This window comes from Lithobates pipiens, unplaced genomic scaffold (assembly GCF_037356315.1).
Source record: "Lithobates pipiens isolate NorthernLeopardFrog02 unplaced genomic scaffold, aLitPip1_a1.2 Scaffold_8, whole genome shotgun sequence".
Lineage (NCBI taxonomy): Eukaryota > Metazoa > Chordata > Amphibia > Anura > Ranidae > Lithobates > Lithobates pipiens.
In genome coordinates, this window is record NW_027507903.1 from 682,465,848 (window position 1) to 682,610,026 (window position 144,179).

The 144,179-nt window shown below is 45.8% G+C and overlaps 2 protein-coding genes across 4 annotated transcripts in view; both read right to left on the minus strand.

Moving 5' to 3' along the window:
* Positions 1 to 1,142: 1,142 nt before the first annotated feature.
* Positions 1,143 to 87,488, minus strand: LOC143962127 (mucosal pentraxin-like). Of its 3 annotated transcripts, none has more exons than XM_077471454.1 (4): positions 39,902 to 40,067; positions 21,776 to 21,837; positions 14,579 to 15,196; positions 1,143 to 1,975 (listed from the first exon to the last, which is right to left on the minus strand). In XM_077471454.1, the coding sequence occupies exons 2-4, from the start codon at positions 21,831 to 21,833 to the stop codon at positions 1,374 to 1,376; spliced, it is 1,278 nt and encodes a 425-aa protein (XP_077327580.1). In that variant the 5' UTR covers positions 21,834 to 21,837; positions 39,902 to 40,067; the 3' UTR covers positions 1,143 to 1,373. The 3 variants fall into 3 exon arrangements, with proteins under 3 accessions (XP_077327580.1, XP_077327579.1, XP_077327578.1); XM_077471453.1 differs by lacking the exons at positions 14,579 to 15,196; positions 21,776 to 21,837; positions 39,902 to 40,067 and adding exons at positions 64,352 to 64,972; positions 76,797 to 76,858; positions 87,321 to 87,488 and having other exon boundaries at positions 1,297 to 1,975; XM_077471452.1 differs by lacking the exons at positions 1,143 to 1,975; positions 14,579 to 15,196; positions 21,776 to 21,837; positions 39,902 to 40,067 and adding exons at positions 50,146 to 51,060; positions 64,352 to 64,972; positions 76,797 to 76,858; positions 87,321 to 87,488.
* Positions 87,489 to 97,273: 9,785 nt separating this feature from the next.
* LOC143962130 (uncharacterized) overlaps positions 97,274 to 144,179 on the minus strand; it is a 66,267-nt gene continuing 19,361 nt past the window's right edge. Inside the window, exons 3-6 of the mRNA XM_077471456.1 lie at positions 137,500 to 138,099; positions 122,011 to 122,592; positions 116,173 to 116,778; positions 97,274 to 98,193 (exon numbers count right to left, since the gene is read on the minus strand). Of these exons, the coding sequence (XP_077327582.1) occupies positions 97,592 to 98,193; positions 116,173 to 116,778; positions 122,011 to 122,592; positions 137,500 to 138,099 (2,390 nt within the window). The 3' untranslated portion in view covers positions 97,274 to 97,591. The remainder of the gene's footprint in view (positions 98,194 to 116,172; positions 116,779 to 122,010; positions 122,593 to 137,499; positions 138,100 to 144,179) is intronic.

Below are 144,179 nucleotides of genomic sequence, written 5' to 3' on the forward strand. Positions count from 1 at the left end.
GATGATCACATGGTAAAGAGCCTACGTCATAGGCTCCTTTACTAAGATCGGAGATGCCGATGAGTGACACAGAGCACCACCGATCGCCGCTCTGCGGCTTATCCTGCTTGACGTCATATGACGCCCAGTCAAGATAACACGACTACCCTGCGGCCATCATTTTGAATATGCGGCGGGAAGTGGTAATATTTAATAAGTGTTTGCATTATATGTAATTATTTATTCTAGCAGCATAGGTAACGCTTCACATTTATTTGATTCGATGTGGGAGCACAGTCGGTTTTAAGCAGCACACATGAGTATGCAGTACTTGTTTTGTTTATTTATTTACACATCATACCACCCATAGTAGTGTGGAAGTTTTACCACATTTTTTATTTCAGAGTATGGAGTATGTGTGTGTGTCATGATCTGGGATCAGGCTTGGAGGCCAGTGGCTGTAGAGGTGTTCATAGGAGTCAGCTGGATGAAAATGCAGGCAAATCCTCCTAAGGATAACGATGTCTCATCCGAGGCATGCGATCTAAACACTAGCTTGTCTTCACTAAAGCTCCTGATGGTGGAGATGGGTTTCACTGCAGAAGTAAGGAATTGCAACCCAACTTAAGCTTAGGGAAAGACCAAATGAAAAACAATACATCAATCAGAGCTAACTACAGCCCGCCCAAAGAGTACATTTAGATAGTAACCCCTGTTTAGGACAAGGAGGCTACACTTCCATGGATTTCAATAGGGTTTGGATTTGACATCCACATTTCGGTGAAGTACCCCAAACTGAAACTGGGTACATGTTGGCTCATTGCTAATTATATTCATGATGAATATTATCAGTGGACACCAGATATTTGCAGTGCGGTGATTGTTCTTGGATTTACCAGATCACAGCTACCACACTTATTGCCCCCTGTGCTAGGCTGAAAGGGTTCAAGGGATCTCCTCTTTGGTTCTAAGTCTTAGTACCTCCTATAAATACTTGAAGTAGAAGGAAGGGGTGAAATGTGAATAAAACTAACCAATTAGATGTCAAATTGTATAACAAAGTGAAAACAGAAAGAATGCCACTTGTATGTTGCTTCTATATAGATTTTATTTTAGATAGTTTATGTTTATATTGATTATAAGATTATATTATAGGACTATTATGTTACCATTGAGAAAATAAAAACTCCAATGATTTATAATCCTGTTTACAATTTTTGTGTGTTTTAGTTACACTATAAGATCATTGATTCATTGATTATTTGATCTTCACTTATCATTGTCAACCCTCATTATTTATGGGGATGACAAATAAATCATCATTATCACTGTAATTCAGAAACAGCAGTTGGGGTATCTTGAGAACGAAGTGCATACGATGAGCTCATTCGCTTTCACGGAAATTTGGGCTGGACAAGAACTTCCCCTTTGATCTCACAGAATAGAGATATCCAATTAATGACATTTCCATTGTGTCTGCCAGAGATGACTTTCTTGATGTCTTCTGGAGTCAGAACATAATCCCACATGTGGACGTCACTTATTTCACCAACCAATGACTGCTTATCATCAAACTTTCCACCAAAGGAATCTTGGTCCTGTCCCAGAACAATGCTGGTCTCAGCTGCGATAGAAGACCCTTTCATGGAGCCTCTTCTGGGGTAGAGTTTCCCACTGACCCAAAGTTGGACCAGTCCAGTGTCGGAGTTCCAGGTCACGCAGATGTGCCTCCAGTCCAAAGACTCCAAGTCTGTCTTAAAACGAGTGAGTTCCTGGTTGATATATACGGAACAAGTGTTTGGAGGCTGTAGGTAGATCACAAAGGCGTTGTCCTTCTCGGGAGTAGCAAGAGAGAAGAGAGTATAGGGGCGGGAAAGGTCGGTATAAGAACGTAGACAGACGCTGACTTTCTTCAATGGTCTTGTAATTGTAGGTCTTAGAATGACATAATCTGTGTCGGTTTCTTTGGGGAAGACGAAGACTTTATCCTCCAAGTCTAGGGAAGAAAACAGACAAAGATTATTACTGGTTCATGTCAAAGCTGTACATGCTGAACTATAAATTCATAAATTATTTATAGATGCTAAAAATTAAAAAGCACACACATATATATATATATATACTGTATGTATCTTGTCACTTTCAATGGCTGCCATTTTAAGCATAGACAAGGGCCCTATTCATTCTATGTTTAGTCTCAGCCACAACCAAAGTCTTTGATGTCCAGGCTCTAGCTATCGTTTGTTTGGCCACCGTGGACAGCTGTAGAAATAATAGGAATTGCGAATGGGTCAACTCTGCTGGTTTTAGGTTTAGGAGAGCTGTTGCAGGGTCTGGTTGGAGATTGGTTTCTAAGGCCTTAGAGGCCAAAGCAAAAATGGCTTTCCAGAACTCTTGATTGTCAGACATTGTCACCACACATGTAGATGGGTGCCTGGATCTGAGCAGCCTCGGAAACATGATTCTGAGTATGATGGGACAAATTTTGCAATTCTAGCCGGTACAAGATACCAATGTGAGGGGACCTTATAGTTAGTTTCTAAAGCTAAGATATTAGGCGAGGAGGATTTAGTGGCCATCCAGATATTAGACCATTCTGCGATCTCAAATGTACGCTCCAAATCTAGTGCACATTTATTAGTATATGATGGTAGTGAATTATCTAGGTTGACAGTTAGTTGCTGGTAGAGGATCAATATGAGTAATACAGTGCTGTATCACAAAAAATGGCCTGGCCATTAAGGGGGTAAACCTTCTGGTCCTTAATTAGTTAATTGTGTGCGGAGTGCTGGACACACAGGTGTGTATGGGAAGCATGATGTTTTTGACATCACGTTAATGCGGCTGATGGCTTTACTGGCTCCCTTTAGAGTGTCCTCGGGGGGCCCAAAGCGATGTGCCCCGAACACTCCCACTGTTAAATTCAGCTTTGTGTGGTGGTATGTGATTGGTGGTCTGTAGGGCGTAGGGCGGTGCTTTGAGCGGAACAAATTGGAGCACTGTCTTTTTAAGGCTAGTTACCTTTCTCTTGCAGGTTCTCTTACTTGATTGTAGGGATCTCATGCCCACACTATATATATATATATATATATATATATATATATATATATATATATATACAGTGTATATATATATATATATATATATATATATATATATATATATATATATATATATATATATATATATTTATGGTTCAGAGCCCTCTGACCGGTACGGATAAGGATGACAAACAGGGTTAACATAAACTCACTTACTTGAAATGGACCTGAAAGTGTGCCCTGGTCTAACGTACGGTATACCAAAATAAGGGGGCAAAAACATTCAGGTAGGGATTGTGCTTTATTTGATTTTAGTTTAGTTACTGGGTGAGCTTGACGAAGGCTTGGGCCATCTCCACTTGTGGATTGGGCATGTAATTGGCAAAACAGGTGGACTTCCATCTGCCCAACTTCTTGATGACATGGTCCGGGACCCCTTGGCGGGAGGCTGTTGAGACTGCTCCGATACGGAACGAATGTCCGGAGTAGTGAGTAGGGTTGAGCTGAAGGATACATAGGAGTATCCTGACGTGTTCCATAAACCGGGCAGCGTTTAGAGGTTTCGTATGAAATGGCAGAAGCGGGCTCGTGTCTGGTTGATCGGCCAGAAGGGTCAACAAGCGGGTGAGAGTGGAGACTGTCGTGGTAATTCGGCTGTATGCTATCCACACAACCCCATCTACTGCTCTGCTTCCAATAAGCACCCATTTCCGTCTTACTGATATAATGTTTAGGCTTACCTTTTCCAACCCATTCATCCCAATGAACAGACTCAACCATCCTTACGTTCTCAGTTCCATGCTTATGCCCCCCCCTGGGGGCTCAACATCGCCTTTTATTATCTCCCAAAGAATTACAAACAGGAAGTCCTGCCCCCAACAGGCAGGCACTTCCTTTGTACAGAAAATGACATCACAGGAAATTACATACATTAAAGGGGAGGGCATTCACAAGAGGAAATGCACACGCCCCCTTTTAGTCAGTATGGCGCACAGACCATAGTGCTTTCAAAGTAAACAGTATGGGGTGAGCTCATTATAATTCTTAAAAGCTTGAGACAATCTGCGGGGACATTGCTACTGGTGTTGTCAACATACGGTACTAGTATATTAACAAGGCCGATAACAATGTCCTCTTATTAAGGCAGATATGTATCCAAAAAGGATAACGTAGCCACACAGAGATAAAATAATATGTCTATCTCGTTATGTAGACTTCGCTTCTCTAATGCCCATATTCATTTAAAGGCAAGAAGCCCAGCGCATTGCGCTTGGTACCTACAAACCAACAAACATCCACAGACACAGAGAACACGTCTCAAATCTGATGAGAAGGTTTTCATACTGACTTTTTACCACTGGTCTGGATTTGACCCAAGTGCGCTCTGCTAGAGCGCTCCTCGATCAAACTGGACACAGGGAGACAGATGACAATCTATAAAACACACATCCTAGAATAAAATGTTATACAATCAAATTTTCCACAACAAGACCGGGCACCAGCGCTTGTCGGTCTTATAGAAATGGATGTCTGTGCCAGAGCCAACCTGCTGCGTTTTGGAGACTGCTAAGTGTAAAATGAAATGGTCTTCGTAACGGACCAGGTGGCGTTTGCAAAGCATGCGTTCTGCGGGGCTGTAACAGGTAAACTCGCCTGGCCGTAAGAAGCCGTAGAAGGCCAGATGTATGGCTGCTTGAAAGATGACACTAGGATGAAGACCGAAAGGTGATGTGGCCAGGATATCCGACATGTTTCTAAAAATATCTCCTGTGATAGGCAGCCGTCTGGTGCTGGCCACTGGCTGGCGCTTCTGGACGCCGCGTATGACAGCTCGAACGGTGTGGTAAGAAAATAAAGAAGGTTCAGCAGGGTCCTGGAGGGACGTGAAATGTTGTACAGCGGCCAGATACAGCCGGATCGTATTATAGGATAATGCAAGCTCCGAGTGGCAATAGGAGATGAAGGCCAGGACTTGTTTGACACGGGACGTCTCTGTGCTGTGATGTGTCATGAAGCGGTTAAAGGCCCTCCAGGCCGTTTGGTAGGCCTTGAGGGTATTACGTGAGAGGGAGAGATCGATGAGCTGGGTTTCCGCTAGGGGGTGTGGGGCTAGTCCAGGGTCAGCTGAGACCAATCCGGGATAGCTGCTGACGTTGGTTCGACTTCGGGCACCTGATCGAAAAATGAGACAAAATTAAAGCGGGAGAGGGCGTCCGCTGCCCGATTGAACTTACCGGGGATAAAGGAACAGTGTATGTTGAACTGAAATAATAACGAGAGCTGAACCAGCCGACATAGGAAGGACATCATCACTAGAGACCTGGACCTGCCTTTATTAATGACCTCTGCAGTGGCTAAATTATCTGTTGAAAAGGCCACAGTTTGACCCGACCAACTGCGGCCCCAAGTGTGTGCTGCAGCTACGATGGGGTATAATTCGAACAGGGAGGATGTTTCGGATAAGCTAGGTATCGCTAGTATCTGGGGAGGCCAGGGAGCTGCGAGGCAGAGGTGGCCAAAAACTGCGAAGCCTGTGGAGGCCGCCGTATCGGTCACCACCTGGGGTGAAAGGGAAGATATGGAGGGAATGAACAGGGACACGCCATTCCAAGATGACAGGAATTCCTCCCACATAGAGAGGTCCGCTATTGCCGCGGGATCAAGGCTGAGGACTTGCTCCGGGTCCTGTGTGAGGGACAGTAAGACCAATAGGCGTGACACAAAGGAATGACCCTGAGGGATGATGCGCATGGCGAAATTCAACATGCCGAGAAGGGATTGCAGCTGTCTCTTGGTGCAAGTTCTGGCGCAGGTGAAGGCCCTTAGGACCGCCCTGATGCGGGCCAGTTTATCCGGGGGGAGGCTGGCCTGCATGGTGTTGTTGTCTAGGTTAACCCCGAGAAAGGTGATGGACTGCGTTGGACCATCCACCTTGTGCTCGGCAATGGGGACGTTGAGGTTCCTGAAAACCACCCTTAATTTATCCAGGTCTCCTGGCGGTGAGCCGGGTGGCTCGATCAGCAGGAAGTCATCCAGATAGTGTATGACTCCCTGACACCGTGCTACGTGCAGCAAGATCCACGTGAGTGACTGCGCAAAAGTGTCAAAGAGCCAGGGGCTGCTTTTAGACCCGAAGGTCAGTTTGGTGGCAAAATAGTACAGCTCCCTCCACTTGATGCCATGCCAGCACCAGAGAGATGGATGGATGGGAAGGAGCTTGAAAGCATCCGAGATATCGGCCTTGGAGAGCCAGGTGCCCGTGCCTGTTTTGAGAATGGCCTGGATGGTCGTGTCTACGGAGGCATACTTAAGAGAGAACTCCTCGGAGGGGATGAGGGAATTAAGACTGGGGATAGAAGAGGAATGAGGCGCTGACAAATCGTACACCAATCTCAGTTTATTTGAGAACTTGCCCTTGACAAGCCCAATAGAGCTGACTCTCCAGGTGTTGAAGGGGGGCTGGGTGAAAGGGCCTATGATAAAGTCCCGGTCTAACTCTGTCTGTAGGAGTTGATCAATGGCTCGTTCATCAATGGCTGCTGACCGTAGGTTCCGGCACTCGTACGTGAGGTGAGGGAGAGAGATAAGTCCAGTGTGAAAGCCTTGGGTGAAGCCCTGAACAAGGTAGACGGACAGTGAGGGAGTGGGATGAGCCGCAAGGTAGATGCTGAGCCATGAGACGTCAACCCGGCTCAGTCATGACTTCTTAAGCTGTTTGACTTCGCACATAAGCCTGGGATGGGCCCTTTGACATAGAGTGCATATGTGGAGCACCCGGCATTGACTAAAATTACATGACCAGTAATTGTAGTTGTTGCAGATTGCTGCACCTCCTACAGTCTTGACCGGGCGCCCAAACTTATCCATCTGCGGCAGGCATGCCGGCGCATGTTGGCCCTGAGCAGTACCTGAAGTAGAAGGATTGTCTGAGGGCCGGGCTGTCACTGAATTAGTGCACCAGGTGGCGGTATGGGTAGCCGACTAGCAAATTGCGCAGAGGGGAGACCGTAGACCCGCAAAGTGACGGCAGAACAGCTCAGTATCCATGACGCTCCAGTCAGTAGGCGTCTGGAATTGGAAGAGCCTGGCGGCCGCTTTAGCGGTGAGGGAGCGGTGGTAGTCATAAAAAGCAAAACCGCCGTATTTGTAGCCCATATCTACTATTGCATGGAGGTAGCGATCCAGCTCCTCTCTCCTGCTGGGGAAGGCTGAGCAGATAACATCCCTCAACATGCCGAAGGCCAACGTAAATTTGGTGACCAAAAGCTTTCTGTCCAGCCTGGGGTCTTTGGCCTTGAGGACCACTGACACATCCCCCCATGTGTACGCCTTGTTCTCCGCAAGATCGTGGATGGAGATGAGTAGAGAGGCCAGATTGACATCCTTGCCCTCTAAGATGTCCTTCCTGACGTTGGCCGATACTAGATGAGAAGGGTACACAACTGAAGTACACCCGGTGATACCTGTGAGTGGGGTAGTCACTGCCTGGGCTGCTGGTACTGGAGGAGAAACGGACGGGCGGGTCTCGAGGAGGGCCACCCGATTCTGGACCTCTGAAATTGAGGTCGCCAGGGAAGATACCAGGGTATGAAGTTGTGAAATTGAGGAGGCGATAGAACCCAGGGAGGCCTGCTGGGCACTAGCTCCTGCCGCAGCTGGAGGAGGAAAGAGGAGCTTGAAGAGCTCTGCCTTTCTGTCTGTCACCGGAAAGGGTACACCTCTGCTCCTCAGCTCAGTTGTCAGTCTGGGAATGGTCCATGCTCTGGGAGACCGCAGGCTGCCACTCTCTGAAACTGGAGATGGAGATAATGGGGCTGTGAGATCCTCACTGCCGGCCAGGGACATGGTGGCATAGTCCAGGCCTAGGCTAGCCTACTTGTCCTCGGGGTTGGGTTTTCTCTGAGCGGAACCTACACAAGGGTGACATGGATTACAAGACTTGTTGGTGACTCCTGAAGATATACATACTTAATGAGAAGGACACTCCCGCTCATGTGCGTTTTCTCCATTTTTTTTTTCTTACCTAAGGAGGCACCATCCGAACAGGTGCAGGGTGGACCTACTGAAACTCGACTGACCTGAGAATATGAAGGCGAAGTTTGTTTGAGAGTTCTATACCTGAACACAGATAGCTAGCTAAATAGTGACTTCATGGGGTGGTGAGATTTTGAAATGAAATGAAATGAGACAAACAAACAAATGAAACGTTGCCTTTAAATAAAACGTCTGCCATGACAGAGGTGCGATTCGGTCGTGTCGCAGCTGCAACTCACAGCGAACCGGACTCTGGAGCATGTATTGAAATGAGGCAATTTAGTGAAATGAGGCCGATGAGCAAGGCCCCCGGCAGGAATCGGAACATTGAAGAAACAACTGGATTCGAACCAGGGAGCAGTAGGTGACAGTGAAATGAGTGAATCTGCCATGACAGAGGTCTGGATCGCCATGCCGTAATCTTGCGACCGAGCACGAAACGGACTCTGGAGCATGTACTGAAATGAGGCCTGTCCTGGGGCACGCCGAGACGAATTTGGTACACAGGTGTGACTATTCATACCGGAGCGTGATAGGTGAGATGAAATGATACCCATGACAAAGACAAAAATCAGAGGGTGAGCCCATGAATGATAAAATGAATCCTGTCTCTGGAGCATGTACTGAAATGAGGCGAAAACAGCTGGGCACACCGGAACGAATCGGTGCATCAATGAATGCGACAGGATTCTAATCGGAGTGTAATAAGTGACAGAAATGATATGCCATGACGGAGACAAGAATCAACGACTGGACTGATGGTTTTAACAAAGAATCCGTCTCTGGAGCATGTACAGAAATGAGGCCGACAGCTGGGCGCACCGAGGTGAATCGGTGCATACATGAAATGCGACTGGATTCGTATCGGGGCGTAATACGTGACAAGAAATGATATGCCATGACAAAGACGAAAATCAGGGACTGTTCCTGAACCTGCGAGTGACTCCGTCTCTGGAGCAAGTACTGAAATGAGGCCAAAAACTGGGGCACACCGAAGCGAATCGGTGCATCGGGGATGCGACAAGATTCGAATCGGATCGCGGTAAGTGACAGAAATGAATGAAATGATTCGAAATGATTCGAAATGACATGAAATGATTTGAAATGATTCGAAATGATATGAAATTAATTGAAATGATTCGAAATGATTTGAAATGATCCGACATGATTTGAAATGATTTGAAATGACTCGTAACGATTTGAAACGATTCAAAATGAATTTGAAATGGCTCGGACTGCTTGACGTTTGACATGACGAGCAGCCGGCTGTGATTTTTAGAAATGATTCGAACGATTCGAATATTTTAGAAATGATTAGGGAGTCGTTCGACTTGAAAATGAAATGTCTACGAAATGAGGTGCCTGATGTGGCATGACCGATGTGTCACGAACGGGTGATAACTACTTCTCTTCGAAAAGAAAAGGAGTAGTGACATTTGAGGTAATGAGTACGGGTGACATTATTAAAACACGTTTGTGAAATGTAATGTGAGAGGTTCGTGAGTTCAGGATATCGTGTTTAGTGACATAGCAAAACATGAAATGAAAAAATGGGAGCCGAAGCCCTCCCTGCGACAGCTGGCCCAGATGCGTTGTACGACAACGGCAATTTTTTGAGTAAAACACACGAACGCTTAGGAAGACAAGACGACTGACAACATGGACACGATCGGGACTAACAAACACGGGAACTCAGGAACACAACTCACTACATTTGGTCTCGAATAGTCGGCCCTAGATCTCTGACGTAACAGATATCGCGCACAGGAACCGACAAGGAAGACAGCCGAACTGGCTGGTTAAATACCCCTCCGGGCTCCTCCCATAATTCCAGGCCATCATACTGGCCTTCTTTATATATATATATATATATAAACTGCTAAAACCAATGGCCAGTACTCCATACTCATACTCTTGGACCTCTCTGCTGCCTTCGACACAGTTGACCATCTGCTCCTCCTCAGCAAACTACACTCCCTTGTCCTCTGTGATTCTGCTTTATCCTGGTTCTCCTCCTACCTATCTCAGCGCACTATCAGTTTCACTTACAACTCCCCCAAATCTCCGTCCTTGGGCCCCTCCTATAATCACTCTATACCTCTTCCCTGGGCCAGTTGATAACCTCCCATGGCTTCCAATACCACCTCTATGCCGAAGACACTCGGATCTATCTCTCCACTCCTCAACTCACCCCCTCAATCTCCTCACGGATCTCAAACTTACTGAGTGACATATCAGTATGGATGTCACACCACTTCCTCAAACTCAATCTTTTGAAAACTGAGCTTGGTTATATTTCCTCCTTCCCGGTCCCCCCCCCCATGACTTTACCATTAAGATCAACAACACAACCATTGGTCCCTCCACACATGCCAGGGTGCTGGGTGTAATAATCCTTGTCTCTGATCTCTCCTTCAGCCCCCATATCCAATCACTGGCTAAATCCTACCGCCTTCACCTCCGCATCTCCAGAATTCGACCCTTCCTGACTAATGACACCACAAAGCAACTCGTTCACTCCTTGATTATTTACCACCTTGACTACGGCAACTCTCTCCTTAATGGCCTACCCTTACACAGGCTCCTCCCCCTTCAGTCTATTATGAATGCTGCTGGTAGACTAATACAACGCACTGATCGTTCCGTGTCTGCTGCTCCTCTCTGCCGATCCCTTCACTGGCTTCCCCTACCCAAGATACAAAAAGATGCTCCTCCACCTACAACCATCTAAAAAGACAACGTTGTCTAAAACTAAAACATCTAGGCCCCGTTATGCATCCACATACCCAAACAATCGTGCAGTAACCATATAATCATGGAATGTATGGCTGGGTATACCCAATGCCCAGCAAATGCATCCTTACCAGTGATCAGAAAATGCATCCCTGCATTCTGTGCGTAACGCACTCCTGATCCCTGCATTCTGTGCGTAATGCACTCCTGATCCCTGCATTCTGAGCGTAACATGCTCTTGATCCTTGCATTCTGAGCGTAACACGCTCCGGATCCCTGCATTCTGAGCGTAACACACTCCTGATCCCTGCATTCTGAGCGTAACACACTCCTGATCCCTGCATTCTGAGCGTAACACACTCCTGATCCCTGCATTCTGAGCGTAACACACTCCTGATCCCTGCATTCTGAGCGTAACACACTCCTGATCCCTGCATTCTGAGCATAACACACTCCTGATCCCTGCATTCTGAGCGTAACACGCTCTTGATCCCTGCATTCTGAGCGTAACACGCTCTTGATCCCTGCATTCTGAGCGTAACACGCTCTTGATCCCTGCATTCTGTGCGTAACACACTTCTGATCCCTGCATTCTGTGCGTAATGCACTCCTGATCCCTGCATTCTGAGCGTAACACGCTCTTGATCCCTGCATTCTGTGAGTAACACACTTCTGAACCCTGCATTCTGTGCGTAATGCACTCCTGATCCCTGCATTCTGAGCGTAACATGCTCTTGATCCCTGCATTCTGAGCATAACACGCTCCGGATCCCTGCATTCTGAGCATAACACGCTCCTGATCCCTGCATTCTGAGCGTAACACACTCCTGATCCCTGCATTCTGAGCGTAACACACTCCTGATCCCTGCATTCTGTGCGTAACACACTTCTGATCTCTGCATTCTGTGTGTAATGCACTCCTGATCACTGCATTCTGAGCGTACCATGCTCTTGATCCCTGCATTCTGAGCGTAACACGCTCTTGATCCCTGCATTCTGAGCGTAACGCACTCCTGATCCCTGCATTCTGAGATTAACACGCTCCAGATCCCTGCATTCTGAGCGTAACACACTCCTGATCCCTGCATTCTTAGCGTAACGCACTCCTGATCCCTGCATTCTGAGATTAACACACTCCTGATCCCTGCATTCTGAGCGTAACACACTCCTGATCCCTGCATTCTGAGCGTAACATGCTACAGATCCCTACATTCTGAGCGTAACGCACTCCTGATCCCTGTATTCTGTGCGTAATGCACTTCTGATCCCTGCATTCTGTGCGTAATGCACTCCTGATTCCTGCATTCTGAGCCTAATGCACTCCTGATCCCTACATTCTGAACGTAACTCTCTCCTGATCCCTGCATTCTGTGCGTAATGCACTCCTGATCCCTGCATTCTGTGCGTAATGCACTCCTGATTCCTGCATTCTGTGCGTAATGCACTCCTGATCTCTGCATTCTGTGCGTAACGCACTCCTGATCCCTGCATTCTGTGCGTAATGCACTCCTGATTCCTGCATTCTGTGCGTAATGCACTCCTGATCCCTGCATTCTGTGCGTAACGCACTCCTGATCCCTGCATTCTGTGCGTAATGCACTCCTGATCCCTACATTCTGAACGTAACTCTCTCCTGATCCCTGCATTCTGTGCGTAATGCACTCCTGATCCCTGCATTCTGTGCGTAACGCACTCCTGATCCCTGCATTCTGTGCGTAATGCACTCCTGATCCCTACATTCTGAACGTAACGCTCTCCTGATCCCTGCATTCTGTGCGTAACACACTCCTGATCCCTGCATTCTGTGCATTGTTTTCCACTACCAAAAAAAACACCAGCCGCCACTGCAAATAAATATGTGAATGTGGTGTGCATTTGTATTTAGTCACTGACTACAAATGCACACCACATTCACATATATATTTGTAAAAAAAAAAATGAAAAACATTTATCATTTTCCTTCCACCTTCACAGTCATGTGCCACTTTGTGTTGGTCTATCACATAAAATCCCAATAAAATACATTTACGTTTTTGATTGTAACATGACAAAATGTGGAAAATGCCAAGGGGTATGAATGCTTCTTCAAGGCACTGTACCTTGATTACTTTGTTTGCCCCCCCACCTAAAAAAAACAAAAAAAACAAAAAAACTTTGAGCATCAGCCACCACTGAGGTTCAGATTTTTTTTCAATAGCAAACATCTTATACTTACCTGCTCTGTGTAATGGTTTTGCACAAAGCAGCCCCGATCTTCCGCTTCTGCCTGTGCTCCTGACACCTCCCCCTTTGCTGAGTGCCCCCATAGCAAGCTGCTTGCTCTGCGATCACTTGAGCTTGCTTTCCCGAGCCACTTCTATGTGTCTATGAGACAAACAGACCATGTCTCGGCTCCGTGCCCCCCCCCCCCATTGCTTTATCGGGATCTGGCTCAGGTGAGTATGGGGGGGGGGGGTTGGGCTGAGAGGGGAGCTACGCACTGAATTTAAAAATGAATGCATGACGGTAAAAAACCTTCAGCTTTTAGAACCACTTTAACCGGTTCCCGACCAGCGCACGCCGATGTACGTCGGCAGAATGGCACGGGCAGACATATTGGCGTACAGGTACGTCCAATTTTCAATGCCGCCCTGCCGGTCGGGACCCCCGTGAGTCCGGTCGTGGGTCTCGCGGACTCGATCGCCGCGGGCATACCCGCGATCGTCTCACGGGACAGCTGAATGGAGGAAATGCTGTGTAAAAAGCATTTCTCCATTCTGCCTAGCAACTAGTGACGCTGATCTCTGCTCCATGTGATTGGAGCAGAGATCAGTGTTCACTAAATGAAAGCCCAACCCCCCCACAGTTAGTAACACACCCCTAGGAACACTTAACCCCTACACTGCCACCCACTGGTTAACCCCTTCACTGCCAGTGTCATTTACACAGGAATCACTGCATTTATATAGCAGTGATTATTGTATAAATGACAATGGTCCCAAAAAAGTGTGAAAAATGTCCGATGCGTCCGCCGCAATGTTGCAGTGACAATAAAAATCGCTGATCGCCGTCATTACTAGTAAAAAAAAATAATAATAAAAAATTATCAATAAAAATGCCATAAAACTATCCCTATTTTGTAAACGCTATAACTTTTGCGGAAACCAATCAATAATCGCTTATTGTGATTTTTTTTACCAAAAATATGTAGAAGAATACGTATCGGCCTAAACTGAGGGAAAAAAATGTTTTTTTTAATATTTTTGGGGGATATTTATTATAGCAAAAAGTAAAAAATAATGTGTTTTTTTCAAAATTGTTGCGCTATTTTTGTTTATAGCGCAAAAAATTAGAGAGGTGATCAAATACCACCAAAAGAAAGCTCTATTTGTGGGGAAAAAAAGGATGTCAATTTTGTTTTGGAGCCACGTCGCACGACCGCGCAATTGTCAGTTAAAGCGACACAGTGCCGAATCGCAAAAAGTGGTCTGGTCTTTGACCAGCAAAATGGTCTGGTCTGTAAGTGGTTAAGGGAACCTTTAAAAATACTAATGAAAAGGAAAAGTTATGACCTGCAAATGATAATTCTGTTTGACCCAAGAGATAATGGACTCAAGGTGGACCTCTGTCTGAAAAGTCACAATCCTACAGTATTATGATCATCTTTCACTTACAATTGTCAGTGTCACCTCTCATTGCTGATGTGCATGGCACATAAAGTCTTCTTCATTGTAATTCTGTACTGAAAGCTGAAGGATCTTATTCATTAATAACCTTAATAAAAGGTGTATATAGTAAGATGATAGACTTACGTTGAGTTTCGGGTTTGACGAGAACTTCCCCTTTAATTTCACAACGTAAGGACTTCCAATTAATGACATTTCCATAGAGATCACCAGAGAGGACCTTCTGGATGTCTTCCTGAGTCAGGACGTAATCCCACATGTGGACGTCACTTATTTCACCAACGAATGACTGAGAAGCATCGAACCCTCCACCATAAACATCTCGGTTTTGTCCCAGAACAATACTGCTTTCAGCATCCATATAATTAGCATCGCGATAATATTGTGTCCCGTAACCCCTTTGGGAGGAGAGCTTTCCATTGAGCCAAAGATAGATGGCCCCTGGATAGCTGGAGTCCAAGGTCACACAGATGTGCCTCCAGTAAAAAGGCTTCCAGTTTGGTGTAAAAGCAGACATTGCAGATCTTATGAACACCTTATAGGTGTACGGAGGCTCTAAGTAGATATAAAAGGCATTTGGGTGTTCCGGAGCAGCTATAGAGAACAAAGAATAGGGACGGGAAAGTTCGCTGTAGGAACGTAGACAGACGCTGAGTACCCGCAATGGTTTTGTAATTGTAGGTCTTAGAATGACATGAGCCGTGTTGGTTTCTTTGGGGAAGACGAAGACTTTACCTTCCAGGTCTAGGGAAGAAAACAGACAAAACTCATTACTGATAGATATCAGAGCTTAGATGCAGAACAATAAACTCAACATTTATTTATAAATGATAGAATCCAAAATAAATATAATTAGATACACTCATATCCAGGGGTGGACTGACAACTCATGGGGCCCCCGGGCAATAGGAGATTATGGGGCCCCCCGGGCAATAGGAGATTATGGGGCCACAAGTATACACACACACACACTATACAATCACACAGTATACACATACATGTACACACAGTATACACATACATGTACACACAGACATGTTTCTATTGGCTGAGAAGGTACTGGAGAGGTGGGGCAGCTATAATCTCAGGATTTTTAGACCAAAAGGATGTCGGTAAGGGACATTTCAGAGGCAGATGTAATAAAAAAAATAAAAAAAAAACAGATTTTTACATACTGTCCCTGGTTTTACTGAGGCTGGCAACCCTGATGGGGCCCCCTAATGACCCGGGGGCCTTCGGGCACTGCCCGAGTGGCCAAATGGTCAGTCCGCCGCCGCTCATATCTCAGGAAGATCATTATATTTCTTTTTATTTTGTGTATAGACATGTCGTTTTTCAGATCCAGTATGGTGTATGAAAAATGTGTTTTGACAGCTTACATTTTCCATCTTTTCATTTAATAATATTACTACTAATAATAATTAACCAGTTGAGATCCGTGCTATAGCCAAATGACGGCTACAGCGCGGACCTCCTTTGCCGGGACGACGTCTATTGACGTCGTTCCGTGCACGAGCGGCCTGTGCGCCCCCTGAGGGACGCGCGCGGCGCGCTCTGTGATCGGCGAGTCTATAAGACTCACCTGATCACGGATCCGAGCAAGGGGTCGATCCCAACCCCTTATCACGTGATCAGCTGTCAGCCAATGACAGCTGATCATGTGATGCAACGGAGCCGGTTATCGGCTATTATTCCTCCTCGCGCTGACAGCGCGAGGAGAAAAAAAAGAGCCGATCACCGGCGGCTGTGATCGGGACATCAGTCCCGATCACGGCCAGCCCTGCCAGTGCCCATCTGCCCCCTGCCAGTGCCACCTCATCAATAAATAAGTGCCCCCCGTCAGTGCCACCCAGCAGTGCCCACAGTGCCACCCAGCAGTGCCCACAGTGCCACCCATCAGTGCCCGCAATCTGCCTCAACAACGGTGCTGCACCCCAGTGCCACATATCCCTGCCCATCAGTGTCATCTACCAGTGCCCATCAGTGCCGCCCATCAGTACCCAGCAGTGCCACCTATCAGAGCCACCTATCAGTGCCACCTATCAGTGCCCATCAGTCCCATCTATCAGTGGTACCTATCAGTGCCCCTTAGTGCCACCCATCCGTGCCACACATCCGTGCCATCTTATCTGTGCCCATCTGTGCCCATCAGTGCCACCTTATCTGTGCCCATCTGTGCCACCTTATCTGTGCCTATTGGTGCCACCTTATCTGTGCCTATCAGTGCCCACCAGTGCAGCCTATCAGTGCCCACCAGTGCAGCCTATCAGTGCCGCCTCATCAGCGCACTTCAATGAAGGAGAAAAATGACCTGTTTGCAAAATTTTATAACAAACTATTAAACATGATTTTTTATTTTTATTTTATTTTGCATCTTTTTTTTGTTTGTTTAGCAAAAAATAAAACCCCCAGCTGGAATTAAATACCACCAAAAGAAAGCTCTATTTGTGGGAAAAAAATGATAAAAATTTCATTTGGGTACAGTGTTGTATGCCCGCGCAATTGTCATTCAAAGTGCATCAGCGCTGAAAGCTGAAAATTGGTCTGGGCAGGAGGGGGGTTTAAGTGCCCAGTAAGCAAGTGGTTAATAATAAATATAAGAATAATAATCAAAATAACAACAATAATAATAATAATAATTATTATTGTTATCTCCAAACATTCATCTAAAATTTTAATTAAAGACCCAATTTGTAGATTATAGGAATGTTAACACTGTTAGATATACAAACTGGCTCTACATTCATTAACCAATTGCCGCCTGCCCACCGTCGAATGAGGATCGGTGTGGCTCTCGTTCTGGGAGGACGTGATATGAAGGCGCCCCAGAATGGCCACTCATGCATGCCTGAGGGCACAGCATGGCGATCGTGGCTGCGCCGTGTTCCTAGGACATGCTGTGACCCTGATCTCTGTAAAAAGCCGATGACATGGCTCTTTAACCATGTGATCGGCTGCGTCCAATCACAGCCGGTCACATGTAAATGCGGAAGTGCCGTTAATTGGGGAGGAGTGCCGATCAGCAACATCTCCTCGCAGGGGAGACCAGGGCAGGTAATCAGGGCACTGAACATCAGTGCCCTGATTAAAGCAATGCCCCAGCAGTGCCCATTAGTGTCACCAATCACTGCCCATTAGTGTCACCAATCACTGTCCATCAGTGACATCAATCAGTGCCCATCAGTGACACCAATCAGTGTCGATTAGTTCCCCATGATTAAGCTCTGGGGGTGGAGTGAAACGTGTTGGGGGCATGGCCTGGTCGGAGTCCAGGCTGAAGTTCCCACTCCTTTTATTGCAGTAGGACATCATAGATGTGTGACTCCCAGGGGTTACCCTTCCTTTCTTGCCCATTAGTGATGCCAGTCAATGCAGCTTTTCAGTGCCTGCTCAACGGTGTTGCCCATCAATGCCCGTCAGTGCCTCCTATCAGTGCAGGTTCATCAACGAACATCAGTGAAGGAAAAAAATTACTTATTTTCAAAATTTACTGACAGAAGGGGGTGAACGTGCCCTGTATTGAAGTGTTTAAAGTAGTTCTAAACTCTAAGAGCCCTTTCACACTGGGGCATTTTTTTAGGTGCATTTGGGCTAAAACTAGCACCTGTAAAGCGCCTGAAAAACACCTCCCCTGGAGTCCCAGTGTGAGAGCCCAAGTGCTTTCACACTGGGGCAATGCGCTAGCAGGACATTTAAAAAAAATGTCCTGCAAGCAGCATCTTTGGGGCAGTGAAGAAGCGGTGTTTACACCACTCCTCCACCGATCCTTCCCATTGAAATGAATGTGTACAGCTGCCAAAGCGCCATGGCAGTGGCGCTACACGGGTGCATTTAACCCTTTATTCAGCTGCTAGCGGGGGTTAAAAGCGCCCTGCTAGCAGTCAAATAGCGCCGCTAAAATGACGGTAAAGTGCCGCTAAAACTAACAGCGTTTTACTGTCAATGACCGATCGACCGCCCGCCCGCCATAGTGTGAAAGCAGTCTAAATTTTTTTATTACTTGGATGCTTGCATCTAAGCATCCAAAATGGGCACTTCTGGTTTTCCAAGTTTGTAGACTTTAATAGAGTTTGTGGTTCATTTACGAACTTTTGCGATGTTCAAGAGCTCTGCCGCAAACCCAACCGGGTTCATATTTCATATTGTCCATGAAATAATACAATCTAATTGTTCCTTGTCTTTCTCTCCTACATTGTGGCTTTACCAATCTGTTTACAGAACATGCTGTCCAGCCACTGTACAATAATTGTGGCTAATTTCTATTTCAAGTTAAAACCTGTCTCTTCTCCCCCTCTTATATTGCTGTCAAACAAACCTGCTTACGCACTGTCCAGCCACTGAACAATATTTGAGGATATTGTCTCTCTCTCAGATAATACATTCTCTAGTTTTTATCAGAAGATTAAACCTGTTCACCTACTCTTCTGATGATAGGCAATTTCCTACCAAACACATACTTGAAGTCTATATTTGAAATAATTTGAAATTAATTCTGGACAGGAAATGGGAGAGGTTTGTGCAATGTTGGCTCAAAAACTATAAACTCAAAACTCATAAACTATGAAACTGTTTTGCCACTGACCAATTTCTGTGGAGTTGAGGGCTTTAGCTTTACTTTGTTTAAAAATAAACTTCCCTATAACTTTGAGATTCTGTATTGTGTAACAATGTGGTTCAACATGCTGGGCTGCTTGGCCGCCACATGTTCTCTTTAACCCATTCATGCCTGGACATGGGAGTGGATATGCTGATCATACTGAGATCCTCTGAACCTTGGGCTCCATGGGATATCCAGAGATCCTGGAAGCCTCTATTGCTCAACCATTTGTGTGAGCTCAACTCTTTGGAGACACCTGGCCCTGCTTAACCAGTATTCTCCAACTGTGCTTCCAAATACCCTCTATAGGCCTTACAGCAAAGAGCCCAACAGCAGCCCACACTGACACAATCCCTTTACCAGGAAATGTCTCAGAGCCCTACAATCCCTAGCCAGGGGTTGAAAGTAATCCAGAATGTCCTGTTCCCCTCATTCCCTTGCCTATCAGAGCCACCTATCAGTGCCACCTATCAGTGCCCATCAGTCCCATCTATCAGTGGTACCTTTCTTGGGTGCTATCTAGGTGGTAGATGACATCATAGGGGTATTCCTAGCTAGTGTTCCATTTAAGTCTAATTTCCTACCTAGTCACGCTACCCTCTCATCACCATCCATTACTCACACTCATCCATCCTCTTCTCTCTCCTTCTTAGATTAATTTCTATTGGGTCACCATTCATCCAATGTTCCAAATACTGGAGGGGGGGGGGGGGCACCAGAGAGCTGCCAGGATAAGTCATCCAGCCCTGGCCTCTAGCAACCCTGATCCAGATTCAGTGATGTAGCACTGACCCCCGAAGGAGCTGCTGGTTTTGTTGGGCTTACCATTACCTTCTTGTTTACTTCTCCATCTAGGGGTTTCCCGTGGTAGATGGCCCAAAGAATGTGGAAACTGACACTGAATCTTCTTTTGGGTTATTTATTTGTAACAGAAACAGAGTCTATCAATAAAGGGTAGAGGGTTAGGAATGAGTTTGGGTACTTAGATTGCAAAAATAATGGAATCCAGAGAATAAAGACCGTTTCACAGCTGGAGTTAACAACCCCTGGATAGACCTCCTCTCATTAGGCCTCGCAGCCAGTAGGGTGCTCAACAAAGTCTCTGCCACAGACTTGTGATGTACACTTGAGCGTTACTGAGGGACGTAGATAAATTTAAAGAGCTAACATACGGTTCCAGGTTCTCTCAGCCTATCCGGCAATACCATATGTGTGTTGATCCAGGTTGCATCCTTCAACTAAGCCTCCAGGTTGCATCCTTCAACTAAGCCTCCAGGCTCCTTCAGAGAAGCCAGCCTTGTGCATGGCCTTCTCCTGAAGAGTCCTCCCCTGGGGTTTCTCAGTTGCTGGGCCTCTCCCTTCAGATGAGATGGCACCGGACCACCCTTGGATCAGTAGGCCACAAAATCCAGTCAGGCCTCTCCCTGCAGTTGCGTCACCTCAGGCCAGCGGGCCCAAGACTCAGGATGCATGGTTCCACACCCCATGCCAGGAGGGCCATGGGGCTGGGTCAGGAGGACCACCAGAACCAAACAGATAGAAAATAAAAAGCTCCCCCGCCACGTGGTGTCCGTACCTTAAATACCACCTCCCAGAATTCACAGCAGGGAAACACTCCCACTGGGCTGGTTCCCGAGAGAACTGTTGGCATTCAATGCACCCAACTAAACTGCGTTTCTACTCTTGCGGGAGACAGCGACATCTGCGGTCAAGGAAAACCCACTGCTACCCAGCTGGACTGGTACTGAAACCATAAATTTAGAGAAATAGTCCTGAAACCCAACTGTGGTTTCAGGCAAATTAACTTTTGAAAGAACCATAGCGCCTGCTCGTCAGGAGCCAGCGCTACAGTGATTTAGGTTTATTCCTGGACAGACAAATGCTTTTACCTACACTACAGTTCTAGTAGCACACACTAGAGGGTGCTACAAAATAAAAATCTTTGGGTGCAATACTGACCTCCTCTTGGTGCTGTCCCCCACAAACTCATTGTTACTGAATCCTGTGTGGATCATTTGTAGGAGTAAGAACTTCCAACTGCCACCAAAGGAGATAATGAGGGCCTGTGATGTCACCAGATAAAATGTTTACATAATTTGTATTATTTAATATGTCAGGGGGGCTCCAGGGGGGTTGGGCTTTAAAGTGGTTGTAAACCTCTGAAACAAGAAATGAACAAAGCATATACTTCTATAGTGTGTACTTGCCTCAATCCAAAGCACCTCCTGTGATTTCTGTCTGCTCTCTCATTCCTCTGCTATCTGCATAAGTCCCTTTTGACAGGTAATACACCAAGGGATACTGGGAATGGCCCCTCCAATATACAGCAGGTGATTGACAGCCTAAACTGTACGATATTCCCTATGAGACTATGTTGAAGAGGGTGTGTCCATTCCCTCCACTCAGGTCTCAGATAACACTCAGCTCTCTGCTCTATGCTTTACAGTGTGCGTCATTAGATCATCATCGCCTGCCTTCTGGAGCTGAGAAATTGCTTTTACTCTTGGCTCAACCCAGAGATTTAAGGGCTGTAATTCAGTGAGAAGAACATTTTATTGGTCGGGTTGGGTGGGGGGCTCTTGAGAAGACAAGCTCTACCCGAGTGGAACCTCTTTAAATAAAGGAGAAATGGAAAAGCAGAGTAGTGTTTGAATAGCAGAGAAGATGGAATATTACAAGTCACTGATTTCCACTAGCAGTAAGTGTACACAGGTTCTACCACCTACCTTCCTGTGCAAGAGACACGGGGACCACCAACAGCAACACCAGCACACTCAGCTCCATCTCCCTGAGAACACAGAAACACAAAAGAGAAATAATAAATCTCTGCTTAGCATTTGTTAGTAGAAACGGACAATTTTTTTTACAGCCAAAGGTATGTGGACACCATCTTCAATGAGAGGCCACATAAGTCCCAACTAAAGAGGAGCTGAATGTTCAGTCCACACATAAGTCTGAACACGTCTCGTTCCATCGCTTCCATAATGCCGAATGACAGGTCTGGCAGATGACAGCTGATATATTTACAAAGCAGCTGGGCCTCCTGGGTGAGGTCACTGCCCAGATATGGAGATGACCATATCTGGTCAATGACATCACAAGGCACCAGTAATATCATATGGTCATGTCCACATATGGTCAATGATATCACCAGGGTAACCCAACCCCTGTCATCCTCCAGAGCCACCATTCAGCACAAGGGATGTGACAAACAAGATGTGTGTCGCAGACGGCATTTTTTTTCTTTTGGCAGGTCAGTGGGTGTTGGAATTTATGATTGATATGGATCTATATTTTATTTAAATTACTTGTTAAAGTCTATGTCTTTGTTTTTATTTACTATTTACATTTTTTTGTGAAAGAGTAGAATAGCTATGTATTCATTACTTATTCACATGGGGGGACAGTATCTGGGGGCCCCTGTCAGGACCTGGTTTAGCTGCTGGTGGCACTGTGGTTCCCAGAACTGAAGGGCACAGTTCCAGTGGCCACCAGTGGGTGTTTCCCAGCAGACAGAATCAGGTGGAGTCTAATTATTGTGTTCTCCTGTCTGCTGGGAGACACCCGCTGGTGGCCTCCAGAACTGCACCCTTCAGCTCTGGATATCACAGTGCCACCAGCAGGTGATCCAGGTATTGACGATAACATGACAGTGAAGTACAACAAACCAACAACCCAACTATAATACACTATATATAATGGGAGGAAGCTCTCATAAACAGGACAGAAGCAAGACTGGGACTGGGAATAAGGGGGAACAAGGGAAGCACAGATGGGGTAACAAGATACAGAACAACGCAGGGATCAAGATATTCAGCAAGCAGGCATAAGACTAACTCTGAAGCACTGTTGAAAAGTCAAGGAAGGGATTATATACATTCACAGTAGCCAGCATCAGGTGAAGTCTACTTACTGGGATCTGCTGGCTGCCGGGAGACACCTGCTTGTGGCCACTGAAACTGTTCCCTACAGCTCTGGTAACCATAGTGCCACCAGCAGGTGATCCAGGTCCTGACAGCCCCCCTTTTATTAAAGGGTGCTTCCAGATTCTAATAAGCTCTCTGCCCACAGACCCCCACAACCACCGGGCCAGTGTTGTGGGAAAGAGGCCCTTATCCTCAACAATATGGGCACAAGTTGCTTTTCCAGTGGGGTCTCTCCTTGGCAAGGCACCCTCACTGCCTCTTTCCTGGCCTGCCATGTTCTGATAGGGGTCTGGTGTGGACCTCATGCTTTTTTATTTTTGCATGGGGTTCTCCCATAAAATCCATACCAGGCAGGAAATAAAAGGCCCAAAATGTGCAACCACCATTAGGGATGGCCGAACGGTTCGCCCGGCGGTTGTTTCGCAGCGAATTTCGGCTGTTCGCCATCCGCCCGATAGGCGGACTATTGCCGCCGTTCGCCCGGCGGACTTACTGTGTAAAAGAACTTTGATCTATGATGACACATCCATCATGGGGTACAGGACAGCCAATTGAGACATTACAGCACATGGACACTTAGACATTCCCCCTAACTTATAAATAGACCCGATACGGCGGCCATTTTACATTCTTTCTTCTGTCACTATAGGGAGAGGTTGCTGTGTGGAGCAGGAAGAGATTGCAGTGACCCAAATCGCTAGCTATTTGATACACAAAAGTTCTTTTCAGGACTGGTATAGGTGTTAGGTGTAGTTCAGGATATAGGTTTGAGGCACTGCTGTGCTACTGATTTTTGCAGCAGCCTGTCTCTTGTCAGTGTAGAGAGAGGGACAGGACGCTGTGTGCTGCAGGGACAGTCAGTTTAATCATTAGCTGTTACTACTAGGTCCACAAAAGTGCTATTCAAGTTATTGTTCCAGCAGCCTCTGTTTTGTCAGTTTAAATAGGGACAGGCAGGAAGCTGTGTGTGAGGCAGTGAGGGACAGTCTGTTTAATCAGTAGCTGTTACTATTAGGTCCACAAAGGTTCTTTTCAGGACTGGTATGGTAATAGGCTTGTACACGTATAATATTCTTTCTTCCAAATATAGAAATAATATTATACTTGACTGCTGCCCTTCTGCTGCAGTAGTCCTTTATCAGTATAGGGACTGAGGTACAGTCTGCTAATCATTCACAACCTACTTGTTCCACAAAGGTCCTTATAAGGACTGGTAAGGTATAGGGTACTACAGTACATAGGGTTGAGTGAGGTACAGTCTGCTATTCCTTAAGGACTGGTATAGGTCCACAATACATAGGGTTGAGGTGCACTACTGCTGACTGCTGCCCTATAATGCAGCAGTCCTTTATCAGCATAGGGACTGAGGTACAGTCTGCTAATCATTCACAACCTACTAGTTCCACAAAGGTCCTTATAAGGACTGGTAAGGTATAGGGTACTACAGTACATAGGGTTGAGTGAGGTACAGTCTGCTATTCCTTAAGGACTGGTATAGGTCCACAATACATAGGGTTGAGGTGCACTACTGCTGACTGCCGCCCTATACTGCAGCAGTCCATTATCAGTATAGGGACTGAGGTACAGTCTGCTAATCATTCACAACCTACTAGTTCCACAAAGGTCCTTATAAGGACTGGTAAGGTATAGGGTACTACAGTACAAAGGGTTGAGTGAAGTACAGTCTGCTATTCCTTAAGGACTGGTATAGGTCCACAATATATAGGGTTGAGGTGCACTACTGCTGACTGCTGCCCTATACTGCAGCAGTCCTTTATCAGTATAGGGACTGAGGTACAGTCTGCTAATCATTCACAACCTACTTGTTCCACAAAGGTCCTTATAAGGATTGGTAAGGTATAGGGTACTACAGTACATAGGGTTGAGTGAGGTACAGTCTGCTATTCCTTAAGGACTGGTATATGTCCACAATACATAGGGTTGAGGTGCACTACTGCTGACTGCTGCCCTATACTGCAGCAGTCCATTATCAGTATAGGGACTGAGGTACAGTCTGCTAATCATTCACAACCTACTTGTTCCACAAAGGTCCTTATAAGGATTGGTAAGGTATAGGGTACTACAGTACATAGGGTTGAGTGAGGTACAGTCTGCTATTCCTTAAGGACTGGTATATGTCCACAATACATAGGGTTGAGGTGCACTACTGCTGACTGCTGCCCTATACTGCAGCAGTCCTTTATCAGTATAGGGACTGAGAGTTTTGTCACAGGGTCATTTAAAAAAATGACAGGCAGAGGAAGAGGCAGGCCCTTCCGCAGGGGTGGTAGGGGTAGGGCAGGAGCAACAGGCTTGAGCCAAAGTGGGAAGTTGCAGAAGGTGCGTTCAATTCATTTAAAGGACGCACCAGACTTGGTTGAGTGGCTCACTCAGCCTTACTCTTCTGCACCCTCCTCATCCTCTCGATCTACACCCTCTTCTTCACTCTCTGCTATGTGCACCCCAAATGTCACGTGGGTGCCCACAAGAGAGGAAGAGGAGGGGAGTTCAGAGGGAGATATGGACCAGCAGATAGGGAGGAGAAGCAGGAATAACTTACATTGCACAGGAGGGACAAAGCAGACTGCTAATGTATCAGGAGCGAGTCATCGACCATGTACGGTCACATCTGGTGCTCCCAGGACACCGGCACATGGCTCCGCAGTGTGGGCTTTTTTTAACGTGTCTGCTGCTGACAATGACGTTGCCATCTGCAATCTTTGCAATCAACGCATTAGTCGCGGTAAGCCCAACACTCACCTAGGGACGACCGCCTTAAGAAGGCACATGAGCAGCCATCACCGAGCCCAGTGGGAGCAACGAACACACAAAGCCACACTGCAGGCTCTCACCGTCCAGCCTCGTCTTCTACTTCTCCTTCTCCTCTCTCCTCACAATTTTCCTCCACTCCACCTTCCATCACGCCAAGCTCACGTTTTTCTGCAAAAAGGCAGGCTTCCGTGGGCCTAATGTTCGAGCGTAAAAAAATGATGACGCCGGATAACCCTCTTGCCCAACGGTTGAAGGCTGGCTTGTCAGAACTGATAGCCCGCCAACTACTGCCATATAAACTGGTGGACTCGGAGGCCTTTCGAAAATATGTGGCCATTGGAACACAACAATGGAAGGTCCCAGGAAGGAAGTATTTCTCAGAGAAGGGCATCCCAAAGCTATATGGCCATGTTCAGCGGCAAGTGAATGTATCTCTGGCACACAGTGTCGGTGCCAAGATACATCTGACCACAGACACGTGGTCTAGCAAACACGGGCAGGGAAGGTATATCACTTTTACTGCCCACTGGGTGAACCTTCTGACGGCCATCAAGCATGTAACCCGTGGCACCCGTGTAGATTTGGTTTTACCACCACGGATTGCATGCTGGCCTGGCTCTTCTTCTCCTCCTCCTCCTACTCCATCCTCCTTCCTCTCCTCCTCGGCTGACTCCTCCTTTTCCGCTGCTAGCGTCTCTTCCGCTGTGCCGCCCAAGCTCCCCAGAACTTATTCGACATGCCAGGTGAGACGTTGCCATGCCGTGCTGTGTCTGTTGTGCCTGGAAGCCAAGAGCCACACTGGCCCGGCACTCCTTTCAGCTATGCGTTCACAGGCAGATCAGTGGCTAACACCGCTCAATTTGACAGTTGGTAAAGTGGTGTGTGACAACGGTGCCAATCTGCTTAGTGCATTGAAACAGGGCAAAATCACGCACGTGCCATGCATGGCACACGTCTTAAACTTGGTCGTGCAGCGATTCGTTGTCAAATACCCTGGGGTCCAGGACATTTTGCGGCAGGCAAGGAAAATCTCGGCCCATTTCAGAAGATCTTACACGGCCATGGCTCGCCTTGCTGACAATCAGCAGCAACACAATCTGCCGGTCAGACGTCTTATTTGCGATTGCCCGACGCAATGGAACTCAACCTTCTATATGCTTGATAGGCTGCTCCAGCAGAAACGTGCAGTTAACGTCTACCTGTATGAACTCTGTGGCAGAACAGGTTCTGGGTAGCTGGGTTTTTTTTCACCGCACCAGTGGCTGCTCATGCGCGACGCATGCAGACTTCTGCGGCCATTTGAGGAGATCACCAAACTGGTCAGTTGCAGCCATGGCGCCATCAGTGACATGGTACCTTATGCCTTCTTTATGGAGCGTGCATTGCGTCGTGTCATTGATCAAGCTGTGGAGGAGCAGGAGCGGGTAGATGAGGAAGTCGCAATGCTGGATGAATTCCCAGGGGGGGCTACTCTATCTGAGACAAGTCAACAACAGGAGTCTGAAGAGGAGTCAGAGGAGGATGGTGCCGGGGCGGATGAGGAGGAGCAAGAAGAGCATGCTTTAAACCTTTCTCGGATCCCTGTTGTTGTGCCTGGATGGGGAGAGGAGAATGAAGAGGACAACATTATCCTGGATGATGAGCAGGAGCCAGGCCACCACACCGCTTCCAGTTTAGTGCAAATGGGGGCCTTCATGCTCCAGTGTTTTAATAGGGACCCCCATATAAAAAGTATAAGGGTCAAGGAGCAGTACTGAGTGGCAACGTACTTAGACCCACGGTACAAACACAAAATGGCGGAAATGTTACCGCCGTCACAGAGGGCTGTCAGAATGGAGCACTTCCAGGCCTTGCTTCGAGAAATGCTGCATTCTGCTTTTGCGTGCGCTGGCAGAGGAGCAATTCCCACTCCCAGAGAAGGAGTTGCAGGTACTAATCCAACAGTGCCTGCAAGAAAAGGCCGGTTTGAAGATGTGTTGGTGACTTTGGTTATGAGGTCATTCTTTCAGCCGACCCATCGACAGGTGTCATCCGGATCCAGCATCAGGGAACGCCTGGACCGTCAGGTGTCCGACTACATCGGTTTAACGGCAGATTAGGTTAACTCCTGTTTGAAGAGGTTGAGCGGTGTCATATTTCTACTGGGGCTGCTTATTATGAGGGGCTCCCACCATCCCTGTGCTGTGCTGACTTCCTCCTGGGGCTGCTTATTATGAGGGGCTCCCACCATCCCTGTGCTGTGCTGACTTCCTCCTGGGGCTGTACCTCTGCTGTGCATATTATGAGGGGCTCCCACCATCCCTGTGCTATGCTCATTATGAGGGGCTCCCACCATCCCTGTGCTATGCTCATTATGAGGGGCTCCCACCATCCCTGTGCTGTGCTGACTTCCTCCTGGGGCTGCTTATTATGAGGGGCTCCCACCATCCCTGTGCTATGCTGACATCCTCCTGGCGCTGCTTATTATGAGGGGCTCCCACCATCCCTGTGCTGTACTGACTTCCTCCTGGGGCTGTACCTCTGCTGTGCATATTATGAGGGGCTCCCACCACCCCTGTGCTATGCTCATTATGAGGGGCTCCCACCATCCCTGTGCTGTGATGACTTCCTCCTGGAGCTGCTTACGGTGCAGATGTCAGTGCTGTATATTACGGTGCTGGTGTCAGTGCTTTATGTCACGCTGCTGATGTCAGTGCTCTCTATCACGGTGCTGGTGTCAGTGCTGTATATCACGGTGCTGATGTCAGTGCTCTCTATCATGGTGCTGGTGTCAGATCACTCTATCACGGTGCTGTGCTGACTTCCTCCTGGGGCTGCTTACGGTGCAGGTGTCAGTGCTGTATATCACGGTGCTGGTGTCAGTGCTGTATATCACGGTGCTGGTGTCAGTGCTGTATATCACGCTGCTGATGTCAGTGCTCTCTATCATGGTGCTGATGTCAGTGCTCTCTATCATGGTGCTGGTGTCAGATCAATCTATCATGGTGCAGGTGCCATTGCTGTATGTCACGCTGCTGGTGATCATCCCCTGCACCCTCTTCTTTGCCTACCCTGACCTTCCCTCTCCTCCATTGCCTTCATGCGCTCCACAGTCCTGAACTGTCACAACAATTTCACATATAAAAAAAGAATGCTTGTAGTTGTCGATCCCAGATTCACCTCATACATGTGTTATGTCATTGGCCATGTGGTGGGACTATGTTTGCACAGCTAGTAATTATTTTGTGGCTGCAAATTTGACCTGTAGGTTTGCAAAGTTCGCCTCCCATTGAAGTCAATGGGGCCCGCCGCGAACGTTACAGTTCGCGAACTATCGGCCGCGTTCGTGAAACGTCCCGTCGGAAGTTCATCCATCACTACTAGGGATGAGCTTCGTGTTCGAGTCGAACGGGCGTTCGGGCATTCGCCGAATTCCGAACGTTTGGGCCGTTCGCAGCAAAATTCGTGTGGCCCACAATGCACTGCGATGGCGCAGTGCATTGCTGGCTCATGATTGGCCAAGCATGCACTGTGACCCCGCATGCTTGGCCAATCGCAGCGCCAGCAGCGAGGAGAGCCATGATTGGTCACGGGCGTCCTGCTTGTGGCCAATCATAGCTCAGGCTGTGTAGTGCACGCCCCACACTATATAAGGCCGCCTTTGAGGCGGCCTCGTGTAGTGTGTTGGCATCTGAAGCAGTGGGTGTTCTGTGTACCTTCAACACAGTACACACCAATCGTTTTTGGCTGATTTCCTATCTTGCTCTTGTGTAGTGGTTATTGTCTGTGCCCTGACCGCAGTATACACCACTATATTCACCTCACCTATATAGCTAGTGATCTATCTTTAATAATAGAGCTTGCAGTCAGTAGTGTTAGGAGATAGTGCGTGCTGTCTGCGTGCTCTGTACCCAGTACATACCGCTATAATCCACCTACATAGCTGTTCTCTATTTGGGCCCAATTGTCATCTGCGGGAGTTATTGGAAGTTGTGTGTGCCTCCGGCACAGCACAGTATACATCTGTATATACCCCTTTATCTCTGCTGTTCTATAAAAAAGGCATCTGCAGGAGTTTTTTGGTTCTGGGTGATGCCAGCAGCCCAATTTTTCTGCCCCTGTTTAACAGGGGCGTTTAATTACAATTTTTGATGCAATGCTTTGCAGCAGGGCTAATTCCTGCAATAAAACTAGAGTATATGGCAGAGGTTGCATTGTGGTGGCACCAGCACCAGTGCCTAAGGCCCACATTTTCTGCCCCTGTTTAACAGGGACATGTAATTACAATTCTTTTTTTTTTTTTTCAAATATAAAATTTATTGTATTTATCTCCGGTTGGGGGCATACCCCACAATACAAACAGAAAGAACAATTAGAGCCATAAATACAGAAAGCATTCCGGTATAAGAGAGAGTAACAACCCGAGTAGTGCAATGAAAGAAGACACGGTAAAGCAAATGGGTAGATAAGGGGTCCTTGCTTCCACGTGTAGTAAGCCGGAAGAAAAACCGTGGGGATGAGAGCTCATTGAAAGGGTACAGAAGCGGAGTACAGTTTCTGTGCCTCCTCCTCCTAAGCGAGGGGAGGAAGCCCAGAGTCGCCGGAGGTGTATAAGGGGAAGCATCAAGGAAGAACGGGGGTAGAGATAGAGAGAGAAAGAAAAAAAGGAAAACAAAAAGGGGGGAAAAAAGAAAGGGGGAAAGGAGGGGGAAAGAGGGCAGGGATAAACAGAGAAGGGAAGGGACAGTCAATAGACAGAGAGGCAGACATGGCGGTGGTGCAGGTCGACAGTTCCATAGTAGGCGAGCCAGGGGAGAGTCAGGGCTTCAGCAACGATTGGCCTTCAGTGGAGAATATGAACAAACACCAGATGTCCCAGGTTTTTTTATATATTTCTTGTTTGTGTTGTGCAGTAAGAATTAGGTCCTCCATTTTCCGTATATCCTCTATTTTCTGCAGCCATTGAGCCACAGTCGGGGGGGAGCTTAGTTTCCAGTGAAGGGGGATGCACGCCTTAGCGGCATTGAGGAGGTGACATATGAGTGATTTCCTACACAATTCTTGATATAATATTTCACAGGAGGGCCCCTTCCTGTGCCCACCCAGAGTAACGGTGAGGACTTATAGTGTTGTGGCACCAGCACCACAACCACCAAAGGTCAATTTTTCTACCACTGTTCAACAATGGCATGTAATTACAATTCTTGATATAATCGTTCACAGCAGGGCGCTCCAGCGCCCACCAAGAGTCACTTTGAGGGCTTACAATGTTGTGGCAAAACCAACACCTTGTTACGCCATTTCTGCAGAGCATATAGGGCAGGCCCCTACTTTCAAACATCCAACTTACAAACATCAGACAGCAGCAAGTGAGATGAAAAAAGATGGACGACAAAACAAATTATACAGGGGTGATAACCCTTCCCTATGTTTTCCAAAAAGCTTAAAAATAGTTTTTTTGACTGGAGCTACACTTTAAAAATGTACCAGTTGAAAATTACAAACAGATTCAACTTAACACAACAAACCTACACAGTCCCTGTCTTGTTTGCACCGCCTGTATACTGCTGTTCTGAGTATATAGGGCCTGGGGGCCACACGCATTTCCTTTTTTTAATATGGGTACGGGGTTCCCCTTAATATGCGTACAAGACCCAAATAGGCTGGTAATGGGCAGGGAGGGCTACCCATGCCATTTTTCTCAATGATTTTCAACCATATTGCAGGAACCAGATATAACATTAAAACCGCAAGCAGTTTTAAATGGTGTTATTTCCGTTTAATGTCATTTTGTGCAGGGACTGTTCTAAACACGGGAAACACGTGGCACTTCACAGGCATACTACAGACACCCCCCAGGCACCATATTTAAAGGAATATTTCACTTTTTTTTTCACTTTAATCGTCATTAAAATCAGTGCTCCCGCCAAAACGGCCGTTTTTAAAACCTTTTTTTGCAGTGACCCATGTCCCCTGAGGCAGGAGTCAGGTCCCCAAACCCTTTTTAGGACACTATCTTGCATATTAGCCATTAAAATTAGCACTTTCCATTTCAAACGTTCGAGTCCCATAGACTTCAATGGGGTTCTAACGTTCATTTCGAACGCGGGGTCCGTTCGAAAGTTCTGGTGCGAACCGAACCGGGGGGTGTTCGGCTCATCCCTAATCACTACTCGTTGTCAATAAACAAAATCTTCAAGAAGTGTATAGATAACTAGAGAAACATCTGCCACTGGCCTTTGTCTCCCCGGGGATATGTGATCTGGAGATCTAACGCTGTACGTTGATGTCTCGTATTGCTGGAACTTTTCTAACAACACAATTAAAATGTATTCTTCAAAATAAATAAATAGACAAAACTAATAAAAAAAATGCAAACTTTTCCTGCAAAAATGTGTGAATGTATTAGTTTTTGCAGTGTACAACAAATGTATCTTTTCAAACAACCCACAAAGAATTTAACAACAATTGGGCAACTTTCACACTGCACCATTGCAAAAAAGTGGTAAAAATGTATATGTGTATTTGCAGCGTTTTTGTTGATTTTGTATTTCGTTTTTGCCATGTTTCCAGTACTTTATAATACATCTGTGAAAAAAGGGCGTGTGACTCAAAAACCGCACCAAAAACGCAACCGCGGTTGCATTTTTGATGTGCTTTCCATTTATTTTAATAGGGTGGTGTATTTTTAGGGGCTTTTTATTTTTTATTAAAGCACCAAACATGCACCAAAACTGCAGCAAGCAGGATTTTACAAAACGCTGATTTTACAAAATTGATCGGTGTGAAAAGTTTCGTAAGATTTCAGGGTCTTGTGTTTTTCTTCCGCTTTTTTTTTAATGTAAAAGCGGAAGAAAGACAGATCAGTGGGAAAGCAGCATAAAGTAGACTCCATGGAGTGAAGATTGGTCACGTAGCCTATAATCTTTTGCCCAGTCAACAATTATATTTTTTTTAAGGTGACCCTGGCCTTTAACAAAGATCAGCTGCAGCAGAATGCAAAGACGGAGATGGAAGGACGTTCTGACAGACAGATATTTTCAGAAGAATACAAATATCTGGATAAAAGATTTCTGTATATGGTGACCCCTCCTCCTAGGAGTACAGATATCAGGATAATAGATTTCTGTATATGGTAACCCCTCCTCCTAGGAGTACAGATATCAGGATAATAGATTTCTGTATATGGTGACCCCTCATTCTAGGAGTACAGATAGTAGGATAATAGATTTCTGTATATGGTGACCCCCTCCTCCTAGGAGTACAGATATCGGGATAAAAGATTTCTGTATATGGTGACCCCTCCTCCTAGGAGTACAGATATTGGGATAATAGATTTCTGTATATGGTGACCTCTCCTCCTAGGAGTACAGATATCAGGATAATAGATTTCTGTATATGGTGACCCCTCCTCCTAGGAGTACAGATATCGGGATAATAGATTTCTGTATATGGTGACCCCTCCTCCTAGGAGTACAGATATCAGGATAATACATTTCTGTATATGGTGACCCCTCCTCCTAGGAGTACAGATATCAGGATAATAGATTTCTGTATATGGTGACCCCTCCTCCTAGGAGTACAGATATCGGGATAAAAGATTTCTGTATATGGTGACCCCTCCTCCTAGGAGTACAGATATTGGGATAATAGATTTCTGTATATAGTGACCCCTCCTCCTAGGAGTACAGATATCAGGATAATAAATTTCTGTATATGGTGACCCATCCTCCTAGCAGTACAGATATCAGGATAATAGATTTCTGTGTATGGTGACCCCTCCTCCTAGGATTACAGATATCGGGATAATAGATTTCTGTATATGGTGACCCCTTCTCCTAGGAGTACAGATATTGGGATAATAGATTTCTGTATATAGTGACCCCTCCTCCTAGGAGTACAGATATCGGGATAATAGATTTCTGTATATGGTGACCCCTCCTCCTAGGAGTACAGATATCGGGATAATAGATTACTGTATATGGTGACCCCTCCTCCTAGGAGTACGGATATCGGGATAATAGATTTATGTATATGGTGACTCCTCCTCCTAGGAGTACAGATATCGGGATAATAGATTTCTGTATATGGTGACTCCTCCTCCTAGGAGTACGGATATCGGGATAATAGATTTATGTATATGGTGACTCCTCCTCCTAGGAGTACAGATATCGGGATAATAGATTTCTGTATATGGTGACTCCTCCTCCTAGGAGTACAGATATCGGGATAATAGATTTCTCTATATGGAGTGAATTAAAAGAGAAGTATGTTTTTTTTTTTCCTCCCCCTTATATAATTACCTAGGTGGATGCAGCATGGGACCAATGCGGCATCTGTCCCCTGGCATCTCTACACTGAGAACCGAGCCATCGAAAATCACTGATGGCTCGGTTCTCACAGTTCCCCCGAGAGGAGAGCTGGTGACTGTTAATCAGCAGCTCTCCTCTCTGCTCCTCCATGCTCACTGGAGCGCTGAGCTGTGGAGGGGCGGCTAGCTGAGAGCCTGAGACAGGCATCAGTCCAGGCACCTGGCGGATTCAGACTTCATTGTCGGTGCCTGGATTGATTCCAGTGACGTCAGCAAAGAGCGGACTTCAGACCTCTCTCTGCTGAAAACGGGTCACAGGAGTGCAAAACAAATTGCACCCCTGTGACCCTTAGGAGAAGCCCAGCCAAACGAGCTCAGGCTGGACTTCTCCTTTATCCCTCCTTCTAGGTTCCTGGCCATCATGCTGACTTCTAAATTCTCTGATCTGCATTCTCATTATTTGTGTCTTAACTTTGATCTCTTTGTTGTCGATCTGGTTAAATCATTTTTCTTTTTTCCTACCCCCGCCCTCTCAGTGCTCAGAAGATCCTCCTGGTAATGGTGATATGAGAAGATAGAGGCGTCTTATACCATCTGTTTCTTGCTCAGACCCCCCCCCCCCCCCCACCCCGCCCTCCCGTGAGATCGCAATTGCACAAAACAAGAGTCAAAAGAACAGGAACCTCTTAGACCAAGAGAGAAAATGTCACATAATAGGAAATGGTTGTACTGTAAGCACTGGCCCTTTCATCTCCATGGGTAATCCAAGCCTTCCAGACCAGACCTGATGTGGAAGATTCCATTTTTTTTCTCCAGTTTTTGGATCCCACCATCACCCCATCTTAACTTACCTGACCCTGATAGAAACATCACCAGGTGGGGTCAGGGCCGTTTTTAAGGCAGGGAAAAAGGGGCAGCTGCCCTGGGCCCTGTCATTGTTGTGGGGCCCAAAACAGCTGCCTCATACTTGCCAACTATCCTGGTTTAAATTCTCTCGTCCCTTGAGGTTTTGGTCCTGTGCTGTGTCCCAATATCTGAGTGTGAAGTGCTGCTACTAATGCTCTGCCCTATTTTTTGTACAGATGACTCACCTGCAGACTCTGTGTTGACATGTAAATTACAGGCATTCATATGTATATAGCGGCGGCATTGATATGTAAATAGCGGCGGCCGGCGGACTTGATATGTATAGCCACAGTAATCTCTAGCAACCAATCAACAAGCAGAAACCATGTGCTGTAACCTCTAGTAACTAATCAGTGAGCTGTAATGTGTGCTGTAACCTCTAGCAACCAGTCAGTGAGCGGTAATGATACACTGTAACCTAAGCAAACAATCACAATAGCTGCCTGATTTGATTCAGAAAACTGATTTTGAGTCTAGCTGCTATTTATTGTATGTCTCAGAGCAGGTGGAGAGCAAAACTGCATGGGGGGGGCCCCAAGAAAAGTTTTGCCCAGGGTCCAATCAGTATTAAAGACGGCCCTGGGTGGGGTACAACAGGGTAAGGTTAGCAAAATGTACCTGTCATTCAGCAAGTGTCTCTTGACAGGACAGGTCGTGTTTGGTGGGCGGAGGGTTTGCGGGTTGGCATTCATCAAGATTGTTGTTGGACCTACTTCAGGGGACATTTATACGTTTTTTTCATAAAGGACTTGCCAAAAACTGCCTACGGGTTTTTAGTTTTTTTTCGTTTGCCCATTTTTTGTCGAGTGAGTAGGGGTACTATGTACCCAATGTAGAAGAAAACGAATAGCAGGGTGCTGAGGTCCGTATCAAATGAAAAAAAAATTTGGCATTCATCAAGATTGATGTTGGATCTACTTCAGGGGACATTTATAAAAAATTTTCATAAAGGACTTGCCAAAAACCGGCTCTGGGTTTTTCTTCTTTTGTTTTCCCATTTTTTTGTTGAATGAGTAGGGGTAATAGGTACCCAATGTAGAAGAAAGGCAATAGCAGGGCGCTGAGGTCAGTATCAAATGAAAAAAAAACACATTGAAGTTAGCATGAAACAGCATGGATGGGGAATGCCTGAGACCAAGCAGCTGCGATCAGTGTGAGGCTGTAGGCCTCACTGAGCAAACAGAGACCAAAGATGACAGCGAGGCCAGCCAACTCAAAGTATGGATATTAGCGGCGGTGTTCTAGGCTGCACACGAGGATGGCAGCTGTCAAAATGCCTGGTGGATATTGGGAAAGGGGGTGTGCATGACTTGTTTCCCGGAGACTTTGCCCTCTTCATCAAATGCACTATATACCCAACATGGGAGGGATCTTGTTAAAGGGGGCTTCCAAATTCCAATAAGTAAACCCCCTTCCACCCTTACAACTACATGTCCAGGGTCTTGGGGAAAAGACCCTGGTTCTCATCAGCATGGTGGCAAGATCCTGTGGGGAAGATCTCCACCCCCAAAGCCCCCCCCCCATGTTAAGGGCATGTAGCCTGGTATGGTTCAGTAAAGGGGGCGCTATCTCGCCCCCCCTTTTCTGAGCTTTCTCAGATAACTGTCTGGTATGGATTTTTTTTTTTTTTGGGGGGGGGGGGGGAATGTCATTTTTTAAAAACAATTCGTGCAGCACAGTGGTGTAGTGGTTAGCACTCTCACCTAGCAGTAAGAAGGGTCGCTGGTTTGAATCCCAACCACACCACTACCTGCCTGGAGTTTGCATGTTCTCCCTGTGCCTGCGTGGGTTTCCTCCGGGTACTCTGGTTTCCTCCCACACTCCAAAGACATGGAGGTAGGTTAATTGGCTTCTGTCCAATAAATTCACCCTAGTATATGAATGGGGACCTTGGATTGTGGGCTCCTTGAGGGTAGGAATGGAAGTGAGTGTGCAATGTAAAGGGATAGGGACAATTGTAGACACTCCCTCGGGTTGAACTGCATGGACTGGTGTCTTTATTCAACCTTACTAACTATGTAACTATGGTGTGGGGCTCCCCTCAAAATTCATACCAGAACTTACAAGTCTGGTATGGATTTGGGGGGGGGGGGGGGCACGCTGTTTTTTTTGTTTTCTTAATTTTTTAATGCTGCACTTCTTTTGTTTTTATTCTTTCCTGTCAGCGGTGAATCTTTCTGACAGCAGATGAGTCATGGTTGGTAAGGATTTGGCAGCCACCTGCTCTTCTTTAACAACCAGCTATTCCAAATTAAACAAAACAAATGCCGAAGATACGAAACAAATTCTGAAAAAGCATTGGTTCAATTAATGAAAGCATCCAAAATTGAATTCTTCATTTAACAAATGCATCTGAACCGAAACCAAAATTTCCAGCGTGCACATGTCTCTAAAACCTTCATATTCATATTTCGTAATGGAAGCACTGATGAGACTGGAATCACAGAGCACTATGGGGGTCTTTTTCCAGTATAAATGTCTTCATACAGCTTCCCCCTGGGATTCTCACTTTTTTTTTTTCATTTAAATCCGATTAAAACCATGTGTGAGTCTTGGGAGAACGCTGTGTAGAAAAACCTTTATAGATGGACCCCTATGGGTTTTCTAGAGACAGAGAAGAAGGTGCTTGCCTTCAGACTGTCTCTCTTTAATTGAACCTCTATTACTGTCTGAACAGAGAAAGCAGGGAAGGGGAGGGAAGGGTCTATTATTCAATTGGTGGTTTTGCCTTTTCATGCTGCATCCACTATCGGAATCTTGCTTGGTTTCCTCACACAATTCCAATATATACCGGAATGGTAACCATCCTCTGGAGGACAGGGACTGGTGAGACTGGATCTAATTATTCTCTACAATAAAGGCTGAGTTTACATTTTTCATAAACCGGTCCATGCAGACAAGGGGCCACAGTGGTTTAAAAAGCCCTGTGTCATTTGTAAATATATTGTGTAATGCAAATTTCATAATTGTAGGTCTTTTCCACCAACAGAGAAGCCCAGATGAAATGCTCCCAATGTTTCCTTCCCTACGTCCCGTCTTATTTCCAGGACAAAGCAGACATTGAGCACCCCCCATCCCCTTCACATCACTTGCCTGATATAAAAGCCATCCTTGCACAGTGCACTCTCTCCTCTCCTATCCCAGCAGTGGCTGAGCTCAGTGGTGACCTTCCTTCTAAGGGTGTTGGGTTCCTGACTGTTCTGGCCTGACTTCTGGGTTTAATGTTGTTGGTCACTGACCAGAATCAAGAATGATTAGGATCGCGGCCTGACTTCTGGGTTTAATGTTGTTGGTCACTGACCAGAATCAAGAATGATTAGGATCGTGGCCTGACTTCTGGGTTTAATGTTGTTGGTCGCTGACCAGAATCAAGAATGATTAGGATTGTGGCCTGACTTCTGGGTTTAATGTTGTTGGTCACTGACCAGAATTAAGAATGATTAGGATCGTGGCCTGACTTCTGGGTTTAATGTTTTTGGTTTCACTGACCAGAATCAAGAATGATTAGGATTGTGGCCTGACTTCTGGGTTTAATGTTGGTGGTCGCTGACCAGAACCAAGAATGATTAGGATTGTGGCCTGACTTCTGGGTTTAATGTTGTTGGTCGCTGACCAGAACCAAGAATGATTAGGATTGTGGCCTGACTTCTGGGTTTAATGTTGTTGGTCACTGACCAGAATCAAGAATGATTATGATCGTGGCCTGACTTCTGGGTTTGATGTTGTTGGTCACTGACCAGAATCAAGAATGATTATGATCGTGGCCTGACTTCTGGGTTTGATGTTGTTGGTCACTGACCAGAATCAAGAATGATTAGGATTGTGGCCTGACTTCTGGGTTTAATGTTGTTGGTCACTGACCAGAACCAAGAATGATTAGGATCGTGGCCTGACTTCTGGGTTTGATGTTGTTGGTCACTGACCAGAATCAAGAATGATTATGATCGTGGCCTGACTTCTGGGTTTGATGTTGTTGGTCACTGACCAGAATCAAGAATGATTAGGATCGTGGCCTGACTTCTGGGTTTAATGTTTTTGGTTTCACTGACCAGAATCAAGAATGATTAGGATTGTGGCCTGACTTCTGGGTTTAATGTTGTTGGTCACTGACCAGAATCAAGAATGATTAGGATTGTGGCCTGACTTCTGGGTTTAATGTTGTTGGTCGCTGACCAGAATCAAGAATGATTAGGATCGTGGCCTGACTTCTGGGTTTAATGTTGTTGGTCACTGACCAGAATCAGGAATGATTAGGATCGTGGCCTGACTTCTGGGTTTAATGTTTTTGGTTTCACTGACCAGAATCAAGAATGATTAGGATTGTGGCCTGACTTCTGGGTTTAATGTTGTTGGTCACTGACCAGAACCAAAAATGATTAGGATTGTGGCCTGACTTCTGGGTTTAATGTTGTTGGTCACTGACCAGAATCAAAAATGATTAGGATTGTGGCCTGACTTCTGGGTTTAATGTTGTTGGTCGCTGACCAGAATCAAGAATGATTAGGATCGTGGCCTGACTTCTGGGTTTAATGTTTTTGGTTTCACTGACCAGAATCAAGAATGATTAGGATTGTGGCCTGACTTCTGGGTTTAATGTTGTTGGTCGCTGACCAGAATCAAGAATGATTAGGATCATGGCCTGACTTCTGTGTTTAATGTTGTTGGTCACTGACCAGAATCAAGAATGATTAGGATTGTGGCCTGACTTCTGTGTTTAATGTTGTTGGTCGCTGACCAGAACCAAGAATGATTAGGATCATGGCCTGACTTCTGTGTTTAATGTTGTTGGTCACTGACCAGAATCAACAATGATTAGGATTGTGGCCTGACTTCTGGGTTTAATGTTGTTGGTCACTGACCAGAACCAAGAATGATTAGGATTGCTTATTTTTCTCATCCTCATACCTATCCAGGACAATCAAACATATTCAGCTTAGTTCCCCAGCTTTGTGTGTTACCTGCAATCCCTGTGTACGGTGTTGTTGGTCTGGTTGAAGCCTTCTCCCTTTGTCCAGTCTCAGCCCTCAGAAGTTCCTCCTGGTAATGGTGAGATGAGAGGGTGGAAGGGTGTTATAAAGTTCCGTCCTCAATAATAACTCCTCCTCCGACCTCTAGCAGCGCGATCGGCATTTCTCAAAAACTGAAATGATACAACAAGAACCTCATTGTTCACCACAAAAAGAGAAACGAAAACCTACACAATGTGTACTGTAATCAAAGTGACATACAATCTACTTTTATCTTTAGTCCCTCAATTACACAGCTCAGATATCTTATAAAAAAAAACACCCCAATAGAACTACAGACTGGGAATTTCCCAAGAATGCAAACAACATATAGTATATCTCCCTATTAAATCTACTCCTTGTCCTCCATCAATGAGATCTCCATTATGTCAAGGAAGGTTATAAAATATTAAAATATTAAAATAATCCACTTACGTATTTACTCTGTGCGTGCCGAATTTACTTTCCTGACAAGGCTTTTATAATGTGTCATGTATTTTGTTATACTGTTCCAAACATCTTACTATTGGTCCCGACATTTGTATGGTGCCCCCCGGAGTCAAAACTTTGTATAACCACCTTTCGCTGCAATTACAGCTGCTTTTTGGGGGTGTCTCTACCAGCTTTGCACATCTAGAGAGGACATTTCTGCCCATTCTTCTTTGCAAAATATCTCAAACTCTGTCAGATTGGATGGAGAGCGTCTGTAAACAGCAATTTTCAAGTCTTGCTACAGATTCCCATAGATTGGATTTAGGCCTGGACTGTGACTGGGCCATTCTAACACATGAATATGCTTTGATCTAAACCATTCCATTGTAGCTCTGGCTGTATGTTTCGGGTCGTTGTCCTGATGGAAGGTGAATCTCCACCCCAGTCTCAAGTCTTTTGCAGACTCTTAGCCCTTGTACACACGGTCGGACATTCCGACGGAAAATGTCCAATCAGACCGTGTTGTTGGATAATTCGACCATGTGTGGGCTCCATCGAACTGTTTCCGTCGGAATATCCGTCCGACAAAGTTTTACAGCTGGGCTATAAAATTTTCAACATGGTCCGATGGGACTTTGTCCTATCGTTTGTAGAGAATTCCCATCAGACAAAGTGCCACGCATGCTCAGATCAAATTCCTAGACAAAAGCTATTGGCTACTAGCCTGAACGTAGTCCCGTCGTAACAAAATAACGTCATCATGTTCTGAACGATCGGATTTTCCGACAACTTTGTCCGACCGTGTGTATGTAACAGTTTCGGAACAAAATCCGTCGGACAAAATCCGTCGGACAAAATCCACCGGATTTGGTTGTCGGAATGTCCGACCGTGTGTACAAGGGCTAACAGGTTTTCTTCTAATATTGCCCTGTGTTTGTCTCCACCCATCTTCCCATCAACTCTGACCAGCTTCCCTGTCCCTGCTGAAGAAAAGCACCCCCACCACATGATAGTGCCACCACCATGTTTCATGGTTGGGATGGTGTGTTCAGGGTGATGTGCATTGTTAGTTTTCCGCCACACATAGTGTTTTGCTTTTAGGACAAAAAGTTAAATTTTATTCTCATCTGACCAGAGCATCTTCTTGCACATGTTTGCTGTGCCCCCTTTTGGCTTCTCGCAAACTGCAAATGGGACTTCTTATGACTTTCTTTCACCAATGTCTTTCTTCTTGTCACTCTTTCATAAAGGGAAGATCTGTGGAGAGACGAATAATAGTTGTCCTGTGGACAGATTCTCCCACCTGAGCTGTGGATCTCCTGCAGCTCCTCCAGAGTTACCATGGACCTCTTGGCTCTTCTCTGATGAATGCTCTCCTTGCCCGGCCGGTCAGTTTAGGTGGACGGCCATGTCTTGGTAGATTTGCAGTTGTGCCATACTCTTTCCATTTTCAGGTGATGGATTGAACAGAGCTCCGTGAGATGGTCAAAGCTTTGGATATTTTTTTACAACCTAACCCTGCTTTATAATTCTCCACAACTTGGAAAAAACAAAACAAAAAAAACGTTACTTCTCTTTTAAATACTCAGACCAGGCCTTTGTCATCAACAACCACGCCATGTGCAAAGTGACTTTGATGGTGATTTTGATGCTGCCATCTGATTAGTAATTTGTGTTACCAAGCAATAGACATGGGCGCCGTCAATAAATTAGTTTTGTTCTGTTCCGTTACGATTCGTATTAAAATTAATTCGTACTTCGTATTTCGTGTCCGAAATTCTGTTTAGTTTCGTACGAAATACGAATTGCCGTTAGGTTCGTTAATTTATATGAACGACGTTCGTTATGATGAATTTAAAGGCAAAAATATACCTCAATATGACAGTCGATGCTGATGGAAGTTTGGTTTTTATCCGAAATACGAAATACGAAATTCCGTTGAAGAATTTCCTATCCGAAATACGAAGTTTCATTAGATGAGAAAGAGAGAAGCGGATTGTCTGCCATGCACCGCTGGTTCAGTTTGCGCCTGCTCCTCCTGGGGCTGCTTATTATGAGGGGCTCCCACCATCCCTGTGCTGTGCTGACTTCCTCCTGGGGCTGCTTATTATGAGGGGCTCCCAGCATCCCTGTACTATGCTGACTTCCTCCTGGGGCTGTACCTCTGCTGTGCATATTATGAGGGACTCCCACCATCCTTGTGCTGTGCTGACTTCCTCCTGGGGCTGTACCTCTGCTGTGCATATTATGAGGGGCTCCCACCATCCCTGTGCTGTGCTGACTTCCTCCTGGGGCTGCTTATTATGAGGGGCTCCCACCATCCCTGTGCTGTGCTTACTTCCTCCTGGGGCTGCTTATTATGAGGGGCTCCCACCATCCCTGTGCTATGTTGACTTCCTCCTGGGGCTGCTTATTATGAGGGGCTCCCACCATCCCTGTGCTGTGCTGACTTCCTCCTGGGGCTGCTTATTATGAGGGGCTCCCACCATCCCTGTACTATGCTGACTTCCTCCCCTCATAATGAGAGAGGTACAGCCCCAGGAGGAAGTCAGCATAGCACAGGGATGGTGGGAGCCCCTCATAATAAGCATAATGACTGAGTTGTCGTTGATTCGACGACAACTGATCCGAAATCCGTAAACAAAAATTTGCATTCCGTACAGAATTCGGACGCACGGCAATTCGTATTTCGGATCCTCCCGAACGTACGAATTTTGGGAAATTCGGACGAATTTGAGATTCGTACGAAACGAATCGCACATGTCTACCAAGCAATTGAAGAGGTGTATCTGATAAAGTGGCCTGTGAATGTATGTGGGTTTTTAATAAGTCTAGATAGCAGTTTGCCTGGTGTGTTACCAAATCTATGTAGTTGAACTTCCAAGTATGATTGCTATATCTTTTCTTGTTGTTCTGCCCAAAGCTCAAATTGATGTTTGGCTGCATATCAGGCTTTCTTGTGCTCCAGAGAGTCAGAGCTGGCCAAGTTACATTGTGCTTGCCGTAGCTGTTTGCTGGCCTGTTTGTAATGGTTTAGTGAGGCTTTTTTAAAGGAGGTTGTGTATGCAATTATCTTGCCCAGAAGGACAGAATTGCCTTCTTCCTAAAATAGTATTGGGTTACTTGTGTGCTCCTGATTGTGTGTTTTATAGTCTATCCAGGCTGTGCAGAGGTGGTGTAAAAAGTCTTCATTGTGGGCCAAATATGTGGAGAACCTCCATAATTTGGAGGTTGTGTGCACCTGCAGTGCATCTAGTGTTAAAGATACAGGAGAGTGGTCCAAATTAACCTGCTCATGAATATCGGATTCCCAGATGGTAAGGAGTAGTGAGGAGGAGCAGAAAAGGTAGTCTAGTCTAGCCAATGAGTCGTGTGAAGGGGAATAGAAGGTATATACCTTGTCTGTAGGATGGATAAGGTGCCGAGAATCTTCAGTGCTGACATCATGGATGATGGTGGGGATTCTCAAGGGAAAGGCAATTTATCCATGTCGGCAGATTTGTGCTTGCATTGCGGGATCTACAATCTTCATCTGGGTGCATTAAAGTGTTAAAATCCCCCCCCCCCCCCACTATTTGTAGCGGTGTTGGGTTTGGTCATGTTCTGAAAATAGGTCACGTTAGGGGAGTTGGGTGTGTATACTTGGAAACTATGTTCAGTGCAGCAGAGTCTGCCGCATCCTTCCCACTGCAGATGTTAGCAGCCCACGTTGTCACAATCTGGAAACCAAGCAAGGATCCGAGTACCCCTGCCAACCTTCCTCCCATATCCCCATACATCAAGCTTTTAACTGGACGACTCCTAGACATCCTTCCCACAGTGATTAAACCAGACCAACTAGGCATTACTAAAGGTAGGCAAGCCTCAGACTAGAGTTGCCACCTCATCCCTTTAAACCCGAACACATGTGAATTACACAGGTTCTGAGGCTAATTGAATGCAGATAAGGCACCAAGTCAGTTTAATTACCACCTTAATTGGCCAAAGAACCTGTGTAATTCATATGTGTTCGGTTTTAAAGGGATGAGGTGGCAACCCTACCTCCGACACCACCAGATAAATAATAAACATCATACACCATGCAGAATCTGGTCGAAGGCCTTCTCTTCTTCTCTCTATTGATGCGGAGAAAGCGTTCAACGGGGTAGACTGGGGTAAATGTCAGCTGTCTAAATTCAACTTTCAGGGCATGATCTAATCAGCAATTTTGGCACTTTACTCCAAGCCCTCTGCCCAGGTTTACACCACCAGCCTCCTATCTAAAACATTTAGGATCTCCAATGGGATCTGCCATGGTTGCCCTCTTTCTCCCTCAAACTTAAGCCTTATGATTGAACCCCTTACAGAAACTATTCAAACCCAACCTCATGTATCTGGGTTTCAGGTAAAACGTAGACCCCACGTGGTCAGCCTCTTCACGGACTATGTGATCTTCCTACTGACCAACACACTAACCTTTTACCCTGACCTCTTTTAGGTTAACTTTGCAAAATCTTTAATTTTCAACCTGGGTGTACACACCGAAACTGGTAAACACCTATCAACAGAACTACCTTACTTGTGGGCAGAGCATAGTATCCCTAACATAAGCATAACCCTGACCCCTGCCATGGCCAAATTAGTGGAAGCCAACTACAAGCTTTTTATAGCAGCTATACGCCAGGAACTGCAATGACTATCCCAAATAGAACTGTCCTGGGTGGGGAGACCTGCAACATTTAAAATTCTGGTCCTATCTAAAATCCTTTACCTATTTTGTATGTTACCAATCCCGGTTCACTCCTCATATCTCTCGCCCTGAAGTCTATATTGTGATCCTTCCTTTGGCATAGCAAACAGGCTTACCAACACCTTATTAGACAGAGGAGGCAAGCGGGATGTCAGGTCATCTTGAGGCGAGGTGACAGGTGCACACCGTAGGGATCGGGAGTGCAAAGCAAGGTTGTGGACCCTACGGCTGACTGCTGCAGACGGGGAACAGATCCCACTGGGGTTAGAGCGCAAGATTCCCTGGGGCGCGGAGTCTAAGAGCCAGCAGGTGTTCACCAGAGCCTCGAATGGTGAGGATGGACTTGGCTGCAACTGGCTCCAGGTCACGACCCCCAGGGTCCCCCAGCTCACACCCACAGTAGGCAACAGGAGAATAGGGATGGTGAGGGACAAAGCCAAGGTCGGGGCCACAAGCAGACAAGAATAGTCGGGGACACGCCAAAAGGTCAGGATCACAGACAAACAGGGATAGTCAAGACACGCCAAAGTCGGTAATGGAAAACAGTAGCAGAGCACACGGCAGGAAACAGGAAGCTAACACACAAAGGTTGATCAGCAGGGCTGTACTGCAGTGCACAGGTTAATATAGAGCTCTCTGAACTAGGGTGGAGCCATGCCAGAGGATGGATTATAAAAGCAGACAGGTGAGGGTCAGCTGGTCTCTAGAAATGAACACATGGAGACAGGTAAGCAGATAAACTCTATTGCATAACCATGACACGGGAGTAGGATTGCCAGACATTGCTCTTTCCCACAACACAATTGGCCCAGGTCAGGTACTGGTTTAAGACTTTAACCGACACACTGTTGGTAGATATTGAGCCCCTCATCCATTCCCCTAGTCTAGTTTATACCCTGTTTTGTTAGCAGACACATGGAAGCCATTGAACTTGAACCTTCTTCCATTGACAACATAGGCTTCCATACTGGCTTGGAGAACCCTGATCAGGGACCTTGAACACATACTATTCATTACCCAATCAAGACCTTGGAGATTCTTATCCCCGATCTCTCTGTCAGGCATTGGGTTGAGGTGGCCATACAATGGGTAGGAGACCTTTTCCAAAATGATACCCCTACGTCCACAAAGGCTCTAGTGGCAGAATACGGGATACCCAAGTTATCCTACTTTACCCAAAGAACGAAGAAAAAAACAGGCGTCTTTGAGTGCAGACTGTTAAAACATTTATTCCAGTTAAAAAAAAAAAAACTCACATAGGGAAGGAGAATACAGACACTGCATAATGGGCTATGAAAGGGATGTTCGGAGGCGTTGGGGCTCAGGTAGGCTCATGTTGAGGCTGTCACCGCCGCTCGTAGAGCCCATTCTAGACGGCTGTATGGTGGAGTAAGGGAATAGCCAGGATGAGGGGTGGACTGCACGCTGCAACGCAGCACTCGCCTGTGATGTCATGCGTTTCAGAGAATGCGCAGTAGATAGGATACACACTGCACGCTCCTTTTTCAATCTTTAAAAAAAAAAGCTATCTGGACTTATAAGGACTGCAATAATGCACTAGATACTAGATTTGCAGCACCAGATTTTTCTTTTGTTTATTGTTTCCTACTTTACCCATACCCAAGTACTGAGCTTCCTGGCTAGGTATCCCCCACCCCACATACCAATTTCATGGGGCATCTGTAATTTTTTTACTTACTCCCCATAGTACATAAAATGGAAACTTATTCTACAACATTCTCCAACAAAAAAATAAATAATTCATTTAAGACGATCCCAATGCTAAAATGGGAACCAGATCTCAACAGTTCCTATTGCCCTTCTCAATTGACTTTGGCACTTTGCTGTAACAACTCCCTATAACACTGTATCACTCATTGGGTGCTATTACAAAAACTTGTTACCCAATGGTACCTGACCCTATACCAACTATCGAAATTCTCTGCCTCTAATTCCTCCCTTTGCTAGAGAGGTTGTAAACAGGTTGTAAACCTACTCCACATCTTTTGGACCTGCAAGAACCTCACCAGCTTATGGAGGAAAATCTTCACTATTATATCTGATATCTCAGGATTTTCGGAAACGGCCAGACCCAATGCTGATAATTTTACATTTGGGAATTGTCCACTTTCTTCACCCTTACTGGTCATAACCCATGTACGCAGTTGACAGACAGGCAGTACAGGTTCAGGGCAGGCAATGTTCACAGAGTAGTCAGGGTAAAATATGTGGTCAAAAGGGCAGGCAGAGTTCAGAAAGTAGTCCAAAGTCCAATCTGAGGTCAATAGCAAGGAAATTCAAACTAGCTGGCAGGGTGGGAATTGGGTGAAGGTAAAGGTCAAAGCATGAGAACAAAGGCAGGTGAACAGGGAGTTTGAAGCATGTGTTTCAAACACTATCACAAGCATGTCACTGAGGGGCAGGCCTAAAGCAGGTTTGGTCTCCTCCCAGAGGCTGTGTCTACACCAATCACCCTGAAACTTACCTACAAGATTGCTGATGGGGGTACACTGGGTTCTTGATATGAGGATGTAAGATCACTCTCTATTTACAGTATATGAATAGTCTCTCTCCCCAAAAAAGGATTTAAAACACATCAGCAGTATCCCGCATATATTATATGATGCTGGGAACCTACATTAAGTGTTATTTTATGTTTAAAATTTGGGATAATAGAAATGTGACTTTGGGTGATGTCAGGGACGGACTGACCATTTGGCTACTCGGGCACTGCCCGAGGGCCTCGGGCCACTAGGGGGCCCCATCAGGGTTGCCAGCCTCAGTAAAACCAGGGACAGTATGTAAAAATCATTTTTTTTTACATCTGTCTCTGAAATGTCCCTTACCGACATCCTTTTGGTCTAAAAATCCTGAGATTATAGCTGCCCCAACTTTCCAGTATAGAAAAAAGTCTGTGTATACTGTGTGTACATGTATGTGTATACTGTGTGATTGTATACTGTGTGTGTATACTGTGTGGCCCCATAATCTCTGATTGCCTGGGGGGCCCATAATCTCCTATTGCCCGGGGGCCCCATGAGTTGTCAGGCCGCCCCTTGGTGATGTAACTTACAACACTGTATTGTCAGCCTATAGGTTTTATCATATATGTTTATAATGGAACTTTGTATACATAATTATCGCATTTATTTACATGTGTTCTACCATTGGAATTTCTCAAAAGTTCCAAATACTGTATTTATCGGCGTATAACGTGCACTTTTTTCCCCTTTAAATCAGGGGAAAATCATGGGTGCGTGTTATACGCTGATCACCACCAATCCTCCGCTGATTGTGAGCAGAGGCGCGAGTGGCGCCGTCATACATACATAGCCAAGTGTACTCGGCTCCGCTCACAGTCATGCCCAGTCCCGCCCTATGATGGACATAACACAGGGACTGGGCATGACTGTGAGTGGAGCCGAGTCTAGACGAGTACACTCGGCTATGTATGTATATCTGCGTCACTCGGCTCCTCTCGGCTCCGCTCACAGTCACACTCAGTCCTGCCATTGGACCTGTGTTATGTCCATCATAGGGCAGGACTGGGCGGGACTGCAAGAGGAGCCAAGAGGAGCCAAGATACACAGGACCGGCTCTGGGTATCTCGGCAGCGCCATATTTAAGCTGAGGTAACACTGACAAGGCTACAATGTCACTGGATAAGGCTGCAAATGGAACTTTACAAGGCTGCAATGACACTTTACAGGGCTGCAAATGACACTGACAAGGCTGAAATGACAAGGCTGCAAATGGCACTGACAAGGCTGCAGATGGACACTGATAAGGCTGCATTGATGGGCATTTAAATGTAAGTTTTTTTCCTTAAACATGGGGTGTGTGTTATATGCCGGTGCGTGTTATACGCCAATACATATGGTAATTGTTCTTGGTAATTTGTCATTCCTAGAAAATGGCCATTGCTGATTTCTAAGGTCTAGCTGTAGCACCCTACTGACACCCCAAAGGCATGATGACACCTCCAGAGGCAGGGGGAATGCCATCATGTCACCCCAGAGTCCATGGCTAAAATGGGGGATCGAGAGGAACATTGGGTTCCAGTTACTTTTTTTTTTAATGGTGATGGAGGTGAGGTTTAGGGGTCCAAGATACCATGCAAATCACTTCCAGACTCTCCAGATCCAGGTCCAGCTTCACAGTGTCAGAACATTTAAGCTGACCTGGCAACACTATAAGCATGTTCCCAAATTCAGTGTGTCCTTCAAGTGAGTAACCAGGCTCTGCGAGAAACCAACCTTCCTCCAGGCTTTCTCCAGAAAGAGGCCTTCCCTGGATCTTCTCCTTGGCACAGCCTCCTCCACACCAGGCAAGGACAGATTCAGGACCACTTCAACACACGTTATGCTACCGGGCGCAACAGCAGAGCTCCAACCAGCAGCACCTCCCCAGGCCTCAGCCCAGGGGAAGAGAGCGAGCACATGTCCTGTCTCACATATGTATATCCTCCCCTAGCATGCACCAGTGGCCTGAACTTATTACTGGGCTGGCTAAAGGAAGTTTAAATATTCATAACTCAGTTCTGTTTGTGAAATCTCATTCTTTTGCCACAAGTAACACCTGCTGGCAGCAGTAAGGAATCGCAACCCAACTTAAGCTTAGGGAAAAACCAAATGACACACTATAAATCATCCTGAGCTGACTACAGCCCACCCAAAAAGTAAATCTAGATATTAGCCCCTGTTTAGAACAAGGGGGCTACACTCCCATGGATTTCAATGGGGTTTGGATTTGGGATCCAAGTTTTGGTGAAGTACCCCAAACCGAAATCGTTTTGGCCATTGCTAGATACTGCAGATATTTGCAGTGAGGTTATTGCTCTTGGATTTACCAGGTCACAGCTACCACACTTATTGTCCCCCTGTGCTAGGCTGGGAGTGTGTCCTCTTTGGTTCTAACCCTTATTACCTCCTACAAATACTTGAAGTAGAAGGAAGGGGTGAAAGGTGATTAAAACTAACCAATCCGATGTCCAATTTTATAACAAAGTGAAAACAGAAAGAATGACACATGTATATTGCTTCTATATAGATTTTATTTCAGATAGTTTATGTCAATATTGATTGTGCTAAGATTATAAAACAATCAGGATTATTACATCACCATTGACAAAATAAAAACTCCAATTATTTAGAATCCTGTTTACAATTTTCATATGTTTTCGTTACACTATAAGATCATTGATTCACTGATTATTTTAAACTTATCGTTGTCATTGTCAACACTCATTATTTATGGGGATGACAAATAAATCATCATTATCACTGTAATTCAGAATCAGCAGTTGGGGTATCTGAAGAACAAAGTGTGTATAATGAGCTCATTGGCTTTCACGGAAATTTGGGCTGGACAAGAACTTCCCCTTTGATCTCACAGTATAGGGATATCCAATTAATGACATTTCCATTGTGTCTGCCTAATATGACTTTAAGGATGTCTTCTTGAGTCAGGACATAATCCCACATGTGGACGTCACTTATTTCACCAACCAATGACTGAAAAGCATCAAACTTTCCACCAAAAGAGTCTTGTTCCTGTCCCAGAACGATGCTGGTCTCAGCTGCGATAGAAGACCCTTTCATGGAGACTCTTCTGGGGTAGAGTTTCCCATTGACCCAAAGTTGGACCAGTCCAGTGTCGGAGTCCCAGGTCACACAGATGTGCCTCCAGTTCAAAGACTCCAAGTCTGTCTTAAAACGAGTGATTTGCTGGTTTATATAAACAGAAAAAGTGTTTGGAGGCTGTAGGTAGATCACAAAGGCATTGTCCTTCCCGGGAGTAGCAAGAGAGAAGAGAGTATAGGGGCGGGAAAGGTCGGTATAAGAACGTAGACAGACGCTGACTTCCTGCAATGGTCTTGTAATTGTAGGCCTTAGAATGACATGATCTGTGACGGTTTTCTTAGGGAAGACGAAGACTTTATCCTCCAAATCTAAGGAAGAAAACAGACAAACCTCATTACTGCTACATATAAAAGATTTAGATGATGAACAATATATGAATAAATTATTTATAGATTCCAGTAATTAAAAAAAAAATGCATACATGGTTTTCAGATCCGGTAATGAAAGAGTTTTGGCACCTTTTTTCATTGTCTCCGTTATCTAGTCAAGGGTTTCATTTTGATCTCCAAATGTCCTGCTAATATTTTGATTAAAATGAAGGCCTCAGATGTTGAAATATTGGAGCCCTAACACCATCAGGTGTCATACTGGCTGCCACATTGTCAGGAGCGCCTAGTGCTCCTTAGACATGTGCATTAGTTTTCATCTGAATGCATTTTCATCCAAATTTCGGTTATTTTTAGTTTAAGAAACGATAATGAAGGTGCAGAATCTGAAAACCGAAAGATCCGACATAAACAAATGCTTTATTTTTGTTTTCGTTGCGACAACAGTTCGATATAGATAGGAGATTCGACATGACGGTGGCAATAGCGGTCTGTGTCCATCGAACCTGTGGTCGAATGTGCCTAACCTTAGCTCTATAAGCCCTTGTACACACAGTCGGAGATTTCGATGGAATTTGTCCTATCGGACCGTTTTGTCAGATATTCCGACTGTGTGTGGTCTCCATCGGACTGTTTCCGTTGGAGTATCCGACGGACCAAGTTTTCCAACTTGGTAAAATTTTCCGAAAAAATGCTCCGATCGGACATACTCCGATCATGTGTAGAGAATTCCGATCGGACAAAGTGCCACGCATGCTCAGATCAAATTCCTACATCAAAGCTATTGGCTACTAGCCTGAACATAGTCCCGTTGTAACGAAATAACGTCACACAGTCGGAGATTCCGACGGAATTTGTCCTATCGGACCATTTTGTCGGATTTTCCGACTGTGTGTGGTCTCCATCGGACTGTTTCCTTCGGAGTATCTGACGGACCAAGTTTTCCAACTTGTTGGTAAAATTTTCCGAAAAAATGCTCCGATCGGACATACTCCGATCATGTGTAGAGAATTCCGATCGGACAAAGTGCCACGCATGCTCAGATCAAATTCCTACATCAAAGCTATTCGCTACTAGCCTGAACATAGTCCCGTTGTAACGAAATAACGTCACACAGTCGGAGATTCCGACGGAATTTGTCCTATCGGACCATTTTGTCGGATTTTCCGACTGTGTGTGGCCTCCATCGGACTGTTTCCTTCGGAGTATCTGACGGACCAAGTTTTCCAACTTGTTGGTAAAATTTTCAGACAAAATGCTCCGATTGGACATACTCCGATCATGTGTAGAGAATTCCTTTTGGACAAAGTGCCACGCATGCTCAGATCAAATTCCTACATCAAAGCTATTGGCTACTAGCCTGAACGTAGTCCCATCGTAACGAAATAACGTCATCACATTCTGAACGATCGGATTTTCCAACAACTTCGTCCGACCGTGTGTATACAACGGTTTGGACAAAATCCGACGGATTTGGTTGTCGGAATGTCCGACCGTGTGTACAAGGGCTTAGTCCAAGATTATTCGACACAGAGAGAAAAGATTCTACATAGAGAGAAAAGATTCTACATAGAGAGAAAAGATTTGACATTGAGAGAAAAGATTTGACATTATAGAGAAAATAGCAAAAAAGGTCGAATGTGCCTAACCTAACTCTATTAGTCCAAGATTATTCGACATAGAGAGAAAAGATTCCACATGAAGATTCGATAAAGCAGTCGGCGCGAGTGGACATTTATGGTCAAATGCTCCACCCCATAGGCTATAGAAGAATTCTAATGTTGGTTGACTAGTAATAATAATTAATAAATATAATTATTACTCGTGTCATACAACATTAGAATTCTACTGTAGCTTGTAGGCGGAACATTCGACCGGAAATTTACGATTGCGGCGTCGTACAGTTTAGCTGCTCCGTCGAATCTTCTTAAAAAAGACAGACACCATAAGCCTTCAATGACAGATTCAACCTTAACCACTTGCCGACCGGTGCACGCCGATGTACGTCGGCAGAATGGCACGGACAGGCAAATGGGCGTACAGGTATGTCCCTTTAAATTTGCTGCCGCGCCATCGCGTGTGCGTGCGCGCTGGTCAGGACCTCCGTGAGTCCAATCGTGGGTCCCGTGGACTCGATCGCCGTGAGGATGCCTACTATCATCTCACGGGGAGGAAGAACGGGGAGATGCTAATGCAAACAAGCATCTCCCCGTTCTGCCTAGTGACAGTGTCACTGATCTCTGCTCCCAGTGATCGGAGCAGAGGTCAGTGACGTGTCATACAAAGCCACGCCGCCCCCACAGTTATAAACACTCCCCAGGGCTCACTTAACCCCTACACTGCCCACTAGTGGTTAACCCCTTCACTGCCAGTGTCATTTACACAGGAATCAGTGCATTTTTATAGGACTGATTGCTGTATAAATGGCAATGGTCCCAAAAATGTGTCAAAAATGTCCGATGTGTCCGCCATAATGTCACAGTCACGATAAAAATCACTGATCACCACCATTACTAGTAAAAAAAAAATATTAATAAAAATTACTGTCAGGTCACCTTGAGGCGAGGTGACAGGTGCACACCGTAGGGATGCGGAGTGCACCGCAAGGTTGTGGACCCTACGGCTGACTGCTGCAGACGGGGACAGATCCCACTGGGGATAGAGCGTGAGATTCCCTGGGGCGCGGAGTCTAAGAGCCAGCAGGTGTTCACCAGGGCCTCCAGAGGTGAGGATGGACTTGGCTGCAACTGGCTCCAGGTCGCGACCCCCAGGGTCCCCCAGCTCACACCCACAGTAGGCAACAGGAGGACAAGGATGAGGGACGAAGACAAGGTCGGGGTCACAAGCAGAACAGAATGGTCGGGTACATGCCAAAAGGTCAGGGTCACAGGCAAGCAGGGACAGTCAAAACACGCCAAAGCCGGTAACGGAAATCAGTAGCAGAGCACACGGCAGGCAAGCGGAAGCTAACAAACAAAGACTACACAATGGTTGATCAGCACTGAGCCCTGCAGTGCACAGGTTTATATAGGGCTCCCTGATAGGGCCTGGGGTGGAGCCATGCTTAGAGGAGAGGTTATAAAAACCACCAGGTGGAAGTAGCTGGCTTCTTAGTCTGAAGACATGAGGGAAGGTAAGCAAACACAGGAAGATCACTGCATAACCATGACAGTACCCTCCCTCTTACGAGGCCTCCCCCTTCCCTGCCTGGGTCCAGGCTTAAAGGGAAACTCCAGATGGAACCTCCTTAACAGACAGGGAGCAAAGACCTCAGATGCAGTGATCCAAGACCTCTCCTCAGGACCCAACCCTTTCCAAAGTACGAGGTATTGAAGAAAGCCTTTACGGAGTCGGGAATCCAAAACTTGACTAACCTCGTATTTTAGATTATCCTCAGAGACCGAAACAGAGGTAGGGAGAGGACGAGGGGACTTGAGGACTAAAGGCTTTTTAGGAATGGGTAGGGGCATGAGAAGATCAGGAGTCTGGGCAGGGTCCCCCAGACCCTTAAAGATGAGTTGGGCATCCATAACCGGACCACCAGACTGGGCAGAGGTCAGTGGATCCCTGAGGTCAGGTTGGTGAAAAAGTGACATGTCACAAGAGTCAAGCTGGGTAGCTGAAACAGAAACAGAATGCAGAGAACCCTGAGAAAAAGATTGAAAACCCCTCCTGGCCGAATGAGGTATTCTATTCAAAGGATGGATTGAGCCTCTTAAATGGGTTTGAACGGACATAGTAGCAGTAGGGTGAGGCTGGATCACAGAAGGTCCTGAACAAGAAGCAGGAAGCTCATGGGGCATGGGCTGGACTGGCATAAGTGGTGCAGAGGCCGACTGAATAGTATAGTCAGATGTAGCGACCATCGCATCACAAGGCATAGCGACACTGGAACTTGCAGACAAGTTAACCTGGCTGTGTGTCCAAGGGAGATTAGGGACAGGCAAAGGTAAATGGTTATGTGAACTGGAGTGAATGATCGACTCAGGTTCATAGGTGGGCTCCTCATCCAGAGTACCACATGACCCAGAGACTGCACCAGTCCGACTATTGCAGGACGTATCGCAGGGATCGCTATATACAGCAGGAATAGTCTGGAAGCGGATAGGGCCCTCTGGGAGGACCGTGCCATCAATCGCCAAGACCACCAATGGTGTTGTAAGGGGCAAAAGGGTAAGTCTCATGGAGGATGCAGTTTCCCAATCCATGAAATTGGCAGCGGCTCCAGAATCCAGATGTGGCGAGACCGAACGAGAGGAAGCACTGACATGAAGCAACACAGAAAGGAGAAGACGAGAAGGTGAAGGTGAAATTTCAGGGTCTAATACTCCACCTTCCAGATGTATTAGCCCTGAGCGTTTTTCCGGACGAAGAGAATAAGTGTCACGGAAATGACCTTTGGCCCCACAATAGAGGCATAGGCCCAGAGTTCTGCGCCTAGCGCGTTCTTCGGGAGATAACTTAGTCCAGCCCAACTGCATAGGTTCCTCGGTAGGCAGGGGGTGCTCCTCGGATCGAGGAGAAGGGACTGGGGACTCAGGCTGCCTAAAGAATGGGGAGTGCTGGCGTCTTTTTTCCAGGGCCCTCTCCTGAAAGCGAATATCGATCTGGTTACAAAAGGTGATGACACTGTCCAGATCAGCAGGACGGGATCTTCCTGCTAATTCATCCTTCACTCTATCAGAGAGGCCATGTAAAAAGGTTGCAACTAGGGCCTCATTATTCCAGCTCAATTCAGCTGTGAGGATACGGAACTGAAGAGCATACTGTCCCACAGAAGCGGACTCTTGACGGAGACGTAAAAGAGCGCTAGCCGCTGAGGAGACACGACCCGGTTCCTCGAAGATATTCCGAAAAAGTTTCAAGAAATCAGACAGGTTAGAAACCACTGGATCATTCAGTTCCCACAGAGGAGCGGCCCAGGCTAACGCCTCGCCGGACAGGAGGGATATGATATATGCGACTTTTGCCCGATCGGACAGGAAGTTTTGGGGCAGAAGTTCAAAATGAATTGTGCACTGGCTAAGGAACCCCCTGCAAGCCTTGGAGTCCCCAGAGAAACGGACCGGAGCTGGTAGTTGTAATGAATGTGTGGCTGCGACTGATGCGATAGGTGCAGCGGCAGATAGCGGTTGAGGTTGTTGAACCGGGGGTCCTAATGAGGCCTGAACCTGATCAAAACGGGATGCCAAATCCTGAAGGAATTGCATCACCTGGGTCTGATGCGATTCTTGGGTCTCAAGTCGCCGAACTAAGCTCTGCAATGGATCATCTGCAGGAAGCGGCACGTCAGCCGGGTCCATGGCTGATCAAACTGTCAGGTCACCTTGAGGCGAGGTGACAGGTGCACACCGTAGGGATGCGGAGTGCACCGCAAGGTTGTGGACCCTACGGTTGATTGCTGCAGACGGGGACAGATCCCACTGGGGATAGAGCGTGAGATTCCCTGGGGCGCGGAGTCTAAGAGCCAGCAGGTGTTCACCAGGGCCTCCAGAGGTGAGGATGGACTTGGCTGCAACTGGCTCCAGGTCGCGACCCCCAGGGTCCCCCAGCTCACACCCACAGTAGGCAACAGGAGGACAAAGATGAGGGACGAAGACAAGGTCGGGGTCACAAGCAGAACAGAATAGTCGGGTACATGCCAAAAGGTCAGGGTCACAGGCAAGCAGGGATAGTCAAAACACGCCAAAGTCGGTAACGGAAATCAGTAGCAGAGCACACGGCAGGCAAGCGGAAGCTAACAAACAAAGACTACACAATGGTTTATCAGCACTGAGCCCTGCAGTGCACAGGTTTATATAGGGCTCCCTGATAGGGCCTGGGGTGGAGCCATGCTTAGAGGAGAGGTTATAAAAACCACCAGGTGGAAGTAGCTGGCTTCTTAGTCTGAAGACATGAGGGAAGGTAAGCAAACACAGGAAGATCACTGCATAACCATGACAATTCCGTAAAACTATAAAGCCCTATTTTGTAAACGCTATAACTTTTGCCCAAACCAATCAATTTTTACCAAGAATATGTAGAAGAATACGTATTGGCCTAAACTGAGGAAAATAAATAAAACATTTCTATATTTTTGGGGGATATTTATTATAGCAAAATGTAAAAAAAAATTTTTTTTTCAAAATTGACGCTCTGTTTTTGTTTATAGCGCAAAAAATTTAAACCGCAGAGGCAATCAAATACCACCAAAAGAAAGCTCTATTTGTGGGAAAAAAAGAACATCAATTTTGTTTGGGAGCCACTTCCCATGACCACGCAATTGTCAGTTAAAGCGACACAGTGCCGAATCGCAAAAAGTGCTCCGGTCTTAAGCCAGCAAAGTGGTCCGGTCTGAAAGTGGTTAAAAAAGAGTCAAAATACATCCCTGGGAATTACAGACCAGTTAGCCTAACATCAATAGTATGCAAGCTGTTGGAGGGGATGATAAGGGACTATATACAAGATTTTAGTAATGAGAACGGTATCATTAGCAGTAATCAGCATGGATTCATGAAGAGTCGTTCTTGCCAAACAAATCTATTAACCTTCTATGAGGAGGTGAGCTGCCATTTAGATAAAGGAAGGCCCGTAGACGTGGTGTATCTGGATTTTGCAAAAGCATTTGACACAGTTCCCCATAAACCTTTACTGTACAAAACAAGGTCCGTTGGCATGGACCATAGGGTGAGTACATGGATTGAAAACTGGCTACAAGGGCGAGTTCAGAGGGTGGTGATAAATGAGGAATACTCGGAATGGTCAGGGGTGGATAGTCGGGTCCCCCAGGGTTGTGTCCTGGGACCAAGTCTATTTAATTTATTCATAAATGACCTGGAGGATGGGGATGGGGGAAACAGTTCAATCTCTGTATTTGCGGAAGATACCAAGCTAAGCAGGGCAATAACTTCTCTGCAGGATGTGGAAACATTGCAAGAAGATCTGAACAAATTAATAGGGTGGGCATCTACATGGCAAATGAGGTTCAATGTAGAAAAATGTAAAATAATGCATTTGGGTGGCAAAAATATGAATGCAATCTATAGACTGGGAGGAAAACCTCTGTGGGAATCTAGGATGGAAAAGGACCTGGAGGTCCTAGTAGATGATGGGCTCAGCAATGCCAAGCTCCTGCTAACAAAGCCAACAAAATATTGGCATTAAAAAGGGGATTAACTCCAGAGATAAAACAATAATTCTCCCGCTCTACATAACTCTGGTCCAGCTGCACCTGGAGTATGCCATTGAGTTCTGGGCACCAGTCCTCAGGAAGGAGGAACTGGAAGTGGAGAGAGTCCAGAGAAGGGCAACAAAACGAATAAAGGGTCTGGAGGACATTAGTTATGAGGAAAGGTTCAGAGCACTGAATTAATTCTCCCTGGAGAAGAGACGCTTGAGAGGGGATATGATTTTTCAATGTTCAAATACCGTACTGTTAACCCCACAATAGGGATAAAACTTTTCCGTGGAAGGGAGTTTAATAAGACATGTGACCACTCATTAAAATGAGAAGAAAGGAGGTTTAACCTTAAACTACGTAGAGGGATCATTACTGTAAGTATGGCAAGGGTGTGGAATTCCCTTCCACAGGCGGTGGTCTCAGCGGAGGGCATTGATAATAAAAAAAAAAATATTAGATAAGCACCTGAACGACCACAACACACAGGGATATACAATGAAATACTGACATATAATCACACACATAGGTTGAACTTGGATTTGTGTCTTTTTTTCAACCTCGCCTACTATGTAACTATATCAGTAATTTATTATTCCGAACCACAAACCATCTCTTTTTGAGAACTTTGTGGGATCTTGTGGTTTGTAGGTCTACCCCACGCTCTTTTGTAGGGGAGTTTTACTATTTGAATGCTGTAGATCAATAAGGGGGCAATATACTCTGTTGAGGTTTTTCTATTTAGAATTTCTTTCCAAGCTACCTTTTTTGGGATTTTCCTTCCCTATTACTTTTTGAGGCAGGCCACCACCTGTAAAAGAGCTGGAAGAAGGCGTGGTGGCCTGGCAAGAAGAAAGGGGGACAAGACCTCCAAAGTCGGAAGAAGAGGGCGGCGGCGAAGAAGAAAGCCGGGCTCCTCTGCTAGAAAAAGAGCTAGCAGAAGATAGCGGAGGAGTCCGGCGAGAAGACCCCCGAAGACGGACAGAAGACCCCCGGAGCTGTGCAATAAACTATTTTAACCCTTGCGTGTTGTGTTTTACTTTTTTCCACAGGTGAATGGGTAGGAGTACATTGTACCCCCTACTCATTCACATAGGGTGAGGGGCCGGTATCCGGGGGCCCCCTTATTAAAGGGGGCTCCCGGATTCCGATAAGCCCCCCGCCCGCAGACCCCGACAACCAACAGCCAGGGTTGTCGGGAAGAGGCCCTTGTCCTCATCAACATGGGGACAAGGTGCTTTGGAGTAGGCCCTCGCGGCCCCCCCTTCCCCAAGGCAACCCCCCATGTTGAGGGCACGCAGCCTGGTATGGCTCAGGAGAGGGGGGCATTCGATCATCCCCACCCCCTTTCCTGGCCGGCTGGGTAGCGTGCTCGGATAAGGGTCTGATATGGACCTAGGGGGGACCCCCACGCCGATTTTTCGGCGTAGGGTTTCCCCTTTAAGTCCATACCAGGTGACGGGGCCAGCGATGCCTCCTTCGCTGGCCCCGACTACCTGGAGACACGCTCAAAATGAGCGGGGTTTGCTCCGCCTGTGTGGGCGAGTCCGTTCATTTCAAAAGTACAGCGGATAGTCCGGCGGACTTAGTATGCCTTATTAGTCCGCTGAAAAAGTGCCGCGTGTGGGCAAGTAGCTCGTTCGGAAAGTCCGACGGACATTCCGGCGGAAAGTCCGCCAGACTAAGTCCGCCGGATAGTCTGCTACGTGTGTACGTGGCATTAGAGAACCTTAGTGAACAAACAAAATCATGAAGGCCAAGGAACACACCAGACAGGTCAGGGATAAAGGTGTGGAGAAGTATAACGCAGGGTTAGGTTATAAAAAAATATCCCAAACTTTGAACATCTCACGGAGCTCTGTTCAATCCATCACCCGAAAATGGAAAGAGTATGGCACAACTGCAAACCAAGACATGGCCGTCCACCTAAACTGACAGGCCGAGCAAGGAGAACATTCATCAGAGAAGCAGCCAAGAGGTCCATGGTAACTCTGAAGGAACTGCAGAGATCCACAGCTCAGGTGGGAGAATCTGTCCACAGGACAACTATTAGTCGTGCTCTCCACAAATCTGGACTTTATGGAAGAGTGGTAAGAAGAAAGACATTGTTAAAAGAAAGCCATAAGAAGTCTCCTTTGCAGTGTGCGAGAAGCCATGTGGAAAACACAACAAACGTGGAAGAAGGTGATCTGGTCTGATGAGACCAAAATTAAACTTTTTGGCATAAAAGCAAAATGCTGTGTGGCGGAAAACTAACACTGCCCATCACCCTGAACACACCGTCCCCACTGTGAAACATGGTGGTGGCAGCATCATGTTTTGGGGATGTATTTCTTCAGCAGGGACAGGGAAGCTGGTCAGAGTTGATGGGAATAAGGATGGAGACAAATACAGAGCAATATTAGAAGAAAACTTGTTTGACTGCAGAAGACTTGAGACTTGGACTGCGACTTGGATGGACGTTCACCTTCCAGACAACAGCCCTAAACATACAGCCAGAGCTATAACAGAATGGTTTAGATAAAAGCATACACATTCACAGATGCTCTCTAGGGATGAGTCGAACACCTCGGGGTCGGTTCACAGCAGAACATGTGAACAGGCAAAAAGTTTGTTCGAACATGCAAACACTATTAAAGTCTATGGGACACGAACGTGAAAAATAAAAAGTGCTAATTTTAAAGGCTTATATGCAAGTTATCGCCATAAAAAGTGTTTGGGGACCCGGGTCCTGCCCCAGGGGACATGTATCAATGCAAAAAAATTATTTTAAAAATGGTTATTTTTTCAGGACCAGGGATTTTAATAATGCTTAAAGTGAAACAATAAAAATGAAATATTCCTTTAAATATCATGCCTGGGGGGTGTCTATAGTGGCACATGTTTAGTACAATACCACAGCAAAAAAGAGAGACCCAGAGCATTACCAAAGGTAATTCAGCGTAGGGCCAGCATGACAGGGGTTAATGGGGCTTGTTATGGAGAGTTGAGTGTAGTGGGAGGGTACATGTAGCAGGGCTGGTGGTTCTGCATGGAGGGGGTGGGGCTTGGAGAGGAAGTGCGACAGAAAGGAAGGGGAGGGCACAGTTACCAGGAGGAGAGAGGCTAAGGAACTTCCTTCCCTGCAGATGTGGGCTGCAGCGGCGGTGCACGGTACAGACTGGTTGCACTCCCAGGTCAAGAGTTTGCTTGTGGGAGCCGAGCAGAGGGGTAGTGTCCCTGCACCTCCCGCTGCAATTCAGGCTCAGAGGTACAGTCCTCCGGAGTGCCTCAGCCTGGAGGTGTTTCCCAGGCTAGGAGCCCCATGGAGAATGCCTCCAGGGACCCCCTGGTCCCCACACGAAAACACCAGTCACACGCAGAGCCGGTTCGGCCTGAGAGGAATCCTTGGCCTAGGCGGGACTCACGGGATGGGGCTGGGATGGAGGTCGTGGCACATCCCTCATCGAGTGGTAAGATGCAAAATGCGGCACCCAGGGCTGGATCTGGCCACCCGGGTGGCTCAGCGGGGGAGAGATAGGTCCTCCAGAACTGGGCCAGTGCCTGGAGCGGCCAGTGTCCCTGCCATGATGAAGCCAGTAGGGGAGCAGAGGCCTGATGGCAGCGCTGCAGTTAGTGGTGCTCTGGGCTGGATGGCGAGAGGAGTGGCTTCATCCTGCCCGGCCAGGGTGAGTGCCCAGCTGGTCAATGATGGGGAATAGCCTGGGCCCTCCTGGAAGATGGCAAGTAGTGACATCAAGAGCAGGCCGCACTGGCACCCAGCAGAATTCAGGTGTTATGGGCTGGGGCAGCATGAACGATTGTGAGGATGCTACCCTGTCCAAAGGGGAGCTGGAAGACGAGAGCGGGTGTAACGGGGCCTCTGGCAGCACGTTAACAGTGAGGACTGGGACATTGTCTGGTGTGCCGGATGCAGCTACAGGGGTGCACCTGCCTCGGGAGCGGAAGTGGCACAAGCAACAGTTGCAGGGGAGAATGGTGTGGCAAACAGCAGACAAGGTAAGACGCTAGAGAAGGAAGAGGACCGGGTATGCATGGTGGACTCGGCCAAATGTGAGGTGTACATTTGTTTCAAGGGCCGCTGGGAGCACACCTCAAGCAGGAAGTGCGGGAGTATATTTGGTGGGGTGAGTATGTCGAAATATTTTCCCTCCTTCCGCTAGAAACATTTTATCTGGACAGAGGTAAGTTAGATGACAGAAAGAAAGAGGAGGAGAAGAGGAGATGCAGGCTCATTCCTCAGTCGTTTCTTAATTTGCTTCAGGCGTTTGCTATTCTAGTTAGCATTATGGGTAAAGGGCTCCGGAGAATTGCTCCGCTTTTTTTTGCTATCTGGATGCGATCGGGGAAGCTTATCGCAATTATGAGGGTCACCCATAAAGCACCCTCCCCATGTCGAGAACATACAACCTGGTATGGTCCGGGGGGGGGGGCGTTTGCTAACCCCCCTATCCTGTCCTCCAGTCTGCTTGCTTGGATAAGGGTTTGTTATGGATTTTGGGGGGGAACCCACACCATTTTTTTTTCATTTTGCCGTGGAGTTCTCCTTAAAATCCCTGGGGAGGGGGGGACCTTGATTTTTATCTATTTTAACACATTACAGCTTACAAAACTTAATTTTTTTTTTTTTGCATTAAAGCATGTCCCCTGGGGCAGGACCCAGGTCCCCATACAAGTTTTATGGCAATAACTTATATAAGCCTTTAAAATGAACACTTTTGATTTTTCATGTTCGTGTCCCATAGACTTTAAAGTGGTTGTAAACCCTTACAAGCTTTTTACTACAGGTAAGAACATAATAAGGCTTAATTGTAGCTACTGTGGATATCTCCTAAACCTGAAACGGTCATCGGCACATGCGCACTGAAGCAACAGCTCATTCGTGTCGCTGCTACAACTGACGTTCTGTTACCGCAGGAGTGACGTCATCATGGCTCCGGCCAATCACAGCCCATGATACCCCGAAATAACTCTGGGAGCAATGTCGCCGGCCAGAGCAGTGTGTGAGGACTTTGATCTAAGGTGAGTATTTCATAATGAGCTAGTATGCTATGCATACTAGCTCATTATGCCTTTGTCTTGCACGTTTTCTTTTTTGTAGTGGGTTTACAACCTCTTTAATAGGGTTTGCATGTTTGCACAATTCTTTTTCCTTTTTGCATGTTCTAGTGTGAACTGAACAGGGGGGTGTTTGGCCCATCCCTAGCCCTCACCTGAGCCACCTCTGTATGGTTGAAACACACAGAACATGTCTCCACCCTGCTTCCCCCTCCCTCCTTATTGGCTGTGATTGACCACTACAACCAATATATCCTGCTGCTGTGTCTCAGCCAATGAGCTTCTACTCTTGTGCATGTTGCTGTATCGGGATCAGGCTCAGATGAGTATAAGGGAGGGGTTGAGGCAGGTAGCTGGACACTAAAGGTAAAAATGAATGCATGAAGGTAAAAAACCTTTGGCCCTTAGATCCACATTAAAGAGGAAGTAAACCCTGATGGGTTTACTTCCTCTTTAATTCCCTGCAAAGGTAAAGCATAATGGACTACTGTGCATCACATCGCATCGCATAGTAGTCCATTATGTGTCACTTACCTGGCACAGGAGCCAGCGAAGTCACCGCTGTCCCCTTGTGTACGGAGCCTCCATCTTCTTGGTGGGTCTCACTGCTCCGACGCTGTCATTCGACGGAGGCATGATGACGTCACTCCCGCGCATGCGCACAGGAGCCGCCACTCGTGGCATATCGCCGTTAACAGCGGCGCGCTCAGTGCGCCGTAGACAGCGGTGCCTGTCTTTTGTCAAATGTCTCCTAAACCGTGTAGGTTTAGGAGATATTTCTTGGACCTACAGGTAAGCCTTAATCTAGGCTTACCTGTAGGTCAAAGTGGTTTGTAAGGTGTAGAGTATTTAAAAATACTCAGTAAAAGGAAAAGTTATGAGCTGCAAATGATAATTCTGTTAGACACAAAAGGTAATAGACTTTCACATATAATTGTCACAGTCACCTCTCACTGCTGATGTGCATGGTACATAAAGTCTTCTTCATTGTAATTCTGTACTGAAAGTTGGAGGATCTTAATAATTAATAAGGTGTATATAGTAAGATGATAGACTTACGTTGAGGTGACGGCTTGACGTGAACCCTCCCTTTAATTTTATAGTGCAAGCTATTCCAATTAATGGCATTTCCATGGAGTTCACCAGAGAGGACCTTTTGGATGTCTTCTGGAGTCAGGGCGTAATCCCACATGTGGACGTCACTTATCTCACCAACCAATGACTGAGAAGCATCAAACCCTCCCCCATAAGAATCTCGGTTCTGTCCCAGAACAATACTGCTTTCAGAATTGATATAATAAGCATCACAATAAGATTGCGTCATGTATTCCCTTTGGGAGGCAAGCTTTCCATTGAGCCAAAGATTGATGGCCCCTGTATAGCTGGAGTCCCAGGTCACACAGATGTGCCTCCAGTAAAAAGCCTCTGAGAACGCTGTAAAAACAGCCGTTGCATTGTTTATGAATACCCGATAGTTGTACGGAGGCTTGAAGAAGATATGAAAGGCATCTGCGTATCTTGGAGTAGCCATAGAGAACAAAGAATGGGGACGGGAAAGTTCACTGTAGGAACGTAGACAGACGCTGACTTTCTGCAATGTAATTTCTGTAATTGTAGGTCTTAGAATAACATGAGAAGTGTTGGTTTCTTTGGGGAAGAAGAAGACTTTACCCTCCAAGTCTAGGGAAGAAAACAGAAAAAAATTATTACTGATACTTATCAAATCTTTGGGTCCAAAACAAAAAAAGTCAGAATTTATATATGAATGCCAGAATCTAAAATAAAAGATACACTGATAAATCTTAGAAAGATAATTATATCTATTTTTCTTTATGCATAAATATGTAGTTTTTAGATCCTGAACCGTGTGTTTATTTGTTGCCTCTGTTCTGGTATTGTGGTAGGTGGAGTCGGTGCTCTTTTAATACCAGCTATGGGTAGGATGTGGTAGCTCAGGTATGAGAACAGGTCACCGATGACCAACACCATGTAGGCTTGTGGCCTGTGTACCTGAGTGGAAGAGAGAGCCCTCTGCAGGGCTGGACTGCCATGACCAGCGTAGTTCAGAGGTACCCAACCTGCCTCTTACTGCTGTACCACTTGTACTCCAACATTCCCATTTCTTACCCTTCTAAAATGATGAGACCACACCTTAATTTTGGAGTATAAATGGCCATAGCAGCCTATTTATTATTCACACCATATAAATAACTCCAATATCAAATATATACCAAAATATCACCTCCGTAACAACTTGTTTAACTCCAGTCTGTTGGTCTTTGACGGCACCCCCGAACTCCAACACATATTCCACCAATACACTGCGGGACCTTTTTCCACACGATAGGCCTCCAGCGGATAATCAGCTCGGAGACAACCCCCTTCCCGCAGTGCAACCATTACAGTATTCCAGCTAACCTTTCGCTGGAATACACCGGAGGGGCACATACTACCGATGAGCCCCCCACCCCTTTCCATCACATATGTTTACTGCCACCGTCAAAGACCAACAAAACACCACCAATCCACAGCTGCCATGACGACCATCTGCCATGCTCCTGAAAGAAAGAAAACACATAAACCAACAAACACAGACAACATATAGGGAGGGCGGGTGGGAAAAACTGCCTCCTCCTTTCTTTCTCCACAACTTTCTGTTCCCCAGCCCAGCGCCGCCTCCTCCTTATATATTACCACTCCCCCTTGGACTTTACTCACTGTCCCCTCTCCTCTTATCTCTTCATATTAACCCATGCATTGTCTCCCCTAAACACATGGTCATGCCCGGGCCCTGCACTACTTTTTATTTTCTGTCTTTTACGTTCCGGGCCTCACTGGAGGAGTAGTTATGGCAGGGGTGCCCAACCAGTGGCCCGCGGAGCCCTCTGATGTGGCCCGTGACCTCCTTCTGTGGGATGGCAGATTGGCAAGCCCAGATCATGGGTTACCGACCCACCATCCCAGAGCATCTGTGTTGTTAATGAAGCCGGCAAAACAAGCGGCTGTGGAGCAGAGCTGTATAAGCTGATGCTTCCTGTATAGCGCCATCTCTTGCCACAGGCGGAGTGATACCAAATGCACGCTGCCATGGACAGCAACAGCAGGCAATACCTGAATGGAAGACTGTTATTAAAGGTCAATTTATTACTAAAATTGTAGTGTATATATGGGCATATCTTTGCAGTGGTTACTGGGCTGCTTTCAAACTGATCCGCAGATGCAGTGCACCTTCAGGTTACCTGCACTGAGGCATAGACTTCTGTTATTACCTGTGGGTTTGGTGAGCTTTCAGAAAGTGCATCACACCTGCAGGATATAATAGAAGTCTATGGCAAAGTGTAGCTAACCCGCAGGAAAGACACAGATACACTGCACTGCATTAGTGTGAAAGGCTCCTTTCACACAATCGGTCTGACCCAATCGGACCCTCCATTCACCTCTATGAAACGGCAGATGTAAACAGATTTGTGTCCATTTAAAACCGCCTACCTCCAATCTGATTCGGTAAAAAAAACAAAAACAGAAGGGATCAATCCCCTTCTGTCTGGGTGGATCAGATCAGAGGACCCATAGAGTAGAGTGGGCTGTGTCCATGCCCGCTCTGCATGGACCTATCATCCGCCTGCTCTTTCATTTGCGGCCCGCGACCGGTTACCAAGTCGCTTAAGTGGCCCTCTCTGTTCAAAAGGTTGGGCACCCCTGAGTTTTGGACTCACAATGGAGAAGGGGGAAAGCTTGGTTTTTGTAAGTATCAGGGCCTGAGACTGAGGGTATCAGGGTCCACATCTAAACCTGGGAGCTCTGCAGTATCTGGCTGTAGCCTTTCTTGCTGTTCCACTTGAGATACTAGGTAGCTGCCTGCCTGATTCTTTCGACAACATTGTCTTGTATCTTGTTTCTGGCAAACCTTTAACTCTTTGCTCCTTGGGCGTGGCCTGGCACCAGAGCATGATGGCAGCATAGAAGGAGAGCTCCGCCATCCAGAATAGCCTTTAATCAGTGGGAAGACCTTGGGAAACAAACAGAGAAGATGGCTGGGAGAAGCCAGTTTGCCACTGGAGCCGTCCACCCAGCTGAGCAAACACATTCTGGCAATGTTCCGCACACAGCACACTGACTCACAGGCCGCATCTCAAGCCGCGGGCCGTAGTGTGAGTCGCGCTGCTGCCACCGACCCTTTGGACACCTCTCCTCCAGGTATGGGCGCTTCACATCCCTCTCCTCTCCTGTGCCTGGCCGACCTCCAGCAGGTGGCCATTGATATTAAAAGCTCCCTGTTTGCAGTGATAACAGACTTAAAAAGTGACATAAGAGCTGTTGCATCTAAGTTAGAGCACGTGGAAGCGGTCGCCATGACACACGGAGCGGCCACCCAGCAAGTATAACGTGCCTCCACTGTACAAGCACAACACCTCATAGATATGCATAGACACATGGAGGACCTAGTTAACAGAGGCTGCAGACGCAACCTACGTATCAGAGGGATACCAGAGTCGTTAGAGGGCCTCCAGTTGCAAGCTGCAGTTTGGGCAATCTTTAACGCACTCCTGGGCAGGCTGCCCGATGCCCCAGTTGAGATGGAGAGGTGTCACAGCACGTTTAGACCTAGAGGCAGAGACACTGACCCACCAAGAGATGCTGTATGTTGCTTAGTAAACTTTATCAAGAAAGAGGAAATACTGCGATTAGCCCACAATCATGCTAATATGGAAAATGAAGGAGTGCGCATCCAGATATTCCAAGACCTGCGCCCTCTCCTTCAAGTCCTGGGGGAACGACATATCCCTTACCACTGGAAGTTTCCCTTTTGTCTCCAAGCCACTACTGGAAATCGCACAGCATTGCTGAGAACACCAGGAGATCTCCAGCAATTTTGTGACACCCTCAACATCCTGGCGATCAGTGTTCCTGACTGATATGGTGCATTTCTACAACCTAATCCCTGGATCCCTTCCCAACCTGCTGAAACCCCAAGGTCGCAAAGAAGCAGACAAAGGCGCTGCGAAACTTCAGATGGCACCCCGCCAAGAATGCGTGAAGACTCGGAGATGGATGAGAGCCCACGAGTCTCTCCATCTTCCGTGCATCTTCATGACTGAACAGTCCTGCGATGCAATATATTTGGTGCGGTAAGCTGGTCCCTTGATTCCCATGTATTTGCCACAACTTCTTTATAGGTAATGCCTGTCGCTTTTGCCCATTTGAGTTCCCTTATGCCTTGGTATGCAAACTCTTCGCTCCTCCCTTGAATTTCCTATTTAAGCAATGTTTCTGCACTTTCCTGTATCCTATCTGGACCAGCTTGGCGGAAACTGCTGTGCAATGCAGGTCTCTTACAAGCTTACATTTCCCACCATCTCAGTTCATTAATAAAGAGGATTAATTTTACTTTCAAATGTTTTCCTGACATTTTAAAGGGTAAGTTCACCTTTACAGATATATAAAAAAAAAAAAGTACATTTGCTATTTTTTTATTAGAAGCCTGTAAAGCATTGCACCCGTCATTGGCAGATCACAGGTGCAATGCCAGACTCCTGCAGGCTGTGAGTGTATCTGTCTGCTCATACTTTGTAAAGGCAGGCACTTGTTGAATGACGGGAAGGATCAATGAACTACCTAGAGAGCTCACCAGCACCCTGATAGTTCATTGAGAAGGCAGTTGGAAGTTGTAGTTCTCCCATTTACAGAACTCTGTGAATGAATGACACGGCTGGGTGGCCAAAACCCTGTCACAAAGGGGGCTGGGGGGGAGGGGGGGTTGGATGTGGGCTGCTGCATCAGTAGCATGTTACATGCTACACCCTGAATATGAGTGTTACATACAGTGGTGTGAAAAAGTGTTTGCCCCCTTCCTCATTTCCTGTTCCTTTGCATGTTTGTCACACTTAAGTGTTTCGGAACATCAAACCAATTTAAACAATAGTCAAGGACAACACAAGTAAACACAAAATGCAATTTGTAAATGAAGGTGTTTATTATTAAAGGTGAAAAAAAATCCAAACCATCATGGCCCTGTGTGAAAAAGTGATTGCCCCCTAAACCTAATAACTGGTTGGGCCACCCTTAGCAGCAACAACTGCAACCAAGCGTTTGCGATAACGTGCAATGAGGCTTTTACAGCGTCCTGGAGGAATTTTGGCCCACTCATCTTTGCAGAATTGTCCTAATTCAGTTACATTAGAGGGTTTTCGAGCATGAACGGCCTTTTTAAGGTCATACCACAACATCTCAATAGGATTCAGGTCAGGACTTTGGCTAGGCCACTCCAAAGTCTTCATTTTGTTTTTCTTCAGCCATTCGGTGGTGGACTTGCTGGTGTGTTTAGGATCATTGTCCTGCTGCAGAACCCAAGTTCGTTTCAGCTTGAGTACACGAACAGATGGTCGGACATTCTCCTTCAGGATCTCTTGGTAGACAGCAGAATTCATAGTTCCTTTTATCACGGCAAGTCTTCCAGGTCCTGAAGCAGCAAAACAGCCCCAGACCATCACACTACCACCACCATATTTTACTGTTGGTATAATGTTCTTTTTATGAAATGCAGTGTTCCTTCTACGCCAGATATACTTGGACACACACCTTCCAAAGAGTTCCACTTTTGTCTCATCGGTCCACAGAATGTTGTCCCAAAATTCTTGGGGATCATCAAGATGTGTTGTGGAGAAATTGAGACGAGCTTTGATGTTCTTTTTGCTTAGCAGTGGTTTTCTCCTTGGAACTCTGCCATGCAGGCCATTTTTGCCCAGTCTTTTCCTGATGGTGGAGGCATGAACGCTGACCTTAACTGAGGCAAGTGAGGCCTGCAGTTCCTTGGACGTTGTTGTGGGGTCTTTTGTGACCTCTTGGATGAGTCGTCGCTGCGCTCTTGGGGTAATTTTGGGCGGCCGGCCACTCCTGGGAAGGTTCACCACTGTTCCATGTCTTCGCCATTTGTGGATAATGGCTCTCACTGTGGTTCGCTGGATTCCCAAAGCTTTGGAAATGGCTTTATAACCCTTTCCAGACTGATAGATCTCAATTACTTTCTTTCTCAATTGTTCCTGAATTTCTTTGGGTCTCGGCATGATGTGTAGCTTTTAAGGATCTTCTGGTGGACCTTACTGTGTCAAGCAGCTCCTATTTAAGTGATGCCTTGATTGTGAACAGGTGTGGCAATAATCAGGCCTGGGTGTGGCTAGAGAAATTGAACTCAGGTGTGGACAACCACAGTTATAGTATGTTTTAACAAGGGGGGCAATCACTTTTTCACACAGGGCCATGATGGTTTGGATTTTTTTTCACCTTTAATAATAAACACCTTCATTTACAAATTGCATTTTGTGTTTACTTGTGTTGTCCTTGACTATTGTTTAAATTGGTTTGATGTTCCGAAACACTTAAGTGTGACAAACATGCAAAGGAACAGGAAATGAGGAAGGGGGCAAACACTTTTTCACACCACTGTATAACATGTTATAAAAGGTGACTTAATCCATTTAGATAAGGTGTAAGGTATAGAGGTACTAACACTACCAGGCACTGCATATAAACTGTTTGCCTTGATTATTAACCTCCTCCCACCCGCACTATAGCCGAATAACAGCTACAGCGCGGGCCTTAATTGTATGATGTCTTTCCGTGCATGAGCTGCCTGCGTGCCCACCTACCAGTGCCCACAAAGCCACCTACCTTTTCCCAACAGTGCCAACTATCAATGCCCACCAGTTCTGAGAATCAATGCCCATCAGTGCCTCATCATCGGTGACTGCCTATCAGTCTCACCTACCAGTGCCACACCAGTGCCCATCAGTGCCACCCATCAGTGAGCATCAGTGCCCATCAGTGCCACCTATCAGTGCCACCTATCAGGGCCCTTCAGTGCTGCCCATTAGTGCTGCCCATTAGTGCCACCCATCAGTGCCACCTATCAGTGCCCATCGGTGCCGTCTATCAGTGCAGCCTCATCAGCACACTTCAATGAAGGAGAAAAAGGACCTGTTTTCAAAATTGTATAACAGTTTATTCTTTCTTTTTTTTTAGCAAAAAATAAAAAACCCAGAAGTGATTAAATGCCACCAAAAGAAAGCTCTATTTGTGTGAAAAGAAATATAAAAATGTAATTTGGGTACAGCGTTGCATGACCGCGCAATTGTCATTCAAAGTGTGAGAGCGCTGAAAGCTGAAAATTGGTCTGGGCAGAAAGGGGGTTTAAGTGCCCGGTAAGCAAGTGGTTAAAGCCCAACTGCAGACATACAGTATCATAGCGAATATTACATTTTTTTTGTGGGGGTTGGGCTTTAATTATTAGTAATAATGATATGAGTACATTTCTTTAGTACGTTAACGTTTGTAAGTTCCAAAAAAAACTTGAAGGCGGCATCCACACCTGAGCATGGGCGTTTACAGACCATTTAAGTCAGGTTCACATCTCTGCGTGTCGGCAACGCGTGCAATTTCGCATGATTTCCTGGCACACAGGGAGAAATGCTCCCTTTAGCAGATAGGTGGTGGTGCTATTGATTGTTAATGGTCCATGCATCTCTTTACCGCATATCTTGTGCATAAGGCAGTCTATTGAAATTAATGGACTGCCCTACACATGGCACACTCAAACGCACCCGCCTTTGGTTGCAACCTGTAGCTGTGAATCAAGCAATAAGAACCTTATTTTTTATATGTTTTTGTCCTTTTTTAGGTGTATTAGGTGTCTGTGGACAGACGCGTTCTATGATAAGTAACAAAACCTCCAGCAGCACTAAATGCCCATTCGGAAAACACGGTGGATGCAGGGCAGCCCAGCAGCTCAGTTGCATACTGGGCAAGTCCTGGCCAGTGGTCTATTCTCATGACCTAGTAAGCCAGTTGATCGTTGACTGGAAAGCTCTCCATCTCTGTTTTTTTGCCTAGATAACCGTCCATCATGTGATGCAGATGCTACCGATGGGATGTGGAAGCTGAGAGCCCTGGGCGGCAAGGACTAAAAAAATTGAGAAATGCATCATATAGGCGCCCGCCTTCTCCGCCGCTCCTCTCTTGACTGACAGAAGCCTCAAAACAATGTTTTCCTCAATACTGTAACCTACCAGAAAAGCATTAGATAAACTCCTCTTTAAGGTGACCTCAAGAGATTTCATCTTCTGAACTCTCTGTGGGGATGGGGTGAGTTCTGAAACTTTCTCCTTATACTGGTGGTCAAGCAGGGTTGCCAACCAATAGTGATCCTTCTCCTTTACACCACATTTTCTTGGATCCTTTCTCAGGCTTTGAAGCATGATGGAGCCCATGCACCACAAATTTGTGGAGGCACGAGAAGCAGACTACTCTGGGTCACTAAGGATTACAGTATCTGGAACTGCCTCCTACCAGCCACGTACTACTCCCAAGGGTTCTGGGGATGGAAAATCATCTCTTACTGTTTGACGTATGTCTTCCTCTGCTTCAATGCCTCAGAAACTGCCCAAATCCTCCTCCTCCTCTCTCTCCTCTTGTATGTTCTGTGGCATAGGAACAATGGTGTCTGCATTAAGTGGGCCTCGAGAAGAAAGGAAATCCTTCTCTTCCTCCCACTATTCTGCCTCGAGTGACCTGTCCATAATGCCACGCAGAGTCTGCTCTAGCAGGAACACAACAGGGATTGTGTTACTTATGCATGCACTGTCACTGCTCACCATCCTGGTGGCCTCCTCAAATGGTGACAGTACAGTGCATGCATTCTTTATGAGCAGCCATTGGCGTGGGGAAAAAAAGCCTTGCCAGCCTGAGCCTGTCGTTGTGCCATACTCACACAGATACTCATTGACGACTCTCTGCTGCATAGGCAGCTGCTGCAGCATTGCCAAAGTCTAGTTCCACCTGATGGGCATGTCACAAATCAGGCGGTTTATGGGCAGGTGGAATTGAGGTTCATAGGACAATCCAGCAGAGGAGGGCATGGAGGAGGAGGGGATAAACTTGCAATAACACACAGAAATAGATGACGTTAAACTTGCAGTAATGCACAGAAATATATGGCATTGAACTTTCAGTAATGCGATGAAATATACGGCGCTAAACTTGCAGTAATGCACAAAACTATATGGAGTTAAACTTCCAGTAATGCAATGAAATATACAGCATTAAATTTGCAGTAACACAATGAAATATATGGCATTAAACTTGCAGTAATGTACAGAACTATATAGCGTTAAACTTGCAGTAATGCAATGAAATATACAGAGTTAAACTTGCAGTAACGCAGTGAAATATACAGCATTAAACTTGCAGTAACGGACAGAACTATATGACATTAAACTTGCAGTAACGCAATGAAATATAAGGGAATTAAACTTCCAGTAATGCAATGAAATATATGACATTAAACTTGCAGTGACGCAATGAAATATATGGTGTTAAACTTGCAGTAATGCACAGAACTATATGGCGTTAAATGTACAGTAATGCAATGAAATATACAGCGTTAAACTTGCACTAACACAATGAAATATATGGCTTTAAACTTGCAGTAACACAATGAAATATACAGCATTAAACTTGCAGTAACGCACAGAACTATATGGCATTTATCTTGCAGTAACATAATGAAATATACAGTGTTAAACTTGCAGTAATGCAAGAAATATACGGCATTAAACTTGCAGTAATGGACAGAATTATATGTCATTAAGCTTGCAGTAACGCAATTAAATATATGGCATTAAACTTGCAGTAACGCAATGAAATATACAGCATTAAACTTGCAGTAATGCAATGACATATACGGCGTTAAACTTGCAATAATGCAATGAAATATAAGTCGTTAACTTGCAGTAACGCAATGAAATATACAGCATTAAACTTGCAGTAATGCAATGACATATACAGCGTTAAACTTGCAATAATGCAATGAAATATAAGTCGTTAACTTGCAGTTAGGGATGAGCTTCGTGTTCGAGTCGAACATACGTTCGACTTGAACATCGGCTGTTCGCCCGTTCGGCGAATTCCGAACGTTATGGGCCGTTCGCACCAAATTCGTGTGGTGCTCACGGCCCACAATGCACTGCGATGGCGCAGTGCATTGCTGGCTCATGATTGGCCAAGCATGCACTGTGACCCCGCATGCTTGGCCAATCACAGCGCCGGCAGCGAGGAGAGCCATGATTGGCCACAGGCAGGATGCCTGTGGCCAATCATAGCTCAGACTGTGTAGTACACGCCCCACACTATATAAGGCCGCCAGCGCGGCGCCCTTGTGTAGTGTGTTGGCATCTGTAGCAGTTAGTGGGTGTTCTGTGTACCTTCAACACAGTATACACCGATCGTTATCGGCCGATTTTTCGTTCTTGCTCTTCTGTAGTGGTTGTTGTCTGCGTGCCCTGACCGCAGTATACACCGCTATATTCACCTATATATCTAGCGATATATCTATCTTTTATAATAGAGCTGTCAGTCAGTGTTAGGAGATTGTGCGTGCTGTCTGCGTGCTCTGAACGCAGTATACACCGCTATATCCACCTATCTAGCTAAATATCTTGCTCGTTTTAAATAGAGCTCTCAGTCAGTGTTAGGAGATTGTGCATGCTGTCTGCGTGCTCTGAACGCAGTATACACCGCTATATCCACCTATATAGCTAAATATCTTGCTCGCTTTAAATAGAGCTCTCAGTCAGTTTTAGGAGATTGTGCGTGCTGTCTGCATGCTTTGAAAAAGACGGACGGCACAACAAATTATACAGGGGTGATAACCCTTCCATATGTTTTCCAAAAAGCTTAAAAATAGTTTTTTTGACTGGAGCTACACTTTAAAAATGTACCAGTTGAAAATTACAAACAGATTCTACTTAACACAACAAACCTACACAGTCCCTGTCTTGTTTGCACCGCCTGTATACTGCTGTTCTGAGTATATAGGGCCTGGGGGCCACACGTATTTCCTTTTTTTAATATGGGTACGGGGATTCCCCTTAATATGCGTACAAGACCCAAAGGGGCTGGTAATGGGCAGGGAGGGCTACCCATGCCATTTTTCTCAATGATTTTCAACCATATTGCAGGAACCAGATATAACATTAAAACCGCAAGCAGCTTTAAATGACGTTATATCCGTTAAATGTCATTTTGTGCAGGGACTGTTCTAAACACCGGAAACACGTGGCACTTCACAGGCATACTACAGACACCCCCCAGGCACCATATTTAAAGGAATATTTCACTTTTTTTTTTTCATTTTAATCGTCATTAAAATCAGTGCTCCCGCCAAAACGGCCGTTTTTAAAAGTTTTTTTTGCAGTGACCCATGTCCCCTGGGGCAGGAGCCAGGTCCCCAAACCCTTTTTAGGACAGTATCTTGCATATTAGCCGTTAAAATTAACACTTTTAATTTCAAACGTTCGAGTCCCATAGACTTCAATGGGGTTCTAACGTTCGTACGAATTTGGGGTCCGTTTGAAAGTTCTGGTGCGAACCGAACCGGGGGGTGTTCGGCTCATCCCTACTTACAGTAATGCAATGAAATATATGGCGTTAAACTTGCATTAATGTAATGAAATATACGACGTTAAACTTGCAAAAGAATTCAGGTCATGACTCAGACCTCACCCAGCCCCCCACTCTCCAATGGAACCCAGATGAGTGGACAGCACTTTGAACACTATGTTCAAATACAAATCTGGTGATCAAGGTTGCGGACAAAGGGGGGGACATTGTTTTGATGAATCGTACTGGGTATCTTAAAATGTGCCAACGTATACTAGGCAATATGCAATGGTATACCCCAATCCCTGGAGTTATTATGGAAAAAGACAAAAGGAGATTATTTGACATCTTGAACTGTGCCTTGGCGAGGAAGCTCATTGACAAGTAGACAATGGAGTATCTTAAAGTTGATTTTCCTAAGGTACCAGTTTTCTATGTGTTACCAAAGATCCACAAATCATTGGACGATCCTTCTTGATGTCCAATTATCTTGGGGGTGAGTTCACTCACCAAGAAAATTAGTGAGTATGTCGATAGAATCTTACAGTCCTTTGTGGGGAATCATTTCTCATATGTCAAGGACACGTCTCACCTGCTTACACTATTACATAATTTGACTTTACCAGAGGGTACCCTTTTAGTTACATTGGACATTGAGGCCCTTTATTCCTCCATACCCCACGAAAAAGGTTTACAAACCATTAAGAAAATCTTGGACAGCAGATCACTGGACAAAAGAGCTCACAACAAGTCTATTGCCGAATTAATGGAGTTTTTGTTACAGAACAATAAATTCCTTTTTGACGGCAAGTCCTACCGTCAGGCCCAAGGCATGGCCTTGGGCACTAAATGACCTCACCCAGCTCTCCAATGGAACACAGAGATCTAAGGGTCATAATTCAGTAGCTAGAGCTGGGTGGGTGTGGAGCGGGAGCGAAGCTCTTCCTTGTGGAACCTCTTTAAATAAAGGAGAAATGGAAAAGCAGAGGAGAGTTTGAATAGCAGAGAAGATGGAATATTACAAGCTACTTATTTCCACTAGCAGTAAGTGTATGTAGGTTCTACCACCTACCTTCCTGTGCAAGAGACACGGGGACCACCAACAGCAACACCAGCACACTCAGCTCCATCTCCCTGAGAACATACAAACACAAAAGAGAAATAATTCATCTCTGCTCAACATTTGTTGGTAGAAACAGACAAAAGTTTTAAGGCCAAATGTATCTGGACCCTGTCTTCAATTAGTGGTCACATACATCACAACTAGAGAGGAGCTAAATGTTCAGTCCAAACATAAGTCTGAAAACATCTTGTTCCATCGCTTCTCTCATGCTGAATGACAGGTCTGGCTGATGACAGCTGATATATTATACCAAGGGGTGTGGCTTCCAGGGTGACAACGTTGACCATATATGGGCATGAGAATATTTTATCAATGATGTCACGGGATCCCAGTTACATCATTGACCATATATGGTCATGCCCAAATATAGTCAATGACATTCTTGAGGAGATGCAGACCCTTTGATTATAACCCCTGTCATCCTCTGGACCCGTCATTCGTGTCCCTCCACCTTATTTACTCTGAATGACAGGTCTGGCTGATGAAAGGGATATATACAAAGCGACTGGGTCTCTTGGTTTATGTTATTGACCATATATGGGCATAACTATATTTGCTCACTGCCATCTCAGGATACCAGTAACATCAGTGACCATATATTAAAATGTCCAAATTAGGTCAATGATGTCATCATGGTAACCCAGCCCCTTATGTTTACAACCCATGTCATCCTCCAGACCCATCATTCAGCACAAGGGATGTGACAAACAAGATGTGTGTCGGCGGACAGCATTTTTTTTTTCTTTCTGCAGTTCAGTGGGTGTTGGACTTTATGATTGATGTGGATCTATCTATTAATTAAATGACTTGCCAAAGTCAATGTCTTTTATATACTCTTTACATTTTGCTTGTGAAAGAGTAGAAGTACAATGTACTCCTAACTTATTCACATGGGGGGAGCAGTATCTGGGGGCCTCGTCAGGACCTGGGTCACCTGGTGGTGGCACTGTGGTTCCCAGAGCTGAAGGGTTTCAGTGGCCACCAGTGGCTGTTTCCCAGCAGCCAGCATCAGATGGAGTCTAACTATTGCGTTCTTCTGACTGCTGGGAGAACTGTGCCCTTCAGCTCTGGGAACCGTAGTGCCACCAACAGGTGATCCAGGTATTGACAATAACATGACAGCGAAGAAAAACTTGACAGCGAAGCAAAACGAAGAAAAATCAACAACTTAACTATAATACACTATATATAATGGGGGGGAGGGGAGCTCCCATAAATAGGACATGAGCAGGACTGGGACTGGGAACAAGGGGAGCAGAGATGGGGAGATGGGGTAACAGGATACATAATAAGGCATGGATCAAGATAATCAGCAAGCAGTTATAAGGCTAACACTATAATTACATAGTTACATAGTATGTGAGGTTGAAAAAAGACACAAGTCCATCAAGTCCAACATATGTGTGTGATTATATATCAGTATTACATTGTATATCAATGTATGTTGTGGTCATTCAGGTGATTATCGAATAGTTTTTTTAAACTGTTGATGCTCCCTGCTGAGACCACCACCTGTGGAAGGAAATTCCACATCCTTGCCGCTCTTACAGTAAAGAACCCTCTATGTAGTTTAAGGTTAAACCCTTTTTTCTTTTAATTTTAATGAGTGGCCACGTGTCTTGTTAAACTCCCTTCTGCAAAAAAGTTGTATCCCTATTGTGGGGTCACCAGTACGGTATTTGTTTATTGTGGGGTCACCAGCACGGTATTTATATAATGAAATCATATCCCCTCTCAAGCGTCTCTTCTCCACAGAGAATAAGTTCAATGCTCGCAACCTTTCCTCATAACATAATATCCTCCAGACCCTTTATTAGCTTAGTTACCCTTCTTTGTACTCGATCCATTTCCAGTACATCCTTCCTGAGGACCGGGGCCCATAACTGGACAGCATACTCCAGGTGAGGCCGGACCGGAGTCTTGTAGAGCGGAAGAATTATTGCTTTATCTCTGGAGTTGATTCCCTTTTTAATGCCAATATTCTGTTTGCTTTGTTAGCAGCAGCTTGGCATTGCTGAGCCCATCATCTACTAGGACCCCCAGGTCCTTTTCTATCCTGGATACCCCCAGAGTAGGGATGAGCCGAACACCCCCCTGTTCGGTTCGCACCAGAACCTGCGAACAGACCTAAACTTCGTGTGAACTTTAGAACCCTATTAAAGTCTATGGGAATCGAACGTTCACAATCTAAAGTGCTAATTTTAAAGGCTAATATGCAAGTTACTGTCCTAAAAAGTGTTTGGGGACCCGGGTCCTGCCCCAGGGGACATGTATCAATGCTAAAAAAAACGTTTTAAAAACTGCCTTTTTTCAGGAGCAGTGATTTTAATAATGATTAAAGTGACACAATAAAAGTGTAATATTCCTTTAAATTTCGTAGCTGGGGGGTATCTATAGTATGCCTGTGAAGGGGCGCATGTTTCCCGTGCTTAGAACTGTCCCTGCACAAAGTGTCATTTGTGCAGGAAAAAAAGTATTTTAAAATCACTTGCGGCTAAATTGTCGGCTCCCCGTAATACAGAGAACACTCAATGAGTGTTCTCTGTATTAGCCGACAATTCATTCATTCATTAAAAAAAATAAAAAATAAAAAAAAAGCGCGGAGGTTCCCCTAAATTTAATTACCAGGCCCTTCAGGTCTGGTATGGATATTAAGGGGAACCCCGTGTCAAATTAAAAAAAAAAATTTGATGTGGTGGCCCCCCTAAATATCCATACCAGACCCTTCAGGTCTGGTATGGATATTAATGGGAACCCCGCATCAAAATAAAAATAAAAATTGACGTGGGGGTCCCCCTAAAAATCCATACCAGACCCTTTATCCGAGCACGCAATCTGACAGGCCGCAGGAAAAGAGGGGGGGACGAGAGAGCACCTCCCCCTGAACCATACCAGGCCACATGCCCTCAACATTGGGAGGATGCTTTGGGTGACCCCTCAAAGCACCTTGTCCCCATGTTGATGTGGAGAAGGGCCTCATCCCCACAACCCTGAGCGGTGCTTGTGGGGGTCTGCGGGCGGGGGGCTTATCAGAATCTGGAAGCCCCCTTTAACAAGGGGACCCCCAGATCCCGGCCACCCCCCTGTTTGAAATAGTAAGGGGGTACAAACGTACCCCTACCATTTCACAAAGAAAGTGTAAAAATGGTTAAATAAGACAACACACACTTTTGAAAAATTCCTTTATTCAAAATAAAAAAAAGATTCCAGCGGTGTTAATCCACTCTTGCTATCCAGCGACGGATCTCCGGGGTCCAGCGATGGATGATCATATCCAGCGACGGGGGATCTCTCAGTCCAGCGCGGTCCATACATCCGTCTTCTGTCTCCACTGCAGAGACACTGCAGGGATCCCAGCGCTGACATTTCTTATATTAGGAGGGAGGGGCCACCCGTCACCTGACCCCGCCCCCTCTGACGCTGGTGAGGAAAGCTATGGGGTTCCCCAGTGACGTATGGGTGACCCCGCCCCCCTCTGTTGTAACGCAGGTTTCCGTTACATCAGAGGGGGTCCCCCCTCTTTTCCTGCGGCCTGCCAGGTTGCGTGCTCGGATAAAGGGTCTGGTATGAATATTTAGGGGGACCCCCACATCAATTTTTTTTTTCATTTGATGCGGGGTTCCCCTTAATATCCATACCAGACCTGAAGGGCCTGGTAATTGAATTTAGGGGAATCCCCACGCTTTTTTATTTTTATTTTTATGAATGAATGAATGAATTCTTGGCTAATACAGAGAACACTCATTGAGTGTTCTCTGTATTACGGGAGCCGACATTATAGCCACAAGTGATTTTAAAATACTTTTTTTCCTGCACAAATGACACTTTGTGCAGGGACAGTTCTAAGCACGGGAAACATGCGCCCCTTCACAGGCATACTATAGACACCCCCCCAGGTACGACATTTAAAGGAATATTACACTTTTATTGTTTCACTTTAATCATTATTAAAATCACGTCTCCTGAAAAAACTTCCGGTTTTAAAACTTTTTTTTGCATTGATCCATGTCCCCTGGGGCAGGACCCAGGTCCCCAAACACTTTTTAGGACAGTAACTTTCATATTAGCCTTTAAAATTAGCACTTTAGATTTCTCCCATAGACTTGTATAGGGTGTTCCGGCTTTTCGAATTTGCCACGAACACCTCAAATTGTTCACTGTTCGCTGAATAGGCGAACAGGCAATGTTCGAGTCGAACATGAGTTTGACTCGAACTCGAAGCTCATCCCTACCCCAGAGGTCCCCCCCCCCCCCCCAGTGTATAGATTGCATTCATATTTTTGCCACCCAAATGCATTATTTAACATTTTTCTACATTGAACCTCGTTTGCCATGTAGTTGTCCACCCCATTCTTTTGTTCAGATCTTCTGGAAAGGTTTCCACATCCTGCAGAGAAATTATTGCCCTGCTTAGCTTAGTATCGTCAGCAGATACAGAGATTGAACTGCTTACCCCATCCCCATCCTCCAGGTCATTTATGAACAAAATAAATAGGATTGATCCCAGCACAGAACCCTGGGGGACCCCACTACCCACCCCTGATCATTCAGTGTACTCCCCATTTATCACCACCCTCTGAACTCGCCCTTGTAGCCAGTTTTCAATCCATGTACTCACCCTATGGTCCATGCCAACGGACCTTACTTTGTACAGTAAACGTTTATGGGGAACTGTGTCAAATGCATTTGCAAAATCCAGATACACCACGTTTACGGGCCTTCCTTTATCCAGATACACCACGTCTACGGGCCTTCCTTTATCTAGCACTGTTGAAAAGTCAAGGAAGGGATTATATACTGTACCTTCCCAGCAGCCAGCATCAAGTGGAGCCTACTTACTGGGATCTGCTGGGAGACACCTACTGGTGGTCACCGGAACTGTGCCTGGAACTGGAACTGTGCCTTTCAGCTCTGGTAACCATAGTGCCACCAGCAGGTGATCCAGGTCCTGACAGCCCCTCTTTTGAATGAATGAATGAATGAAATACTTGTATAGCGCACAATGCGAACTGAATCGCCTCTAGGCGCTGTGGCGAGCTTTGATCATCTGCTAAAAGAGGAAGGTCTTGACTTTTTTCTAAAAGCCAGGTGATTTTCTTCCAGGCGGATCTGGAAGGGGGCTTCCAGATTCTAATAAGCTCTCTCCCCACAGACCCCACAACCACCAGGCCAGTGTTGTGGGAAAGAGGCCCTTGTCTTTAACAATATGGGCACAAGGTGAAAACAGTGAGGTCCCCTTTGGCAAGGCACCCTCACCCCCTCTTTCTTAACCTACCATGCTCTGATAAGGGTCTGGTGTGGACCTCATGTTTTTATTTTTATTTTTATGTTTGCATGAGGTTCTCCGATAAAATACATACCAGGGAGGAACAAAAAGGAGTGATCACCTTTAGTGACATTGTCCAGCAATGTAGATTCATGTCAATCACAATGCCTGACAACCGCCCACACACCATAAGAAAAAAACAAAAACACCCATTAACACTTTTTCAGCAGAACAACGCTTGTGAGGACATGGAAAACGAATGTGGCACCTAATATATCTGAAGTGATGAGGCGTGTGGACTTGATATACTGTATACATAAAAATATATATATATAGCATACTAAATGGGTCAACACAAGAAATTTCAAAAGCATTGGGACTTGTGGTTAACCTATTTGAAAGATGAGACTTAGAGGCCAAACCCGGTCCATCAGTGACACCAATCAGTGTCCATTAGTGATGCCAGTCAGTGCCGCCTATCAGTGTCCATCAGTTTGGCATATTAGTGCCTCCTCATCAGTGCCACCTAATCAGTGCCCTTCAGTGGGACCTCATCAGCGCACATCAGTGAAGGAGAAAAATTACTTATTTACAAAATTTTTAGCAAAAAAAAACAGTGGTGATTAAAAACAACCAAAAGCAAGCTCTATTTGTGTAAAAAAAATATATAAAAATGTCATATGGGTACAGTGTTGCATGACTGTGTAATTGTCATTCAAAGTGTGACAGCGCTGACAGCAGAAAATTGACCTGGGCAGGAAGGGGGTGAAAGTGCCCGGTAGGCAAGTGGTTAACATCAGTGTGTTTGAGGTAGGATTAAAAAAAGCTCATAATGCGCACCATTGTTTCTGGGCCGTACTACAGAACATACTGTACAACAACTAACATCCCTCCACATATGTGGTATCACTGCAATAGTCAAGAGCAGGATCATTTATTTTTGGATTGTTCTTTGGTGGTAAGTTATGGTAATATCAAGAAATGTAAAGATTACATTTTTTTCCAGTATTTGGATCTCCCCCTCACCCCACCTTAACTTACCCGACCCTGATGGAGACCCAACAGGGTAGGGTTAGCATTGTTTACCTGTCATTCGGGTTTTGGTGGGCGGCGGGTTTGCAGGTTGGCATTCATCAAGATTGATGTTGGATCTACTTCAGGGGACATTTATAAATTTTTTCATAAAGGACTTGCCAAAAACTGGCTGTGGGTTTTTTTTTTTTTTTGCCCATTTTTTTGTCAAATGAGTAGGGGTACTATGTACCCAATGTAGAAGAAAACGAATTGCAGGGCGATGAGGTCAGTATCAAATAAAAAAAACAACACTTTATTAAAATAAGCACCACACTTACATTGAAGTTAACATGAAACACCATGGATGGGGAACACCTGAGACCAAGCAGCTGCGATCAGTGTGAGGCTGTAGGCATCTCAAACTAGCCAACTCAAAGTATGGATATTAACGGTGGCGTTCAAGGCTGCACATAAGAATGAGAGCTGTCAAAATGCCTGGTGGATGTCGGGAGAGGGGGTGTGCATGACGCGTTTCAGGGGACTTTGCTCTCTTCTTTAAATTTACTATGTACCCAATACTCATTAACATGGGATCTGGGGGCCCCCCTGTTAAAGAGGGCTTCCAAATTCCAATAATTCAACCCCCTCCCACCCTTACAACTACCAGGCCAGGGTTATGGGAGAGACCCTGGTTCTCATCATCATGGTGGCAAGATGCTTTGGGGGGGAGCCCCCCTTCCCCAAAGCCCCCCCATGTTGAGGACATATGGCCTGGTATGGTTCAGGAGGGGGGCACTAGCTTGTTCCCCCTTTCCTGGCATAACTGGATTTTGGGGGGCCCTATTTTATTCTTTTAAAAATTTTGTGGTCAGTTCACCTCAAAATCCAAACCAGAACTGACAGGCCTGGTATGGATTTGGGGGGGCACTCTGTTTTATGCTTTCTTCATTTTTTAATGCTGCACTTCTTCTTCTTTTATTCTTCTGTCAGCAGTGAATCTCTCTGACAGCAGATGAGTCATGGTTGGTAAGAATTTGGCAGCCACCCGCTCCTTAACAACCAGCTATTCCAAGTGACATTAAACAAATGCCGAAGATACGAAACTAATTATGAAAAAGAATCGGTTCAATTAACAAAATAATCCAAAATTACATTCTTCAATTAAAAAATGCATCTGAAACTAACAAAAATTTACGGCATGCACATGTCTATAAAGCATTCATATTCATATTTCATAACAGACGTACTCATAGTGACTGGAATCACAGAGCACTATGGGAGTCTATTTCCAGTATAAATTCTGTCTTCATACAACTTTGTCCCGGGTGTCTCACATTTTTTTAAATTTAAATCTAATTAAAGAAATGTGTCTGTCTTGGGAGGAAGCTGTGGGAAAACTTTTATAGATGGACCCCTATGGGTTTTCTAGAGACAGAGAAGAAGGTGCTTGCCTTCAGACTGTCTCTCTTTAATTGAATGTCAGGGAAATGGCCACAGGAGAACTGGCAATAGTGCCAGTACTGGTAATGGACGCTTATGCCGCATTGCCATGCACACTAGTGCCAGACGTGCGAACGAGCGTACGCAGGTCCACAATTGTTGTAAAGAGAGTCCCGGAGCAGAAGGAGAGAAAAGAATTAGCGCAGGGACGGCATGACAGGTGTGGACAGCACAGTCATGCTATTGGGAAAGAAAAATGTGTCCCCTTTAAGAAAAGGGCAGTGGCTGGAGCAGGGGAGGCACTTGGGTTAGGAAGCTAGGAGGAAGGAAGGGGAGTGACATCAGCAGTGAGTGGCGGTGGAGAAGATTCCCACCCACCCTCCCGAGTATGGTTCATTATAGTAGGGGCGGTAAGGAAAGCCTGTGGCAGTGGTTGGGTCTTTGGAGGAGGAGAATATGGATGTTATATGCATATATAACATGGTTGGTACCCATCTGTGGTATGGGGTTAACATGGTTGGTACCCATTTGTGGTATGGGATTAACATGGTGGTACCCATCTGTGGATGGGGTTATCAGGTACCTTCCAGTTAATGGGGTGGTTAACCTGGAAGGGGTAAAAGGTAGGTCACTGCAAGTGACCAGTGACGTGTGTTACCCTCGAATACCCCAAGAGGACATAAATTGGGTTAAGATTTATTTAAAATGTTATTTGTTTAAGTTTAAAGTAATTGTTAATAAAAGGCCGTCAAGGCCATTTACTCCAAAAATCTTGTCATGTCATTTGTGAGGGGGTTTGGATATTATGTTTAACGGGTGGCTTAACCGACTGTGGGTTAGGTCCTTCACATGTCATGTGTGAACTCGCATGCACGACTGTGCTAATTGGCAAACACACGTATGAGCAATGTGACAGGTGCTGTCACTTACTGGCCTATATAAGACTGCTGCTCATCACCTCACATCACATTGCTGGATTTTCGTCAGCCTTCCTGTGTTCCTGAGCCTCTGTGCATATTTTACTTGGATTTCCTGTTGTGACTCGGGTTGCTCCTCACCTGTCTGATCTGCTCTACTGGTTTGACCCCCTGGCTTGCTAAATTTACCGACTTTGCTGCTATCTCCAGTGTCTGATCCTGGCTTGCATAACAGAATTTACTACTGCTTCCTGTTCCTGGCCTGCCTATCTGTATTTGACCTTGGCTTGACCCTGTCCCTGCTACCTGCCTCTTCCTCCTGTTGTATCAACAGTGTTTGACTTCTGGCTTGGCTTCCACTACCGTCTCCTGCACACACCCTTACCAAGTGTTACTGAGGATTCCTAGAGACTTTGGCCCAGCTGTGTATCCTGCATTATCTGGTATATTTCAGGTGACCACAAGTGCTACTCTCCTGTACCCATCTGGCAACCTGTGCTTCTTTGCGCACTACACCTTCTGTACCATTTTCAGGGGTGTATTGCACTTAGCCACAAGGGAAGCCCTTTCTGCACTTCGGCCTTTGACCAGGTACGTGATATTGAACCTCTATTACTGTCTGACAAAAGTCAGGGAGGGAGGGGTTGGGATCTATTATTCAATTGGTGGTTTCATATGTTTGCCTTCTCATACTGCATCTAGCATCGGAATCTTGCTTGGTTTCCTCATGTAATTCCAATATATATCAGCATGGCAACCATCCTCTGGAGCAGTGGTCATCAAGCCTGTCCTCAGGACCCACTAACAGGCCAGGTTTTATGTATTACCTTGGTGAGATGCAGACTAGAATACTGAAATCACTGAGCAGCAAATGATATCACCTGTGATGTATTTCAGTTATCTTGCAAACCTGGCCTGTTAGTGGGCCCTGAGGACAGGCTTGATGACCACTGCTCTGGAGGACAGGGACTGGTGAGACTGGATATATCTATTCTCTACAATAAAGGCTAAGTTTTTAATTTAAATCCGATTAAAGCAATGTGTGAGTCTTGGGAGAACGCTGTGCGAAAAACCTTTATAGATGGATCCCTATGGGTTTTCTACAGACAGAGAGGAAGGTGCTTGCCTTCAGACTGTCTCTCTTTAATTGAATCTCTATTACTGTCTGAACAGGGAAGTCAGGGAAGGGGAGGGAGGGGTTGGGGTCTATTATTCAATTGGTGGTTTCTTATGTTTGCCTTTTCATGCTGCATCCAGCATCGGAATCTTGCTTAGTTTCCTCCTACAACTCTAATATGTACCGGACTGGTAACCACCCTCTGGAGTACAGGGACTAATGAGACTGGATCTATCTATTCTCTACAATAAAGGCTACATTTACATTTTCCATAAACTGGTCCATGCAGACAAGGGGCCCCGGTGGTTTAAAAAGCACTGTGTCATTTGTATATACATTGTGTAATGCAAATTTCATACCTGTAGGTCTTTTCCACCAACAGAGAAGCCCACATGAAATGCTCCCAATGTTTACGATCCTATGTCCTTGTCCAGGACAAAGCAAACATTGAGCACCCCCATCCCCTTAACATCACTTGCCTGATATAAAAGCCATCTTTGCACAGTGCTCTCTCTCCTCTCCTATCCCAGCAGTGTCTGAGCTCAGTGGTGACCTTCCTTCTAAGGGTGTTGTGTTCCTGACTGTCCTGACCTGACTTCTGGCTTTAATGTTGTTGGTCACTGATCAGAATCAAGAATTATTCAAATTTTTCTCATCTTCATCCATACTCCAGGGACAACCAAACTTATTCAGCTTAGTTCCCTGGCTTTGTTTGTTACCTGCGATCTCTGTGTACGGTGTGGTTGGTCTGGTTGAAGCCTTCTCCCTTTGTCCTGCCTCAGTCCTCAGAAGTTCCTCCTGGTAATGGTGAGATGAGAGGGTGGAAGGGTGTTATAAAGTTCCGTCCTCAATAATAACTCCTCCTCCGACCTCCAGCAGCGGGATTAGCATTTCTCAAAAACTGAAGAGCCTCATTGTTCACCACAAAAAGAGAAATTAAAATGTACACAATGTGTCTTGTAATCATAGTGACATATAATCTACTTTTATCTCTGGTCCCTCAATTATACAGCTCAGATATCTAATAATAAACACCCAAAAGAACTAGGGACTGACAGTGAAGGTCATAAAATATTAAAATAATCCACTTACATATTTACTCTGTGCGTACCGAATTTACTTTCCTGACAAGGCTTTCACAACGTGTCATGTATTTTCTTATACTGTTCCAAACACCTTAACTAAATGTAATTCTCCTATTGGTCCTGATTTCAGGGACCCCATAACTGAACAGATTTTAATACAGAAGTAGTACTGACAGATCAATAAATAGCAGCTGGCAAAAACAATTAGATAAATTGTGTGCCAAAATCAAAATCTACATTGCCGCCCTAAAAACTTGTGAATATTGTGAATCAAACATATACCGTAAGCTCCAATATGTTGAAAATAGGAATATTAGTCCCAAACAAGTGAATAATGTGATGAAAAGGATCCTATTGACTGGATGCTCTCAACACCAAAGTGGGCCACCACCACCACCACCACCACCACTTGAGTTTGTGTATCATTATACCATCGCCTCCAGTTATCCACATATGATCACCAAAACATCACATCCAATAACGCAAGGTCTTCAGCCATGACATACAAAGGGAATCTGGAAGGCCAACATAGTATACAAATTTTTATTGAACAAATGCTAGCTATTCACATTGATAAAAAAATAAAAAATAAAGTGCTTATCAGTATACACAGTCCCAGGATTCGATCTAGTCACCTCCTGGTTACAGCATGCATTGTGACGTCAAAAGCTCTTCCCTACGTGTTTTCATCATCATACTATGTTGGCCTTCCTGAATCTCTTTGTATATCACGGCTGAAGAGCTTGCGTTATTCAGGTGTGGTGTTTTGGTGATCATATGTAGAGGCCTGAAGGCGACACATGTTCCCCTACAGATGGTATGATACAAAAGCTTGTGTGACTTTTTTCATATAAAGAGTCCATTCGCTCCGGTAAGAGTCTTATACAGCGCCCTGAAAAAGTATTCATACCCCTTGAAATTTACCACATTTTGCCATGTTACAACCGGAAACGTAATTGTATTTTATTGGGATTTTATGTGATAGACCAACACAAAGTGGCACATAATTGTGAAGTGGAAGGAAAATGATATACGATACAAATAAATATGTGAAAAGTGTGGGGGGCATTTGTATGGTGCCCCCTGGAGTCAATACTTTGTAGAACCACCTTTTTCTACAAGTCTTTTGGGGATGTCTCTACCAGCTTTGCCAGGGCCATCTTTAATATTGATTGGACCCTGGGCAAACATTTTCTTGGGCCCCCCTTCCACACAATTTCGCTCTCCACATGCTTTGAGACACACAATAAATAGCAGCTAGGCTCAAAATCAGTTTACTGATTCAGATCAGGCAGTGATTGCGATTGGTTGCCAGAGGTTACAGTGTATCATTACAGCTCACTGACTGGCTGCTAGAGAGTACAGCACACATTATGGGTCACTGCTACGTTCTAGAGATTACAGCACATGACTTCTGCTTGTTTATTGGTTGCTAGAGATTACTGTACATCAATACTGCTCACTGATTGGTTGCGAGAGGTTACTGAACACCTATACCACTCACTAATTGGTTGTTAGAGGTTACTGTACATTATTACTGTTCACTGATTGGTTGCAAGAGGTTAGTGCACAGCATTACTGCTCACTGATTGGTTTCTAAAGGTTGCAGCACATCATCTCCTCACTGCCTGCCTCCGTATTCACAAGCACCAAAATTCAGGGTGCTATGGCACCGTGTTATTTAGAAAGGGGGTTCCACCTCCAATTTGCTTACTTTTGCAGAACAGGCTGATGTTAAGCTTAATGACCGCAGTTGTGGGCAGGACTTTCAAGCATGCCCCTTTACCTCCCCAGTGGGCGGCATTCAGCAGAAGTAATGGTGGATGTGACCTCAGAGGGACATTATATACATATGAATGCCGCCTCTATTTACATATCAATGCTGCAGCCCATGACTATTTACATATTACTGCCTCCACTATTTACATATCAATGCAGGTTATTTACATGTAAACACAGGGTCTGTAGGTGAGTCATCTGTACATGGCAATAGGGCAGAGCTGGGCAGCAGCAGCAGAAGTTTACACTGAGATATCGTGACACAGCATGGGACTAAAACTTCAAGGGATAAGGGAATTTAAACTGGGATAGTTGGCAAGTATGAGGCAGCTGCTTTGGGCCCCACTACAATGATGGGGCTCAAGGCAGCTGCCCCTTTTGCCCTGCATTAAAAACGGTCCTGAGCTTTGCACATCTAGAGAGGGACATTTCTGCCCATTCTTCTTTGCAAAATATCTCAAGTTCTGTCAAATTGGATGGAGAGCATCTGTGAACAGCAATTTTCAAGTCTTGCCGCAGATTCTCAATTGGATTTAGGTCAGGACTGTGACTGGGCCATTCTAACACATGGATATGCAAAAACCATTCCATTGTAGCTCTGGCTGTATGTTTCAGGTTGTTGTCCTGCTGGAAGGTGAACCTCCGCTTCAGTCTCAAGTTTTTTGCAGACTCTAACAGGTTTTCTTCTAAGATTGTCCTGTGTTTGGCTCCATCCATCTTCCCATCAACTCTGACCAGCTTCCCTGTCCCTTCTGAAGAAAAGCATCCCCACCACATGATGCTGCCACCACCATGTTTTACGGTGGAGATAGTGTGTCCAGTCATCGGGAACAGTGATCTCTGCCATGTCCCAGGCAGCCCACTCCCCCTACAGTTAGAACACACCCAGGGAACACAGTTAACCCCTTGATCGCCCCCTAGTGTTAACCCCTTCCCTGCCAGTGTCATTTTACATTAATCCGTGAATTTTTATACACTGATCAATGTAATAATGTCACTGGTCCCCAAAAAGCGCCATTTGGGGTCAGATTTGTTTGCCGCAATGTTGCAGTCCTGCTAAAAATTGCAGATCGCCGCCATTACCAGTAAAAACAATAACAAAAAATAAAAGTCCCTAAATCTATCCCCATAGTTTCTAGATGCGATAACTTTTGTGCAAACCAATCAATATACCCCTATTGCGATTTTTTTTTACCAAAAATATGTAGAAGAATGTATATCAGCCTAAACTGATGAATGAATTTGTTTGTTTATATATTTTTTGGGATATGTATTATAGCACAAAGTTAAAAAAAAATATATATTTTTTTAATTTTCACTCTTTATTTGTCTATAGTGCAAAAAATAAAAACACAGAGGTGATTAAAGACCACCAACAGAAAGCTCTATTTGTGGGAGAAAAAAGACGTAAATTTTGTTTGGGTACAGTGTCACACGCCCACGCATTTGCCCGTTAAAGCGACGCAGTGCCATATCGCAAAAAATGGCCTGGTCATTAAGGGACAAATCCTTTCCGGGGCTGAAGTGGTTATGAGGTAGCCAATGTGAGAGGTAGTACTTTGCTTTAGTCATAAATGACATGGTGTGGAATTTGTCCAATAGGGAGCATAGGGTGGCTAGATTCAAGGAGGGATTATATGTGAAGATGAGCATGTAGTCTGCAAACAGTGCCGTTGGAAGTTCCTCTATGCCTATATGGATACCATGTAGGGGGGCATGAAGTCAGCAGAAATCTTGAAAGGGGTTCTAGAGCAAGGTTAAAAAGCATAGGGGATAATGGAAAGCCCTGCCTGGTGCCTTTATCTAGGGGTATGGGGGTCTGACATACCTGTTGAGGTGATAATGCGTGCCAATGGGCCAGCACACATAGGAAAGTAGAAATGTCACTATGCGGCCGGTAAAGTCTTGCTTTGTCAGGACTAGGAAGAGGCAATGAAAGTTAACATTGACAAAGCCTGCCTGTGTGGGGTGGATTAGTGAGGGGAGGATAGGTGTTAGCCTTGATGTTATGATTTTGGAGAGAATTTTGGCATCTATATTTAACAGCGAGATCAGATGGTATGAGCCTGGCAGGGTGGGGACTTTCCTTTCTTGACGAGAAGTTTGATATACGCCTGGGATCCCATGGGCATGTATTTATTCCCCTCCCAGATTGCATTGTACAAGGCTGTGAGGCTATGTATAAGTGTCTCACTGGTCGCCTTATAGAACCCTAATTGTGTCCAGTATTTTGTCTGTGGAGATCGATGCATTCAGATCGTCAAGTTGTGACATTGAGTGATTGGGAAGTGTTAAGTCTTCCAGAAAATGATTGGGGGGTTTAATATGATAAGCTTCCAGGATATGCGCAATCTCCATAATCTCCATTGGGGATTGGGTGAGTTGACCGGCTTTGTCTCTGAGAGCCAAGATATGGGTTGGGTTACACTCACTGGCCACTTTATTAGATCCACTTTTCTAGTACTGGTTGGACCCCCTTTTGCCTTAGTTCTTGGTGGCATAGATACAACAAGGTGTTGGAAACGTTCCTCAGAGATTTTGGTCCATAGTGATGTGATAACATTACGCAGTTGCTGCAGATTTGTCGGCTGCACATCCATGATGCCAATCTCCCTTCCACCACACCCTAAAAGTGTTCTTTTGGATGAGATGTAATGAGTGTGGAGGCCATTGGAGTACAGTGACCTCATTGTCCAGTGGTGAGATGATTGGAGCTTTGTGACATGGTGCATTATCCTGCTGGAAGGAGCCATCAGAAGATGGAGACACTGTAGTCATAAAGGGATGGACATGGTTAGCAATAATACTCAGGTAGGCCGTGGTGTTTAAACCATGCTCAATTGGTACTAAGGGGCCCAAAGTGTGCCAAGAAAATATCTTCCACACCATTACACCACCACCACCAGCCTGAACTGTTAATAGGCAGGATGGGTCCATATTTTCATGTTGTTAAGGCCACATTCTGACCATACCATTTGAATGTCACAGCTGAAATCCAGACCAATGTTGGTGATCCTGTGCCAATTGTAGCCTCAGTTCCCTGATCTTAGCTGACAGGAGTGGCACCCAATGTGGTCTTCTGCTGCTGTAGCCAATCAAACTACGGAGCCTGGATCCGCCAAGTGCCTGGACTGACACCCCGCCCTGCCTCATAACGAGCCAATGAGAGCCTGAGACGGCCATTCCACCTTCTCTACAGCCCAGCCCTCCAATGAGCGAGGAGGAAGAAGAGCAGAAAGCTGTGACTGACCGTCTACAGCTCTCTACACACGGAGCTGTGAAAACTGAGTGATCAGCGATGTTTGATTGCTCAGTTCTCAGTGCAGAGGCGCGGGGGACAGATGGAGCATCGGACCAATGTTGCATCCACCTAGATAAGTATGATGGAGAAAAAAAAGCCTCTACTTCTCTTTTAAATACTCAGACCAGCCTGTCTGTCACCAACAACCACGCCACGTGCAAAGTCACTTAAATCCTCTTTGTTCCCAATTTTGATGATGCCATTTGATTAGCACTATGTGTCACCAAGCAATTGAAGAGGTATACCTGATAACGTGGCCGGTGAGTGTATGTGGGTGTTTAAGTCTAGTTTGCCTATGTAGTTGAACTTCCAATTATGATTGTTATATCTTTTCTTGTTGTTCTGCCCAAAGGTCACATTGATGTTAGGCTACATGCCAGGCTTTCTCTGTGCTCCAGCGAGTCAGAGCTGGCCAAGATACATTGTAACTTGCCAAAACTGGCCTGTTTGTAATGGTGTAGTGAGGCTTTTTTAAAGGAGGTTGCGTATGCAATTATCTTGCCCCAGGGGAAAGATTTGTCTGCTTTCTAAAATATTATTGGGTTACTTGTGTGCTCCTGATTATGTGTTTCATAGTCCGTCCAGGTTGCGCAGAGGTGGTGTAAAAAGTCTTCATTGTGGGCCAAATATGTGGGGAACCTCCATAATTTGGGGGTTGTGTGCACCTGCAGTGCATCTAGTGTTAAAGATACAGGAGAGTGGTCTGAAAAAACCTGCTCATTTATATAGGATTGCCGGATGGTAAGGAGTAGTGAGGAGGAGAAGCAGAAAAGGTAGTCTAGTCTAGCCAATGAGTCGTGTGAAGGGGAATAGAAGGTATATACATTGTCTGTAGGATGGCTAATGCCGTGCACACGCGACCGGACCTTTCGACGGACTGAATTCCGTCTGACTTTTCTACGGACTTTCGACGGACTTCCGCCGATTTGGACTTGTCTACACACAATTACACCAAAGCCCGACAGATTTGACCGCGATGACGTACGACCGGACTAGAATAAGGAAGTTCATAGCCAGTAGCCAATAGCTTCTTTAGCATCAGTTTTCATCCGTCGGACTAGCATACAGACGAATGGATTTTCTACCGGACTCGGGTCCGTCAGAAAGATTTGAAACATGTTCTAAATCCGTCTGATTTTTGACAGAAAGGGTCTGCTGAAGGTCCGATGAAGCCTACACACAGTCAAATTGTCAGACGGATTAGTTCCGTCGGACCAGTTGATTCGTTCCGTCGGACCAGTTCGGTCGCAAAGTCCGGTCGTGTGTACGCGGCATAAGGTGCCAAGAATCTATCATATTCAGTGCTGACATAATGGATGATGGTGGGGATTCTCAAGGGAAAGGGAATTTATCCGTGTCTGCAGATTGTGCTTGCAGGATCTACGATCTTCATCCCATTGCATTACAGTGTTAAAATCCCCCCCTCCCCCCATCCCACTATATTAGCGGTGTTGGGTGTTTTAGAAGCCATTTGGTCATGTCCTGAAAATAGGTCACGTTAGGGGAGTTGGGTGCATATACATACTTGTAAACAGAGTCTGCTGAAACCTTCCCACTGCAGATGTTAGCAGCACATATTGTCATACTCTGGAAACCAAGCGAGGATACGAGTACCCCTTCCAACCTTCGTCCCATATCCCCATACACCAAACCTTCCCACACTGATTAAACCAGACCAACTAGGTTTTACTAAAAGTAGGCAAGCCCCCGACACCACCAGATGAATAATAAACTTCATACACCACGCAGAATCTGGTTGAAAGCCTTCTCTTCTTCTCTCTATTGACATGGAGAAGGCGTTCAACAGGGTACACTGGGGTACATGTCAGTGGTCCTGTCTAAATTTGGCTTTCAGGGCTTGATCCAATCAGAAATGTTGTCACTTTACTCCAAGCCCTCTGCCCAGGTTTACACCTCCAGCCTCCTATCTAAGACATTTAGGATCTCCAATGGCTTGGCTGGGGGTATGATACTTGGAGATACACATTCAGATGGAGACGCCCTAGTGGAGGACGGTGGAATAGAATTTGGGGAATGTTAAAGGCTATCTATATAATTTGGATAATGGTTATACACAGATTCAAGGTGAGAGTTCTGTGAGCTCATTTTCTACTCGATACACATCACATATGGGATTGAAGTTTATGATATGATATATTGGAGAAGTGGCTAACCTATATCTACATATGGACTTCTACCATTTATGTTTTTCAACCATTGAGTTTTTTTAGGTCTTTTTCCACAGTTTTCGACCATTTTGTGGACTTTATGATTTATTGTCACATTTATTGTCAGCCTTGCTAAAACACCATTGTGCAAGATCACCATTTATCTTTATTTTTGCTATAGAATGCATTAAGTTAAAAAACATTCTGCCTTTACAACCACTTTAAGGTAAGAAACCTGGGTGCAACTCCTCCCCCAGCCCCCCCTATACTTATCTGAGCCCCATCTTGATCCAGCGATGTGGATGAAAGCAGTGGTTCTCTGGGGCCTCTCTCTCCTCATTGGTTCACACAGCAGCGGGAGTCATTGGCTCTGACTGCTGGGAATCCCAGCAAGGGAGCCAATGAGGAGAGTGCAGGGACAGGGCTGAGCCCCGCTCTGTGTGAGAATGGACAATGTCCATTCACAGGAGTGGGGCTCGGGAGTGAGTATGCTTGAGTGCCCCCATAGAAAGAGGCTTGCTTTGGGGACACTATTCACCCCCATGTTGATGAGGACAAGGGCCTCTTCCCGACAACCTTGGCCATTGGTTGTCAGGGTCTGCGGGGGGCCCCTGGATCCCGGCCCCCCACCCTATGTGAATAAGTATGGGGGTACATCATACCCCCTACACATTCACCTGGGGAAAAAAAGTGTCAATAAAAAAACACACTGGACAGGTTTTTAAAGTAATTTATTAGGCAGCTCCGGGGGTCTTCTTCCGACTTTGGAGGTCTTCTTCCGACTCTTTCGCGCTCTCCGCTTCTTCTCCACACTCTCCGGCCTCTTCTTTCACTCTCCGGTTCTTCTGCCGGCTCCTCCGCTATCTTCTTCCAGCTCTTTTACTAGTGGTGGCCCGGTCTTCTGCGTCCTTCTTCCCTCTTCTCTTCTTCCAATGTTGACACGACACTCTCTCCCTCTATAATACCGGGTGCGAGGTGCACGACCACTTATATAGGCATGGGGCCGCCCCTTATGACGTCAAGTCCCGGGGCATGCTGGGACTGTGACGTCATAAGGGCCCGGGTCACCGTTTGACCACGCCCCATGCCTATATAAGTGGTCGCTCATCTCATACACAGTATTACAGTGGGAGAGAGTGCGAAGGAGTCGGAAGAAGACCCTAAAGTCGGAAGAAGACCCCCGGAGATGCCTAATAAATAACTTTAAAAACCTGTCTAGTGTGTTTTTTTATTAACACTTTTTTCCCCAGGTGAATGGGTAGGGGTACCCCATACTCATTCACATAGAGTGGGGGCCCCCTTATTAAAGTCGGCTTCCAGATTCTGATAAACCTCCCTGCCCGAAGACCCTGACAACCAACGGCCAGGGTTGTCAGGAAGAGGCCCTTTTCCTCATCAGCATGGGGACAAGGTGCTTTGGGGTGGGGGGGCCGCAGGGCGCCCCCCTTCCCCAAAGCACCCACCCCTCCATGTTGAGGGCATACGGCCTGGTACCGTTTAGGAGGGGGGCGCTCTCTCGTCCCCACCCCCTTTCCTGATCGGCCGGGCTGCGTGCTCGGATAAGGGTCTGGTATGGATTTTGGGGGGACCCCATGCCGTTTTTTCGGTGTAGGGGATTCCCCTTAAAATCCATACCAGACCTAAGGGCCTGGTGTGCTCTTGGAGGGGAACCCATTTCGTTTTTTTATTTAAAATTTGGTGTGGAGTTCTCCCTCAAGATTCATACCAAATACAGTGGCTGGTATGGGCGGTGATCCCAGTCGGATCCCCGCACCAGTGTGAACTCGGCCTCAATGTTAGCAATGCTTTTCGCTCGTTGAGAAAGGAAGAAAACTAATTTTTCCTTTCCCGTTGTGAGCCAGCTCGGTGCTGGCTCCCGCAACTGGGGGCTTGCAGGGTGTCAATCTCGCCGATAAAAGCAGCAAGATTAACACAATATCGTGGTAACCTACTGTAGATAGTAACCCCTTGTTTAGGACAAGGGGGCTACACTTCTATGGATTTCAATGGGGTTTGGATTTGACATCCAAATTTTGATTGAAGTACCCCAAACCAAAATCAGGTAAGTTTTGGCTCATTACTAATTATAACTATGATGAATATTATCAGTTGGTGCCAGATATTTACAGTGCCGTGATGGTTCTTGGACTTACCAGATCACAGTTGCCACACTTATTGCCCCCCTGTGCAAGGCTGGGAATGTTTGAGGCATCTTCTCTTTGGTTCTAACCCTTATTATCTCCTACAAATACTTGAAGATGAAGGAAGAGTGAAAGGTGATTAAAACTGACCAATTAAATTTCAGATTTTATAGCAAAGAAAAGAATGCAGCTTGTACATTGTCAGTTTATATATTTTATTTTAGATGGTTTATGTTAATATCCATTGCATTAAGTTTATAAGGTTATAAAACAAGCAGAACTATTATGTTACCATTGAAGAAAAAACAAACGAATAATTATTTGGAATCCTGTTTACAATTTCCATGTGTTTTACACTATGAAAACATTGATTGCTTGATTACTTGATTTTCACTTATCATTGTCAACCCTCATGATTGACGGGGATGACAAATAAATCATCATTATCACTATAATTCAGAACCAGCAGTTGGAGCGTCTTAAAAAGCAAAGTGTATACAATGATCTCATTGCCTTTCACTGAGATCTGGGCTGGACAAGAACTTCCCCTTTGATCTCTATGTATAGAGATATCCAATTAATGACATTTCCATTGTGTCTGCCAGAGATGACTTTCTTGATGTCTTCTGGAGTCAGGACATAATCCCACATGTGGACGTCACTTATTTCACCAACCAGTGACTGCTTATCATCAAACTTTCCACCGAAAGAGTCTTGTTCCTGTCCCAGAACAATGCTGGTCTCAGCTGCGATAGAAGACCCTTTCATGGAGACTCTTCTGGGGTAGAGTTTCCCATTGACCCAAAGTTGGACCACTCCAGTGTTGGAGTCCCAGGTCACACAGATGTGTCTCCATTCCAAAGACTCAGAGTCTGCCTTAAAGCTAGTGAGTTCCTGGTTGATATATATGGAACAAGTGCTTGGAGGCTGTAAGTAGATCACAAAGGCATTGTCCTTCTCGGGAGTAGCAAGAGAGAAGGGAGTATAGGGGCGGGAAAGTTCGGTATAAGAACGTAGACAGACGCTGACTTCCTGCAATGGCCTTGTAATTGTTGGTCTTAGAATGACATGATCTGTGTCGGTTTCTTTGGGGAAGACGAAGACTTTATCCTCCAAGTCTAGATGAATAAAACAGACAAAACCCATTAATGATATAGATCAAAGCTTTACATTCTGAACAACAGGTTAATAAATCATTTATAGATGCTATGATTTAAAAATATTTATATATATGTACTGTATTTGTGACGGGAGTCACTAGTGGGTGGGGGGCTTGGGGAACCCAGCTTACCTTGGAGAACACTGGAAGCTCCATGCCCAGCTCCCCCGGCCCCTCATATGTGTAAGTTACCCTGTGTCTATTAGGGGCACAGGGTGACTGAGAAGCCCAGTCAGGTCTGCTTAACCTGACTCACCGTACGACCACACCGGACTTACCATTTCCTTTAATGTTGTTGTCCTGGATTCTGTGTGTGTGGTTTGTGTTGAAAGAATGAAGGGGCTCTTTCACTTGAGGCATTGATATTTCTTAACAATATCCCTCCAGAAATATATCAAGATAAATAACTTCACCTTTCCAACTGTTGATATGTTTTATGAGCTTGTTCTCATGGACTGTTGTGGACCTTTTACTAGATCGTTTGAGGTGTGGCTGTATCCCATTGTTCTATTGTTTCTGTCTGCCTTGGGAGCAACCTATTATGTGATGTTATGTGTTTCTAGCATGTAGATTGGGGGTAGGGTGGAGAGGGGAGGGGGATTCCTCCAACAGCCTCCCTGCTGAAAGAACAGTCTACTGATGAGAAGTTGAATACACCTGTGTGTCTCTTATTACTAAATGTAGTTTACTCCACCCTGTGTCATTATGCAAAGCCGGTGGATTGTCCTCTGAGTTTATATCTCTGTACCTTTGTTTGAATAAAGAGTCTGATGTTTTGGTAGCCAGTCCTGGGGGTGAACGATTACTGGTAGTCCTGCTTAACCAATAGGACAGGGGGCTGCTATAAGTGAAGAACACAGAAGCCAGCTATAGTGTCTGACCACCTATGTTAAGTGTGACATGCATTTATTAATATATCAGTAAAAATGGTATACATACATTTAAGTACATTTTATTAGTATGTTCACTTTTGAAGGTTGCCAAATAACATTAACCACCTGCCTACTGGGTCAAGTTTTTTCATTTTTTGCATACATTTTTTGCATAAATTTTGAAATCAGCAATTTTGTTCCCGACCAGCTCACACAAATATACTGCAGCAGAATGGCTCCCCTGGGCGAAATCCCATATGGGTACATCCTTCTCTTTAGCGGCCACCAGAGGGCACGCATGCTGCATGGCGGGGGACCCAATGTGCGTGGCCGGCAGGCACAATCGCTGCTGGCTATGCGCAATCGCGTGCACGTGCGCCAGCATGGGGATTTGTGTGTGTAAACACACAAATCCCTGTGCTGTCAAGGAAGAGGAGCCATATCGTTTGTTCCCACTAAGTAGGAAAAATTATATGTCTCCTCTCCTAGCCAGTCCTATCCCCATACAGTTAGAACACACAATTAACCCCTTGATCGCCCCCTAGTGTTAACCTCTACCCTGCTAGTGACATTTACACAGTAATCAGTGCCCAGCAAGAAGAACCGAAGAGGAGGACAAGACCCCCGAAGAGGGGGACAAGACCCCCGAAGTCGGAAAAAGACCCCCGGGAGGCGGCAAAGAAGAAAGCCGGGCTCCTCCGCTAGTAAAAGAGCTAGCAGAAGATAGCGGAGGAGTCCGCCGAGAAGACCCCCGAAGACGGAAGAAGACCCCCGGAGCTGTGCAATAAACTATTTGAACCCTTGTGTGTTGTGTTTTTTTTTTACATTTTTATTACAGGTGAATGGGTAGGGGTACATTGTACCCCATACTCATTCACATAGGGTGGGGGGCCGGGATCCGGGGGGCCCTCTTATTAAAGGGGGCTCCCGGATTCCAATAAGCCCCCCGCCTGCAGACCCCGACAACCAACGGCCAGGGTTGTCGGGAAGAGGCCCTTGTCCTCATCAACATGGGGAAAAAGTGCTTTGGGTGGGGGGGCTGCACGGCCCCCCTTCCCCAAAGCATCCCCTCATGTTGAGGGCACGCGGCCTGGTACGGCTCGGGGGGAGGGGTGCTCGCTCGTACCCACCCCCTTTCCTGACCGGCCGGGTAGCGTGCTCGGAGAAGGGTCTGATATGGACCTGGGCGTTCTTTCGGCGTAGGGCTTCCCCTTTAAGTCCAAACCAGGTGACAGGGCCAACGATGCTTCCTTCGCTGGTCCCGGCTACCTGGAGCCGCGCTCAAAATGAGCGGACTTTTCTCAGGGCGGAAAAAATCCGTTCATTTCAAAAGTACGGTGGACTAGCACACACATGGCCGTATTGTCCGCCGAAATGCGAGTCCGGCAGACATATTTGAGTGCAAAACTACTTTCTAAGTCTACTGGACTTTTGGGTAAAAAAAGTCCGCCGGAGGAGCGCATGCGCGGGGTCTCCTAAGATGGCCGCCGGCATCTAGAGCTCCGCTCCACCGCCGTCCTGTTCTATCCACCGGAGCCTTCCGAGCGCCCCCACGCCATACCGGACAGCAGATCCTGGTGGGGGAACACTCAGGGAACCCGCGGATGGCGTCCCCGAGCGCCAGAAAGGACTTGTCAGGCCGTATGAAGGCCGAAACCGGCCCTGTCAGTTACGCCAAGATGGCGGCGGCTACACGAGGCCTCCCAGTCACAGCTCCTCAGGAGGATTCCATAGCGGACCAGGACCAGGATCGGATGCCTTTTCAAGGTACAGACTGTGCCCCTCTACCTTCAGTTCACTCTCCCTCTTCCACTGAGTCATTGCTAGGGGGATTGAGTGCAGGATATCCCACTACACCTATGAGGGATCCCCATACAGGCATGCTGCTGGCAGTCAGTGAGGCACAGGAAGATTTCCCTCCCCCCACAGACTTTCCTTCCATGATGACAGCTTTCTCACATATGCTTTCCAAAAGACTTGCTATTCAGGCTAATCAGATCACTACCTCCATACATGCAGATCTGCAGCAAATAGGTCTGAGACTGGACACTGTAGAACGGAAAACTGACCAGGCTGTATTACGGATCAATCAAAATTCGGCTAGATTGGAGGAGGTTCAGGACCAACTAGAGACTGCGTTTGCAAAAATCGATGACCTCGAAAACAGGTCAAGAAGATACAATTTTAGGGTACGGGGGATACCAGAATCTGAAAAAGAGGTTCACAAGGTGGTGAGATCTCTCATTAAGAATTTGATCCCTGACATCCCGGATCGCCATCTAGAATTGGATAGAGCACATAGGGCTCTCCAGGCCCCCCGCTCTGACGGTTTACCCAGGGACATTATAGTCAAGCCGCACTATTACTCGGTGAAGGAGGAGGTCATGCGAAAATCCAGATATGCAGAAAATCTCTCGTTCCAGGGTCACAAGATCCAGCTATTCGCTGACCTCTCCCCATACACTATACAGAGGAGAAGGTCGTTTAAACCTTTGCTACAAGTTTTGTTGGACAAAGAAATCGCATACAGATGGTCGTTCCCTTTGAGGCTGAACTTTTCTTACAAGAACAAAAGCTTTGGATTCTCCTCGTTCCAGGAAGGCGAAAAACTTTTGACTCGACTAGGTCTGATACAACTGGAACCCGCAATGGAAACTTCCAGCAGGGGCACCCCAGCTTCAACCAAGAGGCCTCCTCCAGCGAGCCCGCTGCAACAGATCTGGCTGACGCAAAGCTCCAAACGATCCAAAGAAAATCTACCACCTTGAGACTATTTTTGTTTCCCCATATGGGGGCTGAACTCACACTTTTTCGGGGTTCCCCTGGTTGAGGCCCGGGCCACGGGACTCGGGGGTCTTACGGGACTCTCTTGGCCCCCTCCTCTACCTAGAGGGTTATGGTTGGGAAGTCTTCCCATGTTCTGAAATGTTCTTTTTGGGGGACTTCTTCCCCTCCCTAAGTTGTCTGATGTTCTGCTCTCCTTTCGCCATGTATCTGTATGGAGGAGGGCTTTGGCACTTTTTGCATTTTTTACATTTTTGGTATTTTTATAACTCTTGTTATAAAATTTCTTTTTGCATAATAACTTTGGTCCAGGTTAACTTTTTTTTAGTTTCAGGTCGAGGTTTCAGGCCTTGCTATTATGGACTCGAATGACCGGTACAACGAACTCTTCTCATATCAGACGGGCCTGTACAGTATTTGCATTATCGGGAAAGTTACTAGGTTAACTGTATATGGTAGCAGGGAATGTTTTCGGGGATATGCTCATTTTCACAATCCTTGTTTTGAAGAGTCCTCTACGGCCATTAGATACTGGTATGATAAGGGTATGGCCATTTCTCCACCATCTCTATTTGGGGGGTGGGGGGGTGGGGGAAGGTGGGTCTGAATAGAGAATTGGGCCATTATCTTTGCCATAGGTACAGGAGTGTTACTCCATGGTCATAATTCTTGAGGGGCGCTCGGTTTAAATTCTCGATAAGAGCTGGTGACAGCTCCACAGTTTATATATTTAAGGTGGCGGGGCGGTGGTGGATTTAGTGCGCTCCCCCTGGCTCAGAGGTAATGTTTACGCTTCTGGGCCATTTTCGGGGTAACCTTTTCTGGGGTTGTCCCGTTCATTTACGAAGGAGAGTTGGTTGGAGGGGTTCCGATCGCTCAGGGGGGAGAAAGGGGACGGGGGTCCCCTGTATGTATTTTTCTGTCCACGCAAAGATGTTACAACATGGTTCTCCTCATGCTGATGTTCTCTCTCTCTATGATGGTTTATTCTTTTTCTTTTTCATCTCTTTCTTTCTCCTTTCTCCTCATGTTTATTGCAGACAAGACAACTTCACATACGACATCCGGCCTGCACTCCTGGACATCTATAGGATCTCTTGGTGGTTCTTGCTTCGCACACAGCGTGGCTCTCCTCATGTGAGCGGTGAGTTATTTTTCAGTTGCGTGGGTTCCCCCCCTCTGGTCCATGGCTGACACACCTGCTAAAGTGCCCACCCTTAAACTAGTTTCGCATAACACTCAGGGCCTTAACTCTCCACTAAAACGCAGGAAGATTCTAGAACATTACCGATCCATACATGCAGACATTTTGTTGCTACAGGAGACGCACTTCCCTTCCTCTTTCAAACCCACATTTTTACATCAGCACTATCCTCAGTTCTTTTTGGCTTCCGCGGAAAACAAGACTAGAGGTGTGGCAGTGTGTTTCTCCAAACATATAAACCTCTCTCAACCTGAGATTGTTCAGGACCCACAGGGGCGATATATTCTGGTTTCGGGATACATAGATGGAGAACGCTACACATTTGTTTCCTACTATGCACCCAATAAGGGCCAAAGCTCCTTTTTTGCATCCATGCTGAGGAAGCTTCAGATCCATCTTCAGGGCACGGTATTTATTGGAGGTGACTCAAATGTAGCATTTGACTTTTCTCTGGATAAATCGGGATCTGGGGGGTCAAAACCCAAGCGTCCGTCAAAACAGAGCAATAGCATAGCTCGCATGCTCCACGCGGATGGTCTGATTGACTCTTGGCGGGAGATGAACCCTCGGGCGAAGGACTATACGCATTTTTCGGCGCCGCACCGCACCTACGCCAGAATAGATCACATATTTACGAAATCCCAGACGGTTCCTCTGCTGGTTACTGCCAGGATTTTGGACTCGTCCTTATCGGACCACTCCATGGTGGTGGTAGTGTCCAGGAGACCTGTGGGCTCTGGGAGCCGCCCATGTTGGCGTCTCCGGGAATCCATTTTGAGTGACCCTGCACATAGCGCAGTGTTGGAGACTGCTATTCGGGAATACTTTGAGCTGAATGATACCGGGGAGGTGACGCCAGTTACTTTGTGGGCTGCACATAAAACTGTAATGAGAGGCAAATTAATCCAGTTATCCTCTAATCTCAAAGCGCAACATCGGGCTGACACCCTTAAACTCACGGAGGAGTTCCGTTCCCTAGCTAAAACACACAAACAGCGTCCTACGGCGGATTCATTAGCCAAACTAGACGAGGTCAAGGCCCGACTGAATATGTCCTTAACTACAGCGGCTGCTCAACATCTTTCTTGGACGGGGGCTAAATTTTATGCACAAAAAGACAGGGTGGGCTCACGCCTAGCAGTAAAACTGACTCCCAAACCACGATCTCAATCCTTCCCTAAGATCAGGATTCACTCAGGGGACCTCTCTCAGAATCCTGTTAAAGTCATGGACACCTTTTTGCAGTTCTACTCGGACTTATACAAGCAGGGGACTAGTCCCTCCAAGGGTGCTCGGGAGAGGCTCCTGAGTGATCTCCCACTGCCCAAGCTCTCGGAGGATCACAGGGACCTTATGGAGGATCCGTTCACTCAGGCGGAAGTACTTGACACTATTAAAATGCTTTCGGTGGGTTCTGCCCCGAGTCCGGACGGATTCTCCAACGGTTATTATAAGAAGTTTGGCCCTTCTCTGGCTCCTTATCTGGTGAAAATGTTTAACTCTCTCAGGGATGGTACTGCCATGCCTTTGGACATGAACTCGGCATTTATATCGGTGATTCCAAAACCTGGTAAAGATGCCAGCGTGGTAGGCAATTTTAGGCCTATATCGCTTATCAATAATGATATTAAGATAATGACGAAAATACTGGCGAATAGGCTTTCAAGCTTTATCTCCCGGTATATCCACAAAGATCAGGTGGGGTTCATCCCTGGGAGACAAGGACCAGACCAGATTAGACGCGCAGTAGGTGTTATTTCACTCCTAAAGGCACAATGGGACGGGGGATCCCCGCAACAGGGGTTCCTGCTGTCCATTGACCTTCATAAGGCCTTTGATTCTATTGATTGGCGGTACCTTACGGATATTTTGGAGAGGTGGGGGTGCGGTAAATACTTTCTTAACCTCATATCGGCTCTGTATTCTAATCCTTCGGCTCAGGTGCGTCTGTTGGGCAGATATTCTAACAAGTTTGGTATTGGTAGGGGGACAAGACAGGGGTGCCCATTATCTCCACTTCTTTTTGCCATAGCCATAGAAACTTTAGCCATTGCCTTACGTTCTAACCCCGACATTAGGGGGGTCAGGTGTGGGTCTGGCGAACATAAATGCGCCCTCTATGCGGATGACCTTCTTCTTTTTGTTACATCGCCCCTGACCTCTATGCCCATCATTAATCGGACTTTATTAGATTTTAGTAAGATCTCGGGACTCCGGGTCAATATGGAGAAATCTTTAGCCCTGAATGTTACGCTACCTACCGATGTGCTAGCACAACTTTCGAATAATTTTACCTTCTCCTGGGCACAATCCCAGCTCCCATACTTGGGAATAAAACTCACTTCAGATATACACACTCTATTCAAAGCTAATTATCCCTACATGACGCAAAAATGCAGAGAGGATTTAGTACGTTGGTCTGGTTGTGGCATCTCCTGGATGGGTAGGATTAATGCGGTGAAAATGACACTTCTACCACGTCTATTGTACTTGTTCCGCTCGCTCCCAATTCTAGTCCCCAAAACATTCCTTGACAAAATGCAAACGGATATAGTGAGGTTTGTCTGGGGGAAGAAAGGCTATAGGTGCTCCTCAGCCACACTCTACCGATTGAAATCTCAAGGAGGGTTGGGCCTTCCCAATTTATGGGGTTATTATCAAGCGGCACAACTGGCCCAGATATCAATGGCTTTCTCGGTTTCTGTAAAACCGGACTGGTTATTGATGGAAAGGCAATCTATTCCCCACCACACAATAGATTTCCTGATGGGATGTTGTCCTAAACGCAGACCAGCGATTCTAGCTCCCACTCTCTCGCATTCATTGGCGCTTTGTTCCAACCTATTCAAACGGGGCTCTTTGATCTCTCCACTGAAACCTCTGACTCACATTTTTCATAATGGGGATTTTCCTCCGGGGGAAAATATAGAAGCTTTTAAATGGTGGACGGATAAGGGGTTATACAGAATCGGACACTTCTTTTCTCCTTCCGGCCCTCTTTCTTTATCACATTGCAAAAAGAAACTAGATATGCCTGATTCGGAAATGTTCAGATTCACACAAATTTCACACTTTTTGAATTCCATTTGGACTTCAAAACCTCTTCCTCCTTTTATAACGCAATATGAGCAATGGTGTGCGCAGGTCACGGACCAGAGGGGGGGCATTTCCCTGATTTACGCAGCTCTCATGGGGAAGGACAACAAACCCCCCTACGCTCTCGCGTGGGAAGCTGATTTGGACAGCTCCTGGGATTTGAAACAGTGGTTCGGGGCCTCGATGAGAGCTCACAAAGGTATACTTAATATTTCGCTAATAGAGGCAGGTATCAAAGTACTGTTTCGATGGTACTATGTTCCTTCCAGGCTGGCAAGAATTTTTCCGGGTTCCTCACCAGGGTGTTTCAGAGGATGTGAGCTGGGAGGAGATATGTTTCATATCTGGTGGTCCTGTCCACGCATCCGTTCCTTCTGGAGGAAAGTGTTTCGTACAGTTAGTTCAATTACGGGGACCGCTGTACTACCACACCCCAGTTTAGCCTTACTTAATCTTTCCATCCCGGCTTTGTCCAAACATTTACAGCAATTAGCGTTTTTTGTTTTCCTTGGGGCTAAAGTTACGTTAGCTAAGGCCTGGAAGAAACGTACAGTTTCGTACAAGATGTTCAGATCCAAGGTAACATGGATTATGGTGCAAGAACAAATAGTGGCCAAGTGGCATGACAAAACGGAAAGATTCCGGTTGATCTGGGAACCTTGGGCGACATTGTGTAATATCTCTCTTATTCCAGGAGTGCAGCCGGGTGCTTTGTCTTCTAGGACAGGTAACATTTGATTCAGCTTTTTACACTGCCTTTCTTTCTCCTCTCCCCCCCTTTTTTTTTTTTTTTTTCTTTTTCTTCCCCCCCCCCGTTTTTGTCTCCCTTTTTCTCACGTTTTCTCTCTTCTCTTCTTCTTCACCTCCCTTGGTGTTTTGGGATGGGCCCCAATTGGGGTTCTAAGGGAGATGGCAGTGAAGTTGTTGGCTGGTCTTGGCCCGATATTTCTTTGGGTATCCCAGGTTTCTGAACTTTGTTGAGATGAGTGGGGGGGTGTCCTGGTCTTTGCGGGCGGGCCTAGCCCTTGGATTGCAGCTTGATCCCGTTTGGGGCACCAGGGGGTCCGTGGCTCGTGTGCTTTGATTAGACATAACACCCCACGGGGGCATAATTGCTTGGTATGGGTACAAGATAATACTAATGTTTTTACAATGCACTTCCTGTTGGCTTTATTGTTTAATTTGTCAATATTCTGATCTAGAGACATATATGTCTAGCTCTGCGTAGCCTATGTATGAGTGGATTTAGCTTGTATTGTATTGAGGAGTATTTTCCTTTTTTTTGTTCTGTTCTGATGCAAATCTTCAATAAACATTATTAAATTAAAAAGTCAGCCGGAGCCCACACACGAGCGGATTGTCCGGCGGACTTGAGTCCACCGGACTTTTCCACCGGATTGTTTGAACGTGTGTACGTGGCTTTAGGACACGCTTTTTATTAAAGCTCTCTGAACACCAGTCAAAGCTCCTGTCACTAAATAAAATGGTTAGCTTACAGTCCTGTTTACCCCTTGGTTTTGCTTGGTGCGTCAATGAGACTTCGATGAGGCTTTGATGAAGCTTCGGTGGAGTTTCGATGGGGCTTTGATGAGGTTTTGTAGGGCTTCAATGAGGCTTTGGTGAGGCTTCGGTGAGGCTTCAACCGAGCTTTGCCATTGACTTCTATGGAGGCTTTGAAGATGGTTTGAAGCTCCTAAAGCTACATGGAGTATCATTTTGGAAGCAAAGCCAAAGCAAAGCAGGGCAAAAGCCTTGGACTGTAAGCTAACCATTTTATTTAGTGACAGAAGCTTTGTCCGAGCATGCTACCCGGCTAGCCAGGAAAGGGGGGGACGAGCGATTGACAACCCTGGCCGTTGGTTGTCGGGGTCTGCGGGCGGAGGGCTTATCGGAACCCGGGAGCCCCCTTTAATAAGGGGGCCCCGGATACCGGCCCCCCACCCTATGTGAATGAGTATGGGGTACAATGTACCCCTACCCATTCACCTATGGAAAAAAGTAAAAATAAAACACAACACACAAGGGTTAAAACAGTTTATTGCACAGCTCCAGGGGTCTTCCGTCTTCGGGGGTCTTCTCGCCGGACTCCTCCGCTATCTTCTGCTAGCTCTTTTATTAGCGGAGGAGCCCGGCTTTCTTCTTCGCCGCCGCCCTCTTCTTACGACTTCGGTGGTCTTGTCCCCCTCTTCGGTATTTCTTGCCGGGCCACCGCGCCTTCTTCTAGCTCTTTTACAGGCCCGGTCTTCTGTCGCCGCTGTCGCCGTCTTCTGTTCTTCTCTTCTTCTCTTCAGATGTTGCCTCGTCGCTCTCTCTGCTCACAATGACGGGGACAAGGCGCACGGCGACTCATATAGGGACATCACCGGATGATGTCCCCGCCTATTATGATGTCATAGTCCCAGCATCCTCTGGGACTGTGACATCATAATGGGCGGGGACATCATCCGGTGATGTCCCTATATAAGTCACTGCACGCCTTGTCCCCGTCATTGTGAGCGGAGGATGCGACGAGGCAACATCTGAAGAGAAGAAGAGAAGAACAGAAGACGGCGAAATCGGCGACAGAAGACCGGGCCACCGCCTGTAAAAGAGCTAGAAGAAGGCGCGGTGGCCCGGCAAGAAGAACCGAAGAGGGGGACAAGACCCCCGAAGAGGGGGACAAGACCCCGAAGTCGGAAGTAGAGGGCGGCGGCGAGGAAGAAAGCCGGGCTCCTCCGCTAGAAAAAGAGCTAGAAGAAGATAGCGGAGGAGTCCGGCGAGAAGACCCCCAAAGACGGAAGACCCCCGGAGCTGTGCAATAAACTATTTTAACCCTTGTGTGTTTTGTTTTTTTTAACTTTTTTTTACAGGTGAATGGCTAGGGGTACATTGTACCCCATACTCATTCACATAGGGTGGGGGCCGGTATTCGGGGGCTCCCGGATTCCGGTAAGCCCCCCGCCCGCAGACCCCGACAACCAACGGCCAGGATTGCCGGGAAGAGGCCCTTGTCCTCATCAACATGGGGACAAGGTGCTTTGGGGTGGGGGGGCCGCGCGGCCCCCCTTCCCCAAGGCACCCCCCATGTTGAGGGCATGCGGCCTGGTACGGCTCGGGAGGGGGGGGGCGCTCGCTCGTCCCCCCTTTCCTAGCCGGCCGGTTAGCGTGCTCAGACAAGGGTCTGATGTGGACCTGGGGGGGAACCCCACTCCGATTTTTTCAGCGTTGGGGTTTCCCTTTAAGTCCATACCAGGTGGCGGAGCCAGCGACGTCTCCTTTGTGGGCCCCGCCTACCTGGAGATGCGATCAAAATGAGCGGACTTTCCTCCGCGTGTGTGGGCGAGTCCGTTCATTTCAAAAGTACGGCGCATAGTCCGGCGGACTTAGTTCGCCGTATTAGTCCACTGAAAAAGTGCTGTGTGTGGGCAAGTAGCCCGTTTGGAAAGTCCGGCGGACAGTCCGGCGGGAAGTCCGCCGGACTAAGTCCACCGGGTAGTCGGCTACGTGTGTATGCGGCATTAGTCAATGTGTATGGTATAGTCTACAGGTTTAGAAAATGTGATTTGTAAATGGATCGAAAACTGGCTAAAAGACAGAAGAGTAGTGATTAATGATTCATACTGTGAATGGTCTAAGGTTATCAGTGGTGTACCCCAAGGGTCAGTATTATCAGCGGTGTACTCCAAGGTTCAGTGGGGTAACCCAAGTTTCAGTTTTATTAGAAATGTACTCCATGGTTCAGTTTTATTAGTAGTATACCCGAAGGGTCAGTGTTATCGGTGGTGTACTCCGAGGATCAGTGTTAGTGGTGTAGCCCGAGGTTCAGTATTATTAGTGGAATAGCCCACATTTCAGTTTTGTCAGTAATGTTCCCCAAGGTTCAGTATTATCAGTGTGGTACCCCAAGGTTCAGTGTTATTAGGGGTATACCCCAAGGATCAGTGTTATTAGTGGTGTACTACAAGGTTCAGTGTTATTAGTAGGTTACCCCAAGGTTCAGTATTATTAGTGGTGTACTCCAAGAATTAGTGTTATTAGTGGGATACCCCAAGGTTCAGTATTATTAGTAATGTACCCCAAGGTTCAGTGCTATTATTGGAGTACTTTAAGGCTAAGTCTTATTAGTGGTGTACCCCAAGGTTCAGTTTTATCAGTGGTGTACCCCAAGGTTCAGTGTTATTAGTGGGCTACCCCAAGGTATAGTGTCATTAGTGGGGCACCCCAAGGTTCAGTCTTATTTGTAATGAATCCCAAGGTTCAGTGTTATTAGTGGTGTACTCCAGTGCTCAGTGTTATTAAGGGTGTACCCCAAGGTTCTGTGTAGGGATGAGCCGAACACCCCCCTGTTCGGTTCGCACCAGAACCTGCGAACAGACCTAAACTTCGTGTGAACTTTAGAACCCTATTAAAGTCTATGGGACTCGAACGTTCACAATCTAAAGTGCTCATTTTAAAGGGTAATATGCAAGTTACTGTCCTAAAAAGTGTTTGGGGACCCGGGTCCTGCCCCAGGGGACATGGATCAATGCAAAAAAAAGTTTTAAAAACGGCCGTTTTTTCAGGAGCAGTGATTTTAATAATGATTAAAGTGAAACAATAAAAGTGTAATATTCCTTTAAATTTCGTAGCTGGGGGGTATCTATAGTATGCCTGTGAAGGGGCGCATGTTTCTGGTGCTTAGAACTGTCGCTGCACAAAGTGTCATTTGTGCAGGAAAAAAAGTCTTTTAAAATCACTTGCGGCTAAATTGTCGGGTCTCCTTAATACAGAGAACACTCAATGAGTGTTCTCTGTATTAGCCGACAATTCATTCATTCATTGATTAAAAAAAAAAAAAAAGCGTGGGGGTTCCCCTAAATTCAATTACCAGGCCCTTCAGGTCTGACATGGATATTAAGGGGAACCCCGTGTCAAATTTAAAAAAAAAATTGACGTGGGGGTCCCCCCAAATATCCATACCAGACCCTTCAGGTCTGATATGGATATTAAGGGGAACCCCGCATCAAATTAAAAAAAAAAATTGACGTGGGGGTCCCCCTAAAAATCCATATCAGACCCTTTATCCGCCAACCTGGCAGGCCGCAGGAAAAGAGGGGGGGACGAGAGAGCGGCCCCCCCTCCCTCCTGAACCGTACCAGGCCACATACCCTCAACATTGGGAGGATGCTTTGGGGGTCTGTGACCCCTCAAAGCACCTTGTCCCCATGTTGATAAGGACAAGGGCCTCATCCTCACAACCCTGGCTGTTGGTTGTGAGGGTCTGCGGGCACAAAGAAAGTGTCAAAATGGTTAAATAAGACAAACACACTTTTGAAAAATTCCTTTATTAAAAAAAAAAAAAAAAAAAAAAAAAAAATTCCAGCGGTGCTAATCCACTCTTGCTATCCAGCGACGGATCTCCGGGGTCCAGCGATGGATGATCATATCCAGTGACGTGTGGGTGACCCCGCCCCCTCTGATGTAACGCAGGTTTCCGTTACATCAGAGGGGGCGGGGTCACCCACACGTCACTGGGGAACCCCTGGCTTCCCTCTCCAGAGTCAGAGGGGCGGGGTCAGGTGACGGGTGGCCCCGCCCTCCCAATATAAGAAACGTCAACGCTGTGCTCTCTGCAGTGTCGCTGGATATGATCATCCATCGCTGGACCCCGGAGATCCGTCGCTGGATAGCAAGAGTGGATTACCACCGCTGGAATCTTTTTTTTTTTTTTTTTTTTCTTTTTTAATAAAGGAATTTTTCAAAAGTGTGTTTGTCTTATTTAACCATTTTGACACTTTCTTTGTGAAATGGTAGGGGTACTTTTGTACCCCCTTACCATTTCAAACAGGGGGGGGCCGGGATCTGGGGGTCCCCTTGTTAAAGGGGGCTTCCAGATTCTGATAAGCCCCCCGCCTGCAGACCCTTACAACCAATGGCCAGGGTTGTGAGGATGAGGCCCTTGTCCTTATCAACATGGGGACAAGGTGCTTTGAGGGGTCACAGACCCCCAAAGCATCCTCCCAATGTTGAGGGCATGTGACCTGGTACGGTTCAGGAGGGAGGGGGGGCCGCTCTCTCGTCCGCCCCTCTTTTCCTGCGGCCTGCCAGGTTGCGTGCTCGGATAAAGGGTCTGATATGGATTTTTAGGGGGACCCCCACGTCAATTTTTTTTTTAAATTTGATGCGGGGTTCCCCTTAATATCCATATCAGACCTGAAGGGTCTGGTATGGATATTTGGGGGGACCCCCACGTCAATTTTTTTTTTAAATTTGACACGGGGTTCCCCTTAATATCCATGTCAGACCTGAAGGGCCTGGTAATTGAATTTAGGGGAACCCCCACGCTTTTTTTTTTTTTTTTTTAATCAATGAATGAATGAATTGTTGGCTAATACAGAGAACACTCATTGAATGTTCTCTGTATTACGGAGACCCGACAATTTAGCCGCAAGTGATTTTAAAGGACTTTTTTTCCTGCACAAATGACACTTTGTGCAGCGACAGTTCTAAGCACCAGAAACATGCGCCCCTTCACAGGCATACTATAGATACCCCCCAGCTACGAAATTTAAAGGAATATTACACTTTTATTGTTTCACTTTAATCATTATTAAAATCACTGCTCCTGAAAAAACGGCAGTTTTTAAAACTTTTTTTTGCATTGATCCATGTCCCCTGGGGCAGGACCCGGGTCCCCAAACACTTTTTGGAACAGTAATCTGCATATTACCCTTTAAAATGAGCACTTTAGACTTCTCCCATAGACTTGTATAGGGTGTTCCGGCTTTTCGAATTTGCTGCGAACAGCCCAAATTGTTCACTGTTCGCTGAACAGGCGAACAGGCAATGTTCGAGTAGAACATGAGTTCGACTCGAACTCGAAGCTCATCCCTAGTTCTGTGTTATTCGTGGTGTATCCCAAAGTTCAGTGTTATTCATGGTGTACTCCAAGGTTCAGTGTAATTAGTGGTGTATCCCACAGTTCTGTGTCATTCATGGTGTATCCCAAGGTTCAGTGTTATTCGTGGTGTACCCCAATGTTCAGTAATATTTTTTAAGGGGAAACCCATGCCAACATTTTATAAAAAAACACTATGAGGTCCCCCCAAAATCAATACCAGACCCTTATCCAAGCGTGCAGCTTAACAGGACAGGAAAGGGGGGGGTGAGCAAGCACCCCCTCCCTCCTGAACACAATCAGGCCACATGCCCTCAACATTAGGGAGTGCGTTGGGGCAAGAGGGCCTCTGCCCCACCCACCCCAAAGCACCTTGTCCTCGTGTTGATAGTGATAAGTGCCTCTTCCTCATAACCCTAGGCGGTGGCTGTGGTAGTCTGTGGGTAGGGGGCTTATTGAAATCTGGAAGCCACCTTTAACATGGGCTCTCAGATCCCCCCCATGTGAATGAGTAGAGGTACATAGTACCCCTACCCATTCACAAAAAAAGTGTCAAAAATAATTAAAAACGGGAGGCAGTTTTTGACAATTTTTTTATTAAAAAATCCTAATGTAGATCCATCATCAATCACGATGCCCGTTGGACCTCAGATTCCGATAAGCCCCCCACTCACAGACCCCCACAACCATCGCCCAGGGTTGTCGGCAAGAGACCTTTGTCCCCACCAACAGAGCCCCCTATGCCCCAAAGCACCACTACCATACCTGTCCCACCTTGTTATTTTCACAAAATAATAAAGATTTGATTTCAAATATATATATTTGTATGACAATTTAAAACAGTTCATTATTTATTTTTAAACATGTGACTGGCAGCAGAGGACTAGAAGCCCCTCCTGTAGGGTGGCTGCACTCTAGTCTTCCGTGAGTATGGCCTCTGGGTGACATCCTGCTCCATTGGGGTTGTTTCTCACCCTAACTTTCCTCCTCTGCTCTACCCGGCACCCAAGTCCCATCAGTGACATCATAATCATCTCCATCTTCATCATCACTGGAGACAATTTGGCAATGAGCTGAGGCTGGGGAAACACGACTGCCATTTTGTTGTTTTATCAGTGTTCTCCCCTCTCTGTAGGCTCATGTTCGTACCTTCCTAAACCTCAGAAGCAACATCAGAATCAAGTAATGGCCGTTCACCCTCAAGAAGCAAGCGGCTGATGCTTTTGCTCCTCCATGGCTGATGCTGGTGCTATGGCAGGAGTAGCTGTGGACAAGGAGTCAGAATAAGCCACTCTGGCATCTGCAGGAGACTGCATGCTTGTCTCTACTTGGGTGATGTAGGATGAGGAGGATGAGGAGGATGAGGAGGAGGATGAGGAAGTGTTTACTAAGCCAGTCCACCACCTCCTCTGCATGCTGTGAATCACAAAACAAAGACAAAAGTGCCCTGCCTGGGGTCTGATCACGTCCACCTTTGCTTGTGGACACACAAGCTGCTGGCCCCACCACAGTACATGGGAACGTCTGCTTCTCCTTGTTGTCCTCCCAGACAGGATGGGGGGGCTTATTACCCAAATTGTATAGACACTGGAAAAAGGTGTGATTGAATGCACTTTATTGATAGAAGAGTGGTCTTTGGGGAACTTTAAATTGAGGACCAATGCTGACGGAAATGTAAAAACAATAAAAAAAATGGAGGAACGGCAGTGTCATGCCTCGTACACATGACCAGACTTTCTGACAGCAAAGGTCTGACGGAAGTCCGTCGGACAATTCGATCGTGTGTGGGCTCCATCGGACCTTTGCTTGCCAAAAATCCGGCAGACTTTAGAAATAGAACATGTTTTAACTTTTTCCACCGGAACTCCGCTGGACCGAGAAATCCGTTCGTGTGTATGCTAGTCCGACGGACAAAAACCGACGCTAGGGCAGCTATTGGCTACTGGCTATGAACTTCCTTATTCTAGTCTGGTCGTACGTCACCCCGTTCGAATCCGTCGCACTTTGGTGTGATTGCGTGTGGCCAAGTCCGTTCATTCGGAAAGTCCGTCGGAACTCCGCCAAAACTCAGTCGGAAAGACCGCCGGACCTAGTCCCTCGAAAAGTCCGGTCGTGTGTAAGCGGCATAACAGTCAGAAAAACTGCGCCTGACAATTGAAAAAAAAAGGGGGTGGGAGGCAGGGGACACACTAACTGCTAGTAGCAAACTGAGCCCTGCTCTATCTATCTCCACTCCAACATACTACAAGAGATTTCGATGGGAAGTTACCTTTTATAGTGTGGGGCTCTGACGGTGATGATTGCCAGTGCCACCTGACCGCTGGTTCATCCAATTAGGGCCCTAGAATGCACTGTTAGGCCGCGTACACACGCGGGGACTGTTCGCTCAACCTTGTCCGCTGAACAGTGTTTCAGCGGACAGTCCGCTCGTGTGTGGGGCTTCAGCGGACAGTTTCAGCGAACAGTCTGCTGAACAAAGTTTTTCGGAATTTCCGAAAAACTGTCCGCTGAAACTTGGTTTCAGCGGACAGTCCCCTCGTGTGTAGGCTTGTTCGTCAAACTAAGTTCCGCGCATGCTCAGAAAGGATTTACACGCCGAAGGTTGCATTGCAGTGTATAGGACGTCGAATTTTTCGTCCCGTCGTGCGTGCCGTTCACGTCATCGCGCAAGTTTCAGCGGACTGTTCGTTCGTCGTGTGTGGGCAAGTCCGTCCATGCTAATTTTGAGCGGACTGTCCGCTGAAACTGTTTGACCAACAAAGTTGGGCGAACAGTCCCCGCGTGTGTACGTGGCCTAAAGCGTGCAATGCATTGTGGGGCACTACCCGCATGCTTGCTGGAGGGGGCGAACACGCGAAGTTCAGGCCAAACTTTTGCTTCTCTCGAACCTCTCTATTTAGTGGACGGGTAGAGTTGCGTGTCATCCGCATAGTAATCGAAATGGATGTTAAATTTACAAAATATGAGACCAAGAGGCAGAAGACAGATTATAAACAGAAAGGCCCCCTGGGTGGAACCCTGGGGCACACCAGGAGAGAGCAAAGATGATTGAAATTTGAGTTGGATGACTTGATCTGAAGGATCTTATCAATTAATATTGGTTATATAGTAAGATGATAGACTTACGATGAGGTTCGGGCATGTCGAGAACTTCCCCTTTAATTTCAAAACGTAAAGACTTCCAATTAATGAGATTTCCATGCAGATCACCAGAGAGGACCTTCTGGATGTCTTCCTGAGTCAGGATATAATCCCACATGTGGACGTCACTTATTTCACCAACCAATGACTGAGAAGCATCGAACCCTCCACCAAAAGAATCCTGGTCCTGTCCCAGAACAATGCTGCTTTCAGCATCGATATGAAAACCATAGTTTTGTCTTGAACCCCTCTCGGAGAAGATCTTTCCATTGAGCCAAAGATGGGTCCCTCCATAGCCGGGCTCCCAGGTCACACAGATGTGCCTCCAGTAAAAAGGCTTCCAGTTTGGTGCAAAATCAGCTATTATGCTATTTATGAACACCTTATAGGTGTACGGAGGCTCTAAGTAGATATAAAAGGCATCTGGGTTTCTTGGAGTAGCTATAGAGAACAAAGAATAGCGGCGGGAAAGCTCACTGTAGGAACGTAGACAGACGGTGGCTTTCGGCAATGACTTTCTAATTGTAGGTCTTAGAATGACATGAGCCGTGTTGGTTTCTTTGGGGAAGACGAAGACTTTACCCTCCATGTCTAGGGAAGAAAACAGACAAAACTTATTACTGCAAAAAAAGTCAGAATTTATTAACGAAAGCTAGAATCTAAAAAAAAGATACACTGATAAATCTTAGAAAGGTAATTATATCTATTTTTCTTTAAAAAATCTCATAAAAATCATTATATTTCCTTTTGTTTCTTGTATAAATATGTAAAACATGAATCCATTCATGACATCATTGCTTACTACTGTGTGTATTCTGCGATTGGTCACTAGTAAACACATTACCTGGACCAATCACAGCACCCTGCACTATGTGATAGCTGTGGCCAATCACAGCACCCCGCACCATGTGATACATGTAGCCAATCATAGCACCCTGCACCATGTGATAGCTGTGGCCAGTCATAGCACCCTGTATCATATGATACATGTGGCCAAACACAGCACCCTGCACCATGTGATAGCTGTGTCCAATCACAGCGCCCTGTACCATGTGATAACTGTGACCAATCACAGCACCCTGCACCATCATGATAGCTGTGGCCAATCACAGCAACCTGAACCATGTGATATCCGTCGCCAATCACAGACAGCAACCTGTACCATGTGAAAGCTGTGGCCAATCACAGCACCCCGTACCATGTGATACATGTGGCCAATCACAGCACCCTGCACCATGTGATAGCTGTGGCCAATCATAGCACCCTGTATCATGTGATACATGTGGCCAGTGACAGAATCCCACACCATGTGATAGCTGTGGCCAATCATAGCACCCTGCATCGTGTGATAACTGTGACCAATCACAGCACTTACATCATCATGTGATAGCTGTGGCCAATCACAGCAACCTGCACCATGTGATAGCTGTGGCAAATCACAGCACCCTGCTCCATGTGATAGCTCTGGCCAGTCACATCATAACAATAGTAAACAATAGACATGTGCACTGCTAAAGAAAAAAAAATTGTTTCATTGTTTTTTTTTTTTTTTCATTTTTCGGTCATTCGTTAAGATCAAAATTTGTTATTTCGAATCAATTTGTAACTTTGGAAAAATTCTAATTTGTTATGTGCCATCACATTTAGATAGGATAGTCGTTATTTAGATAATTGGTAAAAATACAAAAATTGAAAAATTCTAAATTCAAAAATTCGGATATTGAAAATCTGAAAGTTCAAAAATCTGAAAATCCGAAATAATAACCAACTAATAATAATAATAATAATAATAACTATTACTAACTATTAAATTATAGTTATTGTAATTTCGTTTGAAATTTGGCTCTTAGTGAACATAACAAATACAAATTTATCTGAATTTACGAATTATCCGAAATAACGAATGCCGCATCTAAACGAATGGAACATAACAAATTAATAATAATAAATAATAATAAAAAGTTTTTATTATTATTATTAATTTGTTACCTTCCATTTGTTTAGATGCAGCATTCGTTATTTCAAATAATTCGTAACTTCGGATAAATTAGTATTTGTTACGTTCACTAAGAGCCAAATTTCAAACGAAATTGCAATAACTATAATTTAATAGTTAGTAATAGTTATTATTATTATTATTAGTTGGTTATTATTTTCTGATTTTAGAATTTTCGGGTCTTCAAATTTTCGCATTTCCGTTCTTATTTTCGGATTTTCGTTCTTTTAGAATTTTCGGATTTTCATTCTTATTTTCGGATTTTCGGATTTTTTTTTTAAACAGGGTTTTCGTTAATTTAAATATTTCCGAATTAACAAATTTGTCGAATTCGATTGAGAAACTAATTCAGAGCGAAACGAATTGCACATGTCTAGTATTTGTACTGTCCAGGTGTTTAAGGCCCTCAAGAAATTAAATACATTGGGATTGATTAATGTTCAATCTAGACCAGTGATGGCGAACCTTGGCACCCCAGATGTTTTGGAACTACATTTCCCATGATGCTCATGCACTCTGCAGTATAGATGAGTATCCTGGGAATTGTAGTTCCAAAACATCTGGAGTGCCAAGGTTCACCATCACTGATCTAGACTATACCTACACACTAAATAATATACACTGATTTGGGTTATTTTTTGGAGCAGAATACACTTTGGTCTAAATTTAGGAAGAAAGATTTTTAATTTTTTTGCAAAATTTTATAACAGAAAAATAATAGAAAATTATATATATTAAAAAAAAACAAAAAAAACAAACAAACAATGCAGTGGTGATCAAATACCACCAAAAAAGGCTCTATTTGTAAGAAAAAAAAATATAAACTTCATTTGGGTACAGCGTTGCATGCACGCTCAATTATCGGTTAACCATTTAAGGACTGGCCGCCACAGTTATACTGTGGCGGGTTGCCTCCCCTGGGCGAATCGCCGTAGCTGTACGTCGGCTGCTTTAAGACCACTAGGGGGCGCAGGAGAGAGAGGAGACAGATCTGCTGTTTATACTGATCATGAACAGTGAAATGTCTCCTCCTCCAGTCAGTCCCATCCCCCCACAGTTAGAAGCACCTCCCTAGGACACACATTTAACCCCTTGATCGCCCCCCCTCCCCCAGTGTTAACCCCTTCCCTGCCAGTGACATTTATACAGTAATCAATGGCTATTTTTAGCACCGATCGCTTTATAAATGATAACGGTCCCAAAAAAGTGTCAAAAGTGTCCGATATGTCCACCGCAATGTTGCAGTCCCACTAAAAATCGCAGATCACCGCCATTACTAGTAAAAAAAAAAAATGCCATAAATCTATCCCCTATTTTGTAGACGTTATAATTTTGCGCAAACCAATCAATATGCGCTTATTGAGATTTTTTTTTTTTTTTTTTTACCAAAAATATGTAGAAGAATATATATCGGCCTAAACTGATGAATTTTTTTTTTTTCATGGATATTTATTATAGCAAAAAGTAAAAAATATATATATATATTTTTTTCAAAATTTGCGCTCTTTTTTTGTTTATATCGCAAAAAATAAAAACTGCAGAGGTGATCAAATACCACCAAAAGAAAGCTCTATTTGTGGGGAAAAAAGGACGTCAATTTTGTTTGGGTACAGCGTCGCACAACTGCGCAATTGTCAGTTAAAGTAACGCCGTGCCGTATCGCAAACAAATGGCCTGGTCATTAAGGGGGCAAATCCCTCAGGTCCTTAAGTGGTGCTGAATAGCAAAAAATGTCCCTGGTCCGAAGTGGTTAAAACAAATCAATTGAATACAAAAACAAATCCACAGGTGTAAAGAAACTCAATTTCGTAGGTGGAAAAAATAAATAAAATAAAATTTTTGTCATAAAGCACAAAATATTTTTTTTAAAGAGTAACCATATGCTAAGCATAATGATTACCTGCTTCAATACCGAGCACATCTAATGAAACTCTAATCATTTCATTGAGACAAATGGACCTTTATTTTATGTAATCACCACTGGGTTTTTTTTTTTTTTTTTTTTGCTAAAAAAACAAAAAAAGACAGAGAATTTTAAAAACAAAATGTTTTTCTTAGTTTCTGTCAGAAAATTTTGTAAATAAGTTATTTTTCTCCTTCACTGATGTCCGCTGATAAGGCTGCATTGATGGGCCACCGATGAGGCTGCATTGATGGGCCGCCGATGAGGCTGGATTGATGGGCCGCCGATGAGGCGACACTGAAGAGCACTGATAGATGGCACTGATGAGGAGGCACTAGTATGCTGCACTGATAGGTGGCACTGATTTGCGGCACTGATGAACACTGATAGGCGGCACTGATGGGCATTGATAGGAGGCATTGATGGGCATTGATAGGTGGCACTGATAGGTGGCACTGATGGGCACTGAAAAGCATCACTAGTTGTTGTGACTGATGGACCCTGATTGGTGTCACTGATGGGCACAGACTGGCATCTCTTGCTGGGCACTGTTGTGGCTGATAGGTGGCACTGATGGGCATTGATAGGTGGCACTGATGGGCAATGATGAGGCGGCACTGATTAGGTGGTACTGGTGAGGTGGCACTAGTATGCTGCATTGATGGGCACTGATAGGGGTCACTGATTTGCAACACTGATGAGCACTGATAGGTGGGAAGATGGACACTGATAGATGGCGCTGATGGGCAATGATAAGTGGCACTGGTAGGTGCCAATAATGGGTACAGATTGGTGTCACTTATGGACACAGATTGGTGTCACTGATGGGTACAGACTGTCATCACTTGCTGGGCACTGTTGAGGCTGCACTGTAATCAGGGCACAGATGATCAGTGCTCTGATTACCTATAGAGCCTCCCCTGAGAGGCGATGCTGCTGATCGGCTCTCCTCGACTCACAATTTGTCAGGGTGAGGGATAGAGGGCAGATAAACGGCCCCTTCTGCATTTACATGTGATCGGCTGTGATTGGACACAGCCGATCACATGGGTAAAGAGCCGCATCATTGTGACAGCGGTGACACTGGGGCGAAGTCATATGACGCCGCCCAGAACGAGAGGAGATCCCACCCACCGTCATTTCCCTATATGGCCGGCGGGAGGTAAAGACCCAATATGAGTCCAAAATAAACACTCAAAATCCTTGTCCTCCGGTGTTCAGTGATCCACCACCTTTATTTAATAAGCCTTTTACCAGAATGGCGGACCCCAAAATTAAAGCAGCCACTGGATCAGACTGGCAGCTACACCCAGCTTGTCTCCAGTTATATAACCATCAACCCGCTCATCAGACGGCGTCAGAAAGGGCATTCATAGTGTAGTATCTTTTACATTTACTTTATTAAATAAAGCAAAGAGTACTCAAAAGTGTATTTAAAAACATGCATGTAAGAGCCGCGCCGATCAGAACAACCGGCAAACATGATGATGTCACCGCTAAAGCTCCGCCCTACATGTTTCGTCCACACATACGTCTTCGCGGAGCACATGGATGGTATACATATAACTGGAGCATTTGCATTGAGACAAGCTGGGTGTAACTGGTCTGATCTGATCAGTCTGAACCTCATCCCTATTTATAGTTCAGTATACTGTGTTCCCCTAAAAAAAAATTGTAAACAGATCATGAAATCACAAGAAATTGTATTTAAAATTAGGAATCTTTTTCACAATTTTCAGCTGTTCTAGTTACTCCATGAGAATGTTGGTTCTTTGTAGGGTGATATATCACTTATAATTGTCATCGTCACCTCTCACTATTCATGGGCATGAAAAATATATAATCGTTTTCAATGTAATTATATACTGACAGTTGGAGAATCTTATTCATTAAAAAGCTGTATATAGATAGATGACAGACTTACTCTGGTGTTTAGACTGGACAAGAACCTCTCCTTTGATTTCGTAGTGCAGAGATAGCCAGTCAATGACATTTCCATGGAGATCACCAGAGATGACCTTCTTGATGTCTTCCGGAGTCAGGACATAATCCCACATGTGGACATCACCTATTTCACCGACCAATGACTGAGAAGCATCAAAAGGGTCTTGTTTGTGCCCCAAAACAATTTTGGTTTCAGCTGAGATAGAAGACCCTTTCATGGAGACTCCTTCAGGGTAGAGTTTTCCATTGACCCAAAGTTGGACCACTCCAGTGTCGGAGTCCCAGGTCACACAGGTGTGTCTCAAAGACTCAGAGTCTGTCCTAAAACTAGCGACTTCCTGGTTGATATATACAGAACAAGTGTTTGGAGGTTGCATGTTGATTAGAAAGGCCTTTTCCGCCCCGGGAGTACTAAGAGAGAAGGGAGTATAGGGGCGTGAAAGATCCGAATAAGAGCGTAGACAGACGCTGACTTTCTGCATTGGCTTTGTAACTGTAGACTTTAGAAGGACATGAGATGTGTTGGCTTCACGGGGGAAGACGAAGACTTTGCCCTCCATGTCTAGGGAAGAAGACAGACAAAGTTCATTACTGCTATAGATGCCGAACAATAAAATCTGAATTTATTCATAGATAATATAACTTAGAATAAAAAACTACAGTATATCTCAGGAAGATCAGTAGATTCCATTTCATTGTGTTTCTAAATATTTGGTTAAGATCCAGAAACGAATGTGCATTGGCAGCTTACATTTTCCACCTTCCCAGTTGAAGGAAGTGGCTTCTCTCCAAGCATTCTCCTCACATTTTAATAAAAGTGAAGGTCTCAGTCATAGAAGTATAAGAATCTTCAAACTATAAGGCATAAAAACCGACTTTCACATTCTTGAAAGTCTGCTGTGATGCCACCCTGCCCCCCCCCGCACCCGCTCACCCAGCCGCCATTGCATTAATTTTTTGGGGATCTGCAACATCGCACAGGGATGGCTGCAGGAACTACACATCCCAATAGACCTCTATGACACAAGTAGGAATCAGAGAAGATCTTTACTGCTCTGCCCAGGAAAGTTCAGGGTTTTTTGGTGCCCAGGGTCTGGAGGAGAGAGGACCTCTGCTTACTTGCTCATCCTAACTGGAGATCTGGCTGGGGGAAACCTGATCCTGCCACTGTTAGTTGGGGACACCTGTTAAAGCGCAACATCAGCTGCATGAGCAGCACCCATGGCACTGTTACAAGGAGATCAGAGTGTTCACCACCTGCTCACACTGTTGTTTGCTGGAGGCTTCGGGGAGGGACTGAGGGGACTCCTTCCACCACGGACTCCTACTGCTGTACCCTTTGGACTGGTGAGAGGGCCTTCAGCCCATTACTGACACTGCTAACAGAAATGATGCGCTGAGAACAGGACGCCAAGTATACCCAGCTCATACCGCATATTTGTCAGACCTACAGTGCACCCCCTACCAATAGGGATGAGCCGAAGACCCCCCGGTTTGGTTCGCACCAAAACATTCAAACAGACTGAAAATTCGTACGAACTTTAGAACCCTATTAAAGTCTATGGGACTCGAACGTTTGAAATCAAAAGTGCTAATTTTAAAGGCTAATATGCAAGCTATGCAACAGACAACACAAGCTATAAGGGGTATCTTCAGGTGTATACTGTGCTGGAGGCACACAACACCCACTTTAACTTCTGCAGATGCCTGTATTAGAGAACACCAGCAATAAAGGGTAGATACAGGTGTATACTGTGCTGGAGGCACACAACACTCACTAACTCCTGCTGATGTCTGTATTAGAGAACACTAGCAATAAAGGGTAGATACAGATGTATACTGTGCTGTGCTGGAGGCACACAACACCCACTAACTCCTGCAGATGGTTCTATTAGAGAACACCAGCAATAAAGGGTAGATACCAGTCTACATTGTATACTGCGCTGGAGGCACACAACACCCACTAACTCCTGCAGATGGCTGTATTAGAGAGCAACAGCAATAAAGGGTAGATACAGGTGTATACTGTGCTGGAGGCACACAACACCAACTAACTCCTGCAGATGGCTGTATTAGAGAGTAACAGCAATAAAGGGTAGATACAGGTGTATATTGTGCTGTGCTGGAGGCACACAACACCCACTAACTCCTGCAGATGGCTGTATTAGAGAACACCAGCAATAAAGGGTAGATACAGGTGTATACTGCGCTGGAGGCACACAACACCCACTAACTCCTGCAGATGGCTGAGAAAAGAACACACTGTCACTGCCTATCTAGCTCTTTCCCTGAAAGACTAACACCTGAACATACTACACAAGGCTGCCACGATGGCGGCCTTATATAGTGTAGGGCGTGTACTAAGCATCCTGCCTGTGGCCAATTATGGCTCTCCTCGCTGCCAGCGCTGTGATTGGCCAAGCATGCGGGGTCACAGTGCATGCTTGGCCAATCATGAGCCAGCAATGCACTGCGATGCCGTAGTACATTGTGGGCCATTCGTGCCACACAAATTTGGTGCGAACGGTCCACAAAGTTCTGAATTTGCCGAACAGATGAATGGCCGATGTTCGAGTAGCTCATCCCTACCTACCAATTCTATACCACAGCTACATTGAACTGTCACTGCATATGACCCACCTTTAACTGGCGCTCGTCGCGGCCGTTTACCACGTGATCGCTCCGTCAGATGACAGAGTGATCACTTGTAAACAAACCGGCGTCATGTTATGACGCCGGTTCCTCCCTCCCCTCTCTGTACCGATCGGTACAGCGGAGGGGAAAGAGATCGATGTCAGCAGCGATGTGGGCTGCATCTGCAGTGCCCACATCGCTGCTCACCGAATTTAACCCCTCAATTCCCTGCCAATACTCTGCAATACCAGTGCATACTCTGCAGTACCCTGCCATTACTCTGCAGTACCCCCCATTACTCTGCAGTACCCTGCCATTACTCTGCAGTGCAGTACCCTGCCATTACTCTGCAGTACCCTGCCATTACTCTGGAGTACCCCCAATACTCTGCAGTACCCTGCCATTACTCTGTAGTACCCCCCAATACTCTGCAGTACCCTGCCATTACTCTGCAGTGCAGTACCCTGCCATTACTCTGCAGTACCCTGCCATTACTCTGGAGTACCCCCCAATACTCTGCAGTACCCTGCCATTACTCTGTAGTACCCCCCAATACTCTGCAGTACCCTGCCATTACTCTGCAGTACCCCCCAATAGTCTGCAGTACCCTGCCATTACTCTGTAGTACCCCCCAATACTCTGCAGTACCCTGCCATTACTCTGCAGTACCCCTCAATACTCTGCAGTACCCCGCCATTACTCTGCAGTACCCCGCCATTACTCTGCAGTACCCCGCCATTACTCTGCAGTGCAGTACCCTGCCATTACTCTGCAGTACCGTGCCATTACTCTGCAGTACCCCCCAATACTCTGGAGTACCCCCCCAATACTCTGCAGTACCCTGCTATTACTCTGTAGTACCCCCCAATACTCTGCAGTACCCTGCCATTACTCTGCAGTACTCCCCAATACTCTGCAGTACCCTGCCATTACTCTGCAGTACCCCGCCAATACCCCGCCAATACTCTGCAATACCCTGCCATAAATTGCCATACCCAGCCATACTCAGAGATACCCAGCCATACTCGGTGATACCCTGAAATACCCAGCCATAGACGCCCCCCACCCCTCACCGCCCTCCGGTGCTTCTACCAACTCGCCAGTACGATCAAAGCCAGAATCTTTTTTTTATTTTTTATTTCAGGCTTCCCAGCCTAGAGGTGAGATGTGGGGTCATATTCACCCCCAGATTTCACTGTAAAGAGGACCTGTCACCCCATATTCCTATTACAAGGGATGTTTACATTCCTTGTAATAGGAATAAAAGTGATCAAAAATATATTTTTGGGGAAAAAAATGTCAAACTAAAATAAATAAAGTAAAATGAACAATAAAAAAAAAAAAAAAATTTAAAGCGCCCATGTCCCCATGTGCTCGCATGCAGAAGCGAACGCATGCGTAAGCCCCGCCCACATATGAAAACGGTGTTCAAACCACACATGTGAGGTATCGCCGGGAACGTTAGAGCGAGAGCAATAATTCTAGTCCTAGACCTCCTCTGCAACTCAAAACATGTAACCAGTAAAAAAAAATTTAAAGCGTCGCCTATGGGGATTTTTTAAGTAGCGACGTTTGGCGCCATTCCACGGGCATATGCAATTTTGAAGAGTGACATGTTTGATATCTATTTACTCAGCATAACTTCATCTTTCACTTTATGCAAAAATTGGGCTAACTTTACTGTTTTTTTTGTTTGTTTTTTAAGCACAAAACTGTTTTTTCCCCCAAAAAAACGCGTTTGAAAAATTGCTGCGCAAATATCGTGTGAGATAAAAATTTGCAACGACCACCATTGTATTCTCCAGGGTCTTTGCTAAAAAAAATATATAATGTTTTGGGGTTCTCTGTAATTTTCTAGCAAATAAATGATGATTTTTACATGTAGGAGAGAAATGTCAGAATTGTCCTGGGTGCTCCAGAACGCCTGATGGTGCTCCCTGCATGTTGGGCCTCTGTATGTGGCCACGCTGTGTAAAAGTCTCACACATGTGGTATCGCCGTACTCGGAAGTAATAGCAGAATGTGTTTTGGGGTGTAATTTGTGGTATGCATATGCTGTGTGTGAGAAATAAACTGATAATATGACAATTTTGTGGAAAAAAAAAGGAAAAAAAATCTTGATTTTGCAAAGAATTGTGGGAAAAAATGACAACTTCAAAAAACTCATCATGCCTCTTACTAAATACCTTGGAATGTCTTCTTTCCAAAAAAGGGGTAATTTGGGGGGTATTTGTACTTTTCTGGCATGTTAGGGTCTCAAGAATTGAAATAGGCCGTCAGTACAATTTTCAGATATTGGCACCATAGCTTGTGGACTCAATAACTTTCACAAAGACCAAATAATATCCACCAATTTGTACTTATTTTTACCAAAGATATGTAGTAGTATAAATTTTGGCCAAAATTTATGAAGAAAAAATTACTAATCTGCTAAATTTTATAACAGAAACAGAGAAAAATTCATTATTCTTTTTTTTGTCTTTTTTCTTTTATAGCACTATAGCGATACCCTCACTTAAGAGGGCCGCAAGTTTGGTTTGGGTCCTGAGCACAGCTCCGCCAACCCCCCGGCAATCTGCACTACTCACTTTGGCACAGTTAGTATCTAGCAATACACATTAAATCACTTATACTCTAAATATGTGTGTGTGTGTGGGTGGATAACTCAAGCTCATAGACAATCCTTGAAAGTATATAACTGACTTTACTTATTGTTTTTATAAAAGGAATAACATGAATCAAACATTTGGATTGCAACACATAAACAGGTCCCTGCAGTAACCAGTGATAAAGATAAACAGAGTAATCAGCATAATAAAGTATTGCTATGCAACTCTAACGCTGCCCTTTTTCAGCTACTTCCCCACATGGGTAAACTAACACCCAGCATTCTCTACCTATGCAGTCAGGCCTGACTGATCTAAATGGAAGTCCAGTAAAACAATATTCGCTAGCAATCTTTCGGTGGTGCACTTGAAGAACAACTTTGTAATCCAAACGTATAATAAAGATAAAGCATCTGTCTTTAAACAGCTCTCACCACTCGGACAAGTCCAAGTCCGGTTTCTCTGCCTTTTCGTCTAGGAACAGGAATCCACCGACCTCCCAGTCTTCAATCCTTCTGGTGTACTGCAGCAAAGATGAGAAAATGTCTCTCAGGTGCAACTAAGCTGGCAGAGAGCTCTTTGGAAAAGAGCACAAGGCCCAGGCTTCAGGCCCTGTGCTTTCAGCAGTCCAGCACAGACCTCCTCTTGCTAGGAGAGAGGGGGGTGTCCAAAGAGGAAGAACTAGGCCTCTCCCCCTCCTTATATTTCCTCCCCCATAAGTCTCTGGGGCATAACTTAAAGCATCCTGGGAACCAGCGGGGTTCTGGGAACAGTAGTTTTATAGTTCTTAAAGAGACCCCGCTACACACTCCCCCCACTTAAACTCTTTGGTCCCCAAAGATAAACTTTTAACACATATCCTGTACCAATTTTGAAAGTGCTGAGTATGATGTTGGTACAGGGAATTTCCACCAGAACTCAGAGGTGGGATTCCCTGTCCCACAGGTCACACTGACATGAGTGGCCTGCCTAACTGTGCCAGAGAGTGAGCTGGGGTTGCCCTCCACCAAATGGTCAGTGGAAGGATTAGAGCGTTCAGCACTTCTTCTAGCAGTCACAACAGAGTCCTCAGAGCTCTCTCCCATTTGAGAGTAGGTTAGCTTCTTGGGGGGTCTCACAACTCGGCGAGCTCTCTGTTCTCTTGGGACTTCAGGCTCTGGTGCCACAGGCTCTACTTCAGGAACACATTCTGACAGCATCACTGGTTCTGGAACATCGGTTCCTTCCTCTTCTGAGTAAATGCTAGGGATATCTTCCCAGCCTTCAGGCATGCCACTAGATGGAATGAACTCTGTAGCTTCTGGGTTCAGTGTCCCATCCTGTGTATCCTCAGTAGGTGGGAGATCTATGGCAGAATTTCCTGGAGTTGATGAAGGCCACAGCCACTCAAGCTCTCCTCTTCCACCTTCACCTCGTTGGGTATCTTGTCCATCTCTAACCCGGGAGGTCTGAGACCGAGTGCTAGGTCCCGGGGTATCCAGAATGGAAACAGATTCAGGTGGACTTCTCACTGGAGGTATTCTGACTGCTTCAGTAAGCGGGAGCAAATGATTCCTGTGCCAAGTCTTCAAGGGCCCCACTTTCCCCTCTGGTTTTAGCTTATACACAGGCAATCCAGGTAGCTTTCTGCAAATGACATAGGGCTCCGATCTCCATCTATCAGCAAGCTTGTGCTTCCCAGGGATCCCCAGATTGCGTAGCAGTACACAGTCCCCAGGCTGCAGGTCTTGCACTCGAACCTTCAGATCGAAGTTCCTCTTGTTGCGGGCTCCCCTTTGGTCTGAGGCCGCCTGAGCTCGTTCATGGGCCACTTTCAAATTGTGTCTAAGTCGGTCCACATATCCCTTGTGGGAGGTAGCAGAGGCATGGTCTAGGGAAATGCCAAAGGCCAGATCCACCGGCAATCTTGCTTCTCTCCCAAACATGAGCCGGTAGGGGGAGTAACCCGTCACATCACTTGTGGTGCAGTTGTAAGCGTGCACCAGAGCTGATATGTGTTGGCTCCAGTGTTGCTTCTTCTCTGTCTCTAGAGTTCCAAGCATGTTTAGTAAGGTCCGATTAAACCTCTCAGGTTGGGCATCTCCTTGTGGATGATAAGGTGTAGTCCTGGTCTTCTCTACTCCCAATGAGTCCAGTAGGTTCCGGATCAGACGACTCTCAAAGTCCCTTCCTTGGTCTGAGTGGATTCTCTGTGGTAATCCATAGTGGACAAAGTATTTTTCCATGAGCACCTTGGCCACAGTGGAGGCCTTTTGGTCTTTGGTGGGGAAAGCCTGGGCATAACGGGTGAAATGATCGGTTACCACCAGAACATTTCCCAATCCACTCAAATCGGGTTCAAGGCAGAGAAAGTCAATGCACACCAGATCCATTGGACCCTGACTCTGTAGATGGCCCATTGGGGCAGCTTGATGGGGTAGAGTCTTCCTCTGGATGCATCGTGCACAAGAACGGCAATATTCCTCCACTTCTGCCCTCATACAGGGCCAATAGAACCGGCTTCTGACAAGCTGGAAAGTTCTCTCTGCCCCTAGATGGCCATGCTGGTCATGTAAGGCAATTAGTACCGTCTCTCGGTGCTTCTCTGGGAGAAACAACTGCCACTTATCTTCTGAGTTATCAGAGGGGCCCCTTCGGTAGACCACTCCCTGATGTACTTGTAGCTTATCCAACTCTTTCCTCAGCAGGCGAGCCTCCTTGGAAGGGTGATGTCGAAGTCCCTCTGGATTCTCGTTCTCCAAAGCTTCAAGGACCAATCTCCCCATGGGGTCTTCCAATTGGTCATAGCTCAGCTCCTTTCTGGACAGCTTTGGCAGGAGTTCCTCTGCTAGTTGAGTTACCCCACAGTAGGGTTGAGGGACTCCCACTGCGGTGACTCCTATCTCCTCTGCTCTGGGGCCCCCTCTTGCTTGAAACTCAGCACCCTGACAGAGTGCTCGCACTCCTTCCGGTGCTACCTGGGTCCAGTCTTCCCAGTCATTGACCATGACATGAGATCTTCGGGACAGGGCATCTGCATCCCTATTTCCAGCCCCTGGTCTGTACTTTAGACTGAAGTTGAATCCGGATAATGCAGCCAACCATCTGTGTCCGGTTGCATCTAACTTTGCAGTAGTGAAGAGGTAGGTCAGAGGATTGTTATCTGTCTTTACGGTAAACTCCGCCCCATAGAGATAGTCCTTCAGTTTGTCTACTACTGCCCATTTGAGGGCCAAGAACTCCAATTTATGAGTGGGGTAGTTCTTCTCCGAGGGAGTCAGGGTCCGGCTCACATAGGCCACTGGTCGCAGCTGCCCTTCATACTCTTGATAGAGCACTCCGCCTAGGCCCTCATGACTGGCATCGACATGTAGCTCATATGGTCTGGTGGGGTCGGCATAGGCCAGGACTGGGGCCGTGGTAAGGCTCCTCTTCAAGGTTCGGAAAGCCTCTTCACACCTTGGGTTCCACTGATCTTGAACCGACTCACCGGCCCTCCTAGGTCCCAAGCCATCCTCTTCTCCTTCAGTCTTGAGCAATTCGTTTAGTGGCTTGGCAATCCGGGCAAACCCATCCACAAATCTTCTATAATAGGAGCAGAACCCCAAGAAAGATCTGAGCTCTGTGACTGTTGTCGGTCTTGGCCAAGAGGTAACTGCCTCCAACTTCTCAGGGTCTGTAGCCACTCCCTTTTCAGACACTATGTGTCCCAGATAGTTCACAGAGGATTGGTAAAACCGGCACTTCTCGGGAGAAAGCTTGAGTCCCTCTTCGCTGAGTCTTCTCAACACCTTCTCCAACCTGGCCTCATGTTCTTCCAAAGTTTTCCCGAAGACAATGACATCGTCCAAGTACACAAGGACTTCTATGAGGTTCATGTCTCCAACGGTCTTCTCCATGAGGCGTTGAAAGGTAGCAGGGGCTCCAGACAGGCCCTGAGGCATTCTGTTGAATTCGAAGAATCCCACTGGGGTTATGAAAGCTGTCTTCTCTCTGTCTTCCTGGTGCATGAGGATTTGGTAGTACCCACTCTTGAGGTCCATTACACTGAACCACTTGGCACCAGCCAAACTCTGTAGGGCATCCTCTATTCTCGGTGTGGTATACTGGTCAGGGATGGTCCTCCTGTTGAGAGTCCTGTAGTCGATACAAAGCCTCAACGACCCATTCTTCTTTCTGACCACCACTATGGGGGAGGCATAGGGACTTCTAGACTCCCGAATCACACCAGTCTTCTTCAACTCCGCAAGCTGCTCCCTCAGATCCTCCAGGTCAGCTAGAGGGACCCGCCTAACCCTTTCCCTGAAGGGTTTGTCTTCTTGGAGGCAGATTCGGTGGGTGGCACTCCTGGCACATCCCACATCAAACTCATCCTTTGAGAAAATCCTCTCCCATCTAGTCAGCTGGGCCTTGGCTCTCTCCTTCCAGGCTCCAGGTAGGTCCGGGTTCTCCATGGAAAGTTTTTCCCAAACATCTCCTCCTGCACCCGTTCCTTTTACTTCTGACCAGCTGACTGGGGCCGCAGGACTCACCTGCCCCAACAGCATTCTGGCTGGGATCTCTATGGGTCTCTCCGTAGGGTTTCTCACACTCACTGGGACTCTTCCTCGAGCCTTCTTCAGGGCCTTGATTGAAATCACTTCCGGTATCACTTCCAGGCCGGAGTGATCCTCCCTTGGATCGGATTCCAGCATGACAAAGGGGCCAGGCTGCTCCCAGGTAAGCTTCACCGTGGCCCTGAGGCAGGCTACCTCTCCGGGCTGCAGCACCACTCCCTCTCTCCCAAGTCTCCACACCTTCCCTATCCCCTCTCCTGGGGTCTTCTGCTCTAGGACCAACCGTTGGTAGGCTGTCTTCAGCATGGGATGGATATTGGGATCTTGATGGTTACTCATCTCCACTAGAGGGGTCAGAAGTCTTCGCACCAGATCCGTATTGGTCCCTATGATGAGGGACATCTTGCTGGCCCCGGGCGGTCTAGGACACACAACTGCCAGGGTGTCAAACACCTCCGTTTTCCCTGCCACAGATGGATCGAAGGTCAGCTTTATGGGCAGGTAACCATCATAGGGGAAACTCTGAGTTCCCAGGCCCCATATCTCCAGCTCTTCTATCTTCTGTATAGGCAAATGGCTCAAGTGCCTATCATAGAAGTCTCTGTACAACAAAGTCACTTGAGCTCCAGTGTCCAGGAGGGCCTTTGTGTAGACTCCTTCCACCTGGATGGAGACAGTGGGGGATGGGCCGACCAATTCTTCTGGGTAGGGCCGGGTTGAGGCCACCCTCTTCTGGGGACCCGTCTTCATCCAGTTGGTTTTAGACTTTATTCTCTTTCGAGTCTGGTACGCATTGACCCTCCCCACAGTAATGGGAGTACAAACCCGCTGAGGGATGTTATCGTTTCTTATTTGTAGACATTCCTTCTGAGGGGTCTGGTTTTCTCTCTTCCTCTTCCCTCTATTCAGTTTGGAGTTCACTGAAAGGCATGGGCACCCGGTTGACTCCCTCACCGGGGCCCTCTGACGTTTTCCCGCCGGCTGGCGGTTATCTATCTTCTTCTTCTTGGGACTGGAACATCTACTGGCGAAGTGGCCACTGCCCCCGCAGTTGTAGCATAGCGTCTCTTCTCGGTCTCGAGTGGGGCTTGGTGTTGGTGTATCTGGAAACAACTCCTTCCTAGGACTTGGTTTCTCGGCTCCCCCTTGACCTTTCGCCATCATAGCAGTCAACATCTCCATCACCTGGGACATCTGTAACTTCAAAGTGTCCAGCTCCTTATCTCTAGCGGTAGTCATGGCCGGTGTAACTATTGCTACCGGTTGTTTGACGGGCTCGGTGAGATGTTCTTCCCTTTTCTCTTCCAGTAGGGCCTCTTCCTCTCTGATCATTCGGATGAGGTCAGTGTACTCCAGATTCTTCCCATCCAGTCGGGCACGCAGTGTCCATGCAATAGGATCCATGGGTTGAGCTCCCCTCAGTACCTGTTGAGCACGGGCCTCATCTACTTTTCTTGGGCTGATCCCCTTCTTTAGGATCATCCTATGCAGGATTTTATCTAAACGTCCCATGTAGTCTGATAGTTTTTCACCCTTTTTCTGGTAGCAATGCTCTAACTGATAAGCAAGCTCAGAGATTTTCTCTGTCCCACCAAACACAATCTGTAGTACATCTAAGTACTCCTGCGCATTACAGTCTGTCCTGCTCATCTTCAGGTTAAGTACGGCCTCTAGAGCTGGCCCCTTTAGACTTTCCACAATCCTCTGCTTCTTTATGCGCTCTGGAACTTCCCGTTCCTCTAGTGCCTGAGTTGCGCTATCTAACCACTCTTCAAATCCCTCTTCTTCCGAAGGTACAGGTTTCCTCCCTGAAAACATCCGGAGTTTTCTGTACCCCGACATCGGGTAATCTGTGGGATCCTTCTTGCACTGGGCCACAATCTCCCCCAGGACAGCACACAGTTCTGCACTAAGGGTGGCCGGTGCTGATCTGAGACTCTCGGGTGAGGTACGGGCCGCAGCCTGCGGTGATCCCGTTGGCGAAGGCTCCTCCTTTATTGCGTGCGCCAACCTAAAGGATCTGTTGTCTTGTGTCCGTACACGGATGCGCTTGCAAGCCTCCGGCATCCCATCCCAGTATTCCACTAGCGCATACTGATATGAGATGTCTGGGTCTGATTTTATCTCCATCACGCATGGTTCATGGTCTGGGGACACTGACTTCATTAACTCCTCTACGGTCTCTGTCGACCATTTCTCCCCTGGGAGGCTAATGACCACTGACTGACTTGGGTCGGCCTTAGCCGCTTCACACCACGCTCTGACTCCCTGTGGGTCCATGCCGGTACCTCTGGCGTGTTCACCGCTGTCTCAGAAATGCCGGATTTACGAGCCCCCACGTATAGCGATACCCTCACTTAAGAGGGCCGCAAGTTTGGTTTGGGTCCTGAGCACAGCTCCGCCAACCCCCCGGCAATCTGCACTACTCACTTTGGCACAGTTAGTATCTAGCAATACACATTAAATCACTTATACTCTAAATATGTGTGTGTGTGTGGGTGGATAACTCAAGCTCATAGACAATCCTTGAAAGTATATAACTGACTTTACTTATTGTTTTTATAAAAGGAATAACATGAATCAAACATTTGGATTGCAACACATAAACAGGTCCCTGCAGTAACCAGTAATAAAGATAAACAGAGTAATCAGCATAATAAAGTATTGCTATGCAACTCTAACGCTGCCCTTTTTCAGCTACTTCCCTACATGGGTAAACTATCACCCAGCATTCTCTACCTATGCAGTCAGGCCTGACTGATCTAAATGGAGGTCCAGTAAAACAATATTCACTAGCAATCTTTCGGTGGTGCACTTGAAGAACAACTTTGTAATCCAAACGAATAATAAAGATAAAGCATCTGTCTTTAAACAGCTCTCACCACCCGGACAAGTCCAAGTCCGGTTTCTCTGCCTTTTCGTCTAGGAACAGGAATCCACTGACCTCCCAGTCTTCAATCCTTCTGGTGTACTGCAGCAAAGATGAGAAAATGTCTCTCAGGTGCAACTAAGCTGGCAGAGAGCTCTTTGGAAAAGAGCACAAGGCCCAGGCTTCAGGCCCTGTGCTTTCAGCAGTCCAGCACAGACCTCCTCTTGCTAGGAGAGAGGGGGGTGTCCAAAGAGGAAGAACTAGGCCTCTCCCCCTCCTTATATTTCCTCCCCCATAAGTCTCTGGGGCATAACTTAAAGCATCCTGGGAACCAGCGGGGTTCTGGGAACAGTAGTTTTATAGTTCTTAAAGAGACCCCGCTACAGCACAAAAAATAAAAAACTGAGAGGTGATTAAATACCACCAAAAGAAAGCTCTATTTGTGTGAAAAAAAGGACAAACATTTCATATAGGTCCAGTGTTGCATGACTGAGTAATTGTCATTCAAAATGTGAGAGCACCAAAAGCTGAAAATTGGTCTGGTTATTAAGGGTGTTTAAGTGCCCAGTGGTCAAGTGTGTTAGGAGATAGTGCGTGCTGTCTGCGTGCTCTGTACCCAGTACATACCGCTATAATCCACCTACATAGCTGTTCTCTATTTGAGCCCAATTGCCATCTGCAGGAGTTATTGGAAGTTGTGTGTGCCTCCAGCACAGCACAGTATACATCTGTATATACCCCTTTATCTCTGCTGTTTTCTGGTTATTGTCTGCGTGCCCTGACCGCAGTATACACCGCGATATTCACCTCACCTATATAGCTAGTGGTCCATCTTTAATAATAGAGCTTGCAGTCAGTAGTGTTAGGAGATAGTGCGTGCTGTCTGCGTGCTCTGTACCCAGTACATACCGCTATAATATAGGGCAGGCCCCTACTTTCAAACATCCAACTTACAAACATCTCCTACTTGCAAACAGAAGGAGACAGCAGCAAGTGAGATGAAAAAAGATGGATGACAAAACAAATTATACAGGGGTGATAACCCTTCCCTATGTTTTCCAAAAAGCTTAAAAATAGTTTTTTTGACTGGAGCTACACTTTAAAAATGTACCGGTTGAAAATTACAAACAGATTCAACTTAACACAACAAACCTACACAGTCCCTGTCTTGTTTGCACCGCCTGTATACTGCTGTTCTGAGTATATAGGGCCTGGGGGCCACACGCATTTCCTTTTTTTAATATGGGTACGGGGTTCCCCTTAATATGCGTACAAGACCCAAATAGGCTGGTAATGGGCAGGGGGGCTACCCATGCCATTTTTCTCAATGATTTTCAACCATATTGCAGGAACCAGATATAACATTAAACCCGCAAGCAGTTTTAAATGGTGTTATTTCCGTTTAATGTCATTTTGTGCAGGGACTGTTCTAAACACGGGAAACATGTGGTACTTCACAGGCATACTACAGACACCCCCCAGGCACCATATTTAAAAGAATATTTCACTTTTTTTTCACTTTAATCGTCATTAAAATCAGTGCTCCCGCCAAAACGGTCGTTTTTAAAACTTTTTTTTGCATTGACCCATGTCCCCTGAGGCAGGAGCCAGGTTCCCAAACCCTTTTTAGGACACTATCTTGCATATTAGCCATTAAAATTAGCACTTTCCATTTCGAACGTTCGAGTCCCATAGACTTCAATGGGGTTCTAACGTTCGTAACGAACGTGGGGTCCGTTCGCAAGTTCTGGTGCGAACCGAACCGGGGGGTGTTCGGCTCATCCCTATTTGATAGTAACTTATTTAATCTTTTAGAAATCAGCTGCCCAACCAAGGAGCAGACACAGAAATTATGGAGTTTGTATAGAGATTATATGTATCTTGTGTTGTATCTTTTATTAACAGTGTTTTTGTTTTGAGTTGGGTAAAAGGATTTTAGCAAAATTATAAAATCAGAAGTACTTTTAGCCCTCAGAAAAAATTCTCATCATTAGGAATCATGTTTACAACTTTGAACATTGTTCTAGCTGCTCCATGAGAACATGGATTCCTTGTTATGTGTTTTTTCACTTATAATTGCCATTGTCATTGTTGATGTGATGACAAATAAATCACCATTTTTTTTTCGAGTTATTCTGTATTGAACATTGGAAGATCTTAATAATTAAAGTGGATGTAAACCCCCTTTTTTTTTTAAATTAAGGCTTGCACCTTGTACAGTATAGAATTTCATGTTCTCTGTGCCCAGTCTTGCCACAAAGAGTTAATCCAACTCTGAGCAATCCTTTTATCTTTTTTCAGTGAGATAAAAACGGACACAGAGAAATAGGAGTCAGTTTCTCCCCCTTGCTGTGACTGAAAGGTGATTTACATATCTCATGCACGAGCCTGAGAGAAAGACATTCTGTGTACTTCACATCCCCTCCTCCTTTCTTCTCCAGCTCTCCCGAGATTGGCTACTCCACACCTCAGCATGATTGGGCATGCTGAAATCACGTAGTGACTTTTCTGGGTTTTGACTGGATCTTAGTGATCATAGCAGAAATTCAGTGTAAGAACTACACAGAAGAAAACGCATTTTGACAAGGGGAGTGTAGAGGTGGGCGGGGAGTCTAATGGCATCATGACTCCACCCACCGAGCTCCGGACAACAGACCCACCCACAGATTCTGCAGTTTTTTCGGGACTCATAACATACAGAGGGGAGACATTTGACAGGTAAGGATACATGCAGGAGGCATGAATTTCCTTATTGGTAACCACTATGGCAGTAGTTTACAAAGGATGAGAGTGGGTTTACATCCACTTTAAGATGACAGACTTACGCAAATTTTTAGGTTGGAGAAGAACGTCCCCTTTCATTTCATAGAGTAGAGCCTTCCAATTAATGACATTTCCATGGAGATCACCAGAGAGGGCCTTCTGGATGTCTTCCTGAGTCAGGACATAATCCCACATGTGGACGTCACTTATTTCACCAACCATTGCCCGAGAAGTATCGAACCCTCCACCAAAAGAATCTTGTTCCTGCCCCAGAACAATGCTGGTTTCCGCTGCAATAGAACCCTCTCCCCAGTTAAATCTTCTGGTGGAGATCTTCCCATTGGCCCAAAGATTGACCACCCCAGTTTTCGGGTCCCAGGTCACACAGGTATGGCTCCAGTCCACAGGCTCCTTGTCTCTCCTGAAGACATAGTTTTGTTGGTTTATGTATAAAGTGTAGGTGGTTGGAGCCTGGAACCTGATTAGAAAAGCATCTCTGTATTTCGGAGTAGCTAAAGAGAAGAGGGAATACTGGCGGGAAAGTTCACTGTAGGTACGAAGACAGACGCTGACTTCCTTCAATGGCTTTGTAATTGTAGGTTTTAGAATAACATGAGTGGTGTTGGTTTCTTTGGAGAAGACGAACATTTTACCCTCCAAGTCTAGGGAAGAAAGCAGACAAAACTCATTACTGGTACTTATCAAAGCTTTAGATGATGAACAAAAAAGCTCTGCATTTATTTATAGATGTCAGAATCCAACATAAGTTCATTAGATACACTCATACAGTTGTGTTCAAAAGTTTGCATACCCTGGCAGAAATTATGACATTGGTGATCATGCCAAAAAAAACTGTCTTTTATTTAAGGATAGCAATCACAAGCCATTTACTATCACATATATTTTTTTTGGCTCCTTTTGAAATCATAATGATAACAGAAATCGCCCAAATGGCCCTGTTAAAAAGTTTACATATCCCTGGAATGTTTGGCCTTGGCACAGACACAGAAGGTGGCACACACAGGTTAAAATGTCAATGAAAGGTCAATTTCCCACATTTGTGGCTTTTTTAAATCACAATTAGTGTCTGTGTATAAATAGTCAAATTGTTTGTTAGCTCTTACATGAACGCACTAAGCAGGCTAGATACTAAGCCATGAGGAGGTAGAAAAGAACAGTCAAAAGACCTGCATAACAAGGTAATGAAACTTTACAAAGATGGAAAAGGATACAAAAATATATCCAAAGCCTTGAATACGCCAGTCAGTACTGTTCAATCATTTAATAAGAAGTGGAAAATTTGGGGATCTCTTGATACCAAGCCAAGGTCAGGTAGATTAAGAAAGATTTCAGCCACAACTGCCACAGGAACTTTTCGGGATACAAAGAAAAACCCACAGATAACCTCAAGAGAAATACAGGCTGCTCTGGAAAAAAGATGGTGTGGTTGTTAATGAGCACAATACGATGATACTTAAACAAAAAAGAGCTGCATGGTCAAGTTGCTATAAAGAAGCATTTACTGCACAAGTTCCACAAAAAGGCCTGGTTACAATATGCCCAACAACACCTTGACACGCCTCATTGGCTCAAGGCTTCAAGTGTTCAAGTATCATCATATTGTGCTCCTTAACCACTACAGCCCCGGACCAATAAACACCTTAAGGACCAGAGGTCTTTTTCCAATTTCGCACTGCGCACTGCGCTGCTTTAACTGGTAATTGCGCGGTCATGCAATATTGCACCCAAACAAAATTTGCGTCCTTTTCTTCCCACAAATATAGCTTTCTTTTGATGGTATTTGATTGCCTCTGCAATTTTTATTTTTTGCAATATAAATGGAAAAAGTTTTGAAAAAAAAAGATATTTTCTTCTTTTTGTTATAAGAAAAATCGAATAAACTAAATTTTAGTCATACATTGAGGGCAAAATTTATTCAGCCACATGTCTTTAGTAAAAAAAAAGTCAATAAGCGTATATTTTTTGGTTTGCGCAAAAGTTATAGCGTCTACAAACTAGAGTACATTTTCTGGAATTTACACAGCTTTTAATTTATGACTGCCTATCTCAATTCTTGAGGTGCTAAAATGGCAGGGCAGTACAACCCCCCCCCCCCAATGACCCCATTTTGGAAAGTAGACACCCCAAGGAAATTGCTGATGGGTATGTTGAGCCCATTGAATATTTATTTTTTTTGTCCTAAGGGATTGAATAATGACAAAAAAAAAATTACAAAAAGTTGTCACTAAATGATATATTGCTCACACATGCCATGGTTATTTGTGGAATTGCACCCCAAAATTTATTCCGCTACTTCTCCCGAGTATGGGGATACCACATGTGTGGGACTTTTTGGGAGTCTAGTCGCGCACGGCACCCCGAAAACCAATCACCACCTTCAGGATTTCTAAGGGTGCAAATTTTTGATTTCACTCCTCACTACCTATCACAGTTTCGAAGGCCATAAAATGCCAAAATAGCACAAAACACCCCAAAATGACCCCATTTTGGAAAGAAGACACCCCAAGCTATTTACTGAGAGGCATGTTGAGTCCATGGAATATTTTATATTTTGCCACAAGTTGCGGGAATATTACAAACCTTTTTTTTTTTGCACAAAGTTGTCACTAAATGATATATTGCTCACACATGCTATTTGCATATGTGAAATGACACCCCAAAATACATTCTGCTGCTTCTCCTGAGTACAGGGATACCACATGTGTGGGACTTTTTGGGAGCCTAGCCGCGTACGGGACCCCGAAATCCAAGCACCGCCTTCAGGATTTCTAAGGGCATACATTTTTTATTTTACTCCTCACTACCTATCACTACCTATCACAGTTTTGAAGGCCATAAAATGCCAAGATGGCACAAAACCCCCCCAAATGACCCCATTTTGGAAAGTAGACACCCCAAGCTATTTGCTGAGGGCCATGTTCAGACCATTGAATATTTTTTTTTTTGTCCCAAGGGATTGAATAATGACAAATTATTTTTATTTATTTGGCATAAGTCAAATTACACCCCAAAATAAATTCTGCTGCTTCTCCCGAGTATGGGGATACCACATGTGGGGGACTTTTTGGGAGCCTAGCCACGTACGGGACCCAGAAACCAAGCACTGCCTTCCGGATTTAAATATAAAATGCTACCAAAAAAACTGTTAGCGATCGCAGTGATCAGGCCTGACTCTGCGATCGCTGCAGTTATGTGTTTAGTGTTTTGTAAGTGATAGTGATCGATCGATACTGCACTTGGGTGGGCTGGGCAGAGGGGCAAAACGCAGGTGCTAGCAGGTATCTGGGCTGATCCCGCTAACAATGCCTTTTTTTGGAACCCTGAACTGCTGGGGACGCTAGTATAGATCTGATCAGATCAGATATTGATCTGTTCAGATTCTATACCACTACGGGAGGTTTATGCTTTGCGTGTGGGTGTTAGCGGTACTGGCACTAACCTAGCGCAGCCTGGGGTGACGCAGACCCTGACCCTAAAACCTAATTGATATCACCCGCCGGGTGATCAGGGGGTTAAACCTTTATTGGGTAATGAATGGTGGGTGCCCTGATGCTATAAAAAGCAAACTAACCAGAGTCACCCGTAACACTTATACGGTGATCAGTGGTGAAAGGGTTAACTAGGGGCAATCAGGGGGTTCAAATTTTTATTAGGTACTATATGGGGGTCCCTGGCGCTATATAAAAACCTGACGGGGAACCTAAATAACTAACTGGCTAACCAGCGTCACCAGTGACACTTATACTGTGATCACTGGTGAAAGGGTTAACTAGGGGCAATCAGGGGGTTAAAACCATTATTGGGTAGTATATGGGGGTACCTAACGCTATAAAAACCTGGCAGTGAACCTAAAAAAATAACTAGCTACCTAACGACACTAGTGACACTAATGCAGCGATCAGAAAAACGATCGCTTAGTGACACTGGCAAAAGGGGGTGAAAGGGTTAACTAGGGACAATCAGGGGGTTAAAACCATTATTGGGTAGTATATCGGGGTACCTAGCGCTATAAAAACCTGGCGGTGAACCTAAAAAAATAACTAGCTACCTAGCGACAGTAGCGACACTAATGCAGCGATCAGAAAAATGATCGCTTAGTGACACTGGCAAAAGGGGGTGAAAGGGTTAACTAGGGGCAACCAGGGGGTTAAAACCATTATTGGGTAGTATATCGGGGCACCTAGCGATATAAAAACCTGGCGGTGAACCTAAAAAAATAACTAGCTACCTAGGCGACAGTAGCGACACTAATGCAGCGATCAGAAAAATGATTGCTTAGTGACACTGGCAAAAGGGGGTGAAAGGGTTAACTAGGGGCAACCAGGGGGTTAAAACCATTATTGGGTAGTATATCGGGGCACCTAGCGATATAAAAACCTGGCGGTGAACCTAAAAAAATAACTAGCTACCTAGGCGACAGTAGCGACACTAATGCAGCGATCAGAAAAATGATTGCTTAGTGACACTGGCAAAAGGGTGTGAAAGGGTTAACTCTAGGGGCAATCAGGGGGTTAAATCTTTATTGGGGGGTGATAGGGGCTATCCTGGACCTAACACTAACTGCCCTGACAGTTTTAACTGTTACAACTGACACTGAATGCAGTGATCAGTAAAGAAATTATCAATGCAATCAGTGACACTGTGACTGGGGGGGGGGGGGGGCGGGGGGATCGGGGGGGGGGGGGTGTGTACCTATGTGTACCTATGTGTCAGTGTAGTGTTTTGGTGCACTTACTTTTAGTCTTCTCCTTGTAGTCCGGTCAAAAAGACCGCCCCGAGGAGAATGACATCACTTCCTCCTTCCTGTGTAAACAATACACAGTGGGAGGAAGCTTGTCATTGGCCAGGAGCGATCCAGAGGGGGTGGCCAGAAACCAATGGCCATCCCCTCATCACGGAACGCTCCTGGAGCGAACCGGACCGCCGTATCCAGCGGGAGGGGGTCCGATCGGACCCCCCACCCGCTGGAAGGCAGGCACGTACATCTACATGCTTGTGCCTGCCTGTGCCATTGTGATGACGTACAATGGCAATACGGCGGTCCTTAAGTGGTTAAAAACAACCATCTTTTTGGTGAGCAGCATTTCTCCTGATTTTACCTGTGGGGTTTTTCTTTGTATCCTGAGCATATCTTTCGCCAGTTGTGGCTGCAATCTTTCTTGGTCTACCTGACCTTGACTTGGTCTCAAAAGAGCCCACCGAATTTTCCACTTCTTAATAAGGCATTAAACAGTACTGACTGGCATATTCAAGGCCTTTGGTATCTTTTTATATCCTTTTCCATCTTTAGAAAGTTTTATTACCTTGTTACGCAGGTCTTTTGACTGTTCTTTTTTACCTTCTCATGGCTCGGTGTCCAGCCTGCTTAGAGCATCCATGTGAGAGCTAACAAAATCATTGACTATTTATACACAGACACAAATTGCGATTTAAAATACCACAAATGTGGGAAATTAACCTTTAATTGCCATTTTAACCCGTGTGTGCCACCTTCTGTGTCTGTACCAAGGCCACAACATCCAGGGTATGTAAACTATTTATTAGTGCCATTTGAGTGATTTCTGTTATTATTATGATTTAAAAAGGATCCAAAAAACAATGTGATGATAAATGGCTTCATGTGATCACTATCCTTGAATAAAATATTTTTTTTTTGGCATGATCAGTCAAATTTTCAATATAAATGCCAAAATTTCTGACAGGGTATGCAAACATTTGAGCCAACACCCGCAAGGACTGTACACAGCAGGAGCCTGTCAGCAGGTCCCAGCCAAAGATTCATGTTGCTGACAATCAAGACACAAAGCAAGGATAAGAAACAAAGAGATCTGTAGTAATAATCAGCACACATTACACATTGTTAGGCACACAGTTAACCCCTTGATCATCTTAGATATTTACTCCACCACGACCCGGCCTCATGCTCCAGGGAACCTATGTGGCCCTCTGTCTGCCTGGATAGGAGGGCAGAGAAGGTGGTGCCATGTCTCCCAGAATTTCAGCAGTGAAAGGAGGGAAATGGAGGTGATCAGTTCTTCCACATGCCGCTCCCGCCACCTCCCTATCTCTGTCCTGCCCCCCCGGGCTCCTGTATGCTCCCCTAACCCCCCCCCCCCCCCCCCGATTTTCAAATTTGGGATTTTTTGGAATTTTCAAAATAACGAATACCGTATATAAATGAATGGAGCATAACAAATTTAAATTTTTCTGAATTTACAAATTTATTCAAGATAAAGCGATCATAACGACTTACCCGAACCCCCCCCCCCCAAAAAAAAAACCCAAATGAAAATAAATTAAAAACAGACACAGACAGCTGAGGTTGCAGAGAAAAGGGACTGAGGACTCTGTCCTCAGTCTCTTTTCTCTGTCTCACAAGTGAGACATCAAGGGTCTGTTTAGATCCCTGATATCTTGCCAAAGCCCCCCCTCCCCATGGGGGTCTTAAAAAATATATGTAAAAAATAATTAAAATTGTAAAGTAATAAGGGCGCATGCGCGAGGCTCTGCATGGAGGATGTGTTCCACTAGAGCTCCGCACTCCCCGCCACAACATCGGACTATTATAACGGGTTTGAGCCGCCCTGCAACCCCGCTTTTTCGACATATTGCCTTCGGAAAGCCCACTGACCGCTACGGTATGGTCCTGACAGGTCAGCGAGGCAAGAACAAGCCTAAGCCGATCAAAGAAGCCCTAGCCCGCGCCTCGTCCAAGATGGCG

Coding starts and splice junctions, on each gene's coding strand:
- LOC143962127 (XM_077471453.1), bottom strand. CDS start 76,854: ATGGAGCTGAGTGTGCTGGTGTTGCTGTTGGTGGTCCCCGTGTCTCTT. Junction 64,973..76,796: donor CGTGTCTCTTGCACAGGAAG/GTAGGTGGTAGA, acceptor TTTCTTCCCTAG/ACTTGGAGGGTAAAGTCTTC. Junction 1,976..64,351: donor CGTCAAGCCGTCACCTCAAC/GTAAGTCTATCA, acceptor TTTCTTCCCTAG/ACTTGGAGGATAAAGTCTTC.